The following is a 104754-nucleotide window of genomic DNA, read 5'->3' as shown; positions in this document are numbered from 1 at the left end:
CGTTCTTATCATCAGCACAGGGTCAGCCCCTATTTTCCCTGGTTTCCAAAACTGCCACCTGCAATGCTCCAAGTCTGAAAAACAATGCTGCTAATGAAGCAGCCTTCTTTGATGAAAGGAGCCTGATACCACATTGCGTTTTCTTTCATAGAATCAAACAGTTCTTGTTGCAGAGAGAGCAGAAAGACCACAGAGAGGCTTCTCATAGAGGGAAAAGACTATTTTCTGTATGAAGATGTGTGACAAGGGAAAAGTCACCTGTCAGGTTCAGTTCTAACAACCACAACACAGTTACAGTTCACTCCTACTCCAGATCTGCTCTGTTCCAGCTGCCCCTTTGGGAAACAGAGCTGAGGCACAGGGAGGTGCCAACCCTGTCCTTGCTGCACCCCAGCCCTTGAGGACCACTGCAGTCCCACAGCTTCTACAGCACCTTGTGAATGGGTGGTGACAAAATCAGTGACACTGAAAGTTTTTGTGCTGGCATCATCACACAAGCAGCACCTGAGCCTTAGAGAGAAAGGTGAGAAACCAAAGAAGGAGACAGGGGAAATCCTTCATGGGCTCACAGGGGCCCTGCAGGGAGGATTTGGCCTCTGCCTGGGGGTGTTCAAGAGTCCTTTTACCATGGTACACTGAGGGAACTATTGTTTGGAACAGGTGGACACTAAAGTTTGTGGAACACTTGGACGCTGAACTATGTAATTAACAGCATAACATATAGGGTATGGCACAACCTCTGAGCAGCCCTCTCCACAAAGCATCTTCGGGAGGCAGAATGATAAAAAACATCCATTTCAGGACCAGGCAAGCTGTGCTGTAAGTAACGTCTGATCCCTGCTGCGTTCCCACTGCCTCCTCTTTACCTTGTTTTTCTCATTGCTCAACATTTGTTTTGCCAGAATAAGATGCTAATAAAATCAAGTGTAGTTACCAAATTGGTTTTCAAGTGTTGCATTCCAATTATAAAAGCCTAATTCCTCCTTCCACCCACTGAACCTTTTTGGTATTAACAGGCTTTACTATGCAAAGTCATGCAGGGGCTGTTTCGTTTACAGTAATTAAATGAATGTCAATTGTTTTAGTTGTTTCTGAGGGAGAGTTCTACATGAGTATTAGCATGTTCTGCTAACCCTTACGTTCTGCACTTCAGGCCTGCTGCAAGCCCTTGGGGGTTGACCATTGACCTGAGACTCGGTACCCAGACATGCCAAGCGCATCTCAATGAGACGAGCTCTTTTTCTCAGTTTCTGTGGAACCAGCAGAGCGGAACTAATATAGCATCCGCATATAGATGAAAGAATGAAGAGGAAAAAGGGCTTTACAGCTAAATTAATTAAGCAGATGTACCTGTCTAATTAAAGATGCTCTGTCCCTTTTGTACCCTAGCTGCAGTACAAACAGTATTTAAATACACTCTCTATCCATTTCATCTATCAAAATATTTAGTAGGAACACTCAGATGAAGGTGATATTAGCAAGATGAGCTTCCCATGTATTATTAATAGAAGGGCTCCCAATTATGCATGAATGCTACAGCATATCTTTATAGCAACAGCATAAAGAACAGCTGCCCAAGTAGCTTATCGACCAGAACATTTGTAACAGGTAGGACTGTTATCAATGCCCTTGCCCAGCTTTACACAGGGGTTTACGGTTGGGCCCTGGGCTGTGGGAGCAGCCTCTGCCTCAGCCTTGTGCTGTGAGCTGGAGTTTCTCAGTGCAAGAGGCAGGGAGAACTCAGCTTGCATTGCTGGTGCCAGAGGATTTGGGTTTCTTCAATTTCAAAGATATTTATGCTAAGATTCTTAAAGCTGCCCTCAGGGCTGTAAAGTTTAATTCCCCTTCACCACCCCTCTCAAAGGTATTGAAAATTCTGACCTGAAGCTCTCCCAGAACAATGCAGTATCCCCACAGCCATCTGAATAACCAGGGTCTTTCCATCTGAATTTACAGGCGCGAGAAGGAAATTCGGCACATACATCTCTACAGAACTCTGCATAGACCAAGGCAAACACAATCAGAGACAGCAAAAAAGAACTAAACTTATTCTCAGCAAAAGGACCAGAGAAGTCATCTAAAACCAAAAGGCTACTTCAAGAACAGGAGATACATGCCTTCTGCACCTTCTTAGGTACAGAGGCTTCCAGGAGAAAGTTGAAGCTGCTCCTCATCCCCTGCTCAAGGGAATTCACATGCATATGCAAAGGAGAAATAGAGGGAGACATAATAGAGGCATCAAACTCAGTGCTCCTCTGAATTTCAACAAACCATTTCCACAGCCCGAGCCTGAGCCTGAGCTAGCCAACAGAGGGATGTGCTTTTCATCAAGGATCTTCCAGTTCAAAAAAAGACTTACCTGAGTGTTTACTGCAGCCAGATCCAGTCAGAGAAAAAACCCTGGGCACCAACCTGCCCCAGCCACAGCTCAGTCAGGGCAGCCACAGGCTGGGAGCCTTGCTTCCTGAGGAAAACAATTTAGTAACCTACCTCCTCCTGCACCTCATTATGTCCTTAACTGGGTTCTGAAAGGGATGAACCTGCAACCAATTTTCTATGGCTCTGGATACTTTCCCTAGTTCCAAGTCTTTCTGCCCAGCCACAGGATTGGAATGCAGAACAGGGTGAAGGTGACAGCAAGTGCAGCTGCAGACTGCTGTGTCAGAACTTCTGGAGTGACCTGAATTAGCAAGGGAATAAAAACCTCTGCACCCTGGTCTCAAGCCACTGCAGAGCTGTAAACTTCATTTCCCATTTGCTTTCATGTTTGCTTGCAGCAGAGTGTGATAGTGAGGTAGCCAAGTAGTGTTTGTGTAGTTTTGGTGGAGAGCAGTGAGTGAATTAAGACACAAAACACATCTAATAGCTTTAACACTCCAGTTGGCTTGGTGTATATTACACAATTAAAACAAAACTACTATTCATTGAATTATAGAATCAGAAATATATATTTGAATTAAACACAGGAACTTCCCTCCCCAGTGCTTCATACCTTGGATTACAAAATAGAAGCCAAAAAAGTTTCCCCTGAAGCAAAATTTCTTACTCTCTGTACTTCAGTCAGCCTTGGTGAGTTTCAAATTCAACCTGGCTTGGCTGCCTTCCTCTCCACTTGTGCTAAGGTGCCACTTCAGTGACCAGACTGCAAAGGTTATGGAGAAAAGTTTAAAATCAACAGTTCAAGGAATCATTCATATTAATTATGGGCTTTTAAATTTTTTGCATGGAAGTGGCTTAATGATACAGCTTTCTATAAACTCAAAGACAGCAAAAGGGTCTTGGTCAGCATTGACATAAAAGGCATCTTCATAAAAATCTTCCAGGTCCTTGATATTCCTGTAATAGCTTTCCACGCGCATCTCAATATTTTCTTCCTTGTCTCGAGGGTTCTGTCTGAGACGGGCTTGGATCTCTGGTGTGGGTGCTGGTCTGAATGTACTGTGGTATCTGGAGATGAAATACAAATATCACTTCAGAGCTCAGGCTGAGGACACAGCTGCCATTTCTTAAAATACTCAATGTTTTTGCTTATCACAGTTCCTTGGAAGTGACTCTCTCTACTCTAGGTTGGAGGTTTAAAGGCAGCAGTCTGTTGTTCCTGCTCTGAAGAACCCTGGATACTCAAAAGCCAAGAGTTTTTCTTGAGGTGACACAGAGACAGTGCTGCTGGTGTTTATACACTTCACACAAGGTGCAAAGTTATGTGCCCAATGCTCCGTGTTCCAGATCTAATCCCAAGGTAACATGTTTTACTTGTAATCTTTGATTCCTATCTTAAAAAAGGCACCTAAAAAGCCTAACCTTAAACCTTAGCATTAGTTAAAAACCTTTGCTGTGGTTTACTGTCATCTGTGCCCTAACACAAAACCAGTTTATCCTTCTTCCTGTACAGTCAACTTTTCTGAAACTATTGGGATAGATGCAAAACTGAGCAGAGTCTCTGTGATTGCACAGAACTGTGTTACAGCTCCTGTTGGTACAATGATGTGGACACAGAGCACATCCTTATTATTTACAGCAGAGCTGAAGTCCACCCTCTTCACTGCACTGAAGCCAGCAGTGCAGATTTAACATAATGCCAAGGATTAGATACAGTATCTAAAACAATTCAATTCACAATGAATTTGTAAGGAATAAAACCCAGAGTATGGAAGAAGGAAGCGTGTTAACTGGAGCAGACACTGAACAGGCTAATCCTAATGATAAGAAATGCAAAGATGTGTGAATGATTTGCTTCATAGTGTTCATTTCTTCGGAACAACAGCATCACTTATTACTAAGCCAAAGAGAACAGTTATAGCAAATCACTGTTGCTGTCACAAGTTAATGTTGCACCTCAAGTGAGATGTCTGAACAATCATGTATCACTCTGGGACAAATCCAGTACTTAAGGCCTTAATCTTTGAGGGTTTGGTATTTGACTTTGATGCAATAGGATGTATTTAACTATTAGAAAAGTAAAATAGTGATTTAAAATTTAAGTGTGGGGAATCATAAAAACAGCACAAGTGAAGTTGCAAATCCACAGCAATTCCAGCAGATGTTTAGGAAGATATTTCATTGTTACTTGTTTCCCCCCCAAAAAAGGGTGGAGAAGACCTGAAGGTCATTGGTGAAGTGAGATGATGTAACTGCCAGAGAGAGGAACAGCCACGTTTTAGAATCCAATCTTACAGTGACTCAAGATTGCTTGCTTTACTAAGCAGGAAAGATATTAATATCTCACAGCAGACAGAACCATCACAGGATCTGGGGGAAGTAAAATACAGTAAGTTTTCCATTTTTCCCCAGCTGGGAAGCCTTCAAAATTCCCATGGGAATGTCTGAAAACCACCTGCATTTAGGCTAGGTTTCAGACCTCTTCCCTCAGCATTATTTTACCAACCAATTTAGTTACCATTAAAATATCAGACCTGAGCTACTTGCTACCGCAGATTTCAGGCTCCCTGGTTTTAAAATGTCCTTGTATGAGAACAGCAACAGGCAGGTGGGTTGGCTCTTGAGTAGCTATGAAAGTTTTAACTTTTCTTTTAAGGAATCCCTTAGCAAGAGTACAACATTCCTGAGTTCCCTTGGATTTCTATGAAGTCCATCTGATGCTTTCATCTCACTGGCAGTCTTGCAAAATGTTAAACATCATAAAGGAGTGCTAACCTTTCCCCAGTGACAGGATCAGTCCTTCGCTGTGACAGTCGTTCCACAATGGATTCATAGGGGAGATTAAAGAAAAATACCCTATGGAGAACATAACAATTAAGCACATTAACATCCTGAGAACATCACTTGTGACCTTCAGAGTATGAGTTAATCCTTACCCAAATGAACGGCACACACAGATGTGGAAGTGATAGTACCACTCAAAACTGCAGCATCAGAAAAGATTAGCATATGCACAGGGCCTCTCTCCTCTGGTTCTTCTCCTCACATCTGTTTAGTCTCCAACCTCATCAGGGCAGAAGCTCTTTGACACACAGTATGTGTGTTGCTATGTGCATTGACAGGCCTTAATCGACAATATCATGTGAACACTAGTGACTGAATTACAGCTGTAATATACAATGTACACCATTGACGATCCCAGTCACATTACACTGTTGCATATAAACTGTTGTGCTTATCTCACACTGACTCCTTGGCGTTTTGATTCATTATCATGGTCCTGTTAATTTTATGTTGTAGTTTAAAAACTCTTCAGCAGAAAATTCTTGACGAACTACTGAGAATGAGTCCCCTGTCCCCCAGCTACTGGAGACTAAAGCAGATCTGGGTGAAGATCACATTCAATGGTTAATTCAGAGCAAAACAAAAAATAAAGCTTCTCATGAAAATAAACTTTTACCAACTGAGCACGGCCTGAAGGCTGTAAAAACATCTCTCTTTATATTACACCTTCTCCTGCTGCTGCCTTCAAGGCTAGGCTTCCTATTTTCGTTTGTGTCTGCCTCTCACAAAAGATACTGTATGCTTTAGACATTCACCAAAGGAGCATTTTACACTGACAGGGTGGGATCAGACCAGATGAAAGGATGAGCTTTACCTTGGCATGCACATAGCAGATTACTAGAATCCTTTGTAGGATTTAAAGTTATGAAAATCATCTCTCTCTTCAAATGTTTACAGATAATGACTTCTATTCACACTGTGGTAACAAAATAACAGCCGGGAATAAAACATTCAAGATCTCGGAGATTCCAAAGACAGGAAAAGAACAACAGTTTCAACACTCTTTTATCCCTTACACTCTTAACATTTTGTTTTTCTTTTTTTCTGTTGCCCAACAATGGCACAAAAATGTGATTGTCAGAACAGGTAACATCTGATGATATGTCTCAAGATGAATATTCTAGTAGAGAGGAACAACATTTATACAGTCATGATAATTGATACGGCTTCCTATTATATTCTGAAATAAACAAACCCACTAAAGGATTATAACCTGGCATATCAAGAAAGCTTGTCGTAATTCATAGTTACTAACACAAAAAAGTATTATGGTATTTGAAACAGAAGAGCCTAAAAAAACTCCACTTAAAAAGCTGCCAACAAAATGAACTCTGAAAGCCTTGTCTGAGCTTCCCTTCTTTTATATACAAGATGCTTCTTATTATCCAGTCTGGTGTCACCATTAAAGAAAAGAGTAGGAAGAAGATGTGGGAGAGTATAGACATCTCTGCTAATATGGATATTTATTTTTTCACCCCCATGCATTGTATAATGGCTCACAGGATATACTACACCACAGCACCGACTCCTAATCCAATGGTCCTTCCAGTAAAGGTGGGATGCCTCACCTTGCCATACCACAGGGTATGGCAGGGTACAGATAAGAGAAAACAACACTCCCCAGGGCTGTCAGTTTAAAATCATTCAGAAACAGGGAAAAAAGCTGAAGCAGAAAAGCACTGACAGAACTACTGTCTAGACTTCAAATACTTCTAATTAGAAAGCTTTATTATCGTTTTGAAGGAGTAACATACCACACACAGTCTATTATGCAGCTCCAAGAGGCTTACTCACATGAGTAAAGCCTATTTACATGTATGTACTTTCAGCAAAGTGGTAGTTGTGGGTATGTGTACATCTGCTTCAGCTTCTCTGAAGGTATTTCTGAGCAACATTTTGCCTGTGTGCCTGTCTCAGGCTACTATGACTCTGATCACATAACAAACTTGACCCTCAAAATGTCCAGATAACAGGTTTGTTGGATTTCCCTTGGAAATTCTCCTAAGACACAGGGCTGCATTCATGACATTGATCAAGCATTTACAGCAATAGCCGGAACAATGCCCTACAAGTACTGGATTCACCTCCAAGCAGAGCTTGGCCCCTTTCACATACCAACTGTAATTCTTTTTTCACATAAATGCATCCTCTGTAAAGCCTGCTTTAGGAATCAGGCAGGCTTTGTATGTTGTAATGTGTCACAACTTCTATCAAGGGGAAATATGAAACAGATGTCATCAGAATTGGTAGACAGGAAGGCAAGGAAACACAGCCTCATATCAAAGTATACTACATTATACTGCTAGATTAGCATCCAGCACAGCTTCCCTTTCAGAGCTGGCAAGCTGTTCGTTTGGCTCTGCAACAGGTGAGTAACGTCAATCAGTGGCAACATGAGGTGTGCATAGGGAGGGCTGGGCAGAGATGCACCAAGAAACCTCACTCCTGCATCACAGGATCAGCATCTACCTAAAATCATTGGCAGTCAGTTACAAACTGGTGCTCGGTGGGATACAGCTCAGTAAAGCCTCTCAGTACAAGACTCTGAGGACAAACTAACTACCATTGAGTGGCAACACTGCTGTTAGATGCAGGACTGAAGCCAAATGGTTTGTAAGTAAAGCTGCATCCTCTCTCCTTTGTTCTCCTCTCCCAGGAGAAGCATGTGAGAGAAGGTCCAGTCCTGTCAGCAAGCTTGCATGGATAACAAAACCATGAACTCAAATGTTACAAGGGGAAAAAATATCTTGTGTCAGAATCCTGCCTCTTCCTCACTGTACTTGACATCACTTACCTGATCTATCACTGCTTTTGGATACATTGGAGAAATTAAACTCCAACAGATTCATAATGTTGATGACACCTTCACTGTATACCTAGTCAAATGAGAGCTAGTGGCCTCTGGATGGCAATGAAACATGTAAGGCCTCTACCAGCTGGAATATAATGTCATTTTCCTACCAGCCATCTGGCATTCTAAAAGGGTATTCCAATTGCTTCTGGCTTCTGTCTACTCAAACAGTCTTGTCCAAGATCCTAGAGGTCACCAGGGCATCCTGATGGCTTCCCTTTGCAGACAGAGACAGGAGAAGGTAAAAGTATGGGTGGCACATGTTTTGTTTCATGCCTGATCATGAGACAGCATTTCTGGAAAAATGTGTCACAACCATCCAATAAGTGAAGAAAGGTTTTTTGACCTACACAACAGCATTCAACTAATTCTGAACTGCATTCGTTGCAGATGGCAACCAACCTCCTCAACCCAAGTTATCAATTGACAGCGTTCAGAGTTGTCCTCAGGAGAATTTTTTTGGTGGTAGTTTTCCTGTTTTGTGGACATAGTCACCAAATTAAAAACCTATAATGGAAAAATTATGAGTGTTTCTATAAGACAAGCAAGTGCTGCATGCCTGAATTCTTCTATCCCTGGGCTAAGGATTAGGGCAAGCTCCTCCTGTGCACTGACAGTCCCTGTCCAGGATGGCTCCACTGCCTTGCCAGCTGCCTTCACATCTCCAGAGAACTAAAGCTCTGCCTGTAAGCCACGGCCTTCCACCAGTTTTGGTCCTGTAATTTAAACGTAGCTGTTTGATGAAGCTGACCTGCATGGATGAGATGTTGACTGTTCTAGACCTGAGCTATTTACTTAGGTCAGATCCCCATCGCTGTCATTTCCCACTTCCTGGAGTTGCTCTGGACTGACACAGGTGAAGAGAAGCCCAAAGCCAAGCTCTTTTTGTAAATTTATCATCTGCAAAATTTGACCTATACCATAAAACCCAACTGAATTCATACCTTGCTTTCATTTAAGGATGAAAAGACAATGCAACATGATATCTAAGACAGAATCCTGACTCTCTTGCTGGCTGTTAATAGCAGAGACTACTGACTTGCTTGTGGCTCTACCAGGGCCAGATCAAGCCTTGCAATCAAGTTATGATGCTTGAAATAAAAAAAATACAGCATGAAACAACACTGAGCCACTTCTAACGCAGCATTTAAACTTTTGAGTTGAAACTGCAACTTTAAAAATAGCAAGCTGTTAATCTTTCTCCTATATTCTTAAGTCCTACAGATCTGCTCCCTCATAGGCAGGTACCAGCTGCCATATTTCCATTCTTCACGCTCTGCACTCTGCAAAAAAAAAGAGGCCCCTGCTGGCCAATTCTTGTTTAAAATTGTGCATAATTGATAGTGGCAAATCTACCCCAGCTGTGTCTAAAGCCTCTCCAGGGGCAAGAAAAACACTCCCTGTGACTGTCATTAACTACTAAATTAGCAAGTGCTCCTGGCAGTTTACAACGTACCACATCAGTCTGCTTAAAAAAGAAGGATGTAAAGATCAGATGCCTGTGTGGTCTCAAAGTTACAGCAAACTTCGCTGGCAGAACTCAGACAGAACCTCAGCTAAAGAGAGAGGGAGAGTGAAAGAAAGAAGAAGGAGGGAATGAGAGGAAGGGACACAAAGTTACACTCTTTTTTTCAGGCAGACAAATAGAAAATGTCAAATTCAAGGGTAGAAAATTGAGCACAGTACATCCTACCCAATATGGAGAAATCAATGCAGTGTTACATGATTCTATGACACAATTCCCCATGGAAAGCAACTCTCCTCGAGGACTTGGTTCTGGCAATGCAATAGCTACAGTTTTGTAATAGAGTTATAAAGCTGAAAAACAGATGAGGCTGTTGAAGTGTATGGATGCAGTAGCTCTCTAAAAGGCTATCACAGGTAAAATGCACAGGTTAAAGCAGGTGGAGAAGGAAATAACACAGTTCTTGCAAAAGGACAGAAAAGCCTTGGGGGGCACCATGGAATCAACTGGCACAGAGACAAGGAACATCTCCATCAACTGCCCCGAATTTGGCTAAACTCTAAAGCCCATTATTAAAATTCACCACGACTTTGGTTTAAAATTGTCCAGAAATGCCTACAACTGTACAAACTTCTGGATCATACAGGCACCACAAGCCAGAGAGGAATGGGATGACAGGCTTGGTCAAGATACAAGGAAAATCTGCATTGCAGAAAGGTTGTTTTCTTGGGTAGCACCATTGAATTATTGCAGTAATACAGCAAATCAAGTTAGTGGTTCAAGCTGACAGGTACAAGGAAATTCAGGTTTGAATCCAAGTGACTAATCCCAGCTAAAACCCAGGTCGTTTTCTCTTTATAGATTTCCTAGCCAGAGATACCTGACTTGGACCTATCAGATCCCCTAAAGAATGTTCCCTTTCCTGCAATATAAAGACACCTTGAACATGAAACCTTGGTCAAGCCTCTTCTCAAGCACTAGGGAACTAGCCACAGGATCCTGAGCACATTATATTTCCTTAATTACATTCTGCAGCCTCAAATCCTCTCTTAAAAGTGACATAGATCCCATCTACCTTTTCCTCGGTCTTGCTCAGTTTTCTCTCAATGCTCAGTTTCTCATTTTTTCTCAATAAACCAGGCATTTTGCCTGTGGGTAACCAGACTACAAAGGATCTTCTGAAGCTGGACATGGATCTTAGTTTACATCTTACTCTAAATACTCCTTCTGCATGTCTCTGCAATGGATGAAATGATCCTTATATCTTATTTATAGAAGGAGATGTTGGGAGGTTTTATTTAATGATGTCTTTCAAATTCTGGGATATGTTCTGATGAATGATGCTTGATTCTATTTTGGGAAGTAATTTCACCCTCTAGGTTTTGACCATAAGGGAAAATACATTGCATAAATACTAAAACACAGGTTAATCGGCACAAGTGTTTTGCTCATTGAGTTCCTATATGGATTCACGTGATGACAAGCTGCTCCCAGACACTGGATCTTTCTTTTCAAATGGATGCATTTCTGTCCAATAACCACAAAAGGCAGCTAAGTGGGGCACTATTCCCAGGACATGGCTTCTGGCCAGGGAGCGAGATGAACAACATCCTTCGTAGCTGCAGATGTTCCTTTCCTTCACCAGCAGTGCAGAGTAATGACTATTAGATGTTTTCCACCCATCAGTTAGATGTGCTCAGCCCCCAGCAGTCCAGACAGCTGAGGTGGCAGGGTCCCTGCTGCATCCCACCCCACCAGCCTGGTATCTCAACAGCACCACAGCAGGTGCTACACCAGCTTAAGCAGGGGGAACAGGAGCAGCCCTGCTAGGTAGCACTGTCTTTCTGCTTTATAGAACAATGGGCTGGAGCTTGAGCTGGGATAAAGCAAAGTCACTTCACTGGCATCACATAGATTTACACCAGTGAAGGACCCTAGGTCTTCTGGCAGTAAGAGCCATTCCATGTCGTAGAATTCCTGCCTGCCTAAACATTCCATCAGCACAGCAAAAGGCACACATACACAGAGCAAGTGTTTTCTTACTAAGGGCTTTACCAGAATCTTAAAGCTTCTTTTGTGAAGGCAGTATTAACTCTTGCCATATGTAATAAATGGTTTGGATGCATTGGTACTTCCATTCAAAACTGCTTTACATTTCTATCCTCATTTTTATTCTTTGCCTCCTTCTTACTCTCAGCTGTTATTCCAGCATCTTTGCATTCCCCCTGGAGTTCATTCCAGTGGTGCTTTGTGAATGACAGAGTAAGATGGCAGCCAGCACTGCTTTAGAGTAACGTGCCTGGCACGATTTCCACTCTCCACAAGGTTAATCAAATTCAGTGAGGATAATCGAAAGCCTCTGCAGCCCCAGAGGCCTGAGGTCAGGAACCTGAACCCACTTCCCCAAATGCAGTCCTGTTTCCTCAGATGCTTACAACCCTCCCCTGCAATAATTAGATTCTGCAAAGCAAGTCTTGAGTGAAGTAAGAACTCCAGGGTTAAGGACTAGCAAACTCTTATCAGAACTGATGCCTTTGCTACCTGTCTGCAGCCTTTCTGTAGCACCTCCTGCTCCTAACAAGGATCCCATACTTATTAAATTAATGGAATCAAATTTATAGTAAATGACACATTAACCTCCTTCCCACCCCCACCCCCCAATCACTTAAACACTAACTTTTGTTGTTGGTAGGATATCTGGGACGTAAAATTAAATAAATAATTTACACCAAAAAAAGTGTATGATTCAGGGGCAAGGGGAGGGAATAAAAGAATGGATTATAATGTGTCATTTTATATATGTGTCAAAGGAAACCAATTTCATAATAGGGAATAAAAATTCCCTGTTTAAATACTGTCAAATAAATCCTCAAATGTAATAGGGTTCACTTCTGGGGAAAGAAAACTAAATCTGATTAAATATTAATGTGCTGTAGTATTAATTAAGAGAGAAAAAAGTCCATCAAGAGAACCCCAATATGTTTACTGTGTCCCCAGGAAGCTGGAAAATTTCACAATCAAGTGTGTAAATGTTCTAAAAAAGGGTCCTGAATATTTTATGAATATTTGTCATAAAACAGAAATAATAACCACTGTGCAGAGCTATTAGAATTAATATTTATGCTGCCCGCCATGAAATATTCATGGGGACGGAGAAAGGGGGGCCCGTAAGACAAGAATTAATTTACATTGGGCTTGGTTTACCCGCTGGCTTGATGTTTAAAGACGGGTTGACAAGCCTCCATATGAATCCGTCAGTCACTTGCAGCAGTAGGTGGGGTGAAGGCAGGGGGAGGCGGGGGGAAACGGGTCCAAGCTGCTGACAGCACACAGATTGAGTTTCTGACAGCCCTTAAAAAATCTAAACGGCCCCCCACCTTTTTTTCCTTCTTCCATTGCCCAAGGCGCTCTGTACTGCCACCGTTCATCCGATCTCCCCTTCCATCTGCTGAAATTAAGGAATTAATGAGCGCTATACACTTTACAGCGGGCCCCAGGAATGTTTACTGGTGATTAAATTATAATGCAGCCAAGCTGTATAATTCATGAACCAATTAAAGGAAGTGTTAGTTGATTTGATGGGATGAGGACGTACAAAAAGCATTTAACTAATAGGGATCCGTGGGCTGCCGGTCGCTTTGGCTTTCTCGGATTACGCGGCTAATTGCTCTGCTTTATAGGGCTGTCACAGATAGCCATACATATTTCATTGTTCTCAAATACTTCAATTGTTTGCTTTCGTGTTGCTGCTGTAATATGTAGAAGCTCAGCCAAACTTCAGTGTAGTTAAAGCACTACTCTGCAAAAGCAGGTTGCTTTGGGAGGAGGGAGGAAGGAGAGGGGCAGGAGGAGAAGGCTGGCTGACAAAGGAGTAACTTAAAGCCTCAGAGTTAAATGTCACTCAGCAATTACATGATTAAAAGGTGCAACATATGATAGTCTTTTGTTTTACAACTTTTTGGACACTAATATTCTATGCTGACTTCACTGAAGAGAAAATATTGGCATGCTAAGCTGCATTTCTTTTCTAATACTGTGGAGCAAAAGAAGGTGGAGAGGGAAGCAGGTTTAAAAAACCTCCAGCAGGGAGGAGTTAGATTGCTGCGGTTATCAAGAATAACACATCGTGGCTTAGCTTCCATGGATCGATATTCTAAAATACATGAGAGATGAAGGAAGCTGATTTCCCATTGGGAGAATGCTCAGTGTCTAACTTTGAGAGCTGCTGAGTTGTGCTGGCTAGTCATGCCAACAACTTCAGCTTATTACACAAGGAATGGGGGAATTTACCATTTCTGCTGTTTTGAAAAGTACTCCCCCCAGCTGAAATGGATTCTCTTGCTTTGAACAGGCCTATCAGTCAAGTTACTTCTGTCCTCACGCATTGTTCTGGCAATGAAATCACCAACCCATATACAGAAGCACACGTATTGCTGCAGGAATTAGGTGCTATCACAGAAACATCACAAACATGTGCATTAATTTGCGGTTAGACCCTGAAATCTATTGAATAAAGAACAAGCTGGGTAAATACACTGTTTCTGCAGCTCAGTGATGGAGACTGCAGACTTCTGTGGGTCTCTAATGAGGTATACTGCCACCCACCTGAGGAACACCATGGTAAATCTTCACCTCCTGTCTAATTTAGAGCTTTACATTTCAAAGTGTTGTACAAACACCAACTGAATGACTTTCAAGATATCCTATTATGTAAAGCCCATAATCTGGTTCATCCCTTTCCTTACGCCTGCTCCCTCCAGGATCTGGCTTTGGAAAGCAGTCCCTGTGGAGTGTCCCCACTGACGCCCCAGTGAGCTTCCTCTCTACAGCACAGAGCATGAAATCCCCTCACCAAATCTGCCCACACCAGTGAAGCCAAGAGGAGATGCCGACCTGCCAGAAGCAAAACTGTGTGCAAAACCACACCAGTTTTAAGAGAGGTTGTGTTAGGTAGGGACAGCCAACAGCTGGGGCTCAGGATAGCTCTTCAAAACATGCCAGCATCACTTTGACATTCCAGTTATGAACCATCTCCCAGCCAAGTGCCACAACACTAAACTAAGAAAATCCCTCCCTGCTCTCCTGTTTGAATTGTTCTGTTTTGTATAAAGAATTACATCAAACCAGAAAAGCACAATAACTCTGCAGTTCAGTGCAGGTGTTCACGAGGGAAGCGAGACACATTCAGTGAATACTTGCTTTCTTCTACAAAGCAGAGCAAGCCTAAGAAGCCCCAGAAAGGAGGTGAACGTCCCATCTCCTATGATACGCTCAGATTAGCAGACTAGGGGTTGTCCAGGTGGAGAGATAGGTGGGAAATAAAAATCTTGGGATATTAAACGAAAAATGATTTCTCGTATAGGTTGATCCTGATGTTAAAAAGAGAGTATGCCAAAAAAAATTATTTTAAATAATTCTCTTTATTCAGAACTAGTGATTATTATATAACTAGTTATATTATTAGTTTGTACCTAACTTCTGGGTTAAGTAATGCAAAACTTTGGCTTAAGATATTAATTTAATAGGTAGTCTCCAAAATAAGGGATAATGACACCAGTTACACAGCAGGAAAACCTGTCATTAACCCACAGTGTGGTTGAGTAAAATGGAAATTGGATTGTCTGTTCTAGAAAATAGAAAGGTTAAGTTGTCTGGGAGATAAAGTTGATCCTCAGCTCACCTAAGTGGGCAGTGCCTGGGATCTGAAATCTGACCAACCAGATAATCATCTGGTCACTTACACACACAGTTGAAAGCCAACATGTGATCTTGGTAGGCTTTGAATTATACCATTCTTGGATTAAAGACAGCCGCAATTTGGTAAAAACCATTAAATATGGTTTTTAAAAAGCCCTCAACCTGGGATAACAACAAAAAGTGTGTATGTTTGTGTAGACAAACTAAGTAACCTCACACACTGGTCCCAGAATTAGTGAGCTGCACCAATGTGGGCCTTACATGGGGAAAAAGCAGAGGTGGGACTGAGGCCCAGGAACTACTTTCTGCCAATGATTGCTAACAGGAAACGTCAGAACTTTCCAATGTCAAGAAATCAAAGGCACTGCAGAAAGTATTTTCTTCGTTGCCTTTTATGTGCCCTGGATATAATCAATCACACAGAAAACCCCACTCCCATATTTTGGTTCAATGTGGAAAGGGCTATTTGCATTTCAATATGTTCAAGTTATACTGCCAATAAAAACATGGAATCATGAAGAAGAGATCAGGCCACTGGAGTGAAAAACAAGAGATGACACCCTGCAGACCTTTCAGATAAAACAACTCCTTGTAACATTTCTGTTGACGTCCCAGTATTTCTGAATGACTGGGTTTTCAAATGAGATCAGTCAGCATGCAAATGAGGAAACAGGATCAAGACATCTCCCATAGCTGATTGGATAGAGAAATTATCAAAAGACCCTTTTTTCATATCAAATTTCCATCACAAAAGGTCAAACTTTCAACTCCCATTACTTTTGCTAACTGCATTTCACTGTGCCTGCCAGCTCATTGCTGCTGCTGTTTCCAGAGGAAAAAAGAGAGAAGTAACAAATGATTACATCTTCCCCCACATCTGTCACACAGGATGGACAAACATTTTCTAATCTTATACTATTTTTTCTCTACAGCCCTCAAAATCCTTGCAGCCAAAACATCACTTCTAACCTAATTGGCTATTCCCAGGTTGTTTTTATTTTTCTTACAGGTTTCTTTCTTATTTTCTAGCCTACAGACAGACAAGAGCATCAGCTCTGTTGCCAGAATGTTTTGTTCTACAGTTTGGCTATTTAAAATACTTTTTGATGTGTGCTTTTATAAATTTCCTTGTGTTGTCTGGTTGGACTGATGCCTAAATACTCACACAATGGATGTTACGGAAAAACAAGAGACAAAGAAAGAGCATCCTTTCCCCTGAAATCCTCACATAGTTACTTTCTCCTGCAGTCCATCCCTGACAACAAACACTGCTTGGCCTTCTGTAGGTTTTGATCCACTCCTCTGGTGATCCAGAGGAATGGATCCATGATCCTCTGATCATGGCCTGAGACAACAAGGCTTTGTCTTGCCTGCTCAAAACATGGAGCTCGTGCAAATTCAGAGGACTTACACCCTTGTGTCCAAGCAGAGGAGCAGCACAGCACCCCAAGGTCTCATCACTGCTTTTCTAGGTTTAAAGCTGAATTTTGGAGCAGCAGAAATAGCAAGTGGGGCAAGCACAAGAAAATGAAGACATTAGTAAAAAGTACAGGACTCAATGTATTTATTGCTACTCCACCCACAAAAATTCTCTCTCAACTTTCTTATCACTGCAATATATATAACCCATCAGATTAGTACCTAGAGATTTCTACTTTTCTGATTTTCTCTGTTGTTCTTATTACTCAGCAACTAAATGTTTCACAAAGCCATTTCCTACAGAAATATTTATGTTCCCAAATGTTTATTTCCTCCTCTATCATGATCAAGCTTTTATGAGCACTCTATACAGAACTCTGAATTAAATACATAATTTCTGATCTATCAGATCTTGGCTTGATGCTGTGTTTGTCTGTTTTATACAGTAAGGCATTGTAGTGAACTACAGAATACCTTACATAAAAACTAATTTATACAGTAAAGATATTTCCATCCAACATTGTGTGCGTTGGTGATTACAGAAAGTTAATGAGGACCAGGAGGATGTAGGGTTTAGATTCCAGCAAAGGCTCATTGTGCTAGATTTGCTGAACAACCTTTTTAGGTATTACCTAAATGTCCTACACAGCTGCAGACGTTAGGCTCTGCACCAAGGCAGATACAGCCTAGGTACAGAGCCAACAAAACTAGAAGGAGACGGAGGATGATCCTTGTAAGTGCTACACAAATACATCTCCCTCGCTTGCTCCACATCACACAGGTATCCACAGCTGCACAGAGTAATTCATTCTGCAGTGGACTCTATTTCTGCTGGTGGCTGTGAGCCATAACCAGTAAACAGACCACACTGTTAGCTGGCTGCAAGATTACTCCTCCATCTTTGATTTTTCATTTTTCTTCTCCTTCTGACCAAAAGTGCCTCTGGCAACTTGTGAATGTCTCTATGTACTCAGTAACCTAAACTTTTGGCCTCTTTATCATATCAGATCAAGGCAAAGTTGAGCTCCTTTGTACTCAACAAATGCCAGTCATAGAACACAGGAAGACCGTGCATAGAAGTTCTCTGATGGCAAAATAATGGTGATTATATTTTATCTTTAGGTCTTTACTCTTCACAAATTTATTACTATTGAAACACTAATCTTCAGGCCACCTAAATGGATAAAAAGTTATTCTCTGAATGGTTAACATTTGTAGTATTCTCTTTTTTTCCTGGGACAGGTTTGGTCAAAGGCTGTCCAGGATGAACTGGGGATCTCAGTCACCAGATCATGTCTGGAGTTCCCATCATTTAATAATGGGCTCTTCAATGTAGGTGAAAAAAAAATCTAAGAGGATCTGTGAACTGGAAGCTGTATTTGACATTCAGAACTGAGGAGTGGGCTTCCAACAGCGAGTAACTGCATAGCAAGTTAGTCTTGGACTGACTGCACAGGCAACTTTTAAACAGAGTGGGGGTTTTGTTTCATCTAAGAGGTACTATAGTTTAAACAAAACTCTCAATCTGTTGTGAATGACAATGTGTTTGGAATTAACCAGACAGAACCTGACATCTAATCACAAACAGATGGATTTTTATTCTTAGAATTGTTTCAGATAAAAGATTCCTGTTCCTTAAGATGCCTAACAACTTTGCATGACTGTATTCAGAAATAAATTGAAGGCAGGGGCACTCACCTTCACTTGCAGTTTGTACACACGAGGAAAATGTGAAAAGCTGAACGTTTATAGTTATTTTCTCCCTTATACAACATAGAACCCTCCTTAAGATCTGAATGGGAAAAACCTGTTTACAAAATCAAGTCCTCTGGTTCTTCCAAGGGCAAAACTTCCAGGTTACATAACAATGCAGGATTTTCAGACCATGCTGTTCATACAGCCACACAAATCCACTGGCATAGATTTGCTTCATGCACCATGTGAGCATTGGGCATATTCGCAAATATCAGACCTTCACAGCACGTTTTCACAAGGGCAGGAAGGAACCAGAACAGGTTTTTGTGTAGGCTTCCAGTAAAGAGCTTACACTGCCATTAGCATCAATCAGCCCCAAATATCAGCAGTGATATAGCATCTTTCATTAAAACAATACTGCCTCTTCTTTCAGAAGAGCTGCCACTTGCCATTTCTTTTAGGTAATCAGATAGCTGTTAATTAATAAACCTGTCAGGTGAATTGTCCTGCTCTGGTCATCATTATCCATTCTGTAACAGAATCCTGCTATCATCACTGCTATCCACCCCATAGCTTCCAGCTCAATTAACTTAATGCTATGCAAATGAGAGGCTCTCCTCATCATTAGCTTATAGACCACAAATGTTAATAACATAATTGGGCCTTCAACGGGGTAATTAGACACGATTTCTTCCATTAGTCTTACAAGGCTAATTATTGTTGATAGGAGAGAGGGGATGAGTCCCAGTGCTGCATGCAAAGAGGGGCAGCTGGTTAAAGCAAATATAGACAAAACATCAACAAGGTAAAACAACAGTTGAGATCTATAGCAGGGTCAGGTAGGGGTAAGGGAAGGACTGTGGCATGATGAGAAACTTAGGAACCACCTGAGAAATTCTGTACAAGTCAGGAACTAAAACTAAATGAATATGGAACCCCCCTCCACTTTGCAGTAAGTCAACATGATGCTTAAGAAACCAGAGGAAGCTGCTCAAGATTTTGCAGACAGGACAATGTGGAAACTGTATTGAACAAGCTTCCTAGGTTTGTAATGCAAATACACAGCTACAGAAGAGACCTTAAGAATTGCATCTGGTCTTACGTCTCCCCTGTCATTACATCCAAGCTTCTCTCCTGCCATCAATGGTTTTGCTGCGTTTTGCTGGATTTTTCTGAGTAACAGCTACTTGCTTTAATAATTACAGAATTGGAATAGAAGGAATTGTTTAATAATTACAACACAAAATGCATTTCAGCAGTTTATTCACAGTTAATAAAAGCCTGGATTCAGTATAATGGAGTGGCATATACAGTTTTAGCAAAAGAAAAAAAATGGCAGCAAGTTTCCAAGCTGAGCTTATAATTTGAATGGTGCAATGAAAGGTAAGGGCTTGCTGCTGCACCAGTTAATCCTATGCAGTCTCCTCCACTAAGGTTAGAAATGTATAGCTGGAGAGAGACTTCTGTGAAGGAACTGTAGTTTTTAAAAGGAGAAAGTGAACTTTACAGAAATATGGCAAGTTCACCACATACTTTGCTTTGACAGTTCAGTGTTTTACTGCAAACACTGCTAAGAAAAATATGGCAATCTGAAGAGCCCACAGGACTCAAGGGGTTGAGAAACCAGATGATTTCTTTATTTTGTTTCTATTTTCTTTAATGTTGAGGCATGTTCAGAGCCAGTACAAATCCATCGATTTCACTAGAGGCATCTGAGGAGGAGCTGCTCTTTCTATATGCTTAGCCCAAAAAGCAGCTTAAATTATGTTCACAAAGTAGCAGCATTTTCTAGAAGGTTAAATAAAACAATTACTTTGTAAGTGGCTGCACCTTGATCTTGGGTCAGTTATATGAAAAGAACAATAGAATTAGAAACCGTGCATCTGTCAGACATAAGGGATCATTCCTACATCTTTCCCACAGAATAAGCTATGACAATTTTCAGTTCTGCTCTTTAAATTGCCCTGTACTTGCTAAATTTACTTACTAGAAAATTCTGAGCAAATATCTTGTTCCAAGGCAAACAGCACTAAACCCACTGATGCTTTAATGAAGATTACACTTTCTAATCCTCATGGTAATGACAAACTAGTCTCCATTCAATATGCAATATTACTTGACAGTTTTAATCACCCAAGCCGTATTATATTTGCTACAGACTGATGCACTTGTCTTCCCAGATCTTCAGCTTGGAGAATCTAAGCAAAAGAAGCATAATGCCTGTTCTGCCTGTGGTTTTCAGTATGGGCCAGTTTTGCCAGACACACTAGCTCTGATTAATGGCTTATTCTGGGATTAGTCACAGGCCCAAAGAGACTACTAAATCAGAGCATGGCTGGCACAATCTTAACTCCAGAATTCCTGAATTTTAGTAATCATGGAGTTCAAAGGTAATGTGCATTTGTAATGTAGATTCTCAGTATCAGACAGCAACTGCAGTAACAGACTCTCATGAATTCAGTTTTAACCTGTACAGGTGTAATGGTGACACTTTCCACTACACCAGGTTGCTCCAATCACTGTCCAGCCTGGCTTTGAACACTGCCAGGCATGGGGCAGCCACAGCTTCTCTGGGCACCCAGTACCTCACCACCCTCACAGGGAGGAACTTCTGCCTAAGAGCTCATCTCAATCTCCTCTCTTTCAGCTTAAAGCCATTCCCCTTGTCCTATCTCTACATGCCCTTGTAAAAAGCCTCTCTCCAGATTCCTTGTAGGCATCCTTAAGGTATTGGAAGGTTGCTATAAGTTCTCCCCAGAGCCTTCTCTTCTCCAGGCTGAACCACCCCAATTTTCACAGCCTGTATGTTACCCTGGATGTTATCTACTGTTTTTACAGAGCTTTCTCTCTCTCTCCAGTTAGGTATTGAGTTCAGGCAGTCTTGATACCAGTGGCATCTTCTGAGAAAAATGGTTTCAATCTGTAGGTGATAGCAGTCTTCATGTCTAATGTATCCTCATTTGTGAGAGAGCTACTGCAGAAAAATAACCCTCCTTTCAGCAGCAAAAAGAATGGCAGGAATTTGTGTGCGGCTTTGGGTGCTTAAAATACAAAAATAAAAATATTGACTTACAAGTAGAAGCTTTTCTCCTTTCTCTTCCTGGAGACTTAGGAAGGTTGTTGAAATCAGAGACCTCCTTAATTGCTGTATCCAGGATTTCACCACACAAACTCCATCAAAAGGAGCTTGCATGAGGTAACTTCTAAAAATAACACCTGCCTCCCACAGCTGATGCCAAATATACCTTCTATTCTTGTTGGAACAGAATAAACTTGTGAGAGCAAATGCAGCATCCTAATGAAAGCCAATGGAAGAATTTTAAAACTGCATTTGAGGTTTTGCTATTGTTGGCTCAAGATGCATATTAAGCCCTTTCCCCAGAATAGAAAGGTTCCTATGGTACTGATACAGGACAGGTAGAATGTGCAGAAGTGATAATTTTTACTGTAATCGTCCAATCTGCTTAAGGAGCTGCTTCCATCAGTTTTGTGTAGGGCAAGAGTCTGTGTGTGTGCAGCTTTTGCACTACCTGTGGAGAATTAGTTGTCACTATTAAGTAGCCCATGGGTGTGACTGCTTAACAGAGCCTTCATGCCAGAGCAATTACACCTTTCTATGCACAGCTGTTACACATAATGTAACTGGAGCTTCCCTGATATATTTTGCCCATTACAGAGTGCTCAGTGATGCCTTTTGCAATAGAGGCAGGTAAGAAAACAAACGTAATGGACTTAATTAAAATCTTGTCAATAAACAGGCTAAGTCTCAAAACACTTGCATCAAGAGATAACACAATGGGTGAAATATTGTAGCTTGGAAAAGGCTACAAGGGTAGCAATTATGGGTTAAACTGGTTCCACTGGTTCCACTCACTCACACCTTCCAGGTGAGAGGAAGATTCATTAAGTTTACCCAGTAAGCACAATCTGTAGTGGATTTTGTTTGGGAAGAAAAACTTTGTGATGAAGAATTCATCACCTAAACCACACTTTCCAAAATATATTTCTATTTCATAAACACAGCACTGACCTCAAGAAGATCCTGCCCCTTTAGTTTCCAGTGTCTCGCCCCTTAGTTTTTACCAAACCACTCACTCTGCCTTTGAACATGCCAAGGAGGAAGAGACTATCTGAGATGGGAGAACTCATATCCAAAGTGGTAATAAAAAGGCAACCAATTAGCATATGTGAAGACAATAGTCAGTAAACCAGCAACCATATAATGGCTCTGGTAAGACTGAGCTGCTTTCTTATCAGAAGAGGCAAAAAATGAGAATGACTGAAACAGAATTCATCTGCCTATTATTTTTACTACACTTTCTATAAATTAAGCAAAATCCTACATAAGGCACTTGGACTTTTCCTACTGTTTCTCTCCCTCCCTGGTGCAGGCAAATTTAATTCTAATGATTTAGTACCTTGATTACCACGTTATTTTTCTGGTGTTTTTTTTTCCTCCCTGAAAATGAGGAGAAAATAAGATATAATTATAGTATTTATTCTTTGTTCCTCATCAGATTTTTCTATGCCATCAATTAAAAACACATCTATTATAAATACACAATATCCATCATTTAAATTAGGCCAAAGTTTTAAAAATGCCCTGTAAGATTTTTCCATGTCAGAATAATTCAATCACTATTATGTTTCCTTGATGCAACTATTTTGGGACTTAGCTTGTTCCTTGATAGGATTTTAATTAAGTCATTTACATTTAATTTCCAAATATGTAGCTGTTACAGGAGGCAGCAAGGAAATGAAAAGCCAAAAAGAAACCTGAAGAGAGCCAATCTTTAACAAAAATATTTCTGATATAAAAATGAATCTGAGGAATACATATTCAGTGATAAGTATGCCAGTCCATGTCTGGTAAACTCTCATATAATGGCAGCATGGTAGGGTCACTGGGGTTCTATTAGCTCAATTAATGAGGAGTAAGATAAGGCTAACACCTAGCTCTTCAAACGGCTAAAAAATAGAGCTGATAGTAATGGAGTTATTAACCTTCGCCAGCCATTGAATTTTGCTGCTGATTCAAACTCCATTTCCTAGTTCAGGCCTCCATTAATAGGCTGTTTATTATCCCTAATCCACATTGGGATCAGCTGCAGAAATATGAAAGCCCCATGTAAAGACCAACTAGTTAAAATGAAAATACTCTTTTCCATTCTGATTTTTCCCTTTTCAATGTATTCACAGACTCTACCTTAGAAATTAGGAGCTTCATTATCCTGTACTGTTTGAATACAGGTTCTTAGTAGTGTGATAAAAAAGAAGCTTTAAATATATTATGTAAAAAGATGACATAATCAGGGATACAGCCACACCATTTTGAAGACCAAATAAAACACTGCTGGAAAACTTGCACCAGAGAAGCAAGTGCTGTTTATTTTCTGTAGAGGGAAAGAGAAAACTATAATATTGGAAAAATGGATATTTGAGATATTATATATGTATCGTTTGGTCAATCCTCAAGTTCATCCCTCCCCTGCCCAGCTTTGTCTCTCCACTTGTATTGTTTGCAGATTCAACTGTAATATAATTAGTCAATACTGAAATGTAAAACAATTGACCCTGGATTCAGATCAGATGGAAAAAAACAAAGGAAATGGTGGAATAGGGGAACTGAGAACCCAGGACACACTTAGCAGCAGAGCCCATCAGCATAGATGCTTTATCAGCTTGCGGAGAACTCTAACATGAACCAGGCTACGACTTTAACTACAGAGATCTTGAGTTAAAGGGGTTTTAGGCTCCTCACTGAGTCTGTACACACTCAGTTGAGATTTGTGACACTTTGTGATTTTTCAGTATGTTTTCAATGAAAGCAACACTGTATTCTTCAATAGTCTACACACATAAAATATTCCAACAAATATCACAGTATCATCCAACAGAGTATCAGCAATTAGGAGTAATGGAGTTAAGATAAAACTAAAAAAAGGTTATGCTAACATATATATCCAGTGTTACCCTCAAAACTGAATGAAGTTCTGGCTGTCCTATCAAATCAAAACAATTTAGAGAAGGTAGAGAACAAGGAGACAGGATGATCAGAATAGTGAAATGACTTTTAGGAAAATAAAGGATAAATAGATCCAAGTTCTTTGCCTGGGAATGAGATGACTGAACATACACAAGCAGCTTATAAAATCAGGAGTGTTAGGAGACAGGAACAGGGAATGCTTATACCTGTTTCTCAGTAGAAGAAAGGAATACAGAAAAAACACTGTGAATTTTTTTCATATGACAGTCAGTGAAAAAGTGAAACTCCTTTCCATATGATATATGGTGGAGGCCAAAAGGACAGTGCTGAAAAAGGGGACTGTAAAGTCAAGCAAAATGGGCTATTAGACAGTTGTCCAGATGACCCTCTAGCTCAGGGAGTTCTTAAACTACTGACTGCCTTCAACTGGCCTGGAACCAGCACACAGCTGGTCAAAAACTAGCTGAAGCTAACAATGAGAGATATTGAACAGATGATACTGCCACTGCTGAGTCTTATTTTAACTGTAAGTTTGGGAGACAGCAGAAGGGGTAAGAACTATTTTGGTAAATACCAAATAGAGCTTTTTAGTATATTAGAACTATCTATGGGTTTACTATATATTTCTTATTGTTGCTCAAGCATTGACAATTAAAAAAGCTAAAATAGCTATTCACATGCATTTGGATGTGGAACTGAATCCAGTCCTTTGCATTAGTAGTTCTGAGCTTCAGATGCCAACCTGTAATTGGATTTGGATTCCCACTTACCGTAGGCACTAAGTGGTTAATGGTGCTCTTTTACCAGATAGCTGAGAGTCCACTAATAGATTCAGCTTCTTATTTGCCCTAAAGGCTGCCACAGTTCAATGCGATTAGGATCCTGTCCACTTAAGCAGTAACTGCTTCATAGGGAGGAACATATAAAGCAATACATGTCTTCTCTGAACACAGAAAGAGCAGTCTTTCAGTAGACAGGTTTTGTCTGATAAGGCACATTTTCCTGCATCAGGCTGTAAGCAAACCTTTGCTCTGCTGCAAATTCTAATTTAAAGAAACCCCTGTTTCTTACTTTTTCAGTGCAAAAATGAATTATTTTCCTTTTTGTTCCAGGGTAGTTCTTTGGGTGCAGTGGCTGATGCTGTATGAGTTTTTTTATTATTACATTTTAACAAACTTTATAGCCCATTTTGTTTGTTTTCAAATAACTTTATTTTCCTTCTTTTCTACCATCAATTACTAGGTTTGTTTTTCTTTCCATAAGATGGAGGAGTCAGGAGACTGATCCTGCTCAATGCTGTATAATTTAGTATTATGTGTACTAGCTTTATGAGGTGGGAGTCAGATAAAACATAGTATTTGAACACTAACCATTTATTAGCTCTAAGGAATAGATTTGTGACTTGACAAGCAGACAATAACTCTGGGTTCTGATCAGCCAAAGAGGTCTACTTTGAGCTCAAAACACAGAGTAACATACACTTTCACAAATAATTTTGTTTACTGATGTGACTAGATTTTAATAATAAACTTGATATATATGTAAATTTATTTTAATCTAATTTCATCAACAGAGCCCTCCTAAAAATGAGACTTTGTAGATTGCTCTGTGTCTGATTTATAGATTTCTGCATCCTATTCCCAGATTGATTTCAAGGCTATAATTCTATCAGATTTTTCTTCTGATGTCAGAAACACCACCTCTGCAGATAGTGTTTTATAACTAGCATCACAACTGAAACTGAATTACTGCCCTGCTATCCTGTGCTGCAATATGTCCTTTTGTTTATAATCACCCTTTCTCCCTTATATACCTACTACTTCAGTTGCCTGGAAAATACCAGCTCCAAAATCAATCAGATAGCATGATGTCTATTTTTGTCCCTTACTTCAACCCCTGTAGAAAATTGGAGGGGCCAAATTCTTAACTCATATGGGTGTGCAGAGCTCTTTAAAGAAAACGGAAGCTGAGGAACCAGCTCAGTGCCTAATTTCCACACATACAATTTTATGAGTTGTTCTTCCTCACTTGATGAGGTCTTGATCCCGTAAAGGAGCACCTGGCACTCATTTGAGTATTCACAGTGCTCTCAGATACTCAGATACATGTTTAGGGACTCAGAACCTACCTTCTGAATGCACATGAGGAATAATCCATAGGAAATGTTACTTAACTGTTTAGTAACATTTCAAGATTCCTTTTCCCTGTTTTCATTAAATGGATTCCTGCTTAAGATATGTACTGTCTTACTTTTAATAAAGCAAGCCACTGCTGCTTTCACACACTTTCATTTTTAAAACTTGATACCATGACTGCTGCTAACTCCCTCCCTTTTCACTCTCCTCTCTTCTCCCTCCAACTCAGTCTTATCCTTTTACATCTTTCCACTATGCCCTATATAGGGGAGGGGACTGAGGGCAGCCACACAAATGACACAGGAAAAGTAACTTTGCCAATTTAAACACCTATGTGGGTAATACACCTTTTCCACTATGAGTTTTTAAATAAGAATAACTTCCTGGAAGCATAAAAGACTACAAATTTCCAGTGTATGCCTTTGGAATGGCCACTGTGTCAGCCAGTGGTATGGACTGAACCAGGAACCATTGGGAGGGGAATGGAAAAGCCTGTAAGCTTTGATGAGTACACCAGCATTTCAAAACTGCACCACCTTTGCACCAGCTGTAAAGAGTAACCCTATTTTATTTGCCTGACAATCATAATAGTTCTCTTTTGATGCCCAATTCTCTTGTATTACATTTCTGAACACTTCATTATAGCTCAAATAAAATATAATTCTCATGTTGTTTTTAATTATTTCACAAAACCCAAATGTCTCATAATGAGCTCCTCACAATACTAATATATTTCTATGACATTATGCCAATGCTAAAGAAAGAAGATGTAGATCCCCCTCTTGCTGCAAATAAAATAGACCTTCTGATATAATCCAAACTTTAATCCATTTCTTATGCTTTGCCTTTAGAGGCAACTCAAACAAATAACCACAATAACAAACCTCTTCTCTCTCCCACAGTCTGGCCATCTGGAGGATTTGTAAGGCCAGTGCTCCATTTCCTACTCTCCAGGAGCAAGACCCCTTTTCAAGGAAGTTATAAATAAGATGCAACAGCTTATACAATGCCAATAAAGATCAGTATCTTCCCATAAACAATTTTTTCATATATGTAATGTTGTGATTACTAAATATATATCTTACCTGTTTGGAACAAAATGTGATTCTTGTAGTTGTTGTCCCTGCTCCACATCTCTTGGGAAGCCATAAAGCACCCATCCATTGGTCATGCAGTCTAGTGTACTTAGGCGTTCCGTCAGGATCTTAATCACAAGCTTGTCTGGGACTGCAAAGAATTCAAGATGATGTTTATTTTGTATGCTGAGTCTGCAATTAAGGAAGATACATGCTACTTTTTCTGGTTAGACTGCTACAGGAACTAAAACACGAAGAGTTATTCCCATTTATGATTGATAGATTTTGGAGAGAGCCGTTACTGTTGACTGTTGCATCTTTACAGTGCTACCATGGAACCCTCAAACTCATAAAGAACTGCAGGACCAAAGCAAAGTATTTGGTAAAACTGATGCCTACAAAATTCTGCAATGTAGTTTTTCCTCTCAGCCCTACTGGGTTGACGTCACAGTGAAGTGTGTGACACAATCTTATCAAAATGCAAAAATAATGACCTGACTTGTGAAAAAGAAACCCTAAAAGAGGAAAGAAATTTCTGTAGCATTCTGTATTTAACTTCACAGATGACAATGGCTCTGCCACAGCAGGCTGGGTGCAGTACTTCTTCCATTTGCCCAAAGGCTTGAAGCTTTTACAATTGAAAATAGATTCCTGAAATGTATTTCAAGAAGTGTAATTACTGCACTGATGGCTCCTAATTTTAGAGATAAAAGTTTTCTTTATTATTATTTTTCTTTAGGGCAAGATGCTGACTGGGGTTACAATTACTATGCAGCTTTTAAAACACTATTTAATGGGACATAATGGTAAAGAGGCATCCTGCATATTTTCACTGAAATATTTCAATCAGACACTTAAACTTATGTATCTTGTAATTTTATTTTATTTTTTTTTCAGAAGAATTAAATGTTCCAGCTCACCAGGAGTGACTAAAATTTCCAAGGACTCTTGCAATGTGCTGGGCTTAGTGTTAAATAACCCCAAAGAAAGGTCAGCAAAATCATCTCAAGCTACTTCCCAAAGAAGCAGACTAAACAATTTTCAAGCAGCAAGGAGAGTCTCTTCTCTTTATTTGTACAGTATGTCTTATACACTGTTGCCTCTACTGGAAACAAGTGATAAAAAATGCTACATAAATCCACATCATGGAATGTTGATGTTTTGATACCCTGCCATCACATCTGCATACAAAAATACAACAACAATTGCTTGTAGGAGAGTAAAAGTGTCAGATTTCTAACAATGCAATTCGCTTTAGGACTAGCTGACAGGAATGTGCCTGTATTTTCGTATATTATTAGCAGTGCACATTTATACCCTGAGTACAAGCAGGTTTTAAACCACAATGATAGAATCCACTTGCTTCCTGAAATTTAACATTTCCTAATGACTTACACCTCTAGCATGAAATTCATTACTTCTCCTTTAAATAATCAAATTACCGAGTTTACAGAATTGCGCTCAGGATTCAATGTACCAGCAAAAAGGGAGGAAAGCCACAGGGAATTAATTAGAAAACAGATTAGTGTATTAATTGAGGATATCTACTTCACATGATAAAAAAAAAACAGGTTAAGGGGATGAATATTCTCCATCTGCTGAAAGAAAAAAGGGATGGAATAAACCCAGACACTTGTCAGAGAGCAAAATGACAATACAAAACTAGGCATTCCATTAAAAATAGGATTCATAAAATTAACTATACGATAGCGCAGCAGCAGGCAGAAATGTTATCAGACAAATGATACTTATCTAAGACCTGAGCTGCAGGCAGGCATAGAGGGGGTAACAGGAGAATTTCAGTGCTCTTTACAGGGCAGTTGTTCCCCCCACCCTCCAGGTTACAAGAACTAATTCAAATCCAAGACATCCTAGTAGGAAAAAAGAAAATCCCACCTTCTCTCTCCCCAAGATGTATTCCATACAAAGACCAGTGCAATATTCCTGTACTCCCGAATCTCTGGCTGCAGCACTAAACTTTCTGTATTGCTGCATGCTATTTTATCATGATTCCTACTGGAATCATTAATGTGGATTTACAAGGATGCCAAATTACATGTTTGGTTTGGGTTGTTTGTTGGTTTGGTTTTTTTCTGGAAACATTTTCAGAATGCTTAAAACAGTTTTGCAATGGATTGGGATAAACCCTACAAACCACTGAGTGAAACTGCACTAAAGTGGTATTCTACCACAGCCGATATCCCTGTGAGCTGAACAGGAAATCAGAGGCAGAGGCTGAAAGCCCCAGGAATGGCATAGAGCAATAAGGAGGTAGGCTGCACTGTTGAGCTTCTAGCAGATCACAGGAGATTCTCCAGTTCCAGGGGCCAAATTGCTTCAATCCTGCTTATGGGAAGTAGAAAAATTACAGCCTACAAGAAAATTAAAAGGAATTGTGATGGGAATCAGGCAGCATCTCCTCTATGTGATCACTTCCCACAGGCCTTCTGTGAATCCTTATGATCAAAATCCTCCAATTTGGTCACTATTTTTGAGCAGAACTGAAGCAATCACAAGAGGGGAAGAAAACAATCAAGATGAAGTGGCAATGAATTAGTAGTTTATCTAATGACATGTCAGGTCTGGGGTATCTTGAGCAATGCTGGGGATGTGTTCTAACCCTGACACCCTGCTAATTTCAGTGATGACTGACTAGAAGATACCAGCAATGCACTTTAGACTGTTTGTATGCTCATGTACATATATACATCACTGAATAATATAGATGGTTACATATTTTCTGTGCCTCCCTCTAAAGCTTGATGGTGAGAAATAAAACATAAACAAGTCAGACAGCAAGCTCTGCTCTCCTCTTGATTAGCAAACATACCTATCACTTCAACACAATAGGGGAACATAGCTTGTTGGCTGTTCAATGGCATTACAAAGTACATCAGCTGCCCTTGAACAGGAATAGTCACACTTAAAACAGCTGCATTAAAACTGTAAAACATCTTCCACAGACCAGAGGGGGATAAAAAAAAGAAGCAAAAAGGAAGAAAGAAATCAGTGTTATTCTTATTTTGCTGCAGTACAGACAGAGTAGGTAATGAAGAACTCTGCAGTATGGTATTCCTTTTCACTCATGTGGAACTGTCTCTTGAATGTAAGGCAAATTAATAACCTGTAATTGGAGGGGCACACAGTCTGTAAGTAACTAGCCAGAGGTCTCCTGGCCTTAAGCACATGACCCAGTGGGCTAGATAGCAAAGTAAAATTTAGAGCTTTTCTGATGAGACAGTCAATCTACATGTTTTAAGTAGATTATGAAGCACAAGAGCTTTGAATAATCAATTCCTTTTCAACATAAGCTTGTGTGAGTTTCCAACTCTGAAAGTTGGGGGAATGAGACTCTAGAGAGATTTTACTTTATCATTAGAGAAGTCCAAAGATAAGTTTCTTGTAAAAATTACAATGTGCTACAAAGAGATACCCAGATTAGGTAATGTGGAAGCACATCTCTATTAAGGTGAGAAATGAAGGTGCAGGGGTAAAATTCACCCCTCAGACATAATGCTGCAGAGCTACTGAGCTACAGTGATGCTCTGTGCTGACAGCACCATACTGAACTGTGGACCACAGTTATGGTGAACCTCAAATGGTATATGTGGCAGAATGAGGCCAGCTCCATATAGAAATACAGTTCATTCATGCATACATCCTTGCCTAACAAGGATACCACACACCAAACCTCCTTTATCTCCTGATCTGTCTCAACCATGTTAATGGTCTAGACTACACAGCTGAATTAGCAGCTGTGGACCTAAGAAGTGATCTAATCAATTCACGGCTATGATCAGGCAGGGGACAGGCAACAGAGGCTTAAAGTGCTGCTGTTCATGCTGGAACTGCTGCGTGGACACATAGGGATTTTCTATCTCCAGGGCTGTCAATCATCAGACCATTTAAAAAATAAATTTACTTCCCAGAGCTTCAAAGGTTTCCAGAGGTAGAAGGTACTCCTTAGGAAAAGCAATTCCTCATGAAACTCATAGGAGTGTGGCCCATTAGCTCTTACCCAACCGATAGATCTGTAGGACTAATAGAAAACCGAATCAGGCAATCAGTTACAAAATCATGCCATCTGCTCCAGACAAAAGTAACAGAATGTTAAAGGCACATACTTGGGAGATTACAGGGCACTATTCTCCAATAGCTTCGGTGCTGTCAGTGCTCCAAGCTATAGGATTATCATATTTAAATTGATTCCTCCTCCATATATTACCCCTTAAAACAGACTTCTGAAGGGCACTGACTCACTTCTCCAAACCTATAAAAGCTCGATTTTAAGTCCAGCACAAATGCATCTGCATTTGCAGCTATGTACTGCAAAAAGTTTCAGGTCCTTTAGACAATATTGTCCATTTATCCTTTACCCGTCTCTTGAAGATTTTTTTTTAGGCTAGGTCTGCAGACTTTCACAGTTAATTCAGATGCCTGAGGCTTGATTCCAGAACTTGACAGTTAACATCTTGCCCTGAGTATAAACTACCGCCAAAGGCTACTTCCCTGGATTGTCCTGTCAATCCTAAATTTAGCAAAGCGTGAGATTTGCTTATTTTATTGCTCTATAAACTCTGGGTTACCCACAACAGGTAATTTTATTTAGGTCTTTTAGAGAAGTATTCTTTAAGGCCCTCAGAGACGATAACAATTATCAATTGGGTTTTAATGTGTTGGAGAACGATTCAGCAGTGATTTACCATCCCATAGGTCGATCGATATTTGAATCTAACCCTGCCAACACGCCAGATCCGTGACAACGGACTGCTGGCCCATTCCACAGCGCACAGGCAATAAACCCTCACCCCGGTATCTCTCGCTTTGGGGGGCACGGGCCGGTTTATACCCCTAAACACCAAGGTGCGGGGGAAGCCCCGCCCGGCCGGCCCAGCTCTCTTGTTCTCTACCGCCACCTGCTGGGCGCGGCGGGCAGCGCGGGGCGGCGGCAGCCGGTACCGGGGCTGTGGACGGCCGAAACCTCGGCATGGTTCATTCACGGACACGATTTAAGCTCTCCGTAAGTACCGTAAGTAAAACCCTGCGCCCCTCGCTGATGCTCTGGGTCCCGAAGCCAGCGCGGAGCCGGCAGGTGAAGAGGCAGCATGGAAACCCCCCCCCAGTAACGTGGCGTTTGCAAGGAACAGTAAATTCCGGTCAGTCACCTCATCAAATGGCAAATTTAGATTGAGAGGTAATGCCACTAATTTTATATGTACAGCACTGCCAAGTATGGGTTCCTGCAGGAACTGGAATGATTATTTAATACACTAAAATAAAGAGTATGGTAAAATATTTTGTTTCTACATTTTATATTTTCGGTCTTCGACTATACCAGAACCTCTTATTTTATGTAGTTTTTTAGTAATTTATAATAGGAATTAGCTGAATTAAAGAGGAAGTGATGACATTTTTGCAACAGGTACCATTAAAATCATAGATCAAATGATAGGCGATAAATGAAGACCTTCAGAAATGCCCATGAAAGGAGTACATCTTGCTTTCTCCCACAGTTATTAAGTCAGAAATCCAGGAATCTACATCTGATCCCATTCAGTGACTAGCTAAGATTCCAGCCCCTTACACCTGTTAGTGGCATCTTCAGATTTAGCAATGGAAATTCAGCCCAAATTGGTTATTCAGCATATAAACACCAAAAGCATTTTTTCCCCCCACTAAAAGGCTTCTGGGATGTTTTCAGTGCCTGTGGGTAGTTGCCTAATGCCCAGGTACCAGTGACACAGGAGTGGTGCAGGGATTAACACCAGAGTCAGGCTTCACACACCTAGGTTCCCATCCACCCTCGCTCACCTATTGTGGTGCAGCTCAAGTTCAACTCGGCTTCTGCCTCAGTTTACCCACCCACAAGACAACAGCTACTCTGAATTACCTCACAGGGATGCTTCCAACCTGAAAGTTTCTGAAAGTAGTAACAAAATGTGTATATGCACTATTTCTTTTTACTACTCCAGCTTCTGCAGGGAGAATAGCACTAGAGTCAAGACAGCAACCCATGTTGCATCATTTCCATTATCAACCTTGTTCCCCATTTTCCTCCTTATTTCTAACCTAGTTCAGCCCTATTGAAGAACACAGACCTTCTGACATGAAGAATTTGGCCTACAAACCCCTTTTTAACAGTGATAAGATTACAAAAAAAGAATAAATTTGGTCTGATAACATGGTAAAACCCATCTTGGCTTTCCCCATGTGGTGAGAAGGGAGGGTGATGAGGGTTTGTTGTCCTCAGTAGCAAGGCCTGGGGCCAGGACGTGCTCTGGATCCGCAGTACTTGGGAGTCTCTCCTTGCTGTTCCTCCTGACACCTACCAGCCACATTAATAGGACATTCAAATATGTAAAGTGACACCTAAGAGTTATTAAATGTTTTGCTTGTCATTAAAAAGTCTGTTTCATACAGAAGCCTGATTCTGTGCATATGATACCCAAAGTAGAGCCAAAGCCACAGTGAGCATTCCAGACCGTTATACCCCCTTCCTCACACAACCCACCAGATCTCAGCAGCACTGTATAGTACAATGGATGCCTAATATTGGACTATTGATACTCCAGTAAAGTAACAGTGAACAGTGCTGCAAAAACAAGACTGGCAAAAAAAAAAACCCAGGACAATACCCACTGGCTGATTTTTTAATCACAATTGCTCCAGGAAAAAACTGCACTATAGACTGTTAAATAAAATCACATTGATTTTGTCTGCTCTGGCTTCCAGGGTTGCTTTTTTGGGGTGTGAGGCTTTTTGCTGTTTTGTTTTTACTCTTAAATGGGATGGCCCATTTAAGGCTTTAAAAATGGCTTTGTAGACTGAGCCTCCCAAGACTTGCGTCAGCCTTGAATGTCTGCCAGCCAGACATGCCAATCTTGATTGTTGTACAGTGTGTAAAGAAAAATACATTCTAGATTTTCAAATAAAGGAAAAGGGGATCTAATTTATCATATTTAGTGATTCAACATACACAGAAAAGTAAAATTCAGGAAAGGAGATGACAACTTACTCCCTCTCTGCCTTCATGTAAAACTTCCTATTCTACAACCTTGCATCTTTTATTAAAACAGGAAAAAAAATTAAATTTTATTTTGTTCTCTTGACCACCAATTTTCTCCTAGTAGGAAAAAAGACTGCTACCTATTTTCCATAAGAAAACCTTTGTAGCAGTCCCAGAGGAAAAGTCAAAAGTTTGACTTGAAAAACGGAGCTACTTCAAAAGCATTGTCAAACAGAGGTGAAGGTTTCTTAAAAATCATAAATTATAGTGCATTCATAAATATCTCCATAACTTTACACAGTATATTTGTGATTGAGGTGAACATATAGCGTCGTTAGAAAACTAACTTAAATAAAGTAGAAAATCAATTTGTTTATTAGCTACTGTTTGGGCTCTGTGTGTGTGTGTGTGCATGTGTGTGAAAAATGAAAGAAAAATGGAGAGTTTTTTTCAATAATAAAAAGGGAGTTGCACTGCAGGGCCCCTAAAGCTTGTGAAAAATTAAACTCGACGGATTCAAACTGTCCTATTTCCACTTCAAAAGAGAAGAGGCACTGAGCTCTTCCCAACTTATCTTCAAACGCCCAGCACCCTAGAAAGTTTCTTTAAAAAAAATAAAGTCTCTAGTTCCCCCAAGCACTGTACCCGTTACTGGAGCTGCTGTCTCTCCCTCTTCTAATTATACCCATGTGAGTCTATTAATCAACTTGTAAATTATTTAGAGAGCCATGCGCTGTCTTCAGCTAGTACAAACACACTGCATGCAAAGACTTGCTGAAAACCAATGGAGCTCCCAAAGGGTCTCTCTCCAATGTTCAGACAGCTTGCAGCTCACCAGTACAGCGCTGTTAAAAACAAGAAATAACACTAAGCTTACCTCCTCAGATATAAAGATTTACTCAGCCTTTCAACTCTGAAACTCTTTGCAAGTTTTTAACAAAGACGAAGCTGCTCTATTGTCAAATCTGTACTTCACACTGAGTGATGAGAATATTAATTTGATGTAAAAAACCCAACAACCCCAAGTGCTTTCAGTGAGACTGTGATCACAGTCACCAGGGGACCCCAACTTTCAGAGGCTCCACCAAAAAGCACCCCTTTAAAACCATTCCAATTTAAAATAATGGGGAAAAAATAATCTACATTTGTACAGTAATAGTTTTTATTAGAAAATAGGAGAAATTAGGGAATTCCAGATTTTACCCCCTACATACAAGCTGCCATTGGGGACTACTTCAGATATTACTACTTAAAAAACAGAAAAAGAAAGGAGAAAAAACAACACAGATTGTGTGTGCTCAGCTCTAGCAGGCTGCAAGCAGTGCAATGCTCTCTGTCTTCCACGAATCAGCTCTCTTTACCACCTGAATCTTCATTTTGGTGGAAAAAAACAATTACCCAAACTAATAGCAGTTCTCCCAGCTGAAAAGCAGAATCTTACTGGTTTGGAAGTGGGTTTTTTTCTCCCCCCAGCTCTTCATGCTGTTTTCCTGTCATCTCATTTTTTTGGCTCCATTTATTGCAGCCTTGCAAGCAGATATATTAATTAGTGATCACTCCATGCTATTGCACCACAAGAACACAGCAAATTGAATAGTGGCATGCAAATTTCTTTTCAACTGACTGATGACCGTTCTTATTTTTGTGATGCCCCCAACACCAAAAAGCTTCTGCTTCTGTTTTCATTAATCAAATGCAAACATCTCAAGGGGCAAACACCAGGGATATTTAGGGGGATATGCTTTCTGCATTTTTTTCCTCTCTGGGTATCAAATTCTGATGGACACCTTTAAAATGGTGAACAGAGATCCTGCAGATGGAACCTTAAATTAATGCATGCCCATGTTTTCAAAGAGACAGGTAGAGAAGGCCATCTAGCCCTCCTCAGAACTACAGCAACCCAGGGACATGAATACTGCATCAAGGTCTTCATCATGACCGTGAGGTCTATGACAGGCTATCTACATATTCATCATTTATCCATAGCCTGAATTACTAGTAGGGGAGGACCAAGCTCTTCACAACATTTCAGAAGGAGTCAAACTGAATGGACTCAAGTTATTTTGCTGCCTATGGAAGTGTTCTTGCCACTACACTCACCTCTTACTCCAGATGGAACTCTTCCTCAGCTGCCCAGATGGCCTGTGCTAAATTTCTGATCAAGGTTTAAACAAACTGAAGTTAGTGACCAGTAGACTGGTCTCAGACTGTGTAATTTTCTGCCCAGAGTATAGTTAGCAATAATTGCCCAGCATTCACTGCAAACCACAATATCCTAATAAAAAAGGATGTGTATTTCAGACTGGTTGTCCAAAGAACAGCTCTATGTTTATGACAAACAGAAAGCAGTCAGGTTGCTGAACTTCCCCCTCAAAAGAGACTTTTCAGTATTCAGTGCGTACCAACTGTAGACTAGAATGTACTGGCAATTACAAGATTAACGGGCTCAAATATAACTCTGCTACCTTCATTAAGCAAAATAAATCACCATATACAAAACTGGGAAGTCTGATAAAGCAGGAGATAAGGTCTTTATGAGACAGCAAACACTAGAAAATACAGAAAATAGGAATGCACTGAGTAGCCTTCTGGGGTAAATAATATAACTGTCTGGGCTCTTGAGGTACATGTTGTATACATGAATAGCCATACAGGAAAAACAACACAAAGAATGTTTGTGAATCCTAAACCCAAGAAGAGATCTGAGTTAGTCAACCAAAACTAGAATAGAATAGACAGTGGGCAGCCTCAATAATTCAATGAGTTAGCTTTGAATAAGCTGGGTTTTGAGTCTTTTTATGAAACCACAACATACCCTGCTGGCATATCTTAAATGACTAATTGCATGCAATCAATTGTGTCCACAAGAAGGAAAACCACACTGAAATCAGTCCCTAGGGCAAGGATTTTAAGAATATATGAGGCATGCCCTCAAGATTTTATGGCACTAGTTTCATTTTGACTACTAATGATTTGAACACAGCATTGATCCCACTCTGCCTTTGGTTCCAGGCTATTCTGTGATAATGTCACTTGCATGATTCCTTGCCCAAAGAACAGCTAAGTTTACTTGGTTCCTAACTAGAAATGCAATGAAAATGTTGAAGTTCTAACTGCTATTCCAGCTACAAGACTGTCTGCTATTGATTAAACAAACTCTTTTTAAATGTGATTTTCTTGAAATTGAATGTAGTCAATCATAGTGTGAGAATCCTTCCTCTGCATTAACCTGGTTTTACCTCTGTAGCAAGACCACAAGAATCCTTTGCCCATCTTTCCTCTTCAATACACTATGTTATTTCATTTTCTCCAAACCTCTTGTGAGAGCAGTAATGAATTCTTGTTAGTGTTTACTAATGTAAATTCATTCTTTGTTATCCCTGGGAGAGGAGAATTAGCAAAATGACTGAACTTATTATTTCTGGTATTGCTATATAGTATTTATTCAGCCCTTAATTTTGTAGTATGCCCCATAAAATATATGGGCACACAAGCAAAGGGATTTTTTTTAGCAGAATACACAGAAATACAGTTATTATTCCCATTAACATTCAGAAGCATTGTACAGCTTTATCCTTACCTGCTAGATTAAAAAAAATAATTTCAATCTGAAATAATTTCTAATTTGGAGGGAGGAATGAACTACAAATTCAATTTCATTTTCCTGAAACAGCTCCCTTGCACTAAGGATGTGTGCATTTTAAGGAGTGGCTAAGAAATATAATCTGTGCAGTTCTTTTACTCTACTGGGAATTCTTCTGGTATCTCTTTTAAGGCACCTTAATGGTTAAGATGAAGTTTCTAAAATACACAAAAAGTATTTTAGTAAAGAAAGTTCTTAAAGGACCTATCTTTGAATAAATAGATCATCTAAACTCCCATCTCAGCCACAACTGAAATTAAAGGAGTGCGGTATTTAGAGTGGCTGTCCTCTACTTCACAGAGATGAGAGGTGAAATTACAGTATATGCCTAAGATTCTGAAATTAATGGATACCGTGAAAAGACATGGGCCCAGAGCTTAAGATGATCTCCACATGTGAGTTAAACTGCACAAGCAGCCACTTGCATATCAATCACACTATACACAAGTTGCTTCCATACATGAAGACCTAGGATAGACTGCAATTAGTATACACTAAGATCTCTTGCTTTTGAGTTAAATGGCCATTCTGATGAGCAGTGTCTCTAAATCAGAAAATCCTCTACTGGATCTCTTTGCCCATGTTCCAGAGGACCCAGCTTCCCTTTCAGGCTGTAGAGATTCATGCTTTCCATTCCCATGGTTCCCATGTAAGCTCCTAGTCCCAGGGATATGGTGACTGACACAGAAAATTAATGCACTGAACTCGCAGAGTTACAAATAAATGCAATCCATTCACTAGAGATGAAGTTTAGTGCTAAAATGTATTACCACATGGCTTGATAAAGTGCCTGACAGAGGGATAGAATACCCAAAGCTGCAAGGCTGCCAAAGGTCTTTTTGAAATGCTTAGAAAAGTACTGAATCTCTTGCTATGGTATCAAGGGAACCTCAGTTAATTTTATAGGCTCATGCTTCAGATCTGCGTAATTCAGTCTCAGAATTAAGCTATTGTGCAAAAAAAGGGGACTGTCAAGCTTTCCACCTCACCAAATGACTTTCCTTGCTGAAAGAGACAATGAAGATTTTTCTTTGCTCAGGGGGGTTTTCTCAAAATTCCATTAATACTGAAGCTTAACTAAGATTTCTCAATCTTAAACAAGACTGTCTCCTTTTAGTTGTATCATTGGCAACCCTTCGGCCTCTTGCCAGAAACAGGACTGAAAATTCCACTTCCAGGTCATTGTAAATTGGAAAACCAAACATTTTTACATGCTACTGAAATACAACTTATCTTTTAGAACTACAGCTCTTGTCTGATTTTTAATAGCCACCACATTGAGACAGCTATCCTTGTGCAAGACAACTAACAAACACCTAAGTTTAATCTGCTGCCTTAAGGAGCTTACACTATTCATGATTTATCTGAAATCACTGCAGAGCCTTGCACAAGCAAAGAATGCTTAGATATTCTTTGTGGTAGTCCCTTCCTATGACCAAAAATGCTGATAGAAATGAAATGCAAATAAACTTTAAGTTTAAAATATTTTCATGAAAGTAATCTACAATAGCATACGAAAAGTCACTAAAACCAAAAAGCATAGTGTTTATTACAGCCCACTTGAAATAAAAATGAAACACAATAATGTGCTATAAGCGACAGTTTAAACATTTTAAAATTATACATCTAGAGCAGAACTCTGATTTTGATTTAGAGATAAAAACATGGAATTCAAATTTTGGAATGTGTAGGAGAAACCTGAATTTCATTGAAACAGTGAACTGTTTGCTTTGAAGATATCAAAGAGCTCAGCAATCTAACTTCTGTTATGCAGTGTTACAAATCACATGTAAGAAATGGAATTAGTCAACTTCCAGATTACTCTGGTGAAGCTCAGGTTAGAATTTGACCAAGAAAAAGTCACTCAAATTTTACTTTTTTGCAACAAATTTTTAAGTACAGTGTAATGAGACAACAACGTGCCCTACCTGGGTATCCACTGTCAATGTAAGTCTTAACGAGTTCCCCAAGTTTTGTCTTGCCTGCAACAATTTCCTTTAGCAGTTGCCCACAGCAAACTAACAGGAAGGCAGAACAAAAAAGACACAAGGTTAAATTTTAAAAAGGAAGCAACAAAGAAGAGAAATAAAACCCAGAAGCTGCATACTGGAATAAGGTCACTGAATAAAATAAAAGTTGTAGGGTTTGGGGGCTGGTTGTTAAGATCTGTTTTTTTTCTGCCCAAGCAGAGCTAAAAGCAAAGAGACTGAGCAGGGGAGAATACCGAATAAAAAAGAATACATTTGGCAAAGAACATATTAAAAATGGACATAAAGATATTAATCAAATATGTTTCTGAAATAAGCCGATGGTTGCTCGTGGTTTTCACTTTTTATAAACTTGTAATTACTGAATAAAGTTACACCTGCTGAACAGCATCTCAGCGGCTCAGCTGGAGGTGCAGGAAAAGCTGCGGTTCAAGGGAGTGATTCCCTGGATCATTTAATGATCATGTAAGAACTATATTTAAAAAACTGTGCTAATGCAGTATCATAATTGACTTCTAATACACAGAACACCAGGAGACACAGATTTAAAATTTTAGTCAGGACAGTGGTATGTGAAATACTGCCTTTCTGACCAGAGTTACTGAGTCTCACTGCCGCACAGAAGCTCAATTCACAGGGAAGGAACCAAGGCATGGAGAGGTTATGCAACATCCTAAGTCCTAATTTCAACTCAGTTTTGGTTCGTATTAGATAAAAAACACTCTACGTTATTGCATGACCTTTCAATTAATAACTGGAAGTTAATTATACTTTTCTGAAATCAAGAGCACCAACATCTACAGCTGCATTGACTTTAATGGCAAGATAAGCATCTTTCATCTGCTTTATCGCCATTAATCAGTCTGTTTGGCAAACAAGAGGAAGAATACTCCACAGCAACATCTCTTGGATAAAGCTGATGGAATTTAATGTTTAAGCAACAAGGGATGAGCACAAATTTTAAGTTACTAGTTTTCTTGAAGAAGAAAATTTGTGTCAATACAGGGTATGAATAAATGGTGTGAAAACATAACAGAAACTCAGTTCATAGACCCTAGCTTAAGAGAACTAATATGCATATATAAACCTAAACTCAGTCTGATTCATGAGACTATTTAAACACAGGATTAAATTTTTAAGACTGTGCTTCAATTCCAGTATAATCTGAATACTATTCTGAAAAATGACAGTCTATTGATGGTCTAATGATGGTCTATTAATTAAATACTTAATTCTTCTAATATTTGGTTTACAGTATACTTAAAATTCAACATACAGGTAAAGCAGTGGTAATTGCATTTAGTAAGAGCAGCTGCAGCAGTCTCATCCAGTAGTTACTTTAGAAAGAAATGCAAATTTTGACCTAGATGAAAACACTATCAAACTTGCAGTTTTAAAAATAAAGTCCAAAACCACTAAATACATTCAGAAACATGATAACAAGTGTTTTTAACATAGTCAAACATGGACTATTTTTCATTAAGCCAATTACACCATTATTAAAAATACAGCTTTGAATAAAGCTACATTTACTTTTAATATTAAATTATAATCCACAGTAATATTAAAATAACTAATAGCAAAAACAGTCTATCAGTTTTATCTGTACTTTTCAGTATTGTAATATAGATTTGTAAATAATTTAAATTTACCCTTTTCAAGTTTACCAGATATCATTTTAGTCACAGTTATGTATGTTTTTTTAAACACTAAAATAATAATAAAGACTGCAAATAGAAAAATGCTAAACCTAGGACCCTGAACTGACAGGTAGACTGTTCATAGCTGTTTCTGTGCCTGTAACGGAACTGCACAAACCTATGATCAAGGCATTAGCATGCTAACCATGAACAAGCATCATCTAGAATTTTCTGGGCCTCCTTTACCAAAGAACGAGAATGAACTTTTAAATAATCACTTATTTTCTACTACATTACTTCAGATGCACAGAACCTGAGTCTTCATTAAAGTTCAGAGTAAACTCTCTTTATTAAGAGCCCCAGTTTTGGTCAGATAGCTGAAACTGCAAGGACATTACTCATGATCCACTGATCCACAGAAGAATTCAGAGCACTACAGGAACTAACACATGGAAAAATACTGATGTAAGAGGTATAAAAAATCATGTCTAAATAATGTTAGAGCTAGTTCGGCACAATATATGCTCTACTGGTTTATACTACTTCACTTCTTTCAAGAACTTGACATCCATAGCAATGGACAAACAGAAATTTTATGAGCATGTAGGAAAGACAGACAGCAAAAGATAAATTATCAGAAACTGAGAAAAGGGGAATTGAGCAAAGTATATATTTCTTGAGAACTTACTGTTGACAACACTGTATTTCTGAGCTAATAGATCTGCCTGAAGGCTCTTCCCACTGCCTGGGGGTCCAAAAAAGACAATCCGTGGTGTAAAGGGGGCAGCTGATCTGTGCCATGTTTGGACATAAGTAAGGACTAGAACATGAAGCAAGAAATAGAGTTTACATCCTATTTCGTTTTGTTTTTTTTTTAATTAATATAAATATTAGCATCTCTCAAAATAAAATTAAATTATGTTGATGATCATTTGTTTTATCACTGAAACTTCCAGATACTCCAACCAAAACCAGGACACTGATATCTGTCATGTCAGCAACTTACACCAGGAGGCACTTCAGAAATTTTACCATCATTACATTCCCTATACTTCCTTTCATCAGTAAATGTCAAACCATTTTAAAGAGTAGATTCAATTAATAGCTGCTCTTTTACCATGCTGATTTTAGCAGAAGTAATTTTTGCTTGATAGGTACAATTTTACCATGCAAAATATAGAGGGATATAATAATTACATTTAATACTTTCTGCAGCTTCTGAACAAATATTCAAGTGTAAAAACTCAGGATGTTAAATTAATATGACATTTAACCAGCTCTTTGTGTGTGGTTAACAGACTCCCAATAACAGTGTTATAAACTTGTAGCATAGGATGTCATGACACAACACAGCACTGACAACGCACAGCCCAGTATGATTTTATTCTTGTGTCCATCATTTTTGCCTTGAGCTTCTCTGTCCCATTCTACTGTTTGCTGGATATTACTCTTCCACATTTCTTATTGTGTAGGAAATACTACATTCAGGTCAATCTACAGATAAGAGTTTTGGAAAGACCACAGGACATACAAAGCATCATCATGTAACATATTATAGAGATCTGAACTCTGTTACAATTTCAAAAGAGAACCTGATAGATACCCAAGCAGCTATAAGAAAACAGGGCTTGGCACTGAAGACAAATTAGGATCATATTTGGACATAGTCAAAGACTCTTACTCTCTGTGCCCCTTTTATGATTAACAAACAGGACAAGATTAGACATTAATGTTTGTAAGAATCGTAAGTCCATACTAAAAACCCCAAATCAAACAGAACAAACAAAACCACAGAAGGATAAAATGATTGATGAAGAGCACCATAAGTATTTTAACTACCATTGTTAACACATTGCTGAATACTAACAAACTTTCTGAGGACCCTCTGTTAGACACTTTGGTATCATTCTAAAGTACATTTGTAAGCCAGAAGCATCTCCAGCAAAATCCAGCCCTGGTATTTCGAGGCAGTGAACCTATAGAACTGAGAAACTAACTCAAACTGCAACCACACAGGATCGTGTACATCTCTTCTTCAGTGCCACGAGCTGTACTGGGACACTACACCATACAAACTGAATTTGATGTCACACATCCCAGCATATGTGAGCAGTAATTGCATTACAGTTTAAAAAATTACAGATTTTTATAACTGTATGAAACAATCCATAATAATACTAATATTGATGAGAGATCTCCTCTTTTTTTTTTACACCATACCTATAGCAATAAAGAAGCTTAACAAAAACCCTGGAAAATCCTAACAGCAAATGTGTGTTTTGCTGCAGAACTTTCTAAACCCTGAGTATCAGCTACCCAAGGAGTGCTCCAGTTATTCTGAACATTTGCCATAACCCAGTGTATTGAAAAGCACAAACATTACAGGCAAAGCACCCTGCTTACAAATGATGCTTAATTTGCAGTAAATAACCAAGTTAATTAGGAGTAATGATCCCCCAGACAGTCTCCACAGCTAATTATTCTTTAAAAAAAGCCTCTGGCTGCTTGAGGCACTGCAGAAAAAAAGATCTAGAGAGGATTTTTTCATTCCAGTTTTCAATTTATCTCACTACATTATTAATTAATAATAATTAATATTCAGGCACTCACATTTTTATTTACAATTCAAGGCATGAATTCTTTATGAATGATGATATGAACTTTTAAATTTAATTAAGTAATTTAGAGGTAATTAATCTGTAAATTCAGAATATAAACTTCCTCCTTGTTTATCTTAAAAGTGCAGCACTTGTTATTAGAAAAAAGACCTTTTTGAGATGCAGAATTACTGGGATATAACAGATCATCTACAGACTGACAGCTACAAAGTACATTATCAATTGGTCTTTTCTGGCAGTTTCCTTATTCTCTTCTTGAAGAATCAACATTAAAAGTCAGATTGCATTACAGTCAAGCAAAGGCAAACAAGAACTGTTGAACAGAAAAGCTACCAGCAAGAACAGCTTTTAAATAATGAAATGTTACTGGCTTTGAACTACTCCTACTTCTTGTTACCAGACTTGTGAAAGGTACCAGCCCTTTGGGAGATTAACAACTGAGCCACAATGCAGCCTTTTAAGAGAGACTCTTGAAGAAATAACCACATTTGCTCTGACTCAGCTGCTCCTTGGCAGGACTGTGGTGCTAAGACTTTCCTGGTACCTGCACTTACTCTAGTCCTGTAAAATAATTACCAGGAAGAGCCCAAATGTTGTACTAGAAGGAACGTAACTCAGCTGGGAGCCATCTGTGTTGACCAATCCTAATCCTACAAACTGTCTCTAACAGCTAGGAGCTACCTTTCAAATTTATATATAAATTTATATATAAAAGAGTTTATCAACTATCAGATTTTCCATAAAGATGCATATGTACCCTGTGAGAGGACATCCATAGAAGGCTGGTCTGCATTGATTGATTTCAGAACTTTTTGGTAGATCTGGAAAATCCCAGGGAAGTTTCTGTGATATTCCAGCAGTTTCTTTGGTATCTCCTGTTCAGATGGACCTTCTGGTTTCACCAAACGTTCCTGTATCAGCGTATCGTGTGGCCAGTCAAAGGTCGTATGGTACACCTCTGGAAGTTAGACACTGATTAGGGACTAAGAGGGTTATTTAATGGGCCTTGTTCAGCTCCAAAAGGTTTCCTAATAAACAACATCATGGTCTTTAAGCTTTAGACTTTGAGGCAAGCAATAACCTATGCATTTCCCTTCCTACTTGCACTGAAAGCTATTACTCTGCACATGCACAGACAGGAAGTAGCCAGGTTGGGGATACCTCTCCAAATTCTTAGACTTAAGCAAGTCCTTTGATAAGCAAATCTCCCTTACAACAAATAAAAGCCATTTCTTTAGTTAAGAACATCCCTCCTCATTCCACTCAAAGCATTCAGTATGATTTTTTATCGATCACTGAAGGATTTTATGTAACAGATGACTGGTACACAACAAGCAATACAGAGGTAAGTCTATTTCACAGTCATTTAAAGGCATAGCTGCACCTCAGGAAAAAAAAATCCCAGACTCTAGCAAAGATGCACAGCAAAATGTAAGCTCATATAGGCAGATATAACCTTCAGATATTCTGTGCTATAGCCATAGTCTACTGTTTGCAGTCTCAATACTGAGCTTTGCGTTTTCCACATTTTATTGGCACAGAAAATAATGCATCAACAAATACTTTTTCCAAACAGTTGAATTTATAATTATAAATTCCTACTAGTCCTTAAAGGGATACCATTTAAGTTTGAATCCTATTGGTTTTAGAATGGTTCTGAGATCAAGCAACACTCCAGTTTCTAGGGGAGATCAGGAGCAAACACATACTGCACCTTCTGTGTTAGGATCAATCCTTTTCCCACTGTTCCTCTCAATCAGCACAGTGTCTGGAGCATAAAGCGCAACTAGGCACAAAAAAAACAAAACAAAACAAAATGAAGGAAAGAAGTGTTGCTCTTGTTAGTTAATTGCTTTATTTCCTGTAACTGTTTAGAAGTGTCCTAATGCTAAAAATGGACGAATGCATTTCAAGCACATTTGCCTCAATCTCCTTTTCCAGTATTCTACCTGCAAATACTGAGTTTCAATCAGAATTTTGCTCCACCTCCTAAACAGTATAGTAGGACAAAACACCCATCAACGTATGTATCCAGTCCAATAACCATGAGTACACAGGCTGCCCCCATCATCCACTCCAGTTAACAAGGCTCTCTCTCACTTACATTGTATCTGGAGCCCAGGATGGAAGTACTCACAGGTCACTCAAGACTGAATCTCTTTTATGTCACAAACAATTACTTTTTACCCAGGTACTTTGGTTGGAGACCAGTGAAACTTATTTCCTGATAACCTCACAGAAAAGTGTTCAAACTTGATTAGAAAGCATCAAAAGATGAAGAATCTGTCAGGTTCCTAGGTCACTTTTGGCTCATCATCCTCACAGCTAAACACTGTAATTTAATTACTATTTTCAGTGCATATGATTACAGATTTCAAAAAAGTTCTTCTTATTACTTTCTCCTCCGTATCAAATAGCTCTTTCAGACACTTTTCCTCCCTATTAAGGTACTCACATACCAAAAATCTCTTCTCAGCCTTCTTTTTCATTAGCTAGACAGACTGAGCTTTAAGATTCTCATTCAGGTCTTGGTGGCACAGACATAATTGTGAGCAAAACTTCACTTCAGATGTTATTAGGTATATTAAAAATGCATGCAAGTACTAGACATTAAACAGTTTTGCCTAATTCTATTGCAGTGATTTCTGAATTCTTCATTAACAGTCAAATCTCGTGCAAATCAAATCCAAAGTGACAATTCATCAAGTTCACTAACATTCTTTTCACTATCCACTGGCAAGCTCTACGTTTAGCATTTACACTGTATTCCACACAATCATAATAATTCTTTACATTCTAAGAAGGTCCTCTAACCATACTAATTTGGGACAACTGGATTCTTCTAGATGGCAAGGGCAGCTGTCAAGGTCTTGGATATCAGCACTTTGCCAGTAAACAGATTCCTCTCAAATGAAATAAGAAAGAATCCACCCATACTCCGAAAGGTCAAGCTTAAAATTGTGACATTTTCACTTCACTTGGTGGAGTAAAGTTTGCATTCTTTAATTCAACAGAAGGATGACTTTTTATTTAGGACACAAGGAATTATTTTGGTCTGAGGATAAAGGTTGATTTCTAGAGATGGAAGGCAGAGACAACCGAGACCCAACCCCAGAACAGAAGCACAGCTACATATACCTGCTCAGACACACTTGCTGGGATTGTTCTGAATATACAGAACTCTAATGTGCAAGAAGAAAAGGGTTCATGTGTGAAAGACAGGGTTTAAAGTCTCACAGGTTACCTCAAGTTCTTAAATGAACCTAAGCCATATTGAAGTGTTTTTCTGTGTGGTGACTCTGGTGTCTTCAGGATCAGTATCAAATTTATTGAGGATTTTTGGGGAGAAACACTTCTAATCTTTCCTACTTGGACGCAATCACACATAAACCTTGTACTGCTTACCGACATGCCTAGGAATGATGCCAGATGACTGCAGTATCCATGCCTGTTCCTGATTTTCAGGGAAGCCTTCCAAAATCCATCCCTATTGAACAAAAACATGAAACAGTTATTGATCCTGGAAGAGAAAAACCAAAAAATTAGCACTAAATATCAGTGCTGCCTGCACAAAAACGACCTCATTCTGATCCCCCAACAGTACAGTGTTTGTTATAGATGTTTGTGAGAGAAGAAAACAAATGTGGAACACTGCTATCTTTGTGAAATAGCACACACTAATACACACACAGTGCCACAAAGCAATGGGAACTTATGTACTGCAGCAACGACTGGGGTTTTTTTTCTTCATGTTTCAATCTTAAACCCAAAACTTCTACCTTGAATAAAAACAACCCAAAACAATTTCTACAGTTTTGAAATATTCAAAAGTATACTAGCCCACACTGTGTATAAAAAAAGAGGCTAAACAAATCTAAAGGCAGATTTAATGCCAAGAACACTGAGGAAAATATGCATGCTTTCATTATTTTCTTAAATTATACAGGAAAACTCACAGTAATGGAACCAGCGTTCCCAAAGCTAATGAAGCAACAGAGCAAAAGTAAGAGAAAAGTAAAAAGAGCCTTTTGCTCCCTAAAGTCCTTGTTATAGCCAGCTAAGTGTTGGATTGAGCATCTTTAAAAAAACATTTACAGATCTGTGAAATACCATAGGAGAGCTGCAGCCTCGGTTTGTGTGAGGCAGTTTCTGAAATCTAATCCACTTCCCAGTCTCAAGTTTGAATCTCCTGAACTTTCTCTGATTTATCTGTTAGTTGCTCAACCACACGTGTCCTTAGCACTATTTCCTATACTTCAGAATAACTCTGTGATACCACTATAAATCTGGAAACCATATTTGCACTGAATTAAAGAAGACATTTTAACATTGCATTAGCATTCTCATCACCCATATAAATCTGAAGATCTGTCAGTTTGTGGTCCAAAGGTTTTAGAAGTATTTCAGGGAAACGTATCTCCATGACTTCTGTAGGAGGAAATGGGACATTCCAATTATACAAGAAAATAGACTAGTGAAAATTCCTTAATTAGCCTGGTTTCAGGAACATGTCATCCTGCTGAGAGCTGAAGGAAATAAGAGACTCAAGGAACTGAAAAAGCCTTTTTTGCCACTCCCAGTGTTTGCTCTGTCGAATTAGAATGAACCATTGTCTAAGGTCACCCAGGTGCTGAGAAATCAATTTATCCCTTGGGACTTGGAAAAGGCAAAGCTGCACAATATTTTTAGTGATATGCTAGGAACTTCAGCACTAGCTCTGAATATATTGTGCCTCTGGAATGCACATATAGGCCAAGATCCTCTTCTAGGAAGGGATGGCATCAGAGGTCTGAAGCCAAACAATCTCCGTCAATTTACACAGGCTACAAATCTGGTTTATTTGTTCCACTCCAAGTGCAACAATTGTGGAAACTAAAACAAAACAAATGGGAAACAACCCCAACACAAAACCATGGCTTTTGGTGTCACTACAGCTTATTGCTCAAAACCACAACATGAGCAACAGGCAGCAAAACGCAATATTGTATTTTTAACAAACTTCAAGAGGTTTACATACAAATTTCAAAGGTCCTTAAAATGGGCAATAAGCAATTTTATAGCTAAAAGTTTTTGCAATGTAAGAAAATATAGCTCAATAAATAGCTTCTTCCAACAAATAGGTTTTAAGGCATTAAACAAGTGCAAAATAAACACACGCTACAAAAATAGTTAACATTTTGGATCTGATTTCCAAAGGTCTCCAAGTTGTGGAGTATCAGTCAGTCCCTAATTAGAATACATTATCCATCTACTTGACACTTCAGTGAAATGTCTATTCCACCACAGAGCTGCAGCTTTGTTCAGAACAGGTTTATTGATATTCTGCTGCATTCCCTCTCCATACCCCCAGTGGCTTGGTTCTGTTTTATCACACATCAAAAAGGCCGTATGCTCAGGGCACCCCATGCACGGCTCAGAGCTGGAGGTCTGAACAGCTGCAAGTGGTATGGGATCACAGGAGGGACAAGCTCCAAGCAGATGTCACAGATAAAAAAAAATGGGGAAAAAAAGAAAGAGGAGTAAAAAGGGATTGTGGCTTGGGAACGAAGCGAGAGGAAGCAAGACACAGCAGAGCAAGACCTGACTTAAAAATATGCCTATCATGCTTTATGCAAACACTGGTCTTTTTTGCCCTCCTGACTATCATGAAAGTGTAATTAGTAACTTCACATGGTAAATTTGTTTTTTTAAGAAGCCATGTATTTTTTGTTCTTGATAGCAGTAACCTTACATCCATGCATGGATCTCACCTTATCACATCAATGGTGGAACAAAGGCTAAAAGTGGGCAATTCCATGGTGCCTTTACTCTGTGGTCACTGTTCCTCTGTTTCAGCTGGAAGCCTCGATGCTTCCCCAGAAGAAGACTGCTGTAAATACAGCATTCTGCTGTTGCCTTAATGCCAGGTGAAGTGCTCCTTGGAGACTCATGCCATGCTGAAAATCCGCAACAAGGAAGTACTTTCAAAGCCATCACTTTTCTCTCTGGACTTAAGGAACCTGGAAATGCTCAAGGTCATTCCCAAATGTAAATCTCAGTCCTTTGCTGGCACTACTCTCAGCTATAACACCAAGCCTACATACTTTCACACTTTCCACCCCAATAATAATGACTTGGGTATTTGACATCTCTCTGGTTATTTAACCTGTACATCCTCAGTAATTATTTTTTTAATTACAAAATACAGAATTGACACTGCTTTAGGACAATGAAAAGGAATAGCACAGAGAACTAATGCTGAATTATGTGGTACATGTGAAAGAAATCTCAGCCATAGGCACAGACATCAAAGGTCATGAACATGCTGCCTTTAGGAAAACAAGGCAGCTTCTCCACATCATCACTCAGTATTTTTGAAAAGGTATCATGTGTTTTTCAGTCCCACCTGTGAAAAGGGAGAGAAAATAATGCCAAAAAATAGAATCAGTAATACCTTTGCCAGTATGGTACTAAAATTCCTGAGATTTTCAGAAAGCAGCAGACTGAGCAGTAGGAATAGTCAACCCTGCACTCCATCAGCATGAGTAATATGGAAAACTTTTATAATTTGCCATTAGAAAGAAACCTTTTATTCCCCACATTATTTCTGTAGGTTGAATCAGCTGCAAAGCTTTTTTAAAAAGCCACATTCTTCCTGGGGAAAAAAAAACCTATGGTGAGTAGGCACATCCTCTCCCCAGATAAATCACTATTCTCACGTGGATTTTCAGAGACAACATGATGATCTTCATCTGCTAAGGTAAACCCAAAAAGAACTAATAACCACTGATGTATTTGCCTCCCCTTTCAAGGATAGTCACTACCATTTGGAAGTGTTTCATAGCAATCAAAAGGAATTCTGCCACTCATGAATCACTGGCCTAAGTTTAGCTTCTAAATAGTCCTAAGCCATCAGTAAGGTTTTTCAGCTGGCTCTCTCACAAATTCATTATATAGCAGCCTCTTCACCAGCCTTCTCCAGTTCTATATATTCCCTCCACAGCACCAGCAGTCAGAGGTGCCATAGACAACATGTACTAACCCTGTAAGATGAAAAGTCTTCGTATAACCTGCACAAGCCCCAGGTTCTAACATAACACCTGCAATAAGTTTTCTGCCTATGCTGGAAGACCTACCCATCTGATACCTTGCAGTCCTAACAACATTTGTGTTAGAAGAACACATAACACAGAGCCTCAGCAGAGCTGTTGATCAATAAAAATGTTCTCCTTAGAGAATGCTTGTGACATCTATAAACCTGTGAGTGTCAAAACAATGGCACAAAAATCCTGTGTTCCTACTGTCGGTGGGATGAAAGCTGTACAATTAATGCCAAGCCAATGACACCACAAGGAGAAATAAAACAAAGAGCTGTGGTACTATGGTCCAACACACTGCTCCTCATCTATTAACATTTTCAGTAAAAAAATGCTGACTCATGTTTTGAAAGGAATAGCATAAATCTGTTCAACCATGTACAAAAATCCACAGTATTAATTCTATTTCCAATCACACAAGGAAAATACTGCAATTAAAATGCATAGATCCCTTTCCAAATAGAAGACATGTAATGTGGCCATAAATTACTATCTAGTAATTAAAAGATTTTTAATAACCATCACAACTTTGTGAAGTCAATTATTTGCTTTTTTTCCTAAAATCAGATGAATCTTTACCTAGATCACCAACACCCTCTCCATTTTTGATTAATTTCAGGGAAGCTATATAAAGGTGTTTTTTCCCCCCTAGCTCTGCAAGACATCCAGTGTTGCAGGTGCTAACAACAGGAACATAAAATGCAGGCAGGGCACCATACAGCTGTTGGCATTTTAACCATCTTGTCACCTTACTCAGAGTTTACATGACCTAATACTTAAAATAACAGTCACTAAGAGATCCTTCCCTCGCTATTAAAAGGAGAACTAGAATCATGTCAACAATTATAGAAAGCCTGGGGCAAAAATAGCATAGGGTGCATGCAACCTTTGGAGAGCAATGGATTTTCCTTATACAGTGATGGTTGATAAAACTCACTGGTTGGTAAAACTCACCTTTTCACAACAAACACTGGAAAAATCAGCTGTTGAAAACAAATGTACCTTTTTTTTATCAGACAAATACTAGTAGCACAACCAGAGAAGCTGTTAGTGTTAAGCTGAAAAGGACTATGTTTGGGGTCTGAAACCAGCCTGAGACCAGCAGTCAGCAGCCAGAAGAACAGCTTCTCTCTTGAGTTTATCATCTTTCTAATTCACTTCCACTTCTACAGGTTTAAAGATATTTTAAACATACTCACTAGAGAAGTTTCACTTGAGACAGATGTTCCACATCTTGCCACAAAGACAAGGTAGTAAATCATACAGTCACCTGACTTGCCGTATATCCATGATATATCCTTGCACTGCTTACATAAAAAATGTTGACATTCAGAGCCTTTTTTTGCTGCTCATTTGCTCATATATCCAGAACTGACAATTTTGGTTTCTCAAGTGTTCCTCAGCTACACTCTTTAATTCAAAATGCCACAAAAATTAACAAGATGATACCACACATGTGTGTTTTTAAACAGGTTCTCCTGCCAATTAAAAAGCCCAGGAAATCCATTTGGAAAAGAAAGGGCAAGGGGTGCATCATACCCTTACACATAATAAACTAGAAAATTCTTCAACAGTGTTCCCAGGCCTCAATCACCCCAGTGTACAGAGGGAATGCAAGGAGAAACAACAGCTAGGCTTAGGAAGAAAGTAAGAGCTTGAACTAACAGTAGTGTCCATTTTGCCTAAAAACATGTCTTACCTGCATGGCAAAGTAGATTTTATTAACTGATAGAAAGTGGAAAGAAGGCAGGAGGGGGGATCAGAAAAATCCACACTTTGCAGTTTAGAGCTGCCAGTACATTTTAAAACACTAACATGTTGGCAATTCCCCACACAAGGAAATACTAGTGCAGTTTAAAAGTCCTGTAGTGTCATTTGTAAACAGGTACAGGAGCCAACAATGCATCCCAATGTTCTACTACAGTAAGCCTCTTGTTAAAGCTCGATTTAGCTACAAGTGCAATGTAATGTTCAAAAATCACCCACATAAAAATTATGATAACAGAATAGGTTGAAGTTTAGCTATTGCTAGTTCCAAGCTACTGCTTCAAGACCAGCTTACTGCCTATTTTGCTACAGCTATGTACTCACAACAGAAACATGACACAGACAGATGTCCTCTAGCAAACCCCTCAGGCAGGAACATTTGAAGAGATTGTGTCTCAAGCTATTCATTACTATCCTGATCAAGTTTTCCTTTCCACAGCTGATACATGTAATTGATGATCTGATCTACATTACACAAGGCAGGTCCATTGAAAGCCACTTCTTTGGCAATCATTCACATTATCCAAGTTCTAAAAGCTGAAACCTTCAATCAGGGACAGAATACTTTTTCAGTTGTTCTTGCTAGCTTTGTTGATATTTCTCTGCACCTATAGACACCTCTGCATTAAGGAATTACCATCTTAAAAACTACAAGGCAGTAGCCCAGCCCCCATGATGACTTTGTTCTACATGGATGGAAGGATCTGGTCTGCAGACTGCACCAAAAGTCAGAGAGAGAGAGAAAGAAGACATAAGGTTTTCAGTGCCTAATGCCAAGAAGCTTTAGGAAGCAATTTTTATACCTGAATGAAATGTTGATTACCAGCCCTGGTAATTCAACAAACAAGGTAGATGATGATGATGTTGAGAAGCAACAGATTTGAATAAGGCTATGAGCCTTGCAATATCTCTGTGAGGCCAGGAATTTCTAGTTGTCTCCTGACCCAAAGCATGAGAATAACAGTGATTGCTCTGAAAACACATACTATTTATCTGAAAAAAGCTGTTTAGCCCTTCATGAACATAACACCTACTTTGGACCAGACTTTTCCCTCTCAAGATATGCATCAAATAATGGAGAGTTCAGGTTGTGGCACTGTTTAGAAACAGGGTTTTATCCATTAGATTAGTATATCTCTTACAAATAATCCTTTATAATGGGTTGAGTATGAACTCAATAAACCATCACAATATCTGAGATTTTAAAGGAATCACATAAAAAGATTTTGCTTTCATTGATTCCAGACCAACATATAATCTACTTAAGTTCTGTTATGATGTAATGTTTAAAGTCTCTACTTACATTAAGGCTAAGTACACAGAGAAAAAAAAGAAAAGCCACACATCTGTGAATACAGCTAAACCTATTCAGTTGCCTATTTGTGTAAACTAACAGTGAACATAATTATTGTTACCCAGAATATATTTAAATGCAGTTTTCCCAACACAGGAACTAAAAGAAAATAATAAAAAAATAAACTGACAATGAGAAATAAAGAAAGTTGAAATTAATAATATTAAACTCTTCCCTTTCCCCTTTCCTCAATAAGAGTTAAAAATCTTAACATATTGATTTTTATATATTTCCTGTTTATCTGTTTTGTCCACTCTATCTCTGCCAGTTGCCCCAGGCAATCAACAAAGCTATGCTTGTTCAGCCTTTGATCATCTCTGTGCTGGAAGATTAGCATATGCATACTCTCATCCTCCCCTTTATCCTGTTAATAAAGCTCCAAACTCCCTCTGCTGATGTTCAAGAAAGCAATCGGCTCCAGAGCCCCCAATGATTTGCCCCCATTCCCTTCTCTGCTCAGGACTCAGAATGCTAACTACTATGCACGAGTTGTGTAAGTGCTTATCCACCGGCCCTCTGAGGAGCAATTCTTACTTGTTTGATGCAGTCCACGTTTGACAGACGTTCCTGGATCAGATTGGCCCAAAGCGCATTGGGAATTTTCTAAAGAAAGAACAAAAAAAGGCTGAATATTCACAATTGAGTTCAAAAGGAATTTTACCATGCAGGCACAGCCCGGTTAAAGGTGAAGTGAGATGTCTTAAAAATAAATAAATAAATCTCTGCAAGTCCCAAGCCATTAACATAATATATCAGAGAGTTAATAAGGGCACAAAAATCAGTGCTAAAGGTAAGCTGAACACAAAGCCTACATCCATGTTTTTTGCACAGTAACATGGAAGCAGTGCCAAGTTTTGCACACTAACACACACACTGGACAACAAACCTGCAAAGGGATCCATAAGATCAGCACAACCACAAGCAGTCTTTTCTACAGCAAGTATCTGACCCAGTACTGCTCCATGTGCCAGTGGACTCATCATTAATGATCTTAACAGTTATAATGTGAGACAAGCAGCAACTCAAACACAGAGCAAAGAACAAAGTCTGACTTTCAGGAGCTTTGTTTCATAATTTCAGTCAACTGTGTCTCTTGCATCATCCAGAAAGCTTATTTAAAATACATTTTATGGTTCAAGTTAATTTTAATATTAAAGTTAGCTTATTTTTAAACTCAGAACTGTGAAACACAATTGAAACTGCATGTGCCAGTCTTTTCAGGAGCGCTGTTTCCTTCGGTCACTGTTACTTTGTCCACTTAGTGATGGCTTGTAAGACAACATTTGCTATCTGACAGAAGAACAAATTTCTACAGATTTAGCATCCTTCCAATATTCCTTGTTATTGTATTAGATTTCCTGAAGAGAAATTAACAATCCTTTCTTTCCTTCTTGTAAGAATTTTCTGGGCTATCTTGTTAATTTAGGCCTTCATTCTATGCTGAACATGGTTAAACAAATTCTACATCAGCCGGTTTAAGCTGATAAAGTCTAAACTTTTAGTCAAGCCAGCCATTAAGCATGTGACTAATGCCTTGTGTCAGTCTCATTCATTTTGTCATAACTGGTAAAATGAAAACTCAGAGAATATCCTGCAGGTCAGACTCTCTACTTCCCAACTCAAAAAAAATATCTTTCCCCTAATGATGTGATCTAAAAGACTAAAAAAAGACTATTTCTACAGGCATATGTTATACAAAATGACATAGATTGATATAATGAAAATGTGACTATGTATAAAGATTTCATAACAATCTTTTTCATTAGATCATGAAACAATTTCACCAGGAGTGGAGGAAACACTATTGCACAAGTCACTTTTATAGTAGAATGGACCAAGCACTCCAGAATACACAAAAGCAACCAGTTCTCATCTGGCTGTGGAACAAGGTGGCCCAGTCAGGCAGTGGGTTTTGTTCTGTTTCTCTGCTGTCCCCAGTTCTCAGTGCCTTTCCTAATATCAGCCATTCATAAGGCAGCATTCAAGCTGGTAAAAGAGAATAACAGAAAGAAATTGCCATGTCTCTTGAAAGTCAGCAGGTCCCACAGGGTGGTGTGTCAAAGCCTCCTGCAGCCTCGTGCTGCTGAAGCCTGGGTCTGAGGCTTTGAGTCTGTCACCTTCCAAAGGTGCATCATGCTGCTATCAGAAACAGCCAGTGTCTTGCTTACTTCTTTGATGTGTCACGTCAAGACAGGCTAGTGACTGCTGGGGGTCCACTCTGCTAAGCCTTGCCAAACCCATTTAAACCAAAATTACACTAACTTCTTTCAGTGCAATGGTATTCTCAGCCCTTGCCTTTGAGCAGGGTTTATTGCACAAAAACAATCAAGGACACACATGCTGTATTTCACTGGTTTAGTTCCTTCTGCTCTCTGTGGCTCAATTCCAGTCTCATTTCCTGGTCAGTTTTCCTCCTACTGAGCAGTGGCCTATGAAATCATTTTCAATAGGTTGCTTGCAGAATGTCTAATTATTCAACTAGAAATCATTAAATCTGATACATAGCAGAGAGCATATTTACAGTTTCTCTCTCATAAATACAATAAATATACCATAAGCCTGGTAGATGAGGCTGCACCTCCCAGGCATCTGCAATAATGGACAAGGAAACACATATATTTTGGTTACTGCAGAACCAAAACCTACCTAAGGCACTCTGAGCTTATCCAACATTCAGTTTAGCTACTGAATAAGACCTGCTGTTACAGTACTTTTCTTATGTTCAGACTTTCCTATATACACTGGTTTAATCACTGTTTCTATACTGCTGTAAAGCTGTGCTCATTCATGATTCATTTTAAATATTCCATGTTATTTCAGGGACATCATCCTTCAGTTTACATGCCTATCTAATCTATGCACAGCTATATTTTAATGATGTTTTCATTAAACTGCTACACTATTTTTTTTGCAGGCAGCACTTTCTCTGGATATTTTTTATTGGAAGTTTTGGATAAATTTGTTCTGAAAACAGCAACAGATAAGAACTTCTGACTTCTCCAGGCTTGCAGCTTCCAGATGAGAAGAGCTCAAGTATGAAGAAATTTGATTCAGTTTGGTTACATTGAGCTTGTTCAGATAATACATATGAAAGGCCAGTCCTTTTTATGTATACACAAGAATGGAACCATTCCTACTTGTTCTTTCATAGTGGCCTGGAATAGATTAGAATGCTGACCATGATAAGGACACCTCAGGTTTCTCTATCTTCTACTATATTTCTTCTTCAAAAGCACAAGGATATGACGCGACTCTAGAGCAGTTTTAAGCCATTAAGTCGTATGCAAACACCTTAACTGCAATTTAGTACAGTGTTAAGAGTATACCCATCCCACCAGCTCACAATTACCACAGCTGGTTCAACTTCTTATTTTATCCAGTTAACAGGAAACGTGAAATATGCAATAGCTCATCATTAGACTTCACTATACGAAAAACCTGAAGATGCTTCCTATTAACATTATAAAACTAGAGATGAGGGAATAATTTGCAATGATTTTTCCAAAACTGTAGCCTCTTTTCCTGTTCGTGGAATATTTATTGCTAGCTTGTGGTTCTGCAAATTTATTGAATATTCAAAAATATCTGACTTGATTTTTACATGCAGAATGATAATTTTGCTTTGAACAGTCACTATTTAAAGTTCAGTACCTAAGCCCTGCTCATTAGTGAATGGCCAGGTGTGTGTCAGTGAATGATTGCATGTCCAACTTGAAAAGCGGAGCTTCGAAGAATCATCACGTATTTTAAATACACATTGAATTCCATGAATTCTTGTGCCAGGAAAACTCAAATGCTTTAATGTTCACTGGGAGCAAATACAAAGAGATGAAAGCTTGGCGAAAGGGAAGTAAAATATCTGAACAAACATTTGTGGACCTTTTTGCAACATTTGCTCAGATCTAGAAACATTGGCCCACTGACCTAAAAATGAACGACCTTTGGCACTGGGGTTAATTTAGCCACAGTAACTTTATCTGCATGAAATATTCCTCTAACAACATTAAATTGTGTTATATGACCTTCACACCAGACTATCAAAACAACAATCAATTCCTGCTTTGTCTCTTTCCATTTATTAAATTGCTTTGGCCACAGCTATACCTTTTTAATGACCAGGTTGTATCAAAGATAGTATAAACAGCTATTGTTCTGTTCCTGAACAGACATTCAAACCCTATTAGTGCTAATGGATGTTGTGTGTGCTACAGGAGTCAAGTTTATCACTTGCTTCAGCAAAACCACGGGTCAGTTACAGCACCAGTAGATTTAGCCAGAAGACAGGAATCAGTAAGGGAAATCACAGCACATAGCTATATTTTTATAGCTATATTTTTTTCAGCTATACTGTCATCTCATAGAGATGATTTAGCTACATTTTAAGTCATTGTAAATCTTGCATTGATTTAGAGGAAGCAAGAAGCTCCCCCCTAGTTTTAGAGTTACATTTGAAGAATCAAACTCATAAAAAAACAAGAGAAATGACAGAGCAAAACCGTTTTTCTAGGCTCTAACATCTCAAAACCAAAGGCAAACTGCACAGTACTAAACCACCACTAGCTTTTGCTCTTTGGGTACTCCTTACTACCTGATTAGCCTTGACATTTTTGACTTTCATCTTCCACGCTATCCATCTCTTCGAATCAAATAAGCCCAAAAGGACACCCTTGAAAGTGCATCTGTATAGTCTGAAATATGTTAATAATTACAGTAATTAAACCAAAGGGAATTTTTGTTTTAAATTCTTCCCCTCCAAGTTGAAATTTATGAACCCAGCAAAACAATCTTTAATAATTAGAAGGAAGATTTCAAAGTACATATTCTTGATAAGAATTATTTTATATCATCCCAGCCAAAATCAAACCTTTTTGCCAGTAAGGTCAGTGAGTTCAATGTGCTCTTTCCTCTCAGATCTTTATTTCTCAAGTTAACTCCAAACTTCATTCACTAATTCAGTATAATAAACTCTACCCTATTTTCAGTCTTATTTTCTAAGGAAAAAAAAAGTTAATCTGTGTGTTACAACATCCACCATCTCAGCAAATTATGAATCTGTTGGTTTATTCCAGTCCAATTTAGCAGGGGTATAGAATTGTCATGGATATGAAATTACTTCAGTTTTTATGCAAATAAGTGATGAGGGAAAAAAAAGATAAACTCAAGCTAGTGAATTTGCTAGAGAGTCACAGAAAACTGGACTTCTTCCATTCTGTTACTCACAGGATACCTTGACATATGGAGAAAGGAACCAACTAAAAAGATCAGGAACAAGCAGCAGAGATGCTTCTCTGGCTTCAGGATATTCTTTCAACATATTTTTCTGATCTACTTGTCACTATCCTTTAATAACAAGACAGTTACATTGCTGACCAAATAATCTTGGGAGTCTTGACATCTGGAAAATGTTCACTGGACTAGCTCTTTTGAACATTTGTTAGGAGGCTCTCAATGAAGCAGGAATAGATTTAAAAACCTGTCTGGAGCAAAGCAGATATTTGGAATTGGGTAGAGTGCATCACCTCTAGAACTGAACTATCTTCTGAATATAAGGTTAATGCTTTCAAGAACTCCATGACTTTACACTGCCTTCCTCTCCTGCCCCTATCCTATGCCTTGACATGTTTTATCTTTGTTCATACCTTCTTATCTAGCAGAGGAGACCCTTCTTCTCTGAAAGGCCCTGTATCCACATATCCATATATACAAACCAATGTACAAACCACCATAGATATAATAATATTTACTCTGATATGCTCAACTCACAGCAGTTGAAATCATGGGAATGCCATATAATTCTTCTTCTATGACATGAGAACTACCACTCTTCTATCCACTTACATACCTCTTTCCTTTCTTTATATGCCCTTGCTTCCTCTGTCAGTGCTAATGCTTCTTTGAATAACAAAGTCTCCTGAGAGATACGTATGGCATCCAAACGTTTACAAAGCCACAGTGCCTGAGGGAAGAAGAAACAAAAAAATACAGGTTGAAATATTTGGAAAGAAAGCGAAGGGTTTTTTTTTAAGGCTACAGAAAGAGTGTGTTTTCCAGCCTTCTATTTAAGTAATACAGACTGTGTGTGTAAAATTTAAACAGTTTCTTATAAAGTTGTTCAAGAATGTACAGCTTTGAGTAAAGTCTTTTTCATCTACTGTACTACAGCAGAGATTTTAAAGAAGAAAGCTTCCTTCCTGGCAAGCACACCCCATCATCATCTGTAGTTTCTGTGGTCAGCTTTCTCTGTGGTTCAAACACAACTTTGATGTTTTCAATTAAGTGGTACCAGTGGGCATGCCAGACAATAAGCCATGTAAATGGAGCAACCCACAATATAGGAATACCAAAAACCTGTAACTATGGTTCTCTCCCAGGCTAGTCAGTCCTGCTAAAAAGCTGGAAAAACAAGGCAGGTGAAGTTCTGTTGCAGTGCAGCAGTATCACTACCACTAGTGATAGTGAATTCTCACAGAGCTCACTTGAATATTTCCATATAATGTGTACTGTAATGTAGAGGTGTACCCTTTAAGAATTCCACCCTCCAATTTGCTTTGTGTTCTCCATCACTTACATTAGTCTGAAAATTATTTTATCACATTAGAATTTTCACAAGTGCTCAGCTCAGGAGAAAGCAAAAAAGTGAACAATATTACCTGACTGAAGATAGGACACTTACAACTGTTGTTTTCCCAGAAGCAGGTGGACCAAGTACACAAATTCTTGGAACTATCAAACAAGAACAGATGAATGTTAAGATGCAGAACAGCAAAAATACCAACCCATTTCCCACTGTGGCATTGCAGAACATAAATGTAGTCACAACAAGACAATTATATCAGCTGAAAACCTGCCTGAACAGAGACTTCACGATCAGGCTCCACTTGAGGGGAAAAAGTCAAAAAGTCAGTTAATGCTGGGTCCTCTTTTAATCTTCATGGTCAGATTAATACTCTGATTAAACATTCAACTTTGTGATATACGCATATAAATTTAAACACATGGATAGGTCAACGGGTAAACCAGAGCATGATACAAACATGTTCTTATCCAAGTTTAACTTTTGTTCTGAACACATTGATTTGAACCCAACACATTTTGTGATTAAAAAGTAGTTTAACTTGCACATGCAGGACAGGACTATCTCAAGGTGACTATTATCATAATCATAAAATGGTTGATGTTGAATGGGACTTCTTGAGATTGTTTCTTATTTCTCTTACACAGTATGGTGGTAAAAATACTTTATTTCAGCAGAGCTTTTGGCTCTCACCCAAAAATGTAATTTCACTTTTTAGTTTCATCTAAATAGGTTGTGTCAGGGTTCAGAGAAGATTTAGATATTGCAAAATTAAGCATGTTTTCTCTACCCTTTTCGACAGCTCCTTCAATTTTTCTAGTCATCAGTAGAAGTAATATTCTTCATCTCCATATCTTGTGTTTCTCTACTGCATGTCCCTCTCCTTCCCCTGAGGAGGGCAAGGTGGGAAAAATGCATCCCAGTTCTGAGGAATCCTTCATCTAATGCTTACAGACAATACAGTAGGCATTACCACATTACCATTGTAAGCTTCATTCGGAATGAATTACAGGCAAGACAAACATGGGCAAATGGAGTAACCCTTAGGAAAGTATTTGGGACTTTTTCCACGAACACACGTTAAGCCGCAATCCCTTGAGCTGTCATGTTATGTTAATATCTTTGATGTTTTTTCTCCTATACCTGGGGAGAAATAAAAGCTAAACCAAACCAGACAATACACAGAAGGGACCAATGAATACTTCTGGGAGTAACATAGGTCAAAACAGGGGCGGGATCTGCTCACCCAAACCCCTCTTCAGCTCTTGATAACCAAAGGAGATCACAGTGCCTGATGGCAGCAGACAGGGAAGGATGTGAAATGTATTTTTATGAGGCCGTGCATGCACTTAACAGTTATTGGGCAGGTGCAATTTTTAAACAGACATGAAACCCAAATTATAGATTCATCTTTACAAAGTTATCTGACTTGGAAGGTTTAAGAAAAACTCCCCCCTTATTGGTTCTTGCAAGTGCAACAGAACTAGTACACAATGTAGAAAAATACTTTAAAAGGATACATCAGCTGTTTTTATCACCTAATTTCTTTCAAATGTAATGTGATTAAATCCTAGGGTTTTTTTCTAAATCTAACACCTTGAAACTCCAGCCTGGTACTTAGGAATTATTTATAAACAGCGTCATAAAAGAGTGCTCGGGTGCCAACACTAATCAACTTCTTCAAACCACTTCAAAGAAAATCAAAAAACCTTTCCATCCCCAGATCCTTTTGAGGTTTAACTAGGAGCATGATTTAAAATTCACAAGAAAGCCCTTAGGTATTGAAGCTTTAATACACAGCTTTCTTGGACAAACGTTTGATAAAAAACGAAACATACCATTATATACACCACATCATGCTTTAATATTGCCCAGGGCTACTGTAAATGCTCACTTTGTACTAAATCTGCTTTTCTCTCTGCTTAGTGGCTGGCAGCAGATGGGGCAGTGTAATTCACTGATTTACTCATTTGCACACTTGTAAGACTCCTCTAAAGCATTCTCGCTAAACATATGACACAAGGGCACAACCAGGACACTGCTGGATGTAATGTTTAATCCCCTCCAATCAGCAAATAGTTAGTATTTAATACTGGAGGTCAGAACCACCAGCTAAATGAAGACAGGGAAACCTAGCAAATGCCTTTTGCTTCAGTAACAAATCATATTTCATTCCATATTTACTCTTCCAAGTAAAATAAGTTTTAACATTCACCAATTATTTTAGTAATAAGATTAATCCTGGAATAACACACACAAAAAAAAAGCTGGACTCACTGAGTTCCACTTCAGTCTGAGAGATTCCATGATTAATATTAATGTGGCAAAATTTGCTTAACTTGTAAGAGAAATCCTTTGTCAAACAGGAAAAGCACATAGCACACGATGAACATTCTTGCAGAACTTTCTACATCTCTTCAGAGGTTTGACTGTAAAGGAAGAACTCACAGAAATGCCACTTGGATCCCAAAAGCTTTTTTCATGAGTACAAACCAAGACACAGTGTAGAAAATGAGCATCTTGTATATGAAAGAATTCTCAGGCTTCATCTGGTTCTTTAAGGCTTTTAGAAGGAACACATGAAAGAACAATAGTACAGAGCCTCAAGCACAAACACTTAGCCACACATTTGACCTAGGAGATTTTCAAGACAGTTGTAAGCTATAATCATCATTAGACTTGTTTATATTTTTAAGAGTACTTTAGATGTTATTATTAATTAAAAAGGTTTCCTAACTTCACACCTGGGATAGACTCAGTGCTGCTTTTCCACACATCTCTGTTTGAAATTTTCTCTAGGGCTAAAACTGTCTAGCAAGGCAAGATCATGAAAATTCATCACTTTCCTGATGGCTTTAATAAGGTTTTTTTCTTCTAAATAGTCAGCACCTTCCGCCATGATCAAAAAGTAAAAGCAACACAGATTCCTGTTACATTATTTTTCATATAATTTATTCTTAAAACAACATTCAGGCTTTAATTTTAATTGGAGTTCCTTTCCTTTCTTAATAGCTCTCCTTTTTTTCCAGACCAAAAGCAGACAGCATATTTCTCTTGACAAACAACTGCTGTAGTTCTATCTTTAGCCTTCAAGTACTGAAGTAATGAAATGGAAACCTGCCTAATTCTGTTCAAATAATACTGTGGGGCTTGAGGACAAATGTTAGCTCAATGTGCACAAATTTTACCAGCATTCTATCAAGCCACATGAAATTCTTCCACATTTTTTCCACAGGTCTATAAAGCAGATTGATTACTCATGCTGACTGCATCAGAAAAGGCTGGACACAATTTGCAGGATTTGATTATTTATTTATTTTTTTTTTAGTATATATTTAGCAGCATTTCAATCAACATCCATCTGATCCCCACCACTAAGAGCTCCCAGCACCTCTAGTGAGAACGATTTCATTGATGCTGCAGCAGAACTTTCATAATGGTTTTAAAGAAACATCGAAGCAACATGACACCAGCTACCCCTGACAGCTCATGCAGAACAAAAATTATAGTTCAGTTGTGCATATCCAAATATAATCTGCCTAAGGGTGAACAGTTTGTAAATCAAATAATTTGATTGAGAGAACATGCTTTTATTGTGCAGAATACAGACTTCCTATTCAATTTACCAGGTTTTGTTATACATAGAAGTAGGCATGCTCACTGCTCCTTCAGCTGAGATGTCACTGAGCAATGGAACTCATTAACGGCAGCTAGTAACTAACTAATCAAAACCACAAAGAATCTGCCAGCCCAAGTAGAATAGGAACCCAAATTTACACCTGACAAAAGGAGTAATTAGTGAGCTTAAAGACAACAGGAAATATCAGATGGGGCACAGAACACATTAATAATTGATACACTAGAACTCTTTGTTATTCCCTTAGAGGGTTTCATTGTTGTAACTGTTAAAGTGCATTTTTTATTAGATTACCCACTAAAAAAAGATATTAAAAGCAACTTACCTATAACTATTCCAAAATGCTCACCTCCCCCTCCCCCCCCGACACAGCCTGAAAAGTTTTATCCATCATCTGCCAACTGAAGCACAGCTTTCAAACAGCTGTTTACAAACAAGGAGTTGAACTATTTATGGTGTTTCAATTTTCACTTACCATCATCGTTGTTTTGCTTTAAATGGTTTATCATAAACTGAATGGGATCATCTGGCTGATGAATTATTAGTTCTTCAAGCATGTTCTGAAAATAAATAGGGCAAAGTCAGAGGAAAATTTACCATATCTAGGCAGTCACAATGCATTGCATTTCTACAGCAATATTACAATAGGGGTCTTAAAGAGTTTATAAATGTTTCTTTATTTTCTTAAGATCCCTTTCACGGACAAAATCAAAACTGTGAAACCATGAAGCATAGTGAGATAATTGCAAACTGAAACAAAAATAACCCCATTGCTTTGGCTTATTTATGATACATATGGGCACCAGGCACTGCTTGAGCCTGGTGTCGATAACAGTTGAATCAGCATTGACATAAAAACCATACAAGGAGTTTCAAAACCAGAGTCAACTTAAATCAGTATCTCCGCAGGGCAAGTTAAACCTCCTTCTCAAGCACATTCCCACAAGAGTCTCGCTAGCCTAGAGGACTGCAGAAAAGATACAACCTGCAGAAAACCCAAAGCCAACAGCCAAAGCCTCAAAAGCAGCACATCTCTTTTTCGTAATCATACTAGTTTTCCTCCTACATGAAAAGTAAGGGGGAGGGGGGGGAGACTTAAAGCATTTCCTTGAATGTCTATTTTGGAGCTCATTTTCATATTAAACACTTAAAGTTACACAGGGCCTTGCTTCAGCTCCCACTGACAGCAGTGGGGATGTTCCACTAATTTCAGTGAGGACTGTAGCATCCCAGGCAGAGAAAAAGTAACACTAAGAAACAGAAACTCTGTAGATCTCCTTTACAAGACATTTCAGCACAGCCAAGAATTCTGTAATTAGCACTAAACATCAAACAGCCGCTAATGTTCTGTCTTACATTACCTACTGCAATGCTTATACTGGAATAGAACATCTTTTGCTAAAAATCAGTCATAACATTTTAATATTCACAAGTAAATACCATAAAGTCTTTATATTCCATAAAATGTTTTATTTTAATGACTGTCTTGTATTGAAGTGACCCATCTTCCTTATTGACTTCATCCACTTAATTAGAATAATTAAAACACTCAATTTCATTTATAAACTCTTTCACATGCAAGATCTGATGCTTCAAGGTCTGGGCAGCAGAGAGCACACAGTATAAAATTTGTATTTTTATTGGAAGCTCCTTTAAAATCATCACTTTCCAGCAACAATCATTTAAACCAAGAAATCTGAATCTTGCACCACCATTATCAGCAGCTATCAAAATAAAAGAACTAAGAAAATCTAACCTTACTACAGTTCTAACCTATTCAGACTGAAAATGACTTATCCTTCCACTATTTTGTGCCCATGTCCTACCTGCACTTACATGCATGCTTTGTTTTATTCACTTCTATTAATCCCAGTTTAATTTTACATGAGTTCTGCGAATCTCGGATGGGGGGTTTATGTTTTGGGACTCCTGTTTTAGGTTCCACAATTTGGGTTTTGTAAAAGTTTAATGTTTACAGACTAGGACAATAATTTCCAGCTGTGTTTGTTTGTATCATTACATTGCTACAATACAATTGACGCACAAAAAGAAAACAAGACTCCGAGTAAATCCCACAATTGTTTGATGCAACGCGAGGTCCTGCAGCTGCATTCAATACCTCATGGCATGCAAAACACAGTATTTCTATTAAAAACCCCACAAATATTATTCTAAACTGGTCATAGTAATTAGACTTAGGTTACATGACTAAAAAATAGTAAGAAAAAAGAAATAAAAATAAGCATTTGTGTGTTTTCCACGGAGATATTAATAAAAAGGCCTTAAAACAGAGCTGTGAGCAGCAGCGCACAGGGGAACCTCTCTTACCAAGTTCTCGCCTCACATCCGCAGCACACAAACCTCCCCATGCACGACGAAAGAGCTTTTCCCAGACTTACGAAACAAAACATACCTTTCTCTAAGGCAGGGAAAGCACTCTCGCTATTTAGTGAAATCACAACGATGTTAGAAGTGTACTTCTTTTTATTTTTGACACACATCTCCACAGAAAAGCCGCGTCAGCAGCAGCAATGCGCCGAGAACCACAGTGGGACGGGCGGCGGTGATGGGCAGGCGGCAGCGGGTTACCTCAGCGGCACTGGGGTTACCTCAGCGGCATTGGGGTTACCTCAGCGGCACTGGGGCTACCTCAGCGGCACTGGGGTTACCTCAGCGGCACGGGGGTTACCTCAGCGGCACTGGGGTTACCTCAGCGGCACTGGGGCTACCTCAGCGGCTCTGGGGTTACCTCAGCGGCTCTGGGGGGCAAACCCCTTCCCCTCGGCTTACCCCGCGCTTTGTTACCGCCTCCCCCCTCACGTTTCCTCCACAGGTTACCACTTTCTTCCTCAAAACATGACGTGGACGAGCCCCAGCAATTACTAGGCTAGTATTAATTAACTACTTTAGTTAATAAATTAATTAATTGAGCCCTCCGCCGGTACACCTGCCCCCCCACAGGGGGCCACCGCCTGCGAGTTCCCATCGGAGCCCGGTACCAACAGCTGGGGAAAATGGCCGCGGCGTTGCGCCCCAGATGAGCCTTCTCAGGGCCCCACCGGGCAGCACCGCCGGTGAAGAAGGTGAAGAAGCCGGGTTCCCCGGCCCGGTCCAGGCCGGCGCTGGCGTGTGCCCCTCACCATCCCCAGGTCCTCCAGGCCACCCCTACGCTCCGGAGTGGACGGTGGGAGCCCCCACGGTGCCCCAGTGCAGGCGCGGCCCGTTCACCTGCAGGAGCCGGAACAGCTCCCGCTCCTCCGCGTAGGCGCCCACCGGCGGCGGCCACGGCCCAGCCAGTTCGGCCATGGCCGCCCCTAGCAACCCGCCCTGCCACGCTGCTGCGTTGCTAAGGAGTGCGTCATCACTTCGCGACGCAGAAAAGCCTCCGCCTCCTTGGGGTAACGGCAACAGGGTATAACGTCATTCATCCCCGACGCGCCGCGCCCCCGGTGAGGTGATGCGCGACGTCGGCGCGGTTGCCAAGGAGACAGCGGCGCGTTGCCAGGGAGACAGCGGCGCGTTGCCCCGCGGAAGCCGGTTCTCCGCCACCGCTGCGGACGGGCTCGCCGCGGACCGCGCAGCCGGTAGGGACCCGCAGGGCCCGCTGAGCTGCTGCGGGGCTGGACGGGGCTGCAGGGAGGAAACAGCCCCCTCGGGGGACCCGGGGAGGGCAGGGGCGGTGCGGGCCGGGCCTCTGCAGCCTCCTTCGGCCTCATGTAACACCGCAGAGTTTGAGGAGCTCGGGCTGCAGCTGTGGGGAGTAAGAGAAGCCGCCACCCTGCACCCGGCGTTCTGCAGCAGTGTCTTTGGCACATCACTACGTTAGCTTCAGATAGACACACTGGGGTTTATGGTGTCTGGCTGTCAGGGTCCCCTCTGGGTTCTCTGCCTCTGTTTGCAGCATCATTGGCTTCCCGTTTGGGGCTGTAGGACTGCAGAGCTGTGACACAACACATCTCCTCTTTCATACTTCTTTTTAAAAAAGTTTTCCCCTAGCCTACACAATTCCAACTCAGGTGAAAGATAAAACTACACTTATCAAAATGCATCATGTCTAAAAGGCAGCTTCCTCTCTCTCCTTCTCTCCCCAAATCCAGGAAGGAGAAAACATGAATGAGGTAAAGGACACCTTCAGAAGCATAGAGCAGAACTACAAGCTCTTCCTTCAGCAGCAATTCACGTTTATCGGAGCACTGCAACACACCCGAGAAAACGCTCATGACCTGATCAGACCTGTGGCAAGCATCAGCCAGGTACAAAGGGTGCAGCACAAAGTTCTCTGCCCATGAGAACAGGGACCAGTGCGGTGCTGTCACACAATTGGGTCTAGTTCAGGGATAAATAAATGTTTTTACTAAGGGGAGATGCACAAAAACTCACAGCAACATTTGTGTACACCTCTGCAATCCAGTGGCAAAAGTAGGTGAGAGAAATACCTGTGTCAGATCTTCCCATTTACAGAGAAGTTTTACTGCTGAGCATCACTTTATGATTTAGTTTAACGCTATCATTTCACTGCTGAGGCATGGCCAGAAATCCAAGGTACAAGAAAACAAACCAACACTCCTTCCCCAGCCACACATGGAATGTGCAATCCTTAACTCACAGTAACCAGCATGCATGCCTCTTCCCCCTGGTATTGGTGCTGCTGTAGCTTTCTATAGCCCTTATTAAAAATAATGGCTGTGTTACAGAGGTAGGATGATGGATTGAGGGCTGGAAGTCCCAAGTGGGCTACAGGTTTTCTGGGCTGGTAAGTGAACTGTCTTGGAATTTTTATAACATGGGGTGTTTTAAGTAGTGGAAAGAACTTAGACCACCTGCAGACAGAGGGGGAAGAAAAGTCTAAATCAAATTAGAACTGTGGGATTTGAGACAGCAGAACCCAGGCACAAAACCCAGATGGATGCCAAAGCCAGAGTGAAAGCCAACCTGTTATTAGGATTGGGACACAGGAGTCAGCTGGCTGTCTTTCCTAAGGGCTGACTCTATTATAAGGGTTTTGCTCATAATACTGAAGAGGATCATGATAATCATTCCACTCCATTCTTTCAAAAAAAAAAAATAGGGAATGAGATTTTGTGTAACATTATGCTGTATTTAAAAGTGCCAACATTTCAATGGTTTTAAGCCAGCTTGGACTCTGCTTCTCAGCAGAGGTGGAAGGTTGTTTGTTGTAGGGGAGAAATCTTATAGGCAACAACTTCAGCAATTATACTGATCCGTGGCATTGTGGTACAGTAACATGTTAACTTAGTGGTGGCAAACTGTACTGCCCAGACAGCCCTGAGGGTATAACCCAGGGTGAGGATGGGAAAGGGAAAAGAGCAAATTACCAGGAAGAACAGGGAGCAAGGGCTGAGCACAGATTGGTGATGCATTGGGCAGACACTGAACCACCACCACCACCACCAAAGTTCAGTGTGGCAAAACCAGACATTAATTTTATTCCCCTACCATTCTTCTGAATCAGCCCAAGCTCATCTTTAATTTTGCCTGGGATGGCACAAGAAGCAACAAATGCAGAAATATGTGTGGCCTCAGCATACAGCTGACTTGACTGCCACCTTTATTTGCATGTAGGCACAGACACTACATAAAAAAATTGGTAGTGTACTTGAATACAGCTACATTTCTAATCCCTGAAAGTTGTATGTGGGAGCATTTTTGGTGTTGAGTGATGATGTTTTTCTGACAGAGCATAGTAAAGTGGAAAGGTCAAAGAACACACCACTGCTAGGCAATGGCAAGAGCTCCTTAAAGACTTCTACATGGAGTAAGATATAAAGTCAAATCCCAAGTGGTTCTGTGAGACAAGCTCCTCAGTCATTGCTTCAGACCACCCAGTGACCCCAGCAAAGCCTGGCTGTGGTCACGACATCAGCTCAGTGTCCAGGCCATCTATGATCGCCCCTTGCTGCAGCTCAGCAGCAGATGGCTAATGCAAAGCTTGGCCGTTCCTGTAGTCCTGGTCCCTATCCTAGTTACTCAGGTGCATTACCTCTGTTGTTGATGTGGACAAAAAGAAGTCCAGCTTATCCCATCGGTGAACATCCAGGCTAAAATGCTATTCTCTTTACGAGAGAATACAGCAGCAATAAAATCTGTTCACAGCAAGCAATAAAAAATCCTGCCACTCACAAGGACAGGATGCTCAGTGAGCAAGGAGGAATCTGGAGTGGAAATGGACACTTAGGGCCCATTTTTTATTTTTCTTGCAAACCTCTTGAGAATTTTCCCGAGCACATAATGGCTTTTCTGTATGCAGGAACTGTGCCAGTGGTGGAGCAGCTACTTGGATCTTGTCTTGAAATGCTACAGAAAGCTCTGAAGGTGTCAGAGCCCAGTTATGACTGCCAACCAGCCACTCAGTATTTTATATTCTGACCACTCATGTCTAAAGTATCTGTAACTTATTTGGGGGAAATACTTAATCTCTTGGCATAATGTTTCATCATGCAATGCCATTCACTCCGATTAACAAAAATGCTCAAGGCAAATAGGGAACATCATTGCTGTGACAGTTTAGTAAGGAAAATTTAGGTTAAATGAGTCTAGTTTGCAGTCACATCTAGTGGTGACAAATAAAGAACCAAGCAAAGAATGCACAACTCCAAATTATTCCCAGCTTGGTCACTGCCCTCACCTGACACCCAGCTCTGCCCAGGCAGTTGTTGCAGTGGCTCAGGATGCCCTGCTTGGAGCAGAGAGAGAACTCCACTCACACTCAGCCTGTTTATGCAGGGCTTACAGTAGAGCTGTGGTTTGGTCGTGGTTCTTCTATATTGCTTCAAAGAGGGAGGAAGGCTCACTGGTGTGCCAATGAGCAGATCTGTTACCCCCCTGGTAAGGACAAGCAAACATCTTGGACATGCTCTAGAAGTCTCACTGCCTGCTGCAGTGTTGTGGTTTCCCCAATGGCTCACGCCTGCAGTCACAAAAGAAAGCAGTTTCTCCTCACTAACTTCGGCACCTTTACAGCATAAGTCACATGTAATTTAACATACACTACTCTGTCTTTCCCCACATACAGGTACAGTCCTACATGGACCATCACTGTAACAATTCCACTGACAGGCGTATCCTCAGCATGTTTCTAAACATCTGCAATGACCTAAGCAAGCTCTGCCAGAAGCTGGAAAGCGTGCAGCCTTGTAACAGCACAACCAGCGACATTCTGGGGAGGTGCAAGGTGCTCCTCAGCCACAGCAACGACCTGAGCAGCATCCGAGCCAAGTAGGTGTCTCTATCAGCTTTGTTTCTTTGAGGCGACTGTCAATGCTGGGGAGCTGTCACAGGAATGCAAATTCCCACCTGACTTTTCCATCAGTTCTGCTACAACAGCCTTCTGGCTTTAGTGAGGGTACAAGATGCTACCCAGTTTACCATTCCAGCTGGTGGGAAAACCAACCTCTGATCACAAAAAGGGAGTTGGTTTGTTTATTCATTCTTTTTACTGGTACTTGGAAGGCAGGTTAGCACCCTGAAGTCCCATGCAACACTCAGGCAGTTTACCTCCTCCTATTCCTGCTCTGCAGGAATAATTTCCATGGGGCAAGTGTTTGTACACATTCTTCAAGTCTTCCAGCTCCAGTCCAACAGCCAAGATGGTGTGTTTGTCAGGACTTGTTTCTCAGGATGCAGTCCTATCTGTGCCTTTTTGTTCTGGGGAGATGAATGGCTGCATTTCTGCTCTTCCCAGGGGATCTCAGGGACGCGCTGTGGGCTCACCAGGGTTACACTGCTGGGACAAGTCTGCCACTTGTTTCCTTCTGTCCCACAGATACCCCCATGATGTTGTGAATCACCTGAGCTGTCATGAAGCAAAGAATCATTTTGGAGGGGTTGTGAGCCTCATCCCCATTGTTCTAGACTGCATAAAGGAGTGGATAACCCACACTGAGAAGCTGTCACGGGAGGTACTGCAAAATCTGAGTGGTGGAAATGATATCTCTGAGAAGTCGGCACCCCAAGGTGCACCAGACAGGGCAGTCATTTGCCAAACAGCACCTTCTGTGCACCCTGAAGTTCAGACCTCAGCTAAAGATAATGTGCAAGTGCAAGGGAATAAGCACGTCTGGAAGAAGCACCTCAATGACACAAGAAGTCACAGTGGGAAACGTAAAAGTCCCTGGAAACCTCCCGGTAGACATGCCTTTTAAAGGATCAGAGTTCACCATCTCATACTTACCACCTTTAATCAGGTGGCTGAAGACTGTGAAATTATTACTAGAGATCCTGCCTATCCAAGTCCACTTTCTGAATAGTTAGCCCTCTAACCCAGCCTTGAGCAGGTACACACTCTCACCCTTGCTGGTATTTCCAGCTGTATCCCTACCAGCAGTAGTTGTAGCGTTAGAGCTTATGAGTTGTAGTGTTAGACCAGCACTGCTGTGAGAGCAGGGAACAGTCAGGAGTAATCAGGTTCTAATCTTTCAGCCACAAATCTTGGGCAGGTTTCTTGAAAATGGGATTTTACAGTTTCCCAGACTTCTGAGGAACACCCACTCAGGCACCAAAGACAGAGGTGTGAAGAACCTGCATGTCTGAAGAACGTGATGCAGAGCAGCAAAGTGGGATTCAAACACATGTCTGGGATTCAGGCATGTCCCTGAAGTTCCCTCACCCCCACTGAAACTTTTTAGTTATTTGGAGCACAGAATCAATGTTTACTGGACACTAATGTTTCCCTTACATGCCACTGGCTACCAAAAAGGTGTGTTTTAGCTGCACTGACTGTGCTCTGCGCTGCATCCTTCCTGCAGGTTCTCACACCATGGCTGGCACACACCCCTCCAAATATCTTCCCTTACAGCTTTTTAACTCCTTGCTGTCAGAGCTAAAGATGGAAAAGAGAACAAACATCATTTGCACTTAGTTTGGTGTACTGACAATATCCAAACTTGGATAAAACCCTAACCAGTATCATCCCCAGAGCTCTGCAAAACTAACAAAGTAATTTCCAATGTGATTAATGGGAATCTGGTGGGAGCAGAGAGAGTGAGAAAGCTGTGGCCATTTTCAGATGGTTCCTTTTCAAATTGTAAGTTAAAATGTCTGTGCTTTCCCTTTTTCAAGATGAGAATCCAGCTTGCATAGCTTTCAAAGATGTTGTGAGGCTTAAAATTCATTAAAATTGCAGGGCATTTGAAATAGTCTCATGCTGCTTTTATACCAACACTTTACAATTCCAGCACAGTGACTTTATACCAGTGCTGGAAACAACTTTCATTCCAGCCTGCTCAGGGAGGGTCAGCAGAGCCACAGGCTTTCCCCATTCTCTGGAGCTGATACACATTTCTAGTGATGCTTTTACTCAAGCACAGTTAACTACAAACTTAAGATCTCAATAATATGGTGCCTTCCCTGTATGTGACTGTTCTTTTCCCCTCCCACAGGGAAGATAGCTCCTGTTCTTTGGTTCCTGCTAGAAGACACTCCTGAATAAACAATTTCCCCTTGCATTCCTGGCTCAGTTTGCTAAAGTTGTGAGAAAACTTTTAGCTTAACATGACCAGATTTTGGCAACCAGAAGCCAAAAAAAGGGAGAAGAATTAATGCAGAGGAGGGAGCATAGGAAGGAATGATAGCTCAGACGAAATGGCAAGTATTTTCAGTAATATTTTGATTCCTCCCATAACCCCACTTTCTTTTGCACTTTTCTCCCCTTCCCCAATCCACTTATTTTGCAATGCAATATATCTGTCCACACTGGAGTAGAAGCCTATTTTTAGGAGACAACATGATCCAGCTGCATTGAATCTTGGTGGACTTAAGTGGGTAATAAAGCTTGCCAGGGTCCCAGCAAGGCTCCCAGGCACTGCTGGGGATGCAGCCAACAGGATGAGCCTGTTACCCTCTCAGCCTCTACTTGAGATCCCTGTTGCAAAGGCAGCTTCAGGCAGAAAAACCAGTGCTGCTCACAGCTGCCCTATTGTGTTTCATGTGGCAAAGACAAGTGTCTGATGACAGTTGCTGTCTTGGAAAGTTTTTCAGTACAAGCACACACTACATGGACTAAAAGAAGACAAGTGTTGGGGACACAAGAGATGCTGCTTCCAGATCTTGTTTCCAACCTTCCTCGCCCTGTCACATAGTTTAAATTTGGTCAGGCTCTGATGAGCCCCACTCTGGCCCCACTGTTCACAATGCCAATGCAGTTGTCCATTTGTGCTTGACCAAGGTCACCATACACGCAAGAAAATCCCTAAACAAATCCCTAAACCTTACCAATCATTTCTAGCCTAGCCCTATCCTTTCAGTCTTATGCAGCCAAATTTTAAGACACAAGCAGAAAAATGAGTGCATAAAACCTGCAGTCTGAAGCTTGGTAATGACATGACCAGGATCTGTTGGAAGACTGCAAAGTTAAGGCTCACAAAAACATCTAGACAAATTACTTAATTTCCATACAAGTTCTCCTCTTCCAGGGTGGATGGACACTTCAAAAGACAAAAAGATACAGCAAGAATTGTTTTTCTCTACTACAAATCAAGCTGTTTGAAGAATCTGCATAAACAGGATGTAAATGCCAAACACAGAAGTGCAATAAAGTTTAACTTTAGCCTCTGTGAGCATAAAATTGCAATTTACACACTGAGAAACCCCGCAGGGCCCCAGAGTGACTTACCCAGAGATGTGTCACTTAGTCCAGGAAATAAATGCTGCTTTTTCATTCAGATACTGTAAAAGAGGTATGGGCTGGTAGCAGTTGCTCTGCAGACTATAAATATCCTCTGCTCTTCCCTCAATGCAGCTAAGGGTCAAAGGAGGCTTTTCTCAACCTGCAATTGGGTCAAAACATCCTGTAAGTGAAACAGCCAGTCCCAGCACCTCATCCGCAGAGGTGATGGGGTCAGGCCCCAAGAGGTCAGGACCAAGCACTGGGGTGGACTCCTGAAGGCAGGAGAGGGGTGATTCGAAGGGGAGGGGGGACTCAGCATCTCCAAAACGGTATCCGAGCTGGCAGTGGGAAGTGGTGAGCTTGGCAGGGCCTCTAGTGGCCGCGGCTGGGAGGGTGTGCTTGGACTGAAAGGGACGTCAAGAAAATCAGGTTTAGTCAAAGTAGAGCTCAGGAAAACAGGTTTTGTGCAGCCCACCTGCCAAAATAAAGTTCTGCCTGAAAAGTAAAGCCTGGGTGAACAGTAACTAAGCTCTTCTTGTGAAGTCCCTATGTGTATGAACACATGAAGTAACTTAACTTCTGCTGATTCTCTAAATTCTTTTGTAACCTTTTAAAATCTAGCACTGCACCAGCAGCTAAGCAATTCCAGTAAATCAAGATCAATCAAGCAAAGAATCTTCAAATTCTTTCTTTCCCTAATGTCTACCCCATGTTTATTACCTTTGTTGTAAATCACCAAACACACTTCTTAGCATTAGTGAGAAAGGAAGGTATTTTAGTTTTCTCTTTCTGCTCCACAGTGGATGTACTTCTGTGGGTAATAGAGATCTAATTCTCTTTTTTTTTTTAACTGGCAAGTACAGCTTTCCAAGGCTAAGCTTGTTAAGGAATATGCAAATGGTTTAAAATAAGGTAAGAGCAAGTCAAATTCACTTTCTGCTTTGTATTCACTTCACTTACCCCACGCTTCAGAACTCATGGAACCCCACTCAAAAGGGGCAGAACCACTTACCTGCTCTGTGCTACGCAGCTCCTGGAAGATGTTTCAATACTGAACTTGTTTCTGCATGTTTTGTCTCAGCATGGCTTGGTCCCAAAGAGGTCAGCTCGGAGGGAATTTAACACAGAGTAGTGCAAAACAATACATTTTATTTGTTCACAGTTAAACACAAGCAACTGCCTTGACATTTTAGAACATTCTAATAAGGACAGCAAAACCTCCTTTTGGTTTAAGTTCTCTTTAGCTTACGATTGTACCATTTCCTTGTATTTCATATTTATGGCATTTAATGTGGATTGTTTAACATGCTTACAAAGAGCGAGGCAGGGAACAGATTAACTTGACAAAGACAGCAATTTTAGATTTAACTAAAAGCAGTCAGTTAAAAAAATCTGTTTCCACTTCACTGATGGGACCCCTTCAAACAAACTGCAAGTTAACTACATACAGCAGATCCATGATTTTTAGACTTAGAAAAAAAAAGTAATTGCAAAATTTGTTCCTCCATAATCTTTGTGGTCCATAATCAAACCTAAAGTGGTTTCCACTACTATCCCGGTGCTAAAATCCTTTTTAAAAGAAGAAAAAAGTCACCTTATCACTGAGCTTGCATTACCGCCAGGGCACTTCTGTAACCGACAACAAAGACCGCCTCTCTGCACAGCAAGTGACCTCATCCTGCAAGACACTCTCCTGGGCTCGGCAAAACAAAAGGATGGGTCAATGAACTCCTCCAACAAAACAGGATCCAGCGGCCGAGCCCCCTTCAAGGTCAGTGTGCAAACCGTTCACTCCTGGGGCTGGCACCCACTGGGGTAAGGGGCAGGAAACCTCCAAATCTGACCAAAACATATGCTACCACGTTTGCTACCACTAAGTCTTAGAAAGCCTATAAACATGTCGACAAAACCAGTCTGTCACTTACAACCAACTCTCTATTTTCTATTCCATGCAGATTCAAGCTTGGACAAAACCACTGAAGTTCACCTTTACTTTCAGAGTTAGGACTGACCAACCGAAAGGACACTGAGAATAATTTAGACAGGCAGAAATGTATTTAGACCCTAGGTGTTATGGAAGAAGCAGAAAGGTGAGGAAAAGTACTGTCAGGAACAAGTTAGCATATTGCCAGCTGCTCTTAGAGAGTCTTGTTCCTATCCAGGTTAAGAAGGGATTTGAACTACAAGTGCAAGTGTACTTGGACTTGATTTATATGTGAGACAGTTTTCAACCAGCAGCTGCCACCCACAGAACATTTAAGAAAAGAGGCCATGTGTGATGCAGGGTAACTGTGAAGCCTGATATGTCTAAGTACGCCTGGACCCGGACATATCTAACATTTAAAACAAGCACACTGCCTTCCTAACAGGCTCTGCTCTGTCATGAAGGAGATTGAGTCTGACCATTGCCAAGCCCTGATCCCACAATCCTCCTTCACAGAAGGCTCATCAATGACTTAAAAATATGATTAACGCAGAAAGGCTTCACACAATTCTGATCCACACTCTGAGCAGGCTTCCTCCTCAGCCTTGTCCTCTAAGGAAACAGGATGAGGGCAAAGGGGAGATACCTAGAGCCAAATTGACATTGCTGAGCTGAAAAATGTGCTGCAGTCTGAACACAACAGCACTCAAAGGAAACCATATTCTCCAAGTCAAGTCTGAAAACGTATTCCCGGGCAAAATTAAGCCAATTTCTTGGACTCAAAATACAGTGGCCTGGCTCAGACCAGGAACAAAGACCAGAATTACAAAGGACAGTCAGGCAGCACAAGCATTTCCCTGATTAGAGAAACAAATGTTCCTCTGCAAATTTTCGTAAGTTTACAATCCTACATATGTGCTCTGCATGCTCTCCCTACTCGAGTGAAGCTTCATCTTCCCTCTTCTCCCACCCCAACCGCTTTCCCATATGAACCAGTCTGAGGTCAGTACCACTCTGTCAGGCAAACACTTAAAATACCACGAAGATCAGAAGCTAGTGTTTTACCAAGTCTCCAGCATATGTGGTCTCTTCTGCATTACAAGCTCCAGTTCCTCATTAAGTGTCTGTTCAAATGTAACTTTCCAGGAAATGTTAAGGACAATATAAACAATGATCATGAATTAGGGTGAATGAATCATTTTGCAGAAGTACACTGTTCTTTGAACATTTAGATATTCAATCAGAGTCCAACTTAATGAAGACTGGGCTCTGAGGGACATGGGACAGTGGACAGGCAAAATAGAGACCTTTAGATGAATGCACTAGAAATTCTAGTGCTGCTTCTTTCCAGGATGAAAGCAACCGGAGTCACCTGGACAGCCAGCACAATTAACTGCTCTAAATTGGAAGCTTGCAAGGAAATACAAAGCATTCATAGTAGACTCACAAATGTTAATTTGGCCTCATATTGCACTCGAGTTCATAAACGCAGCCACTCAACTGGGGACAGGGAAAAAGGGAAAAAATACTTGCAATTGCTAACAGTTGTCCCTTCAAATTAGTACACGCTGCTAAGGACTGAATTTGAGAAAGAAGCAGGAGTTAGGCTGGGCGATTCAATTCCACACCCAAAAATCCACTTTGCATTCATTCAGCAGCCTTCTTCTGTTTCTGGACATCAATCCTATTCCGCTGCATGAGCTAGCTGCTCAGACCAAAGAAACATAAAAGCTTTTAGTTAAACTTGCATTCACGCCTCCTGTTCTATGCCAAGAATATGAAAATAACACTGATTGACTATCTTCCTTTTTAACTGTGGTCATGATGAGTTTCATTGTAGTCCATGATATGAAGCTGTCCAACATTGCTTTCCTGGATCTTAGGCGAGAGGCTAAGGTTATCAGGGCTTGGAGGGGCCTTTGTCTCCATGCTTGGATCTTTACATAGTTCAGTCTTTAGCGCATCAGAAAGCCTGTTGATGGTTACACCCTCCTCATCACACTGGCTCTCACTCTTGTTGCGAAATAATTCTCGTGCCTTCATCCCAAGGAAGCTCTTGGAGCTGGGGAGTGAACCTACAGTCAGTGGGACAGTAGACGAGGGCTCCAGCAACATGGATGTCTCCCAGCGACTGCTGAATCTCTGGTTCTGGGGTTTTTCTGGGGTGGAGAGCTCACCACTGCTGCCACCCCTACTGCTACTACTACCTCGAGTGCTGGGAGGTTTGGTCTCTCCATTTCTACCAATAGTTTCTTCACTGTATCCTGCCACAGTATCTTCATTTGCACAATCCAGCCTGGTTTGAAAAAAGAACGAGGATACAGTGACAAGGAAATGAGCCAACTGTTTACAATGAACAGGGAAACACTGGGGAAGGCAGGTTACTTTGATCACTTTCTGTTTCTGCTACTGCAGTTGTACTTCCAGAGTGTCCCTTTCACAGTTTTGTAGCAAAGCAGAAGGGACAGAGGGTATCGAGAAAAGTGTCATACACACTCAGCTTTGCAACATACAGTATTTAAGTCCAAAGCTGACAATAATCCCAAAGCAGAATGGAACTGAACTAGCTGCTGATCTGTTCACATAAAGGAGATCATTCCTGGATTGTAGATCTTTTAACTAATCCAGCCACAGGTGATCACCACAAATCTGCTGGCAGTGCAAGAAATTATCCTGATGCTGTAGCAGAATTTGGTGTATAAAACACCAAGTATGACCAGAGGGAAAGTACAGGACTACCTTGATGCTTTAGGTAGACATATGTAAAACAACTACTTAAAAAGTGTAACAATTTGTAGATTAAAGGGACTGGGCTTTGACACAAGCCAGAGCTTTTTCTCAAGCTTTGAGTAACAGTTCAGCTATCTGAGAACTACTTTATGAACACTTCCAGTTTTGCAATGACTCTGAGCAAAGTCCCAGAATAGATTCAGTCTGCAAAAGGGGGAGTAACTGAAATATTTTGAGATGATGCTCCCAAATGCTAGGAATTCCACAAGGATATATCAACTTCCAGTGAGCTGGTCATGAGCCAAGCATATTTTATATCATCATCCTTACCTTTCTTCTGCTGCTTCAGCTGCTTCTGTTTTATCATCTTCAAGTTTTTTCAGTAGGCTGCTCTTCTCCAGACGGCCAAACAGATCCAAAATCTCCAGCTCAAATGCCTGAGTGATTCTTTTTTGGGCCTTGTACCTACTTTCTACTGCTTGCAGCTGACCTCTGAACAGAAAAAGACACCAAAATCCATCATCAGGTTCAGTGTCCCTAGATTCTGCCTCAACTATGACAGTGCATCTGTCAATGCAAGCTTAAATTCTACAGAGGACACCCTTACCTTGCTTGAATTTTAACATCTTCCAGGTATTTCTTTTGCTCCAGGAAGAGGTGGTCCTTTTTAGCAAGCTGAGATTCCAGTTCAGCTATCCGTTTCTGGGAAGCATCAAGCCTTTGGCTTTGCTGTTGAACACATAATTTTGCTTTCTCCAGTTCTTTCCGAAAAGCAGCATGCAACATTTCAACCTCCTCAAAGGAAAGAACACAATGTTAAAGTATAATTTGATTGTGTGTTATTTTTATTAGTATTTAGACTTGTCTCAGATGCTATAAATAGATACATTTTAAAGCAAGATGGAATAAAAGAAGTATTTCTAGAAACGGATACAGAAAACAAGATACTGTGAGAATGTGCACCATTAAGTTACTCTAACTATCCATCACTGGAATTTATTAACACATTAATGTTCCTTATGAAAAGCTCTTTTCAGCAAAGTAAACTTGTCAGTTCTGCACTGGCTTAGAACAGACAAACTCCATTTTAAAACCATTTTGCAATATGACTTTCATTAAACACTACTAAAATACTTTTTTTCTGTTTGGCTTATTATTCACCTCCTTTAATTACTTGCTCTCACGCAGGAGCAGTTACATTGTTGTGTAATTTACTTGCTTCTAATTAAAGGTTTCTTTGAAGTCAGGAAGTAAAACCATATGAACCACAGAAGTTTTAGTAAAGTTAATACTAACTCTTAACAGGAAAATGACTGAGTGAGAATAAGACTACTTGTTTTAAAACAGCACCTCACTAAAACACAAAATCTTGGTTAAGATCTTTCTACATATTCTAGTTCTGCTACCGTGAATTATACCCTTTCACAAACATAACAGCCAATGTTACTTCACAAGCAACAGTCTTTTGCCAATTATATTAAAAGAACATTAAGAGTCTTGGCCTTTTCAAGAAAAAAATTACTAATAGCTTACATCAAGTGGCCAAAACTGACTTCAGGTGTACCCTAACATCCCCTTCTTAGCTTTCAGACACAGGACACTGAAGATATTCCACAAACTTGCAGCAAAAATATCTGAACAGAAGATCAAATACGAAATCCAATCCCTGAAAATCGATTGCAAAGTATCTGTTACATTACGAGGCTTCTTCTCCATTCTCAACACAAGGCTGAGAAGAGCTTGATGATGACCTCAAGTGAAGTATTCCTCAAAAGGCTTCCTCTGCAACCATACCTTTGTAGTGTCTGTGTGCTTGTGCTGCAGCTGCTCCAGGTACAACTCATTGACTTCTCCAAGAACCAGAAGTTGCCTGTTCAAGAACTCCATCTGCTGTTGCACTGATTCACTGTTGGAAAGCTTTGAAGAGAAATTGAACAGAATCAAAAATTGGATTGAACAGTTCAGTGGGAGAGTCACATCTGACAGGCATTGTGTTCACAGGGTGTTTTATAAAGGAGGGAGACAAAGACAAGAATCCAGTGCATCATAGGTAGTAAGTGTTAAATAAATCAGTTTTGATAAAGCTGGTGACAGCCCAAACAGGCACTGCTCCTCTTAAGATAACCATGTTTCCACCACTTAACACAAGAAAGCCACTTCTGATATGAATAAGATCTATAAATTTTCAAGATTTAGCAGAGCTTTACTACCAGCTCATATTGCTCAATCTGCAAATTCCTACTGTGGAAAAAGCAGCCAAAACAAGAAGTTTCAGAAGCCTCTGAACTAATTAAAAGATTTTTTCCCCAAAATACATGTCTCTGTGTTGGTTTTATGCAATTAATATTAGATTCTATAGAACTAAGCACAGGCTTCTTTCAGAACAAGAAAGAAAAAGCATCTGATAAAAGCTATCAGAAAAAAGAACCAACCAACCAACCAAAGACACAACGGAACACTAGGAAGAGTGACTTTGCTTACCTTTTGAGAAACTTGGCTAAGCAGCAGTTCAGTGTGACACACCTTGTTGTTAGCCTTCTTTAGTTCTAACCTCAGATCTGCAATCATATTTCGGCAGTCTTCCAACTTGGTCTGTTCAAACGAAGAAACCAACTCACTCAGGGTTCTGAAGCTTTAATAAGGACTAGCAACAGCAGATGGCTGGAAGGCTGTAACCCCTGGCACTATAAATTAAGATAGGCTGAGCACTTTTGAAAGCCCCAAATCCAGCTATGAAATTGCACTTTCCTATTTCCAAACTGAGAACAAGACAGAATTGCAAAAAGATGATGATTTAAGGCATTTCCAATTATGTGTTGTCATATACTGAATTAGGACAGTTTCTCTAACAGAGATATGTAACTTTCTCTCAGGTATTTCATGCCATATTATTAGGAAGGTTATTTTTAAAACCAGTAAGTAGATAACACAATTTTGTTCAGTGTCATGCTTCATACCTGCAATTCCTGGCTCTGGTTGTAGAATTCCTCCCGGTCATGTTGCAGCTGTCTGATCTGGCTGTGAAGCTGAGACACTATATTTTCATGTTCCTCCTGAAACTGGTGGTACCTTGCCTGTTCTTTCTGCAGACTCAATTTCAAGGCCTGGATTTCTTTCTCCTGCAGTTTCAGCTGATCTTTCTGTTAAAAACCCCATACAAAGCATGCGATAGGACACCTGCTTTGAGTTGGAACATCTATCTCAAGTCACTACATAAGCTATCAATAGCATGCAGGCATAACACTTTTCCATAGATACAATATTCTATATAGAATATGCTCTTAAAGTTTTGGGAGTTTGGTTTGGTTTTTGGCTGAAGAACAGATCGAACAGTGACAGAGCAGAAAGTCACCTCCAAAGGCACAATAAGCAACAGCAGATTCTTCCACTGCATCTCACACTTTCAACAGGGATGGGCTTCACAGCAGAAGCAACAACTGATCTTTCAAAACCTATTTGGAAGTCGATTTTTGGCTACTCCACTGACTTACCAAAAGGTGAAACTGTTGATGGAACTAGCTATAGTATGGAGATACAAAAAAATACATGCCTAAATCTGTAATAAGACATCCTTCAACGCACTTATAACTTCAAATGGTAAATACCTCTGAAAAAGAGCATCTGAGCTTCTAAAGTTCTTGCTACTCCTCCTCAACTGAAGAGTGAAATAATACAATACTAAGGTGTCTAGCTAGGCATTAAGTAACCATTCCACTAAGTGTGAAGCCTTTAATATTATCCAAAGGTAAGTACTTGCAGGGGTCATGCATGCAGGCATCCACTGATTCAGTTGCCTATGGTCAACCAGAAACTCCTGGCTTTAATAATCACAGTGCACACAACTCATCCACAAGTTATTCCACAAAAACTAATAAAGGGAGAAATGAGGCTTCTTTCTTAATTGAGTGGTACTGAAATATACTGGCCACACCAATTAATACGTGTTCTAACAGCAGCATGTTTAAATCACTACTAGAGCTGTGTCCCTGCTCACCATGGCAGCATTACGTTCCTCCAGAGCTGTTGCTTTAATCACTTTTCGCAGGAGCCGACGGTTCCGAAGGGCATGTTGCTGTCTTTTGAAGCGTTCATACAGTAACTGGTTGTGCAGCAGAAGCAATTGGTTACGCAGGGTGTGAATCTCATCTGAAGGGGGAGAACCTGGAGGTGGAGTTAAAAGACAGAAGGTGGTACTGAACTGCCCCTGTTCCATCTACACGAAATATTTTCTAGAATAAGCAAACTAGATTTACTTCAAATTAAAACTTCGAAAATTCTGTCTGCTCCATTTGTCTCCAACATGAACTTGGAGTTTTAAACAGTTAAAGTTTTGAAGTATTTTCCCAGAGTAACATGTATATTCTTCCAACAGATTGCCTTAAAAAAGGCAAGCTCACCGTCACCACACATGCCTAAGAGCACAAAACTATGAGACACATGTGAAGCAGCAAGAAAAACATAATCATTTGAGTTTTTAACTGAAATAGCATTAGAAAGGTGGAAGGATCTATTAAATGATCAGCATCACTAGAGGTTAGCAGATCTTCAATGTTCAAAAGTAGAAACGTCTAGAATTGTGGGGAAAGCAGTTTTCACTTTTCAAAGATGAAAAAAAGTAGCTCATCTCACTGGTGCACAGAAGTATATCTGGTGAGCAGATAAACCAGGACTTCATGGAGAGCATCACCTTTTTGCAGTAGTTAAAAAAATGAAATAAAAATAGGTTGCAGGTAGTTTTTTAAGCCAGTCTAATAATAGAGGAACAGATTGCCAAAACACGTGAGAAACCTCCTCACCTCCAAAGTGAGTCCAGTCAGCAGATTTGCTTGGCAGAGACAATCTGAAAAATGAAGATGCAGCATAAACCAGTAAAGTTAAACATAAAAACCCTTTGCAAGTCACTTGAAAGTGGAAAGCCCATCTCAAAAGAGCTTAATAAAAGTACAGCCTAATAAAAGTTCAATTACAGTCAGTCAGTAGGACACGAATCAGGAGGAACTGTGTAAGCAGCAGGTTGCAGAGCATGGAGGGCATAAGCCTCAACATTGGCTTATAAGTATCTTGTGCATGACTTACACCTGATTAACAAATCCCACAGTGATACCAAAACCTGCTTTGCCATCCCAAGCTCTGTTAGTACAGTAAGAGCACAGCAGTCACAGTCCCTTTGTATCAAAGCAAACGTTACCACTGCAAATACAGAAATCCTCCACCTGAGAAACCAAAAGACGGTTTCATTGCAGATTTCCAGACACAGCTGCTTTTTAGTCACATCTATTAAAACAAAGCCAGCACAAATAGGAGTAACAAGAAAGTCTGCAAAGATTTTCAGTCACCTACTTGTTCAGCTCCTTAGTGTGTGCATCTGCTCCTTGCTGTATCAGTCTGTCCAGAACTTCCACAGGAGAAGTAGAAGACATACAGTCATCATCCTGGGTTCCCTTGGCTTTCTTTAGCAGCTCCTCAGTCTTCTTGCCAACGAAGAGGTAGGCAGTCTTTGGTAATGCAACCTCAAAAAGGTGCTCATACAGGGGAGGCTGCCCACTCCGAAACACCACTCCTCTTTGTGCTGGTACTTTGCAAGGGCTGGGAGTGAGGATACTGGTCTCCCCAGAGGGTCCTTCCCTGTTACCAGCAGGGCTTTCACCAGAGCCTCCACAGGGCTTGTCTATGGGAGTAAATGTTTGTTTGGGTGTTTCCCGTGCACTCTCAGGCCCAGACTTGTCCAGAGAAGATGTTAAAGGCTCAGAGGTCTGACTGTTTCCCTGAACACTAGAGACTACTGAATGGGTCTTCTTCTGAGAGCCTGACAGACTTTCATTTGTGCGGTAAAACGGAGAGTCAAATCCTCCTCTAGGCACCATGTGCTCAGCATCAGTTGTGATCTCGGAGATCTCTTTAGATATTGCATCTGAGAAGGATGGGAGGGGGAAGCATAATTACATATCTTGTATTTGACATTACAAACATTTCCATAGCCAAGATGAATGTAAGGATGATGAGTAATTACCTTCCTCTCTATCCTTTTCAGCACTATCTTCAAAAGACAAACCACCTAAAAACTCTGCAAGATCACTTAAGGTTACTGAACTTTTACTACCAGATGTGTCTGGAAAAAAAGAAGAAAAAAGAAAAGTTAGTTTTACAGATGCTGTTTTCTTCAGCCTTAGAACAGCACAAAACAGAAGTCCTTTACTGCTGTAAGGTCCTTAGAATAAACTTGTTGCTCCTTCAGATGCTTCCTCAAAGGAGGAGGTCCATTCCGTGTAGGAACTAGCTCCGAGATCAGTCACTGATCAGTCCTGATCCCAAAATATATTTTGTAAACTTAATATTTGCTACTGCACAACAAGTGTAGTCAACTACCTCTATGAATAAGGATGTGTTGTTTGCAATTTAACCCATTAAATAAAATGGCTTAAGTGTAGTGTGACCACTATAGTTGCACAGTAGTATTAAACTCCCTTTCAGCTCCTGATCTGGCTACACAAGGACACAATACTTGTGGAAAAAAAGAACTTAAGCAAACAGATGTAATACAGACTTGACAATTCGTGGCTACTGATCAAAACACTGAGACACTGAAGCATGCAGGATAGAAACCTCTTGCTCACAGCTCAGTCACAGATTAGGAGCCCACTGAAATGCCCTGCCTGTTCCTAACATGTAGTTGAGAAATTCAGATTCCAGTGTTGGTATACAACTTCACCAAGGAAAAACAGCTATAAATTTCATTATCATCTCCACTTTGAGGATTGTAAAGATTCACAGTACAGAAGGCTCAAATACAGTGCCAAAATCCTTTCCTACAGCTGTAGATGACAAAGAAGGAAAAATGGAATCTAGATATACCTATTAGAAGCTGAGCTCCTCAATCATCCACTGTTGATTTCAATAATCCACAGGACTTTTAAAAAGTTTCAAGTACAGCAATGCAATTGTAGATAGAAAATAATTTTTCCCAAAAGCCTTTAAAAGGGAGTATCATATCAATCCTTATGTGCAGCCTTACAGTTTGATCCAAACACGTGACACAAAACTTGGAAGTAAAACTTCATATACAACTTGCTGGTTTTCATAAAAACAAAAAGAATGACCCTCAAAGAATCAGCTTTCTTTAAAAAAATATGTAATTTTCAACCTTCAGTGTAGATCTGAGCATTTAAACATGCACGAGAATTCATAAGGGCCAGTTAAAAATAAAAACAAACAATCTGTAAGCTATTTCTGAAGGTGAATAGTGAAAATAAAATCAAAAGCATCACAAGAAGGTTTTAAGTTGACTCATAGGTTAAGGCAGGATCCTGGAACTATGAACAACTCGGGGGTAGAAAAAAGGGGAAAAAGAAAAACCTGTGGAAAAGTGTTTGGCAATTGGAACATGTGTCAATACAAACAGGATTTGTTTACAATAGGTTACTGAAATGGGGAGAGGAAAACAAGAGTTTTACCCAGTGATTTATCGCTGTTTATGACATTTTGCTGTCGGTACAGTAAAGGCCTCCCAGAATCTGGTTTGTCCTCCTGAAAAAAGCACAACAAAACAAAACCCAAAATAGATTCTTTGCATCAGATATCTCTTGGAAACAAACATCTTGACAGTATCATAGAAAGGAAATTCCAGCAAACAGATGGCTTAAACAGCAAACCAATACAAGCAGTCTTAAAACTGTGCAACTGGAAGTGGCAATAGTTGTCTTTACTTAGAAGAAAATGAGCTTTTGCAATGAAATGCAACATTTTTTGTAGATCAGTTACTCTGATTTTGGTAGTGTTTTCCTTCTCAGTTATGGTCACTGCATGTATGGCAAGTCAATGAAAAAAATATCAGATTTGTTTGGCAGAAGAATTTTGTTATACCTTTTTAGGAGGCGTGGCAGCAGCTGAAGGGAGTGAAACATGCACAAAGTCATCTGAAGTGCAGGGTGGAGGAGGAGATGTGGCTGGCGTTCCCAAAGGTGTTCCTTTCCCCCCTGCTGAAAAGGAGGAGCAAACGTTTTCTCAGCAGGCTCCCACTGCCTCCCTTCAGCTGAATATTGTATGTGAAGAATTGTCCGTTTAAACACTATCTCAAGCATTTACTTCTTAAATGTCTTTCAACTATTTACCAACATAAAAGTGCACAGTTTCCAAAAGACCTGCTTCAGACTTTGGCACTTAACTCACTGTAAGTTATCTCCTATCTCAATGTTTGCATTAGCACTGCTCCATATGACCAGGTACTCACTTAACAGAAGTAATGACGTAAGCCTATCAAATAGCATGGTGTGGTATTCCCATTTAAGAAGCTGATAGCAAAATTCATAGCCAGAATTTCTATATTAATAAACTTTGAAGGCCTAATTCCAAAATTCAGCACGTACCAGGTGTGCCAAATGCTTTGCTGTAAAGTTGTGATGCAGACTGGGATGAGTCTGATGGGACAACTCCAGGGGAAGTTGGTGGAGTGGTCATACCACAAACTGCAGAAGGACTCCAGATAGAAACCTATGGAAAAGCAATACACAACAAACACAGATAAGGGAAGCTCAGAAAAGGAATACATGAAGCATCCGCATCCAGGTTCTGACACAGGAAATCAAGTGGGGATTAAATACAAAATGTACACTAAGTTCTGAAGAACTCATGGTACATCTCAGAAACATAACTTTTTAAGACTGTCAGAAGAAACTATGAAAGCAGCACATTAAAAGTGTGCTGTGCTTTGTCTTCTGCTTTACCTGCTGTGGCTCAGTTGACAGCCGTACTGACTGAGAGCTCAGGATCTGAGGTAGCTGCCCTGGCATTTGTGATAGTGTTAGCCGAGGAGTAGGATATGGGGTAGAAGTCCCTGAAAGTTAAAAAAAAAATAGAAAAATTAAAAGTATCCAACACATCAAATACAAGTTGATGATTTTTCTGGCTTGTATTTAAAGGCTTTTAACCAAAGCATTTCAAATCCATTCAACATATACATTTGAGGCTAGCAAACAAGAGACTTTTCTTCCAGCCCAAGAAAACACCTACTGAATATATCACACAAATTACAGCTTTTTTGTTGTTGTTGGTTGTTCTGGGGTGGTGGGAAGGCAACTTTGTGAACATGCTGTATGTTTGTGTGACCAGAATATGTGTCTATATGTATTTATTTTTTTTAATTATGGTTTATTTTCTGGTGCCTAAGAATTGGACTTTAAGTGGGATAAACTATTAAGATGTCTTTCTGCTATAAAGCCAGTTTTCCTCCAGAAGTTGGGCATTCATTAGGTGTCAGGCAGGTCTTACCATAGCTGCTCTGTGTGTCAATGGGGTCAGTTTGATGATGTTTTAAACTTGTGCAGAGCTTCCGAGACACAGAGTAATAGCCATCTTCATATGAGGCTTCTGCAGGGTCCAGGGAGATTTTGGCACATTCTATCACAACATCGTGAGTTTCTAGTCTTTTCCACCTGCAGACAGTTTTTGGATCCAAAAGAGTAAGTTAGTCAATTATTGTTACAAAATGTTCCTGGACATATGAGGAACTGGCTTGTAGGATGGCTCATTTGTTCCAGACAGCATTGCATGCTCCCACCCAAAACTGGAACAAGGCACCAGACAGAAATTGCAAAGGAGACTTGTAAGAGGGGGTCTCAAATAGGAGACAAACAGATTTGACACAGAGATCCATAAAGGTCTGCCATGGAGCACTCTGGAAATGAGGAAGAGCATACGAAGACTTGGTTGATCCTGAGCTTCAGCAGCTGTAGAAATCAGCTCAACTAGACTCAGATGTTGGTAGTCAAAATTTAGACATGCCAGCAATGAGGCAATCCTAGATCATTAAGCAAACACCATTTGCAATACCAAGTTTCAGGTCTGTGTTTTATTACAATGTTCTAGAATGTGGGGGGGGGGTTATTACTATTTCCTTCTTTGTGAAAACTTTTTGTCACTAAATTAAGCAGCCAGATTAGATCACCTGCTATTTCAGGGGATGGAAATTCACTATAAAGAAAGCTGTCTGACTGAAGGCTGTGTACTAAAGGCTGAGTTGCTTTAAAATGCAAGATATTATGTGCAAGATACCAAATCAGAAGGCTTCAACTGGTAGCTTTGTGCCAATTGTACTCCTTAGTGGTGCCACCCTCCCCCCTGTCTGGCAGAAGCCTGCAAAATTGAGCCTTGTGATAGTCAATAGGTTCCCATTTAGTAGTGTTTTCCTAGTGGCTCTGAAAAGCAGGGCAAGAGCACTACTGTGCAGCAACAAGAGTCAATTTCTCCTCTTCAGTGGCTGGGCCTGTGGAGACAAGAGAAAAGCAGCAAGTGGTGCTGCTGCAGGCAAATGAGCCTATTTCTAAAGAAAACTAATACAAGCTGATAATGTTAAGACATACCTGTTAAAAGAATTGATCTGTTAACTGAACCAATATCTAGGTACCAAAACAAGACACACTGAAGCCATTTTAAACACTTAAATCCTACCAAGTATTTCAACAAATCAAAAAAATAAGACCCAAACCATAAATCAATGAAGTGGTAGTTTATTCAGTATAAGCAAATTCTTCTGGAAGTTGATGAGAATGTTTAATCTTTAAGTTATAAAATTAAGGCAAAGTCAACCGTTAAACAGAAGAGAGATTCTACTCCTGACACAAGATTAATTTTAGAACCCCAATGTTCTTAACGGCCTTTCACAACAGTCTTTTCTTATTCATCCAGCTCTAGGCTTGGATGAAGAAAGTCTAAACGTTTACCTGGTGTAACTATGAATATGGGTGGCAAAACACCACTGGCACACACTGTTGCTGACAGAAAAGGTTTTGCTGTAGGCCTTGTGAAATAACCCCTCTAAGAGCTGCTTATTTATAGACCTTCCTAATAGCAGAGTGAATGTATATACCTTCGTGGGTCCAGTTCATGGTCCTTAGATCCAGTCACTAATTCTGGATGAATTCGCACATGTTCCATCATTGGCTGAATGAGCAAGAGCAAGAAGAATGTATTATCAGTACAGCATCTTTTGATTGCACTGAACTACACAAAGCTGATGAGGTATCTACTGATCCCAATAGTTCAGAATGTTACATTTAACAGATAAAAAAGCTAATGCACATCATCACAGCTTCAAGAGATGATCTTGCTGCCAACTGAGATTTCAGTCTTCCAATAGGCAGTTTTTACTCTGTTTCGCTGAGCAGCCCTCAGTTAAACCCATGTAAATGTATTAAATTGGCAAATACCTGCTTTTATACAGCTATGAACTCCTTGTCTCAGATAATATAGAAATAAGCAGCATTTTACCTTGACTACCTCTTCAAAGGTCTCCAAGTTTTCCTTCATACTGTAGTGAGAACGCAGAAAGGAGACAAAATTGCAAGGATACATTCCATAAAGACGATGAAAGAGAGCATAAACACTGGCATGAAGATGGACAAGATAAATCTCTGCCACATGACCTGGAAAAAGTAATTAAAATATTTTTCATTACATTGGAGAAAAGAACAAAGATTTTAAGAATGCAAGAAAAGTACTTTAAAATTTGAAATGTTAACTGGAACAAGTCTTCTGAGATACAAATAATCTCGAGAGAAACTGTGAAATCTGAAGGAACAGGCAACACCTATTCATCAGTTCACAGCAAAACCAAATATTATGATACGAACCATTAATTCCAACCAGTATTCTGTCATTCTTGAAGCACAACATTTATTGTTTTACTCGAGCTAAACCCTGAAACATCTCTAAACAGTGAGCCAGAGTGTGCACGGCTGAATAGTTTAAAAAGTTGCTTCATTTCAAAAGGAAGAACTAAGACCTTGTATCCACACAAAGCAATTACAACAAACTTGAATCTTATCAGCTGTCATGTAAGTTCCAATCCTATCTGCAACCAAAATGGCCATCTAAATAGCATCTCTATGTGCTGAATACAGCACTTGTTCATACAGCCATAAGACACATACATAGGTAACAGCAGTGTTAGATATCAGCCACCTTCCAACAAATTCAACAAACCCAGCATTACAACTGAGAGGACTAGTTTGACCAACACTTTCATGACTACTAATAGTTGCACATTAACAGAAAATCTTAGATGTTGCTTCTTCCCCCTCCCCATTCATTCCAGGGAATCTCAATTTCCCAAGTATCTGCCTCAAATGTTAGCATTTTCCCTTATCCATCAAGATCAATCTCTGCTTTTCACTGTCATCAGGATAGCATTTCAGTCCAGTGAAACTTCATGGAAGTTTCCATGGAGCACCACATGGAAGAATTTCAGAGACTTCTGAATTTTAAGCAAAGCAGCACTCCCCGATGCTATCGAAAATACTCTGTGGGCTTAATACATAATTTTCTGCATTTAAATAATCTCAGACCAGTAAGAGTCTCCAAAAAGAAAGCACTCAGCAACTGAATACAACAAAGATACTACTAAACCATAACTGCATGCAACAAAGTTAATTCTCACCTGGATTCTGCAAGCACCAGGCTGAGAGACGCCCAAAGATACCAAAGAAATCATGAAGGTACTGTTTGCCAGACTGAGGAATCATTGGCAACATGGTTATTAGCACTAGGACACCTGTGGTGAGTACTACTACATCTGTGTCAGTCTGCAAGAAGGGAAAAAACCTGCATTAGTCAGTTAAAAGTGTTGAACTTGATTTTTCCAAGGATGAAATGAACATTGAATCATCATCATGGAAAAAGGCCTCTACTTCAGAACAGTCCCTCTGAAATCTATCATAACTTCATGGACCAAGATTCTTCTCTCTTTCATCCACAACTCTAAGAAAAAAGATTTGGGATTCTGGCTCCTATTCTACTGCTGCTTCACTGTATAAATATTTTACCTAGATAAATAGGGAGTATCACCACAGTTCCACAACTGAGTAGAAAATAAAACATCAATGGTATGTGAAACACCTTATGCACCACCTTCCTTCTTTCCCAGAGCTAAGAACACTCTGCATTCAGAGCCTAGGAAACTGCAAATCTGAGGGTGTTCAAAGATGTTGACCCATTACCAGTGCAAGTGTCAAAAGCTTTTTTATTAAAGCTGCTTGACAACTCTGGCTGCTAAGATTTCATAAAGCAGCAATTTAAACAATAACTAGAACCCCTTGGCTTATACCAAGAAAAAGGGATGTGGCAGTAAAAATGTTTAACTAGATAAAACAGTAATAAGTAATCACATTTTAGGACAGGACACAGATGATGTTCAAACTCTTTCCTAGCTTAATGCACATTTTCCTTGGCTCCTCTGCTTTGTGAGGACAGGGGTGCAAACAGCATTGGTAAGCATGCAGGCAGGTGCCACCAAACTGGTCTTGGAATCTCTTCAAGAGCCTCTTGGGCTGATCGGACATATTTAGTGTTATGGATTTTTCTTCCTGTGTGTAATGTACCGCCTCTGTTGTCCTTCAGTCTGATATAAGCTTTCACAGCACATTTCATGTCCATCCCCACCCCTTTGACGACACATCCTAGCACTTTGCATCTCTGATCTGCTCCCACCAGCTTTCTTACACATTTCACTCCTCTCACAGTCAGGTAGGACTCACACTGAAAAGGATAACAGAACTCACCAGGCACATCAGGTAGCTTCTTTTTTGGCAGTTACAAATTCATTGTATTTTTGTTTTGAAGCACACTGGCACTTGACTACAACATGTATTTTAATGTGACTTTAATGACTGATATGAATTCTTCACTATCATTATAAATCATATCACTGACAACACATCCTAAGTCTCAAAACACTTTCTGTTCTTTATTCACTGTTACAATATTGTACAGGATTGTAACAGCTAAATTTGCAGAGAGAAAAAGAAAAATGCAAAGCATGGGGAAACAGCTACCTCCTTATCTGCACCTAGTAAAGTCTGCTAATTCCAAGGCAACTGCACCATGAAATAACATCTTGCATGACCCATCTACACTGCAAGTAAAGTATATTACCTTACATGCACAAGTTTCAGAATGCACTAATGGGAAGTTATTGCATTTCCCATTAAGTTCACATTCCAGATATGCATCAGCTTCAGCAATGGTCCTCTTGCCCTTAACTTCCTTTTAGAAAAGCTGCAGTAAACTTTCCCAACTCAAAGTTATGCAGTGACAGTGGCTTTTAGGAAAAGACTGGCAGTAATAACAGGATCAGCACAGAGTATTTAGTTATTATAATTGGCTCAGTATTTTAATCAACATTTTACATTCTCTCACAGCTTAACTAAGTTACATCAAACCAGAAAATAATTGCCTTGCATTACAAGTATGTATATTTACATCAGGTGTACAACGATTTTATGGACAACACTGACAGTTCTTACCTTGAGACATTTAAGTAACGAGAGTAGGAGAGGTGCTTGAGAAAGTTTATGTTTCCAAGATGGTTGTCGTCTTATCACGTGTCCCAGCAGAGAGAGAGTGGGTAAACGGGTAGCAGCTTTGCCCATATATTCATTAATTTTATCCAGTAGATGCTGATAGAGGATTTTGCAGAGAATGGTAAAAAAAGGCATTTATTTTTAACTGGCACATATTTTTTTTCAGCTATCTATAATCAGCAGTTTGCCACTACCAATTACAGAAACTATGGACATTTTACAAATATACAGTATCTAAAAGCAAATAAAACCCAGCAATAACCTTAAGCCTACTGGTAGTGAAATGTTTCAGTCCAGAAGCTGTCACTGCACTTCAAAATGTTTATCATAAATAAATAAAAATCTGGTCAGCAGAAGTAAAGCAACTTGTCGTGCTATTCTCTCAAGCTATCTAAAAATCCGTACTTACTCTTAAAATACTCTTAGGCTAACACATCCAGCACTGCAAAGCATCAGTAAGACTGCAAAGACAACATTAGTCCCCAGAAAACCTTTCATTTATAAGGGTTCTTTGCTTAACTGCGTGAGGTTAAGAAACCCAAGAAACAGAACTTTGAAGCTTTTTTAAAACTTAACTACTCTTACTACAAAGATACTGCATCTCTACAACAAGGTAATTCTATACTGCAGTGGAAAAACAGAGGTCTAACAGATGCTATTTAAAGGCTGCTTCAATACCAGGCTAAAAATCTGCCATACAAAACAAGACTTCTTCACCTTGTCATGAGGCTCTTGCAGTGTGGACAATATATGTAGTGCCTGCTGAGAATTGGTTTCCAAGTAATAGTCCACCAGGCTGTTCACAAGCATAGGTCCACGGTCTGTCATTTGTTTACAGCAAGAAAAACACACACATATATTCTCAATACACCAAAAACAAAGCATCTGTTACAGGGACATTGCACAACTTCTTAGAAACTATTACACAATTTATAACATAAACCAGTACTTGGTGTTTACAAGACATTTGGGAAAATGAGACCTCTTAACTCCATTTTCTAGTTCTTAACCATTCATGCAGTTGCATTTGGCTTGGGGAAGGTAACTGGGGCTTTTTAATAACTAACAAGTACTGTCTGATCTTCAGTGGGGTATTTTATTAATGTTTATTTTTTGAATGAACGCAATCCTGCTAGTTCCCATAATGTGGATACCTAATTCTTTCTAGATACACTTGACAAAGTTTCATCAGCAGGCAGCTTGAGGTTATGCCCTAGGAAAAGCTAGTCATTTTATAATAGCATTTTAACAATTATGTAACAGACTTTCCAAGAGGCATGCCATTAAGCAAAATGGACTGAAGAGAAGCCTCAATCCTTAAAGCAATTTCAAACCCAAATACCAAGAGTTTCTTTCAAGTTACATTTGCAAAGACTGCATTTGACAGAAAAAAAAACCCACGTTGCCTCTATTGGTGTAAAAGGACAACCTTTCCTCGAATTACGTCAAAGGATACATACCACAAATGAGATTATCTTTGAAGGCAGCTGTTATATCTTCCAGGACACCCAGAATTGGAGAATCCAGCATTGAGAGGAGCTCACCAACATTTCCTTGCTGTGCCATGATGCACGTACTGACATGAATGTGGAGGTTAAAATTTCAGGAGTTCCTCATTGGTGTCTCTCTTACCAGACTAGAAGAGAAGAGAGAGCAAATGAATGCACTTTCCCTTTTCCCTTTCCGTTCTGCATATCCCATCTCTTCCCTATTTATTTTCTGCAGTATTGCTCATTTAACACTGAAAGGATTCATGGAATTTACACACCTGCAATAAAAGCTGTAAGAGAAGTTTCCAAAGAAGCCAGTGAGTCACAAGCAGGGTTTTCTCCATAATTTTGAGACACTAATCTGCTCTGCAGAAGGCACTGGATACCACATATACAGCATCAGAGTATTCCATTATCCTATCAGTTTTAATTTGCTCTCCAGGTCAGTCAACTAAGAATAAAGTTTTGAATTACATGCAGATAGCTCCCTGGAATAATTCCATTCTCACCTCCTTACAGCAATTCCTCCTCAACCAAAACTGCAAGTCCTTTGTATAGTGGCCTACACTCTGGAGACAACATGAATCTCAAGAGCCCTCTCCACTGCTGTGGCTAGATTAGAAATTCACTGCCCTCAGCTTTGCATTATTGCATACTAATAGATTTGTGCTTTAATACTTGCAACATGGCCAAGCTGCAGCTGTTACGAAAATCAGTTAGGGTTACTACAGCTGCTGTTCTCTGGCCAACCTGTGCATACTAGATCACTAACTTAGCAGCACATATTTAGTGCATGTAATTTTGTGCATATAATTTAGTTTGCACATAATGAGTGCATAATTTATTAAAAACTTTGCAGTCAAACCCTGCAGAGATTACTAAATGCAACAGCGTGCAAACAACATGACTGGTCAGCTTCACAGTACTAAGCAGGAAAAAATCTAGGCCATTCTGGCTTGTAAGATGGCTTTCTCCCATGTACCAGCAATGGAGGGATTCAGGTATCACATCTATCTACCAATCACAAAATGAATACAGGGTTTTTTTTACCCATAAGAATTCCATGCTGAACCTTTCCCAAAGGCAGAGAGAATGTGGCTTCACACCACACCTAATGCTACTAGCAAAGGTTTCTTCTTTCATCCTACTTCAAGTCAGCACACATTTTTCACTTCCTTTATGGAAGGCAAAACTGACACATACCAAGTTTACACACAATTTTTCTTACTGCAATTTTGTATACAGCACCTGTTCTGTGGACAAGCTGAGCTTCTGTCTGCAGTGCTGACAGCCACACACCTTTCATGATCACTAGTAAAGAAAAAGCATGAAGAGGTTAACAAAAAGAACCATTTATTTCCTCCTTATCAAACCTCAGATATTCAGAACAGCATTAAGTTCTTTAGCAAGAACAGTAGAGCTATGAACCTCCTGCATGAGGAAAGTTAGTTTGAAAAACACCAAAAAGTTTTGCAGTTCCCTTTCCAGAATTGTCCATAGGTTAAGCTAAGCAATAGCCTCAAACAGGAATGCTTTCACAACAGTGTAGTTTTGTACTGTGAACCTTCAAAAGCTGCTAGTTTTATTTATGGTAGGTGAAATATTACACACAAAGAAGTCTCCTTTTATCCTACTAAATTCTGAACCTAGAATAATTATCGTAACAGTTTAAGTCTTTAGATTCTAGTCAAAACATTGCCAATTTTAAATAATAATGATGTAATTGCTTATATACATTACTTTCTTGAAAACTTGTGTATAACAGTGTTTCTGGACAGCAGGAGTTAACCTGTCTACCAGTAAACTTTGTCATTTGCAACATACCGCTCTGTAGTTGCAGAACTGCCCAAGGTCACTTTTATTAGGGCCACAAGACATCAGCTTACTTAATCTGGCACTGATTATAAACTCAAAGGTGATAACATGGCATCACACTCACAACAGGCATTTGTGTAGCAACTAACTTGTTTTAAGTGTGACAGTAATCACTGCTTTAGAAAACAAAATTCCACACCCCCCCTTCTCAATGGTCACAGCTGTATAGTCCAAACAACATTTCAGTTCATCTGAAGCAGCCAACAAGTGCTTCAGATTGAAATGCCATTTCTTTGTAAGTCCCATGCTGGCAAGACATTACAACTGCACACTTCAAACTGGCTGGTAGTGTAAGCAAGACTTTCAACTAAAGCTAATAAAACATAAACTTGGGGTGGAAGAAAGGAGTTGCTTTTTACTCAAACCAGAATGGATCTCTGATTTCCAAAAATATTAGATCTGGGATTTGTTGTGGTTTGGGGTTCTTGGGTTTTGTTGTTTTTTTTCCCTCTATATTGTGCAGACTTCCAAGCTTCAACTTGTTTCTCAAAGAGCTTGCTGTTTAGAAGGCAAGCAATGTTCAAAGAGTGACACCATCCTTTCAGATGGTTTAAAGCCACTCATCCGTGCAACCTAAGTAGTCAACTCTCCACTCTGCTACTCATTTTCAGGAGTCAACTGCTTTTTTTAGTTTCTAGCAACAGCTGTAATATTTTATTTACTAAATTACAGCTACACTGAGATACCAGAGAAAATGCAGAACTACATATGGGGAAATCCTTTACTAACATGAATCTATTCTTTTACTTCTGAGAACACTATCTCTGAGACTGTAAAGGTGCCCCAATTTCTATCAGGACAGAGGTTCAGCTATGGTTAAGCAATAGATTCACCAGCTTCCTAAGCAACATGAATTAGTTGTTTAAAGTCTTGTTAACAAAAGAGATGCATGAACACACCCCCAAACCAGCTGCAAGCAAAACCTGTTTGGAGAATTAAAGCAGCATACATGCTAGTCTCTGCTTTTTTACCTCATGAACACCGTGACAACCCTCTTTTCTCTGTTTCCCCACCCCCCACCAGAGTGAAAAGAATGATTTCTGTATCTTATTTTCCTCTAGTAATACCAGATCTTCTCCAGTAAAGACCTCAACAGCAGATTTCACTAAAAAAAAAGCTATAGCATTGTAAAGTCAACATGCTTTTATAGACACTCTAGGTGGGTTGTGGACATCAGGTTCCTACAAAACACTTGCAGACAGATGGGAAATCACTGGTTTAAATGTTCAGTAGGTAAGAGGATTTCAAACTTCATGCTATTAGCCTGATGGCACACATAGACATGACAATCAGATAGCAAGGTTTGTAAGGCAAGCTTAGTTGCAGATAACTATACACATAGATACCAAATAATTTTCCAAACTCCCTAAACTGAAACAGATGCCTCTGGTGACCTTATGCCAATAAATTAAGCACAGTTTAAACAAACTTGTCAATCAGTTGACTGTGCACTGAAGTACACGATGTAAACTGGAACAAGCTCCACTCCAAAAGTCTGTATTCATGATATCAACAAAAGTATTTCAAACCCCATCTGAAAATGGGACAATATTACACACAGGTAGTTCAGTAGGTGGGCAGTTTACCTGCTGAAGTTTATAAACACCAGTACAATTATGTCATCCTATACACAAACAGCCACATTTTACAAAAAGCAAATCACAGCTTTTTCAATGCAGGGTCTCTTGTAAATTTGTGAGGAACAGATCTGAAGTCCTGAGTCAGACTGAGATCCTCTAAATCAGATTGGGTCTATGATGCCCAACACAAATGAACAAACCAGGAAATTCCAGCAATAGCCCTAAATCACATCACACTTTCTTCTAAGCAAAGACAGCTGAGTAACTACTTTCCAGCAACAGGCTTTTAACTTCAATCAGAAACACCATGTTCTGGTAGATGAAGTGCAGTTCCCAGGGCCTGTAGTGTCAGCATGATTTATGACCAGTCCCACCAGTAATTGGTGATGTGATTTTCACACCTTGTAGATAAGGAACTCAGGACAGGTTAAGGAACATCCATTACACTGTAAAACAGCAAGATCATCCGTTGAATGCCACAGTGTATATGCCATAATGTACAGTAGTTTGTATCTGGGATTGATACATCTGTGATAAACAGGATCTCCCTTAAATCTCTACAGTATTCATATCACAGCCACTTCTTTCTTCTCAAATACATAGTAAACAAGATGAGTCTCTTTACTGCTTCCATTCCTAGCTATTGCAATCATTCCCCTACTAGTAGAATTTCCACATCCCTGAAGCCTCACTTTGAACAGACAGGGTTAAAGCAAAGTCAGCAACTCTTCCATGTAGTTTGAGTCACTGCTTCTTTACTAACTTTTAAAATGAGTTTTATATAAAAGATCCAAGGCACTAGAGACTAAAGAGTGAAAAAACCCTCATTAAATACATTTTAAGTGCAACATTTTAATCTCACTGGAAGATATAACACCAGTAGCAAACTTCTTATATTCAAGAGCTTCCATAAAGACAAATTTTAGTAAGAAGTGTTAATTTTAAGTACCAATACAACCTTGGAGCCAGCTTTCAGAGAAAAAAGGAGACAACAAGCCAAGAACCAATTTGTTTTAACAATTCTTTTTAAATTAGTAGCTAATTTAACCACAACACAATACAGTTAAGCTACAGTCTTGAGACAGAGGAAAAGACTGTAAAAATATTCATTGGAAAAGGCTAAATAGAGAAAGAGATAGCTGAGTATTTCATAAGATTCTGACTTCTGGAAGTATTTCTGTCAAGAGAAGATGTTCTTCTGTTCAGTGTATTTTTATCTCAAGCCAAATGAAAAAGCAGCTGGTAGTGCCAGTTATGCTTCTCTGAAGGGTGGGGAGGAGGGGGACACGCTCAACGTAAATGCACGCTCCTCCCCGAATGTCCTCAGCATTTGGAACAACACAGAAATTGAGCCACTTATTCTGAGGGGTGCTCTGTGTGGGGATGAACATCACCTTTAAATTTGGGGCACAACAGTTAATCGTTATTCACCCCACTCCAAAGGGGGATTTTCAACAATGTAAGGTGACTGCTGACAGTAATGAAGTGATACCAGACCTCAAGACTTAGCACTTTTCCATCTGATTTTGGTCCTCAGGTACTGCTTTGGAGAGGCCATGAATGAGGACAGAAGTATTTTACAGCACTCACTGCTTTCAAAATCAAAAAAACCCCAGATTGACAATAAAGCAGCTCTTCTCACTCAAATCTTTGAAGTGTTTATCATGACAGGATTAGTCTTACTCCCTCCCCCTCTGATACACAAAAATCCCAGCCTGCTTTATATTTTCCAACAACACTCATTTTTATATTGTCTTCACAGGTAAACTAAACTCTACATTATAGAATTGACACTATCAATGAATGAAAAGTGACAGCAGGGAGAAAATCCACTGGTGGCAATAGGAAAATAAGCAGCTGATCATTCCCTTTTTAACCACACAGAAATAACAACTCCACAGACACTTTAAGCCTCAGTTCAAACTGATCGTTACAATTGGCAGTACAATTTATTTATTAATTTTTAAACACTGAAGGTGTCTGGCTTCTAGTAGCCCACATTTTTCAGGTTATTTTAAGCTCTGATACAAGATTCCATTCCTGAACTCAATAATTATAACTCAGTATTATAGAAGTTCTTCTGTATTTTGTTACAGGTACTTAACTGATGCAGGAACAGGAAGATTGAAAAAACCAATAACCCCAAAGACAGAGAACTATATTCAGCAATTTTTAAGATTCTTTTGAAACTCCACTGTGCTGATACACAGTTCTAATTGCTACCCATCAAATTCCTGTAGGGGGAAAATTGTTTCAAAGCAATGCATGTTTAAGAAAGCCCAAACATGGTAGGGCTGACACTTCACCCTTTGGCAGCAGCCACGCTAACAAGCATGAAAGGGAATTACTTCAATTCCTTACATACAACTGCACGTATTAATAGCAAATAAATAAATAAGAACAAGCCCTGATTTTCTATACCAATTTAATTAACAGTACACAAGGAAAATTAACTCAATTAAGGAATCTTTGCAAAGCTATGAACAGGTAAACAGAAAGCTCTGGATTTCACAGTAACACAAGGAGCAAGACTCTTAAATCTCTGCTGGAGATTTTTTTTGCTACCAAGAAAAGCTTTTAAACATATTTAGAGAGTTCAGTAAATCTTGAAACCTCTGCAAACTATGTAGTGTGCTCAGCTGAGGCGTTTTAAGTACCCCCAGAATTAAAGTCTACATTAAACAAAGCAATATCAAATGATGTGCAACTTCTTAAATAAAACCAAAAAAATAATACTACCCTGGAAAGTGACAGCAGTTCACCACTGCAAGAAGTTCATTCTGTATCTTAATGCGCTACCCAAAGAAATGCTAATGCTAACAAAGGAGGTATTATTACTTATTCTCATTATGTTTATTAAGCTATATGAAAATACTGCAGTTAGAGCTTAGACCAAGACCCTACACTGTAACATTATCGCAAAAAATATATACCTGTCTGCAACATGCTATAAAATGTGGTATCCCTCCCCTGCCTCCACCATTACAGAATCACAGAATCATAAAATGCTTCAGTTATTTGCTAATTATGGAAGGTATCTTTTCCAAAAATATCTAGCTATATATAGACATATATCAATATATATAGATATATACATGAACATGTGCACGTGTTACAGCCTATCCAGTTCTTACAGAGACTGACCAGTAAGCACATCACCAGCTCATCTCAGAGCTAATAAGAAGGCGTCTGGCAGTAGGAATTCCAGGAACTGATACAAGTCAACATGGCAGCAGTTCAGCTCTAAGTAGGGCCAGCATTCATTTTAAACTACAAATAGTTACTCAAGTCAAATACTTGTTCAAATACCAAGACATCCGCAATTGGACATAATCTCTTAGGGGGGGATCACTTTAATAATGCTACTTTTTATTAGTTACCATAAAACTAAGTTCTGAAGTAACAATGAATTAACAAGCCAGGATTAAACATAGCTAGAGACAAAGTAATTTTAATTAAAGCTTATCTCATTACACACTAGATATTCTGACTGTATTTTCATCTGAGTAAGCCCATGCAAATCCCCACAGACAACTCAGTACTGGGTTGACTGGGCTGTTAAAAAACACCCAATCAAACCAAACAAAACCCAAAATATTACATAGCCCAGAACAACAAATGAACAAATCACAAAAAGTGTTTTACTGAGGAAAGGATCTTAAGCCCATGATTTTATTTAATCTTAAATGTGGCATGGCTGTTTTTGATAAGCAGAGTACCTTTTTTTGCTTAGCTTTTTTTGCTTAGCAAAGCAAAATCAACTGCAGACAGAAGCATGTATTCCCAATGCTTGCACTGATCCTTAAAATTTGCTGAGCTTCCAAAGATCCAGTTTCTAGTTATTCCTACAGGTAAACTGAAGAAGAATTTTTCCACCTAATGGGATCACTTTAGTATTAGTGCTTCGATTATGACAGATATCTAGCAACCTGTCACAGAAGTCCATGTCAGGAAACTACAGTATAAGACCACACAAAGAATGAAAACCTTTGGTATAATCATCCACTGGGAGGTTGTCTGGAAAGAGCAGTTCTGGTAACAGTTCTGCACATGAAACCTGACCCCAGTTTCTGTGTAATTTCTATAGGTTTTGAATCACACACTCCTTTAAGGCATATTCTTTCTTCCACTCATTGCCTTGTAAAAGGCTCATTAAAAATACTCCAAACAACAGGAGAAGCCCTGACTAAACTGATAAAACAATGATAGAGACTGCATCCACAGCAAACAAAGAATGAAAACTTCAGAACTGCAGCCTTCCAAGTTCTTTGTGATAACAGGAAGCAAACTGTTTTCTTGGAGAAGTAAACAACATCCAGTAAAACGTTATATATCCACGAGCAAGGAAATAAGACAAACCTTCTCCACCAAGGGGGCTGCTTTACAACTGCTTTAATGCCTAACCCCGGAGGAGGGAACCTCCTCAAGTAACTGAGGAGGCAGAGGTCTGGCAATCTCAGCGTTTGAAACGGAGATGCTGAACCTCTTCCGATAAACAGTACAGAATTAAAGGGGCGTGCTGGCTGGGGGGGGGGGGGACCCCTGAGACCTCAGCCCCCCGGGCAGGCCCACCGCGGCGGGGGTGGGGAGCGACCAGGGGCAAGTTTGGCTCAGGAGAAGAAAAAGGGACGGAAGGGACACATCTCCCCCCGCCAAGCTTTACCCTCGCCTTCCCCATCCCCCCGGCCCCTTCCCTTTCTCCTGCTGCCTCCTCCCCGAGCCCTTTCTCCCTGCCTCCCGCCTCATCTCCTTTCTCTGCCTCCTTCTCTCTATTGCCCCCGTCTGTCCCCGCTCTCGTCCCGCTGGGGGAGGAAGGGGGAGGCCCAGAGCACTCACCTCTCCTTCTCCTCCCCTCAGCTGTTTACCACTCAGGGCTCCTCTAGCCCACAGGGCGCCGCCATCTTGGCCCTGCCTCCCCCTCCCATTCACGGGACGCTTCTCCCCTCAAATCCCTCCGCCGCACAAACTAGTCCCACTTCTCCGCCTCACTCCCCCCTCGCTCGACTCCGCGAGGGTCCCTCACCCCCCCAGCCGTCCCTTCCCCGTCACGGGCCTTCATCCGCGCGGGGCAGCGGGGGTGCGGTGCCATCCGCCACGCTCACCCGGTCTCCCGCGGCGGAGGTATCTCAGCGCGGGTAGCGATGCGGCCCGAAGAGGTCGCGTGATTCTGGGGGCGGTGCCGCGAGGAGCCCCGGGCGGTGTCTACGTCACGCGGGGCGGGGCCGGGCGGCGTCCGGTAAACAAGGCCCTACCGGAGGGAACGGTGGCGGCGCCCGAGGGCAGCGTTTGGGGCTGCGGCTGTGCTCGTCCTGCTGCGCCCGCGGCACACG

At 40.1% G+C, this 104754-nt stretch overlaps 3 protein-coding genes across 7 annotated transcripts; 1 reads left to right on the top strand and 2 right to left on the bottom strand.

Moving 5' to 3' along the window:
* Positions 1 to 2969: 2969 nt before the first annotated feature.
* AK8 (adenylate kinase 8) lies at positions 2970 to 68210 on the bottom strand. 3 transcript variants are annotated; one of them, XM_005146337.4, is made up of 13 exons: positions 68079 to 68210; positions 65326 to 65410; positions 61313 to 61362; positions 60482 to 60595; positions 55174 to 55242; positions 47848 to 47929; positions 46157 to 46228; positions 45200 to 45400; positions 42513 to 42644; positions 40125 to 40214; positions 27557 to 27698; positions 5155 to 5235; positions 2970 to 3447 (listed from the first exon to the last, which is right to left on the bottom strand). In XM_005146337.4, the coding sequence occupies exons 1-13, from the start codon at positions 68154 to 68156 to the stop codon at positions 3201 to 3203; spliced, it is 1443 nt and encodes a 480-aa protein (XP_005146394.2). In that variant the 5' UTR covers positions 68157 to 68210; the 3' UTR covers positions 2970 to 3200. The 3 variants fall into 3 exon arrangements, with proteins under 3 accessions (XP_005146394.2, XP_033923500.1, XP_033923501.1); XM_034067609.1 differs by lacking the exon at positions 68079 to 68210 and adding an exon at positions 67264 to 67394; XM_034067610.1 differs by lacking the exon at positions 5155 to 5235.
* Positions 68211 to 68386: 176 nt separating this feature from the next.
* On the top strand, positions 68387 to 73504 carry SPACA9 (sperm acrosome associated 9). The gene is made up of 4 exons (XM_034067756.1): positions 68387 to 68434; positions 68948 to 69103; positions 71884 to 72086; positions 72634 to 73504. The coding sequence occupies exons 2-4, from the start codon at positions 68960 to 68962 to the stop codon at positions 73010 to 73012; spliced, it is 726 nt and encodes a 241-aa protein (XP_033923647.1). The 5' UTR covers positions 68387 to 68434; positions 68948 to 68959; the 3' UTR covers positions 73013 to 73504.
* A 3099-nt stretch (positions 73505 to 76603) lies between these two features.
* TSC1 (TSC complex subunit 1) lies at positions 76604 to 104337 on the bottom strand. 3 transcript variants are annotated; one of them, XM_034067509.1, is made up of 23 exons: positions 104261 to 104337; positions 97218 to 97280; positions 95940 to 96115; positions 95197 to 95300; positions 94423 to 94575; positions 92559 to 92703; positions 91391 to 91545; positions 90990 to 91063; positions 89393 to 89556; positions 88849 to 88958; positions 88492 to 88615; positions 87989 to 88104; positions 87580 to 87652; positions 86139 to 86237; positions 85469 to 86039; positions 84925 to 84968; positions 84123 to 84289; positions 83086 to 83268; positions 82610 to 82720; positions 81923 to 82045; positions 80736 to 80923; positions 80459 to 80620; positions 76604 to 79694 (listed from the first exon to the last, which is right to left on the bottom strand). In XM_034067509.1, the coding sequence occupies exons 3-23, from the start codon at positions 96043 to 96045 to the stop codon at positions 79208 to 79210; spliced, it is 3459 nt and encodes a 1152-aa protein (XP_033923400.1). In that variant the 5' UTR covers positions 96046 to 96115; positions 97218 to 97280; positions 104261 to 104337; the 3' UTR covers positions 76604 to 79207. The 3 variants fall into 3 exon arrangements, with proteins under 3 accessions (XP_033923400.1, XP_033923402.1, XP_033923401.1); XM_034067511.1 differs by having other exon boundaries at positions 80736 to 80920; XM_034067510.1 differs by having other exon boundaries at positions 87989 to 88101.
* Positions 104338 to 104754: the final 417 nt, after the last annotated feature.

Source organism: Melopsittacus undulatus, chromosome 11 (genome assembly GCF_012275295.1).
Source record: "Melopsittacus undulatus isolate bMelUnd1 chromosome 11, bMelUnd1.mat.Z, whole genome shotgun sequence".
NCBI classification, from domain to species: domain Eukaryota; kingdom Metazoa; phylum Chordata; class Aves; order Psittaciformes; family Psittaculidae; genus Melopsittacus; species Melopsittacus undulatus.
The sequence above is the reverse complement of the archived record's forward strand: the minus strand, read 5'-3'. Positions and strand labels throughout refer to the sequence as shown.

Bases quoted from the DNA above. Each gene is read 5' to 3' on its own strand.
- TSC1 (XM_034067509.1), bottom strand. From the start codon at position 96,045: ATGGCACAGCAAGGAAATGTTGGTGAGCTCCTCTCAATGCTGGATTCT. The intron at 95,301-95,939 runs GTATGTATCCTT...AACAAATGACAG, and splicing joins CAAAGATAATCTCATTTGTG to ACCGTGGACCTATGCTTGTG. The intron at 86,040-86,138 runs GTAATTACTCAT...CATCCTTCTCAG, and splicing joins TGAAAAGGATAGAGAGGAAG to ATGCAATATCTAAAGAGATC.
- AK8 (XM_005146337.4), bottom strand. From the start codon at position 68,156: ATGGCCGAACTGGCTGGGCCGTGGCCGCCGCCGGTGGGCGCCTACGCG. The intron at 55,243-60,481 runs GTATGTAAGTGG...TTCTTTCTTTAG, and splicing joins CATATAAAGAAAGGAAAGAG to AAAATTCCCAATGCGCTTTG. The intron at 3,448-5,154 runs GTTAGCACTCCT...TTTCATCTCCAG, and splicing joins GATCCTGTCACTGGGGAAAG to ATACCACAGTACATTCAGAC.
- SPACA9 (XM_034067756.1), top strand. From the start codon at position 68,960: ATGAATGAGGTAAAGGACACCTTCAGAAGCATAGAGCAGAACTACAAG. The intron at 69,104-71,883 runs GTACAAAGGGTG...CCCCACATACAG, and splicing joins CTGTGGCAAGCATCAGCCAG to GTACAGTCCTACATGGACCA. The intron at 72,087-72,633 runs GTAGGTGTCTCT...TCTGTCCCACAG, and splicing joins CTGAGCAGCATCCGAGCCAA to ATACCCCCATGATGTTGTGA.